Genomic DNA, 125523 nt, shown 5'->3' with positions numbered 1-125523 from the left:
TCTAGGCTAGACGCCAGCACCACATCCTGTGGCAAGGAGTTCCACAGACCAACCACACGCTGAGTAAAGAAATATTTTCTTTTGTCTGTCCTAACCTGCCCAACACTCAATTTTAGTGGATGTCCCCTGGTTCTGGTATTATGTGAGAGTGTAAAGAGCATCTCCCTATCCACTCTGTCCATCCCCTGCATAATTTTGTATGTCTCAATCATGTGCCCCCTCAGGCGTCTCTTTTCTAGGCTGAAGAGGCCCAAACGCCGTAGCCTTTCCTCATAAGGAAGGTGCCCCAGCCCCGTAATCTTAGTTTTTATGTTTTTATCATGCATGTTTTTATGTATGAAAAATCATGTATGTTTTTATGCAGAAAATTTATGTATGAAAAATCATGTATGTTTTTATGCAGAAAATATATGTACAGTACTTAGGATTGGCCCACAACATCCTGGCTTTTGAGGAAGTTTGCCAAATTTCTTCTTTCCTGATGATGTGTCAGCTTCTTCTCCTCTCTTTGAATTGGAAAAGGAAGAGGGGATGAAGGAGCAAAGAGTAAAGTAGAATGGTTTGTTTTTTTTAAATAATCAGACTTCACCTCCATGCTTTCTCTTCTGCTTCAGAAACACACACACACACACACACACACCCCCAAATCCAGGTAATGGGAGGAAGAAGGGAAGTGAAGATAAGGGAACAGACAAAGTTGGGCTCCTCTCATCAATCTGCTGCCTAAGGCGACCATCTCAGTTGGCCGCATACACAGGCCAACATACATTTCGCTTCCTTAAACTTTACACCAATTCCTGGGTATATTTGGGGTGCCAATTCCAGAAATGGCATCCGTTTTGCTGAATCACGTCTAGTTTTGGAGATATAGTATAGCCTCTTTAGTGAATGGTTCAAGCAGCTTCCTCATGAGGAAGCCTACACCATTCACTAATGAGGCTATAATATATCTCCAAAACTAGACGTGATAGGGCAAAATGGATGCCATTTTTGGAATCGGCACCCCAAATTCATATCAAACCACCATAAAGTTTGGGGGAAATGTTTCTGACCCTCAATTTTGTAGGCCTGTGATACTAGAGCCAGCCCGCCAGTCTTCACTAAGTATGACATGAGTTGAAAGCTTCTAATCTTGTCTGTTGCAGCAACCACAGTTGTTTTTTTTTTTTTTTTTGCAAAGCTTAATATAGCTTGCTACATGTCCTGAGTGCAGACTTCAGAGAGAGCCTTGCCTCATATTCAACCCAGTTCCAGCTGTTGAATGAAGGGTGAATATAAGGCAATTGGTTTTCTCTGAAGCCTCTTTTCTGAGGCTGCAGGGAAGCCAACTGCTTTACTGCACACAGCTGAGAGCTTTAACTGTGAGGCTCTTTATGTAAGCAAATTGAACCTTATGTGAGATTTTGTAGAAATTAAAACCAACTTTGAAGCTAAAAAGAGAACTAAAAAGGCCTGTCACTTTGTAAATCAACCACTGAAAAGTGCCATGGTGGGAATCAAAGTTCTAATGCGACTTTGGTAGTGAGGAAAAAGGGACTTTTGTAATGATTCCTTTTAACTTAGGAAGGAATGTGAGAAATCTTTGGTCCAAACCTGCAGCCAAAGTCACTGAAGGTGAAAGTCTATAGTTGATGTTTCTTAAAGTTAATATTTTCTTTTGTCTGTCCTAACTCTCCCAACACTCCATTTTAGTGGATTTCTGTCTGCTTATCGAAGCATCATCTGCTTTAACCTCTTTCCCATGTGTCTGATACGGAGCTGGGAAGTGCCAGGTTTCTCCTCTTCTTCTCTGCTGGCTTCTATTTAAAATGGACTGGAATAGCGCCTGGGACGCACGAGCTGCGTTTCAAACATGCGGCATAGACAAGTTGGTTTTCCCTAACAAATGCTGCTTTCTGGAGGTGTAAAGAGATCTACCAATCCTGTATGAGTGTCAGGGTTGGGAACTCGAGTCAGTGACTTGGACTCGAGTTCCAAAAAATGCATGATTTTGGGTGATTTGGCAACTTGTGAGTTGTGTGTGTGGAAGACTCAGAAAAAGACATTTCAGGGTCCCCGTGACTAGGCACTCATCCCCATGCATGCTGACTTGAGTCTGCCTGTGCCTAGGTGTGCTTACTTACTGTTTTTGTGGTGTGGAAAACCTTGTGGGCCATCATTCCAATGGGGCGAGCAGTAGGAAAGTTCCAGATGGGAAGCAGGAAAAGGTTAATGCTTCCTTTCTCAGCTGAGTGGGGGGGGGGGGAAAACATGAGTGGGCTTTTGGCTGTCTCTAATAGGAAGAAAGAAACTGATTATCATTGCAAAAAGGATGGGCGGTCTCATATTGCCTTTGGCTGAGGGAGGGCAGGAGGAGGAGCCAAGGGTGTTCTTGCCTTATGATTGGCTACAGAAACTCAGAGGAGGGGAAAGGTGGGGGGTTTGTAGCACAGCTTTCCACTGCATGGCTGGCTCCTGTAAACTGAGCTTTGTTATTATTTGGGAGGGGGAAGCCCCATTGAATGACCAGCTACAGGGGGACTAGGGGGGACTGAGTAGGGCTGCCAAGGATTGGTAAGCCTTACAGTTGCTGCAGATGAACCTTCTTCCCTCTTGCTGCTTCTGTGCCCACTCTCTCACTGTCCCTCCTGCCCTGGGCAGGGACACCGGGGAGTGTTTAAAGTGAACACACACACACACACACACACACCTGGCAGCAGTCCTGTTTTTTTCAGCGGAGCTGTGGTGGGCTTTTTAAAGGGGGGACTTGACTAGAATCTATTAGTCACTTAAGGGTGACTCGGTGGCTTGGAAAGTGCCCATTATGACTCATTTTCGAGTGGAGTTGTGGGGGGGGGTGACTCTGGGACTCAACTCCAGTCAAGTCATGCTGGGTTTTCCCATCCCTGATGAATGTATACAGTGAAATCTGACTGAGGCCTCACTTACTTGGGAGTAAGCCCCTTTGACTAGTATGGGGCTTAGTTCTGAGTCAACAGGCTTAGGATCGGACTCTCAGTTTCCAAAAGGGGAGCCAATCTGTTGCAGTAAAACAGAACCATCTCCCTGACAAACCGTAGTTTGCTTTCTCTACCGAGTTCAAAGCCATTTCTGCCCAACATTGCATATACGCAACAGGGATCAAATATGTACACCAGTGGGCTGGGCAGAAATGGGTTTGGATGCCATGGCCTTCTTCAAAGAGTTCTGGGAACTTAGCTGAGAATTCTTTTGTCAGAGGCCTGTTCTCTCCTCCTCCCACAGCACCCTGGAAAGTGACTGGGGCTGCAATTCTACACTGACTTTGAGAGTAGGGCCAATGAATGCAATGGGGCTTACTTCTGAGTAAACAACTCTAGGCTTGTGTAGTGGAAGGCTAGTATCTTAGCTTCGTTTGGGTGGTATTTGCATGCAGCTGCACTAGACCCCTCCTGCTTACGGCTGAAATCCTATACAGACTTTCCTGGGAGGAAGCCCCATTGAATACAATGGGATTTACTTCTGACATGCATAGGATCATGTTCTTTTATATACATTGTGAAGGGAGAGGCCTGAAGAGCTCTAGTAGTGCTTGCAGTGCCCACTAAGGCTGCAATCCTGTTGCACACTTTCCTGGGAGCAAGCCCCATTGAACGAAACGGGACTTACTCCTGAGTAGACATGCACAGGACTGTGCTGCACTGAACATTTTCAAAGCCACACACACGGCCCGAGCATCTCCCCTTCTCACTAGCAAAGGCAGGTATGAGGGGAGGGCGCAGAGCAAGCAGCATTTCAGCCAGCCACTCACCGCACAAGCAGCAGGGACTTGTGCTTTGGCTCTGCCGCAGAGCCGTCTGGGTAATGTAGTCCTCCCTTCCTCTGCTCCCATTGGACGTTGCTTAGACGCCAGTGTGAGGCAGTTTGTTCCGTGTCCCCGCTGCCGGTGACTGGTGCGCCGCCAGCCAATTGCTGCTGACGTGGGGCGGCCGGGCGTCGTTGATTGGCTTGCCCGTCCTCTCCTGCGGCGCAGGGTGTGGCGACGGCGGGGCGTGCAGGTGCGCGGCGGGGAGCGATGCGGCTGCGCTCGGGGGTCTTCGCCTTCTGCTGCCTGCTGGTGCAGGCGCTGGGCGTCGCGCTCTTCCTCAGGGGCTTCTTCCCCGCGCAGGTGAGGTCTCGGGCCGGGGCTCCCGCCGGGCCGCCTCCGGAGCCGCCTCCGCCGGGTGAGTGGCTACTGCGCTGCGCTTCCCGGGAGGCTCCTGCCCAGCCTGCTGCCTTGTGCCCCGCAGGCTCTGGAGGGACTTCCCTGCACTGCGTTAATCCCCCCAAACTACAGGATTCACTCTGGTTTCACTCCGCATGGGTTCACATGGGCTCACTCTGGATTAGCCCTCAGCCCTGGATTCAATCTGGTTTCACTGTGGATTAGTCCTGGATTCACTCCGGATTAGCCCTGGGTTCCGTTTGGATCCACTCTGGTTCAGCCCCGGGTCCAGTCTGGATTCACTCTGGATCAGGCCTGCAGTTTATCAGGCCTTCTATGCATGTGATAGTTGCACAGTAAAATAAATACAGTCATGTCCCATGTTAGTAATTTCTCCTAATTGATTTTTGATCAATACGTCTGCAATCTTATGCGTGCTTGCCTGGGAGTCCATCTTATTGAACTAAAGTGGGAACTTCTGAGTAGACATGTATGTGATTGTGCTGTAAGTCGGGCTCTCTCTCTGTTATTAACAGAGGCCCAATCCTATCCAACTTTCCAGTGCCCATGCAGTCCCGAGGAAAGTGAACAAACATTGCCCTGCTCCTCTACCACAGGATGTGGTGTATGCCTCAATGGCATGGCTGCACCAGCACTGGAAAGTTGGGTAGGATTGGGTCCTGAAAGACTATATGCTGCACCTCTTCACTTGGAAACCATCTCTGCTGAACTCAGTGAGCTTTACTTCCAAGTCAGTTTGCCAAAGATTTTAGGTACTAGGTATTATTTACCTCTTGCCTTAATTCATTCATTCATTTCAGAACTTCTTTATTGTACCTCTGAGGCTGTGCAGAATCTCATTATTTTGGGAAATAGAGTAAGTTTGGATGCACTTGGGAATAGGAGGCAAGGTCTGCGTCCCATAATTATTTTGCTATGATAGTACCTCCGTGCGATTGCCCCAAACATGCATGTGACTGTTTGAGCATGGAGCCCCCTATAAACTCTCCAGCAATTTCTGCTAATGCTGCTGGAATTCTGTTCCATGGTGTTTATGAAAATGGCAGCAGAGTAGATCTTTTTTCAGACTATGCATTTGCTGTGATTGAATATGCTGGCAGACTATTGGTCTCCTGCTGAATTTCCTCCACAAACCCAGTTTAGGCTTCAGGAGGCTGTAAGCCCTGATACATTTCCTTTAGTACACAGTTTTTCTAATGTTCTGCCTTCAGGGAAGTCTTTCCCAATTTAACCGTTGAAGCACCACAGCGTGTTGTGAAAGATTCTGGTGTGTACCCTTGGTTCACATACGGAGCCAGTGAACCACTGTGTCCTGAGAATGCAGCCTGCAACCTGTCGAGGATTCCTGCTGCATCTGCATTTTGGAGGGGAAGATCGATGTCAATGGGCTAATGGTCTGCCATTGCTGATTTTTTTTTCTCACTGCCTACAGTGTTCTGTGGAACAAAGGTGGAAAACTCCAGCGACAGCAAGTCAGTTTATAATTGGGGATCTTTGCTCCTTGCTTTGCCAGATTAAATATTTCCACCCCATTAAATACCAGATAAGTGAATTTCCTATAGGTTCCACTTAACTGATCTTCTCAGAGCATCGCTATTGAGCGGAACTTTAGGGCCAGTTCATATACTTGCCTCCTGGAAATCCTGCACAGTACTTACTGTGGAATGTGTGTCTCTACCATTTGTAATGTGGACTGTATGTGAGCCCGTGCTCAACTTCTGCAGTTTCCCATTCCCTTTTATGAGCAAGAAGTATCACTGGGATTAAGTGTAGATGTGTGGACACCCACACCCCATGTTGCATGATGTGTGACCCTGCTTACCCCACCACATATTGAAGGGTCTTCTGTTTGCCATCCTTTCCCATTTCTCCATATTTGTTAGACCAGTCACTTGTCTCTGATCAGGTAACATTAGTAAGCGTACATAAACATGAACTCATAGTTCTACACATTGCCATTGCACTTGGTAGCTCATCATTTCTAGTAGTTCCCTGGAATATGTTACAGGTGTCACTGACCTTATAAAAAGACCCTTTTGTTTTCTAACTGCAGCCTGTCCCCTTACCTTGTGTTGAATTAAGGATTTTCAAGGCGGATTGTACGGCTTCCAAACAGGCTGAAGCACCTGCATTTCTCCCTTTGCAAGTTAAACACCCACCCAGTTTCTTTGCCATTACACTTGTACAACTAGAAAACACGCCTGAAATAATCTTGTTGGGCAGGTTTGGCATCAGTGGTGTAGTTGCTCAATAGCGAGAAGTAGCAATAGCAAAATATAGCGGTTTTTCTTTACTGGAGTCTGCAGCCCAGTACTGATTATCAGAATAACGTTCTTTGCTGTGCTTGTGACTGCAGTGATGATATTTGTGGATCCTGATCTCCAAAGGGGTTTGGAAAAAGTTATAACTGAGAGGAGCATTTACGTTGCAAACAAACTGTTGGCTTGGTACAGTGCTTCATACAATGTGTTTGCTTTTTAGGATCCTCTTCCAACTGGAGCAAGGTGCCGAGTCCTCTCTTCAAGAAGGTGGTCATAGTGTTAATTGATGCCCTGAGAGATGACTTTGTGTTCGGCTCCAAAGGTAAACAGTTCATGCCCCATACCACACAGCTGATAGAAAGAGGAACATCACATAGTTTCAGGGCAGAAGCTAAACCACCAACTGTCACCATGCCTCGAATTAAGGTAAATTTTGAAATTTGGGAAATTTAATGTTCTGTAGCTGATTCTGGACTGCTTTCTTTCACCTCTCTTGTTTCTGAATGTAAGAGTTTGCCTTGTGTTTTTCCTGCAGCATTACGTTGTTTCTGGCTTAGAGGAACCGTTGTCTCCAAGCAGTAATAAAAACAGCCAACTAAAAATATTGGAAATTTTTGGGAATAATGTGCCTGGTTGATGTGGGTGTATTGCAGGAAAGATGAACTTTGTTTTGATCTGAACTGCATGTGAATAGAATAATAGCTCCTTGAGCTTCCTGTACCAATAGGTAAATGTTGCCTGTATTCAAAATATATCTCAAAATTAAATTTATTTCAAATCCATTTACTCTGCTTTTTTGACAAACGGTAAGGTAGCTGCAATTCTAAAATAATTTATGGAAGAATAAATGCCATTGAATTCAGAGGGCCTTCTGAGTGAACATGCTTAGAACAGTGCTGTGCATATTGAAACATTGGATCAAATGTTAAGGTTTTACTTGTTGAGGGTCATTAGGGACTGTTCAGTAGCCATCACTGAGCTGAAGAGGTCAAATCTGCAGTTCATTTATAGATAATCTGCGTGGGTAACTGCACTGTTCTGGCATTTGAGGGACGTGAAGGAGAAGCCATCCGTATGCCCTTAGTGAACATAAAGGAAGCCAGATCAATTTTATGGAGGAAAGCGTTGGCAGTAAACAGGGCCGTATCCGTATGGAGGTCAAGAGATAAGGCAGAAAAGACTGCATACCTGTTTTGTTGCAGACATTGGACAGCTTCAGCTTGATGGCATGATGAATTGCATGCTGAGAGAGTGTCTTGCTTGGAAAAGCTTATTTAAACCAAAAATCATTCCTGTAGTTGTGCTGTATTCCTGTATTCTTGTGCTATTTTGAAATGTGACTCTAATTCAGAGCTGCTTTTGTGGAAAAAAGGGCTTTCTGTGTTGGGATTAGGAAAGAAGGGTCCTTTTTAGTCTCTTCTCCCCCCCCCCCCAAATCTCGGAAATTAGCATTGTAAAATAGTGCACTGATTTAACATAACCTGTTCAGTGGTGTTGCAGCTAAACTGTGTGTGTGCCCCAGGATATTGGATATGGATATTTTCTCACATCCTTTTTTCTTACCTGTAGCCATTCATGGATGGTCAATGCGCTTATCAACTTTTATCTTATAATATCTTATCTTATGAAGTAACATAATATTCAGGTGGTTATATTGGAGTACGACACCTGTATGCAGTGAAAATGGTTGGGCCTTGAATTCTCACTGGGGTATCAGAATTGATCCTTCCAAATGAGACTTTGGCGCAAGCATAGTCCAAGGCACATTGACTGCTTAAAACTGAACACTTATTTTGACACTTCTGCCCAAAGCAGAATCACAAGATTGTACCTCAAAATGGTTATGACTCCCCATGCCCCCGCTAGAGAACTCAAAGTGGGCTTAGACAAAGACACCCTGATTACATGTAGAACCTGGAGTTGGGTCATCTGTACATTAAAATAGATGACCAAAAGTGTACGATGCTTCCAAACTACTTAGCAGAAATTGGGCAACTGTATTATGTTATGACTGCTGGGCATGTCAGAAAATGGGATATTTTATAGCTGAAACATGGACATGAAGCTTACTGTGCAGCATTGCAACACACACCAAGTCAAAACTGCAGTTAGGTTGAAAGGTTTAGGCACTGGAGCACGGCTACCTCTTCAGATTTGAATTTGAGGCAAAGGGCATTTCCAGAAATCTGTATTTTTATGTATTGTCTATATTTTGCCTTTTCAGCAAAAAAGAAAAGAAAAAAAAAGATGCCCAGGGCAGTCAATCATGTATAAAACAGTTCAGTGAATGCTGTTGCAATGTAACACTGCAGTGTCTATTTAAAAGTCTCATTCAGTCCAGTGGGACTTGGTCCCAGTTAAAAGTGTAGGATTGTAGCTGAAATAGCTTAGAACACCTTGCACAACACGTTCAACAAATGCTGTAAGAGTGACGGGGAGAAATGCAGCAAGAAATTTGCAAACCCAGCCTTATTTTAAGTGTTTCTAATCTCTAACTTTATTGTGTCGGCTTCATTTATCAGTCATTCAAAAAGTATTCACATAGATGAAAGCAATTACATGTTTTGGGTCTTATAAGATGGTTAAAGAATAATGCGGAGAATGTGTGCTTCATCTGCTAGAGTGCATACTGTTTGGTGTATTTTGTAGCCAATTTCGACTTCAGGGCTGGAGGTCAGAGGCTGGAATAGAACATGGAAGATCTTGTTCATCGGGCCTTTAATGCTGAATATTCATTCTTTAGTACCAGCATTCAGTGAGTTTCTAATTAAATCCTCCAGCAGCATCGAGAAGTGTCTTATTAGGACTTAATGAGCTGCTGCAATTAATTTTAGCTTTATGCTTGTAAAAAAAGTTACTGTGAAATCCCCAAAATAAAATGTTACCGTCTGCATCTCAAAATAGATGTTTGAAGGTGGATCTTGTTTCTGGAAAATGGGAATTTGTCCTAACTATTGATGTCATTTTTTTTAGCAAATGGATTTGGTAAACGTCAACAGCCACTATGTGAACAGTTAACTTGATTGTTGGGTGTGTGACTGTTGTGGTGTTGGAGTTTTGTTTTGAAATGGCTTTATGCTGATAATGTCTTTGCTTACATTGTTTCTGCTGTAGAACTGGAATCTTTTCAAGCTGTTGATCTGGTATCTAAAATACTTAATGCTGGTGCCTGGGAACTGTGTATATAAGTTTTGTTAAAAGTAGGCTTTTCTACTGCTGAGACTTCCTTAAAGTCCCCCTATTCTGAGGGGCAGAGAGGCCCACAGAGGGGGCCATGGCACCCTCACCCTCCACAGCACCCATTTTCAACCACTGTGCCGTGGCACACTGGTGTGCCGCGAGTAGTTCACAGGTGTGCCACAGGAATTTGGCGGAAGGTTATTTATTAATAGGGCCAATGGGAGATGTGAGCCCCCCACTGGCAGCATGGTGTGCCTTGTCAATTGTCAAAAACCTGATGGTGTGCCTTGACCATTTAAGTGCCTTGTCAGTGTGCTATAAAAAAAGGTTGAAAATCACTGCTCCAGAGGTCTGATGTGACCCCCAGGTATATGGAAAACCCCCTTTTTCTCAGCGGCGGCACAATCCTAGAAGTGCTGCCACCTCCACCCCCCCAACTCTTATGTAAAGTTTAGGAACTTCCAAGCTATGCCTCTGTTAGCCATGTGGCTTGATTGGAGAGAATAGGCAGAAGAAGACGGAAGGCTATTTTAGGACCAAGGTTGTCTGCTTCTTAATAAGGGGGTGTGGGCATGTGCGACAGATTATGGCAGGAGTGGGGCTCGAGCCACTCATTCCTCCCATGCTGTTGAATGGCACAGTGATGCTATTAAAAAGGTGGATGTCATTTACACAAAGATGTATTTAGGCTTTGTGGACAACATCACTATTTGACTGATCAAGTAATATTTAGTCAATTAACCAATCAAACATAGCCAAGGCTCCAATCTAAACTCTGTTCAGGCTCTAGTGTGGTCAGTGACCACTGCCTTTGTCAGTTGTGTAAATTTGTTCTCTTTAATCTACCAGTTCTTTTTTTTTTTTTTTTAATGGAAGTGCCATAGTATTGGTTGATTAAATGCCTGGACTTCACACTTGTCCAAAGGCAGGTTCTTCCCTGCACCAAACCCTCTCTAACATTTCCCCTGCCCTTCTTTTGGGGTGCCTGTTTGCAGGCCTTGACAACGGGCAGTATCCCAGGCTTCATTGATGTTGTCACGAACCTCAATTCTCCAGCCTTGTTGGAAGACAACGTGATCTGGCAGGCGAAAACAGCTGGAAAAAGGATCATCTTCTATGGGGACGACACCTGGGTTAGACTGTTTCCAAAGCATTTTGTGGAATATGATGGAACCACATCTTTTTTTGTGTCCGACTACACAGAGGTAAGAAGTAGCTGAGGAAAGCCTCATTGTTCAGTTTGCAAATAATTGCTGGCATGAAATTTTTTTTTTTTAATTTCTGTGCGCATCTGAAATGTGTATTGGCCATTAGTCGGAAGCTGCCATATTCTTAAACAACGTCTTAGTCACAGTGCGTTTCTCAAACCTGTAATTAGATTTTTCTTTTTTGTGTCTCAGCTGGGTGTTTTGCTGTTTCTGTGGCAATTGGAAGCAGTCAAATAACTGGCAGCCTCCATCTTCCCCCACCTTTCCCATGAGGCGCTAAATGTTCTGTATGTGGTCTTCCTTAAACGTTGCTTCTGTCTGGGCAAACTCCCTGAGGCTTTGGAATGAGCTTGTGGCTGCCACCGTTGGTCCATGTGCCCCTTCTGTCAGTGGTTCGCTAAAGCCTTAGGCAGAGGTCTTCCACGGCCTTCTCATTTGTTTAGCTATATTTTTGCATTCTGTCACTTTGGTCAAAGCACTCAAGGTGGCGTGTGTATTCTGATAATGGTACAAAAGAGAAGGGAGGTAAGGATAAAATAAGCGTATTCAGTTGTTCTAGCTGAGCACTGGAGGGGACATTGCTTTCTACCTCTCCCTTCTATGAAATGTGAAATGACTATCCAAGGTAGTTTTCCCTGTGGGTGCCAGGGATCAGATCTGGGACTGTCTGCAAGTACAGAATGTGCTCTACTATTTGGCTGTGGCCCCTTTGCATATCTGTGGACAATGATTCTTGGAAACGACTCTGTGTGGGTAATCTATCTCAGTCTCTCCAGAGCCATGACCCACCTCATCCTCTGTGGGTCATAACGTCGCTGGCCAGAATGACTTACTGGGAACCTCCGGAGGCTTCTTCTGGTTCACACTGGGTCAGCGACCCACTCTGTTGTCCTCAGGATGGCCCACAGAAGTGTCCAGAAGCTACTTCCGATCAAACTGGAAGTTAGCACCAAAAACCAGAAGTAGCTTCCAGATGCTTCTGAGGTCCACGAAGGCCAATAGAGTGGGTTACTGGTACAGCATGACCTGGAAGAGGCCTCCAGATGCTCCCAGCAAGTCATTCTGGCCAGCACTGTCACTTAGCTGGCACCCCCCCCCTTCTGGAATGGTTTTGATTTGGAGCCAACTGGTCCCGGGGGCGGGTGGGAAGACCCAGCTAATGACCCGCCACACATGGGCTCTCTGCTGGTGGGTTGCGGCCTCCACTTTGGGAAACCCTAGTCTATACTCATCTTGCTGACTTTTAAAGCTACCGTTACTGTCATATTAGTATGTGTGGGAATCAGTGTGGGGGGGGGGGTGAGTTCATTCACCCACAAAGCTTCATCTGAAGGCTTTAAAGTGCAGTTAGGTTCATAAGAATTGTCAAGTGATGAGAATTAAGTGGTCTGACGTACAGCTGGCTTCTACAGAATCATGGCAAAGCTCTCCTTGGCCTGTGTTTGAATGTGTTGTACTTACCAATTGTGGGTGATGGGCTCTGTGTTTGAATGCGCCCCAAAGGAAAGCAGTTTCTCATGTGTTGACAGTTAGCATGTTTGAGAGAAGGGATCAGCCTTTAACTGGAACATGTTTTTCCTTTTATTTTGTGGGGAGGAAGCATTCCAATGGGCATTCCTATCCCTGCCCCTGGAAAGGCAGTATGCTATAGGAAAAGCTCTACTTCTTGACTCTAGGGATTCTTTAAAGTGGCAGTCACTTTTCAGTAGTACTGTTCAGAGACCGCTGTCTTGTTCTCTCTACCTGGAAGTGTGAGTAATGTGAAGGGGTAGAGTGATGGAGCTTTTAACTTGTCTTTGCTTTCTTTCCCCTACTGTCAGGTTGATGATAATGTCACCAGGCATTTGGATAATGTGCTGAAAAGAGAAGACTGGGATTTGCTCATTCTTCACTACTTAGGCCTGGACCATATTGGACATCTGAGTGGACCAAACAGTCCCTTAGTCGGGCCCAAGCTCTCTGAAATGGATAAGATTATCCAGAAGATTCATACAGCTCTTCTTTCCAAGGTAAAATGCAAGTTGTGGATGGGGATTGAATTGTGGGAATAGGAATTGCATATAAAGCCTTATATAGGGTCAAAAGACATTTTCTCACATACAGTTTGATCTTATGTATGTTAGATGCAAAGCCCACTGTGTGCAACCTGTCTTACTTCCTGGTGAATGGGCATAGGATGACAGCTCTAGTGAAGTGCACTGATTCTACTTTTGAGTTGGAGACGTTTATTTAATTTTTTTGTTTTTCACATTTTTATACCGCCCTTCCTCCAAAGAGCTTGGGGTGGTTTACTCAGCTCTTCCCCTCCTTTTGTCCTCACAACAACCCTGTGAGGTAGGTGAGGCTGAGAGAAAGTGACTTGCACAAGGTCACCCAGGAAGCTTCATGACTGAGGAGGGATTTGAACCTGGATCTTCCAGGTCTAAGTACACCTCCTGAACCACTACACCACTCTGGCTCTCAGGGTGTGTCTCTGTTTCTCAGTATAAAATATGTAGAGACCAATGTACCTAAAACATTAGTAATTTGAGTTGTTCCTCATCTTAGGCACAGTTGACTTGTGCAAATTCTTGCTGTTGGCAAACCAAAAAACAAAACAGCAGTTTAAAAAGTACGGGCGGTTTTGCCTGCCATTCCACTTCCTGAATCCATATCTGAAAGCGAGCCTGAGATTGGAGAATGAAGCTGATGTTCTCTCCATTGGTTTCAGTTCCCACCTGCAATCATGATTTTTAAAGAGACAGTATGTATTTTCTAAATGCAAGGGATTTTCAAGGCAATGTTGGGTATATATGATTTTAGGTATATGCAATTTTTATGCGCTGATGTTCTCACCAAGTCAGGAGAGTCACTTCTCTGTCAGCTGTCTAAAAAGTTGTACTCCTGGCTTAATCTTTGGAAAAACAGATGCTGCTGCTCAGTTTGTCTGGAACACTCTGGATACCATTTTTTGTCTCCACTCCTCCCTCTGAAATATCCCTGGTATGTGGGGGCTCTTTTGTAGCAGATAACACAGGGTGAACCTTGGCACAAATTAAGACCTGGCCATGTCGTATGTTAAACAAGCTGGGGAGTGTTGTTCGACAGTGACATAAACATTCAAATGACAGCCACTTCTGAAAGTGGGCAATGGCCTGCCATGCTGTCTGGTCTTAAACTTGTGAGCCATTCAAGGAGATGAGTAAAACTGATTAGCTAAATTTATCAATGTAACCTGCTGAATCCCTGGAAATTCCCTTTCAAACAGCTAGAAGGAGATGCGACATTACCCCATTTACTGGTTATATGTGGAGATCATGGAATGTCTGACACAGGGAGTCACGGAGGTTCCTCAGAGGGCGAGGTGCACACCCCCCTGCTTTTCATCAGCTCAGCTTTTGACAGGAGAAGCGGTAAGGACTGACTTCTCTGGAAGTTCAACCCAGAGTTTGTCACTTTATTTTTCTAATTGCTTTTTAAAATGAAAAAACAATTGTACCCTCCTTTTCTCACCAAAAGCAACCCAAGTCACCTAATAGTCGAAAGAAAAAAAAATATTTAAAAAGTGGTTGCAACGTCATTAAAATATTGCTAGAATAAAAACATAGTTTCACATCTAGATCCCCGTTTGTATCCAGCCAAACAGTGCCTTCCTCCAAAAACAGAATGGGGATGATGACAACAGGTTTTCACATGGAACCTGAAGAGGATAAACTAGTAGCTGGTCAGGCCTCTGGGGAGGAAATTCCATAATCAGTGTTGCATCCGGAAGGATGCTTGCCATACCTCACAGGACATGGGCATCTCAAGCAAGGCCTCAGATTACCTATTTCAAATTGGCATGATAGAACAGGTGATGGTTTCTGAACTATTCTGCTTCACTCTGGAGGTATGTGCTTGCATGACTGAATGCTTTCCCAATACAAAAAAAATATTCCCTGCATTTAGAAATCTAGCATGTCAAGGAAAGGCCTAGGTTAGAACCCTTCTTCCTGATGTGTTAGCTGTCTGTGGAGGGAATTCTTTTAAACGGAAGAACAAGTCACGTAAGTGCCACTTACAGTCTGAAGTAGGTTTGTCTTGTCTAATAGGGATTAAGCCTTTGCCATTTTTTCTAAAGAAACCAACCCTGTTGCATCTTTTCACATAAGTTCCTGCTGCAATTTTTAAGGTGTCACTGGACTCCTTTGTTCGCATGCTGGGAAGAAAGTGCTGTCTCACGAATGAAGTAAAGGCATAGTTTATATTAAACTAAGTAGGTCTTGGCCTGTTTTAAGTCCTGGATTGGAAAATGTCCTTTGGGAAACTGGGGGTAAGTAGGGTAGAGATCTGGGATCCAAAGAACCACACAGCTAGGAGACTTTTGGCTTGTTACTCAAAGAGCTCTCCCTCCTGTTTGTGAAACTGAGGCAATTTTTGAAAGCAGAAACTATTCTTTTTTTTTTTTAATGTCATAGACCAAGTTCTTAGGCTTAAAATGTTGCTTTGAGCTTGGCTGTAACACATGAAGGTACAGTGGGCCCTCATCCATGGGTTTGGCACCCACAGATCTGAGTCGATGTGGTTGCTGATCCCACACCCCACAACACCTCCCAGACATTGCCGGAAGGCACTCCTGGTTGTATCTGGGAAGTCCTGTGAGGGCTGACTGCAGATTTGATTATCCATGGAAATCGGTATCCACTGGGGTGGTGGTGGTGGTAGTTGTGGTTCTGGAACGTATTCCCCGCTTATACCAAGAGACCACTGTACTATGCATGTAGTACCTTCCTACTTAACGAAGTAGAAATAGGAGTGGGTGGGGTAGAAACTTTAATGGTTCCCTTGAAATACAGTATCTTCAAAGGGACAAATTGAGCAACAAGCCTCTCTCTTTGGTAAGTCCTATTCTGAACAGAAAACAAAGTCTTGACCATCATTTTTCTTTCTCTTAGGTCCTCTAGAACCTCCAAAGCTTGTTCAGCAGACTGACTTAGCCGTGACATTGGCACTAGGTCTTGGCCTACCTATTTCCAGAAACAGCATTGGCAACCTTTTACTTCCTGTTGTACAGCAGAGGACCATGAGAGAACAGCTCCGATATTTACACTTGAATGGGTTTCAGCTCAGCCTGCTTCTCCAAGAGAACATGCCTACCTATGAAAAAGGCAAGTAAGTTGATTGCTGGTGGTTGGCAAATGTGCTTTACTCCTCGAAAATCCCCTTTGTCACTACCTGACGAAGTCAAAATTAATTTTCTGACAACTGGGGAATCAAAAAGCTGTGTCTACAGTGAGGGTACAGTAGAGGTAGACAGAGCCAGAAGTAAATATTGGCTTTATAATCTCTTGGATCTGATTCTCAAATCTGAGTGAAAGAAGCAAAATGTTGGGTCATTTTTGTAGCACACTGGACAGGAGAATACGCTCTAAAAGCAATGAAGGAGTCTCTGTTGACTTGAGATCCTCTTGGGCCAATTGAAATTTTGTAAATGTCAGGCTCTACTCTGGCACAGACAGTTGGCTCCCTGCGTATAACTTGCAAACATCCTTGAGGGTACACAGTTGTTTCTCCCATTTATCATCTCCCTTTCCTTGTCAGCATTAACCATGCTCTAGAGCTGACATATGCACAGACGTAAACTATGGTTTGAAGTGACTTGCCACCTATGCTGGAAGCTGGACTAGATGGGCCTATGGTCCAGATGGGAAGCTGGACTAGATACAGGAAGCTGGACTAGATGGGCCTATGGCCTGATCCAGTGGGGCTGTTCTTATGTTCTTATGCGTACAAGGGAACCGTTACGATGCTTCCATTAATACATGAAAGTAAGTAGAATTCTTTAGGTTAAGCCCTTGAATAACTTTCTGATTTGTGTTAATGTGTCTTTGTTACTAGATCCTGGATTTGAACAGTTTAAGATGGCAGAGAAGTCCCATGGAAGTTGGATCAAGCTTTATCTGGAGGGGAATACTTCAGAAGTTCTCATAAATCTTGGCAAAAAAGTTCTGAAGCAATATCTGCAGGCTCTCAAGATCCTGGGATCTTCCTTAAGTAACCAAGTGGCGCAGTACGACATGTATTCAATGATAGTGGGAACTGTGATTGTTCTGGAGGTATGAACTGGTATATTGGCATCGAAAGGCATCTTAGCTAAGTTAATAAGGCATTAGCTCTGAACATTGCCCAGTTAAAGAAAGTCTTAGTTGGTTGATCACATAAATGAAATTGTATGTGATCACCAACTAAGACTTTGAGATGGTGCTTATTGATGATGTAGCAGACGTCATCTTAGCATCCTCTCCCATCACACAGAGAAAAGCCTCCTTTAAAATGGTTCTTGCCCTCTGTAGTTTTCATCAATTGTGCCACCCAAACCCATAACACTTTGCTCTTAATACATTACCAGCACGCCCAATCTGTAATGCATGTATTCTGATCTGGGCCTCTATCTCCCTGCTATTCTTTCCTCTGACTCAGATTGTTTTCAAGAAGCACTCATGCTTCTGACTGCATGCACTAATGGGAGCCTTGCAACAAGCAGTTAGCAGCATCAGAGCTCTGTGAAATCTGCTCCATCAAGTAACTTGCCTGCACGAAGGACCTCCTGTTTGTGTTTGAGGGATTTCGATCACTTGAGGTTTCTCATAACTTGGCTAGCACCGCTGGCAGTCATGAGTGTGTGTCTGACATGCCCTCATATCTGTGTTTCCAGATGACTTCTGCACTGCTGACTGTCCTCCACTGGGCCTAATGATAACTGTAGGGAGCTGTCCAGGGTGCTGTTTCCTGGCAGCCACATTGTCATCTCTTTTTTTGTTTTTAAGCGTTTTGTAGGTTTTGATTTTCTAAGCTCTCTGTAACGTGGTTGGGTTGGTGGTTTTTAATAGTCACTGCGTTTCTCAAAACCCGTGAGAGATACTGAGTTTTAATCTTGCAGGGTGAACCTGCAGTTATGTTCATTATTGAGTTGTTGATAGCATCTCACATTCTACTTGCATGATCTGTACTGCGGGTTGGTGGTGCTTGGTGGCCAAAGCGTAAATGTCTGTTTTGGCCCAGACCCAGTGAGCTACTATAGGAGAACCAGAGGGCTGGATTGCGCCCAGCAGTGTCTTTGCGATATTTCAGTCATGGTTTGCTGTTCAAAGAAAAACATCGAACTTTTCCCATGGTGTTTTTAGGCAGTTAATCATGTGCCATGGAGATGGGGTGGTTGTTCTGGAGAAATGAGCTCCAAGCTCCCATGGCCAGGTGGGATTAGTCGTGCTTTTCTTTTGGATCCTGGCCTTTCTTTAGAGTCTGTTGCTGCAAAGTCTGCAACCACAGTCAAGGTGACGGCTAACCTTTGCCCCAACACAAGTTACAGTAGGAACAGTATGCAGGAGGAAGGAAGAGGATGGCCATTGGGCACTGACGGTTTTGCCCAGCATGCAGATTAGCTACAAAACTGAAAGGGCTGGACTGTATCTGGTGTGAAATACTGCAGAATCGTAACTCCCTCCTCCTTCTACCAGTTTGAGTCATGGGCTGTTGTTTACTGTGCTCTCTCTTTTTCCCTCTCCCCATCCCATAGGTGGTGCTGCTGCTTCTCCTGAGCATTCCAAAAGCCCTGAGCAGGAGGGCAGAATTTGAAGTGCCTCTCTCTCCGTTGAGCTCCCTGCTGTTCTACTTGATGTGCCTGACGCTCTGTGCTATTCACGTAGTTGTGTGCACGTCGGCCGAAAGCCTGTGCTATTTTTGCAACATCTCGTGGCTAACGGCAGTTGGCGTGATCATGCTGATTTCAGGGCTTCTGTGTCTCATTTTGTCTGCCCTAGAAAAGATGTTTGTGAATTCAAAGCAACCAACAAAGGTAAGCTTTAGGGAGGTGACTTAATCTGCCCTTGAATGTTGTACTATAGTTCTTTAAGAGCAAGGCTACATATTACACATGGTTCTCCCATTTTTTGGGGGTAGGGATGGGATATCTTACAACCCAATCCTAGGCTACCCTGCCTTCGGCACTGCAGCACTGGCCGTGGGTGTTGCAAATGTGCCGTAAGGCACATTTGTGTCACTCTGGGAGGAAGCAGCACTGTTACCAAAAGGGCTGTTTAGTTTAGGGAAATTATTATACTGCCCTTATTGGAACCTTAGGATCGCAGGCTGGATAACAAGACGGCGTAATGCAGAGAAATTCCCTTTAGCTTAAAGAGGAGACTGAGAGAAAGATAACTTTTAATAAAAGATTATTGTTTTATTACAAAAGCACAAAGGTAAACATAATGCACATGAAGAAATGATAAGTGTATGTTTCTTGGTTGTAGTACTTGAATCTAGTGTACTTATCTTTCATGGTGGTTGCATGTAAAGAGTATTTGGTGCATCCAAGGAAATTAGAAAAGGGAAAGGTTGTAGGGAAGGATTTTAGGGGTCCCTGATCTGCCAAACTCAGTTGCTAACTAAAGATGGGGAGAGAAGGGGAGAAAAAGGGGGGGGGGGAAGAAGGAAAGAGTTTCAGGCGCAAAAGAGTTACCTGTCCTGCAGAGCAGTTGGATTGGGGGGGGAAGAGTCCTGTGAAGAGGACCCTCTGACACTACACAGATGTGTTGGTCCTTGGAGGGAGAGCAAGAGTGTGTGGGAGGAAGCCCTCTCTTAAAAAGGGGTTTGCTGACTGTCTGAGCTGGATTGTAGCTTGCTAACTACCACACAGCAGGGTACTTGGGAGTAAGTAAAACATTGAAAGGATCAAGATGTCAGTTATCAGCAAAATCAATGGGGTCTATGGCTGGCTTCCTAGAAACAATACAATGAATCAGCAACACAAGAAGGCAGTTCAAGTTTGCATAAACAGTGATTGGGTTAAAACAGTACAATGAATACAGTAATGTAGGAGACACTTAAGCAAGGATTTAAGATGCCAGACTTCCTCCCATAATGTGTGACCATGGGGAAGTGGTTGTTGTGTAACCATGAGCTTGTGACTTGACCAGAGTTTTGGAAAAGTGTGCTGGGAGAAGTTTAGCCTACATGATGTTTTAGTAACATAACCAGATATAGAGAGAAAATTACAACTAAAAGGAAAAAAGGGGATTTTCACGTAACAGCACCGGCGGGGAGGCCTGCGCTGCCCTGTCGACACGGCAGAACAACCCCCGACTGTGACTGGTGAGCAGGTAAGCACCAAGCAGTGTGGGGTGTCGGAGGGTGGTAGGAGGCCGGGGGGGAGCATTTCTTGGTGGGGAAAGGGCAGAAAGGGGGGAGGAACTGGTCTGGGAGGGGGTGGGACCGTCTGAGGCCTCCTCCACTAAATCCTATCTCCTGTGTTGGGCTTGAAAGCCTGACTTGAGGGTTCTTGAGTCTGCACTAGTGATTTAGTTGATACAGATTTGAGGGCTGTTATTGAGCAGGTTTGGGCTTTAATTGGAGTAATGCAGTGGTTCTCAGACTCTCTGCGAGAGTTTGAGAGCCAGTAAGTCTTTGCAGGGGCAGGGGAGGAGGCGGGGGGAAGGGGGTGCACTTACCCAAGCCTCCTGCAGCCTCCCTGGGGTGCAGGGAGCCCAGCGTGACTTCTGGAAGGGCTCCCCGCAGCAGGGAAATTGGAGGCGGAGCGACCGCGCTCCCTGCTGCAGGGAGCCCTGCCAGAAGTCGCGCCAGGCTCCCTGCACCCCAGGGAGGCTGCAGGAGGCTTGGGTAAGTGCACACAAGCCCCTGCAGCCCCCTGAGCGGTGCAATCCTGGGGATCACACTGCTGCCTTCTTCTCATCTCTAGGCTGCTCCCGCCCCTTAAGGGGGCAGAGACCAGGGCCCTTAGGCTGGGGCGTCGCGATGCCCCAGTTTGAATAGCACTGGAGTAAGGGATTGAATGGCCCCTTTCCCTGTGGAGACCTCCAGCCTGCTTGAATCCAGCACAGGATCTGACAGTGGCCATTCAGCTCCGCCACTCCTGTGTTGGGTAGTGATGATCTTAAAAGGAAAAAGTGCTTTTGTTTATTTCTCCCCCCCCCCCCATCCTTCCACTTAGACCAGGGGTGCTCAATAGGTGGATCTACCGGTAGATTGTGAGGCAAAATGAGTAGATCACGGAGTACCGACCCTCCCCCTTCAGGTGCCTCTGGGAGGAAACGCTGGGAGTAAGGCCCATTGTACTCAGTGGGGCTTACTCCCAGGTAAGTGTGGCTAGGATTGCAGCCTCACAGCCTAATCCTAGGCATGTCTACTCAGGAGTAAGTCCTGTTATACTCAGTGGGGCTCAAGGTACACCAACATACATTGTACACATAAATGTTATATGTTATGATGGCGCGAACATTGTAAAAAAAACTCTGGTAGATCTCCGGGCATTGCTGGGTTTCAAAGTAGCTCTCGAGCCAATAAAGTGTGAGCACCCCTGACTTAGACGATATTCCACTTCTACCTATCTTCCTCAGCAGAAGCATTGTGTTGGGGGCACAGAAGAATCCAAAAAAAGATTACAGAACACTATATAAACAGAGCAACAGTGAACACATTAGCTTTGGCAAATCTGTTGTGCATCTTGTACACAGTGCACATCAATCTTATAGTCTACCTTTCCTTCCAGGAAGAACTTAGTATGTCGAACATGGTGGAAGGGAGTGATCCTAGGTTATTGTTGCAGTAACCGTGTGAGGTTGCTTAGACTGAGATGGCCCAAGAAACTTTAGAGAGAGGATTTGAACCTCCCTGGCTCAAGCCCTAATACTTGATCCACTACATCACAATATCATTTGAAACTTGGTGTTTCCAGGTTTATTTTTTCAAATTTCAAAGTCTTCAGGTTTGCCTGATTTTCATTTAAAATTACTTGAGTTGGATAGCTAACTAGGTTTTTTTTTAGTTTTTTTCCCTTCTGTTTTGGCTGTATACCAGACCTTTTATAGAGCCATTCTTTCCAGTCAAGGGTAGAATCCTATTTTAATTTGCCCTGACTGTTTTAGCTGCCATGAATACCTTCATGCTAGAACAGCCAGTGTTTTGCTTTGGAACTCCCATTTCATCCCTCCCAAGTCTTGAACCTTTTGGTGCGTTAACAGCATTTACAGTTTTTCCCAAGGCCTCTTGATAGGTGGGCTTAGCTCCTGAGTGTTCAAAATATTTGTTTAGAGTCAGGGTCACCAACTGACAATTCCAGCAGTCATACACTTGAAAGAGATTTTTATTTTCACTCATACATGCCATTGTCAGGTACTTGGGTTGAAAAAGCTTGTCGGCTCTATGCAGAGAGTGTTAATAGTAGAGCTTTAACTATTCTGTGAATGGGGAAACAGATTTGTTGAGCTGCCTTGTGCCTGTGGCTGGAAGGACTGATGTGTACCTAGCAATAAGAGAGAATTCTTTTCTGTAAATGAGATAAGCCATAGTTGCTCAGGAAGTCAGCTGTATTATTATTATTATTATTATTATTATTATTATTATTATTTCGATGTTGAGGTCAAACTCCCCTTTTTGGCTCGTCCTCACTTTTTCTCCTTTTGAATGGAGTGGTGAAGTGGATTTAATGTTGTCGCATACTAGTACCTCTGAGCACCCAATGAGAGTGGCAGAAAAATTACTGGAGGCTGGAAATACTTGTTGGGAAGAGAAATGAAGATGTACTGTAAATACTGATTATATGCTTGAACGCAATCAATATTATGATCGTAAGAATCTCTGCTGGATCAAGCAAAGGCCCATCTAGTTCAGCATCCTGTTTCCCACCCTTGCTTACCAGCTGCCACTGGGAAACCCACAAGGCAGGAGGTGAAGGCCTGCCTTTGCTACCCTTGCAAGCCCCTATCACGGTGTTCATCAGTGTCTGCCATACCATTTCACATGGTCCACCTATTCGAAGTAGCACTGGAAGTAACTGGTGATGACATCATTACCAATTACTTCTGGGTTGGGAGACCAGACGCAACATGACGAGCACCAGTAAGAGGCGCAGGGTGAACAGGAGGGCTTTTCCAAGCACAGGGAAGCATGCTTTGGAGCTCTGCCCTCTGAGCTGAGCCTCCTACCACTGTTTGTTGTTTTGTGTTTTTGGTTTCACTGCCGGTTGACGGGCCCTGCAGGTACCACCGGACACCACCTCAAGTACCACTGGTGGTACCTGTACCACTGGTTAAGAAACACTGCCCTATCAGTTCTGCTTCCATTCCCTATAGTACAATAGTCCCAAACCTTTAGACCAACCTTTAGAAACCCGTGGGCCACTGAGGCAAAAATTGGAATTGTTATGGACCACATGCAACCTCCTCACCCCCTGCACACAAAAAATACAATTAAATGTGTAATAATTAGAAAATATTTGTTAGAGATTAGATTTATTATTTATCAAGAAGATTTGTGGGTTGCTGCTTTTGTTGCCCGGCTGCAGCTGCGGGCAATCCATTCTCTGCCTTGTGTGGTGAACTGTGGGAGAGCGCAGAGGAATCTATGATGTGTTGCAGTGACATGTGCTTTGTTAAACAGTGCTCTGTTTTCTGGCGGCATTACTGTGACGCTGACACATCTAGTTCTGGTAGAGTTTGGAGGCTTTGTCCCCTGCAGTTCATAGTGTAGCGCATGGGCTGACTGTAGGGAAGAAGCCAGCATGAACCTGTAAATGAAGTTGCGGTTCACCTGGTGGTCTTGCTGCAAGCTGGATTTTGACATCAAAGAATTCCTACTTTGTGGGAAAAGGCATTGCCTATCTAAATTTAAGTAAGCTTCTTAGGTTAGCAGGGTCTTGCAGTCGAATGCTAAATTATCTTAGTGTGGCAAATTGTGAACATTGATTTGTTGCGGTGAGGATACCTTCTGCCTAACGGTAAAAGGTGCTCTGTTATAATGACTAAATTATTGGATCCCGAAAGTGTAGATTTGGGAGCTTAGTGGCAGGGAGCTGCGGGCTAGACCAGAGGTGTCAAACTTGTTTCATACCAGCATTCATGATGCCTGCTAAGGGCTGGAAGTGATGTCATTAGGCAGAAAGTGATGTCATTATTCAAGATATGGGAGAGCCAATTTTCATGTGGGCTGCCCTTACAGCATTAACATCTCAGCCCTGCTCAGCCGCTGAGAGCCTGAAGGCCAGATAAAAAGCTTCTTCAGGCTGCATCCAGTCCCCGAGTCTTATGTTTAACACCCCGTCCTACTCTTTTCTTTGTATTCTGAAACAGAGTTGTTTCCCTACTACTCGTCCATCCCCAAAAAAGAAAACTGCCCCGCACTGCTGGAGTTTTCAATTCATCCATGACTTGCTAATTGCTCCAGTTTGTGGCAAAGTAGGCAATTGGAACCGTTTACTAGTCAGTAGCATTGCTGATGCATGCTTTGGGGACATATTTCTCATGGAGAAATGGATTCAACAAAGAACCAGATTCATGCTCAGGATCCATCCCAGACCCCTCAGAGACCCAACAGGTGCATCAGGACCCACCTGAAATGCTCATTTCTGGTGAGTCCTGACCCACCTGGTGAGTCTTGGTTGGATTTTGGTGGGTCCCAAACACTTCTGGTAAGTCCTGACCCCACCTGGTGGGTCTCAGGAGGGTCCTGAGCATTTCTGGAGGCTGCAGATGGGTCCTGAACATTTCTGGTGGGTCTTGGGCAGGCCCTGAGCTTTTCTGGTGGGTCCCAACGTGCCTGGTGAGTCACAGGCGGGCCCTCAGTATTTTTGGCAGGTTCCAACCAGCCTGTTGAGCATGGGCAGGGCCTCAGTATTTCTGGCGGGTCCCTACCTGCCTGGTGGGTTACGGGCGGACCCTGACCATTTCAGGCGGGCCCTGATTATTTCCGGTGGGTCCCAACCCACCTGGTGGGTCTTGGTCGGGCTCTGAGCATTTCTGGTGGGCCCTGGCTTTACCGGTGGGTCTTGGGCGGGCTCTGAGTGTTTCTGGCATGTCCCGAATGGCCTGGTGGTTCATGGGCAGGCTCAGAGCATTTCGAGCAGGTCCCCAACCACTTGGTGGGTCACGGGTGAGCCCTGAGTTCTTTGGGCGGGTCCTGGCTTAACTGATGGGTGGCAGGAGGGCTCTGAGCATTTTTCGTGGGTCACAACCCACCTGGTGCATCTTGCGCAGGGCCTGATGGTTACTGGCGGGTACCAATATGCCTGGTGGATATTGGGTGGGCCCTGATTATTTCTGGCAGGTCCCGAGCCAGCAATGAGCAGTTCCGGTGGGTCCTGACCCACCTGGTGGGTCACGGGCAGGTGCTGAGCGTTTCAGGCGGGTTTCAGCTTAACAGATAGGTCTCAAGGAGGCCCTGAGCATTTCTGGTGGGTCCCAACCTGCCTGGTTGGTCTCGGGTGGGCACTGAGAAATACTGGCAGTCTCCACCTGCCTGGCGGGTTCAGGCGGACCCTGAGTGTTTCTGGTGGGTCCTGACCTGCCTAGTGGATTTTGGGTGGGTCGTTATTTTTTCTGGTGGGTTTTGACCCACCTGGAGGGCCTCGTTCTGGCACTTAGCGTTTCTGGCAGGTCCCGGTTTAACTGGTGGGTCTCAGGGGGGCCCTGAGCATTTCAGGCAGGTCCCGACCCACCTGGAGGGTCTCGGTTGACCCAGAGTGTTTCTGGCAGATCCTTGCTTAGCTGGTGGGTCTTGGGTGGGCCCTGAGCGTTTCTCACAGGTCCCAACCTGCCTGGTGAGTCTTGGGCGGGCCCTGAGCATTTCTGGCAGGTCCTGAGCCCCCTGGTGAGTCTTGGGCAGGCCCTGAGCATTTCTGGCGGGTCCTGACCTGCTTGGACCAGAAGTGATGTTGTTAGGTAGAAAATGATATCATTATTCAAGATATGGGAGAGCCAATTGTCATGTGGTCTGCCTTCCAGCAGTGACATCCCAGCACAGCTTAGCTACTGAGAGCCTGAGGGCCAGACAAAAAGCTTCCTCAGGCTGCATCCGGCCTCCGGGCCTTATGTTTGACACCCGGATTAGACAATTCTGTGGAGCTTGTTGAGCATTGCAGCCTTGGAAAGCTGTCACATGAAACCTGCTTCTTTGATAATTTGCAATACTGAATTTCATTTGAAGCAATAATTTTCAGCATCTATCTTTTGAATGGCCGTTTAAGGATTCAGTTTAATCAGATGAAAAGTGCTGCTTTAACATGCGGTTTATTGAAAATGACTTTGAGCAATAGTACAATAAATGGGGTATAACATTTTATTTAAAATAGATTGGAAATTATGTTATTGGCTTCAAGTTACACCTGGTTTTAACCAGCAGTCTCCCCAATTTTATCTCTGTGGGCAGAAATATGAAAACTAGAAGGGCAACTGCTAGACCAGTGAGTCTCAACTGTTGGGCCGTGGCACATGAGTTTGCTTCAAATGGGCCACAGGAGTTTGGGGGAGGGTAATTTCTTAATCTGACCAATTGGGGGTGTGTGAGTCCCCCCACCAGCAGCATAGTATGCCTTGTCAATTGTAAAAAAACTGATGGTGTGCTGACAATTTTCGCTTCTTGTCTGAGAAAGGTTGAATATTGCTGTGCTGAACTGTTAACAAACCCTTTCTCTGATTAATCAGTGGGGCTGTGATAAGGGCAAACTTTTGAAAGGCAGTGAAAGAAAAATATCAAAGATGGAGAACCATCAAAGATAATGCGTGAGAAAGATAATAGTTCTAAACAGTTGTTGGATTCAATAGATTTAGGCCTCAAATAATTGCAGTGTATTTTCCTCAGGCCACTGCTGTAGTAGTTTCTACAAAGTTGCTGAGCTGAAGTATAAGAGGAAATCACTTCTGCTTTGGGATTCAAAGAGGGAGAAGCGTTGCTGTGCCAAGGTTTGGGAATTACTGGCTCATGGCGGTGGTCCCCAAACTTACCAAGGTCATGTCACCATGGAGTCATGCTGTGTTGCCATTGCCCTGCTCTCTTGAATTGCACAATTCAAGGTGGTGGCGCCTGGGAGAGCAGGTCAGAAGAGGGATATCCCGAGGTGCCCCTTGAAGTTGGCCGAGGTGCCCTTGGATGCCGCAGCACACAATTTCGAAACCATTTGCTCATGGGCCCTTGGTTGCCATTGGCAATTTGGCAACCAGTTCCCCCATTTCTCCTGGGCTTTTTGCTCAGGGAGAAAGAAGGACTGGGCTGTGTCAAAGAATGGTTTCCTTTCCTCTAGTTTTGGGAAAGAGCAGAGACTTGCAAGAGACATCTTTGTGCTCAGCTTGGATAAGCAAAGGGACGTTTGCGTGGCTGGAGGGGCTTCTGTTTTCTTGGCATGTATGCGATTGATTTCTTCTGTTGCTGGCAGCCTTCTCTGTACACGAAAAACTTGGTTTTGCACTTTGAAGGGAAATCTTCACTATAAAGCAGGGGTACCCAAACCCCGGCCCTGGGGCCACCTGCGGCCCTTGAGGCCTCTCAATGCGGCCCTCAGGGAGCCCCCAGTCTCCAATGAGCCTCTGGCCCTCCAGAGATTTGTTGGAACCCTTACTGGCTGGGCACAACTGCTCTCAGCGTGAGGCTGACTGTTTGACGTCTCACGTGAGCTGTGGGATGAGGGCTACCTCCACTGCTTGCTGTTTCATGTCTGTGATGCAGTAGCGGCAGCAAAGGAAAGGCCAGCCTTGCTTTGTGCAAGGCCTTTTATAGGCCTTGAGCTATTGCAAGACCTTCATTCATTCATATAAGTTCGTGTTTAATATATTTGTTTATGTAAACTTATGTAAATTTATTCAAATTTTAAATGTGAATTAATTCTTTTTTCCCCCGGCCCCCCAACACAATGTCAGAGAGCTAATGTGGCCCTCCTGCCAAAAACTTTGGACACCCCTGCTATAAAGGGTTGGGGTAGGGCCTGGCACCCTTTATGGAGACTTGCCAGGTAGATTTAACCTAATTGCTAGGCTCAGTCACTTGCGAGGAAGCAGTGCCCTGGAAATGGAGGCAAGAAATGAGAGGTGTCATTGTAGTGCTGCTTGCGTGAAAGGTAGAGGACCTGGCTGCAGTGATGAGAGAGAGAACTGCATCTCTTCCAGTTTTGATACACCAGCTATTGTAAGCTTTAAACCAGTGTTTTGCAAATGCTGAGTTGAAGCCAACCAGGATGATGGCAAAGTCTTGTGTGTCTGCTCAGAAGTATGTTCCACTACGTTCAATGCCGCTTACAGCCAGGTAATCATGTATAGGATTGTATCTTGAGGCTGCAATGCTGTATGTACTTAAATGGGATAAAATCCCGTTGAATGGAATAAATTACAACATCGAAAACAATTTTTGGACGTTATGATTTGTGCTTCTGAGTTCTCTGTATTTCCTCTCTTGTTCAAGTGTGGCTGTGTATGGGGTCTCTGTTCTGTGGGTTTTATTGAGTAGTGCTTAGGTTTTTATGAATGTTGTTGCCCATCTTTGAAATTCATTCAGTTAAGAAAAAGAGGGATAAAAATTCATTCAGTGAGTAAGTCCAACCTCTGCCTATAACCAAAACGTTACAATATGCCAATGGTTGAAAGTGATTTTTCTGCCATCTACAGTAGTGTAAGTGATCTGCTAAAGATTGAATGCTTCTAGCACTTCGGAAAGGTCTTGACAAGACAGCACAGCAACCCAATAGAAGTGCACTTCTGTTTTCTGTCCAGGTGTGTGCCACTTAATGACAGGGATATGTTCTCCAATCCCTATTGTTATGCGGTTAGGTTGTTAAGTGAACACTCAGTCCACTCTAGTGCTTTTGTTGTGTAAACAGACGTTCCCCATCAGTCACTTACTGGCTCTGTAGGCTACTGGAGACTGATTGCCTCTTCTTTGCATTAAGAACCTCTTTGTTGTGTTAGTGGACACTGCTGCAGGCTATGGGAGACCTGATTTCCTCATTAAGAGCCTCTTCGTTGTGCTTTGACCTCTGTTGTATATGCGGTCTGTCATTAAGTGAAAGGTTGTTAAGTGGTCCATGCATGTATATCAATCAGAATCCTTCTAAGCGCTGTTTTGTCTTATTTCTCTGTGTTCACGAAATGGGCTTGCTGGCCCTACTCTGGTTGTGCTCTGGCTGTTCATAGCGGCTGAGTCTGCTCTTTGTGGCTCTTGCATTGTTGGTTTTTTCCATCATGTGTGTGTGTTATTGTGCAGATGTTTTCCATGATGTCTCTTTTGATTGTGTGTGTGTGTGTTTCTGAGAAACATTGCTTTTTGTTCAACTAAGTGTACTTCTCTTTACTAAAAATGGCGCACCAAGGGCAAGGTTGCCTTAAGCCACAGCTCTTTCAAAAGAGTTTAAAATAGTTTTTTTTCTCTCTTTAATTTGGCCACTGTAGCACTACCCAAATAGAAAATGATCAAATCTGGGAGAGCCTTATGTGACCCTTTATGGAACAAATGGGTTTCTTTCAGTCTGTTCATGGATAATAACCGACAAATCAATATTCTGCTCACTGCATTTCTTAAACTACATGAGTGTAGATTCCCCCCCCCCTTTTCTTGCAACATGCGGCAGTGATGAGAAAACAGCTCCCTACTTACCTCCTTTTGAATTTCCTGATTGCTAAGAGAGATCTATTTTTAGCTACCCACGAGCTGCTTCAAGCTCCGCCGCGAGACTGGAGACAATGTGAACTTTAAACATTGCGCCGCTTATTCAGAAAGAAGCTGCGTGCAGCCCTTGAAGGAGGCTGCGCAGTCGTTTCAATGGCACAATTAACGGAGTGTTGACAGTAACTCTGAATTATGCTGAAATTAACCTTGTTTCAGGCAAGGAGTTAGGAGAGAATTGCATGAAATATAACAAAAATACAGTTGTCATTGAAGAAGCAACTGTAAGCAATTTTGCGTGCCGGCTGTTCTAATGATATGTTGGATTCTTCCAAATTATCTTGCCACCACATTTTTCTCTCGGCAGAATCCAGCTGCCTCTGATTCCAGCTGGTCCGAATTGGATGTGCTCATCCTGGCAGGAACCATCGGCCACGTGTCGAGTCTGAGCGCCAGCAGCTTTATAGAAGAAGAGCACCAGACGTGGTACTTCCTCATCAACACCCTTTGCCTTGCCCTCTGCCAGGAGGTCTGCAGGCACTATTTCTTGGCAAGGGATGGCGATCTTCAGCTTCCCTTCTCAGTCAAGCCAAGCCCTGAAGAAGTCAAAGGAACTTCTCACAACAAGTGCAACGCTGAATTATTGCCAGACGATTCAAAAACAGGCAAGGTCACCACCCCTGAAACCGCGAGAGGTGGCTCTGAGATGTGGATGGCCTTAGCGACTCCCTGGGTCATTCTTATTTGCTGCCGGTTACTTCGTTCCTTGAATCAGACTGGAGTGCAGTGGGCTCATAGGCCTGATCTTGGACATTGGCTGACGAGGTGCGTATTCTGAAATTGTTTGGCAGTGGTAGTAGCAATGACCCTAAGTGGATAGCATGCTGAACAGCTGTGGATAGCTGTGAATAGCTGTGCTGAAGGAGGAGTATTCACTACTGCCCTGTATGCCTCCCCAAGCCTGGCAGACCAATGGGGTGATGGTGGGTGGCAGGGGATGATCATCTTTCAGTGTGTGGTTGCCGCCCCCCCCCAACATGCGGGATAGGGGTATGGAAAATTTAAAAAGGCACTGCTGCTTTTTCTGCTGGAAGCTTAATGGATTCTCAGTGGGTTATGATCTCAGTGGGTGGATTCCCAGTGGGAAGATCAGAAGTAGCAGACAAGCCTCCTTGAAATGACAGCTTGCCCACCACTACAGACCTTCCCTTGCAATGTTGAGCTCTGTATATGTGTGGAAAGGTGTCGGGATGTGTTCTTCTTAGGGGCACCGTCAATTCACATTAAGTGGTGGTGAGGCCCAATAGACCTGACTGTTCCTTTGTGTGACTTTATTGTGCATCCAAGAATATTCCCCAAGGTCTTGCACAAAGTGAAGCTCCTCTGTGATGCATATTTCAGCCCCCCCCCCCCCCCGGTACATGAAGCTGTGCAGAAAGTGCTTACTCAAGAAAGAGAGCTTGGAAAACAATAACTTTAATCCATTCTGTGAGACTTGAGGAGACCATGAAGAAAGTGCTCTCTGGAGCACTTTTGCTCTCTGGAGCAAATAAAGTAATACTTAGAAGTATCGCTTGCAAGGGATACACTTGTACCATTCAAACAGATTTTTCTCTGTTTGAAAAAGGGCAGGAGGTCTGGTCTAGAGGGTAGAGCCTCCATTTGCCTGAAGATTAACATCCACAAGGTCGCCAGTTCGAGGCCACCGGCACTGTGCGACCTTGAAGCAGCTGGCAAGCTGCAGCTGAGTTGTTCCATCTGCTTGGAGCGTGGGAGGATGGAGGCCAGAATGTTAAACCAGATCGGAGTGTAACACCTTGAATGTAGTGGTTCTTGAAAGAAAGAACCTTCTTTCAATTTGTAAAAATCCCTGCATGGATTTAATCAGCCTGCCTATGTAAACCGCCTTGAATAAAGTCTTGAATAAAGACCAAGAAAGGCGGTATATAAATACTGTATATTATTATTATTATTATTATTCTCTCTTTAACGTACAGATTTTGAAGTGGTAGCGTAGACCAGGGGTGTCCAAACATTTTGGCAGAAGGGCCACATCATCTCTCTGATACGGTGTTGGGGGCTGGGGAAAAAATGAATTAATGTACATTTCAAATTTGAATAAATTTACATAAATGAATTTAATAGCAATGGAACTTATATGAATGAATGAAGGTCTTGCAGTAGCTCAAAGCCTATAAAAGGCCTTGCACAAAGCAAGGCTAACCTTTCCTTTTCTGCCACTGCTGCATCACAGATGTGAAATAGCAAGTAGTGGAGGGAACCCTCGTCCCACAGCTCAGGTGAGAGGTTGAACGGTCACTCTCATGCTGAGAGCAGTTGTATTGGGCCAGCATGGGCTCCAGCAAGTCTCCGGAGGGCCAGAGGCTCATTGGAGACTGGGGGTTCCCTGAGGGCCGCATTGGAAGCCCCGAGGGCCGTAAGTGGCCCCCGGGCCGGGGTTTGGGCACCCCTGGCGTAGACAATTATGTTTGTGATGCCTTCCTGTGTATGTCGTCTACACATCAGATACAGCGCAACAATGCACTTCATATTAATTTTACAAAAGGAAAACAAATTGAACAGTTGCTAATATATATAATGGGATAAGTGGGTTTTGTTTTTCCAACTTGTGACTGGATTGAAACTCAATAACTAATCTGTCTCCCACCCACAAATAAACCCTGGTTAGAGGTTTTTACCTCTAATTGCAAAAATAAATGAGAACTTCTTGTAGTTGAATCTTGTAAAATGAATGTAACTGAACCGTTTTTGTTTTTGTTTTTTTGTACAGTTCTGAACATAAAGCTGAACTTTCTCTTCTGGCGTTGGTATGTTTAGTTATGATCTTTATTCTTGTTCAGCGGAGATGTTCTCTAGTTTCGAAAATAGCAATGGCACTTGGACTCTTGGGAGTGTACAGTTACCGGGCAGCCGTTGGTAATGTGATATTTCCATGGCAACAGGACAGCAAAGATATTTCAAAGTAAGTTAATTAGCAAATATGTAACGTATTCCTAGAACGCTTCTTAATACCGTGAAGTCCACGGGAAATGCTCTGGTCAAATGGTTTGTGATTTAATTGTGGGCTTTAAAATTTGCTGCATGTTTTTGAGAGTGGCTCAGTGGAACAGCAGTGGCAGTGATTCTAAAACCTTTTCACACTGGGATCCATTTTTTTAAAATGAGCCAAGGCATATTCACCTACTTATGAGTAAATGCACACACATTAGTTTGCATAGGGCACATTATATTTTCCTTGTCAACTTGGGGGGAGTATCTTTGTTCTCGAGTGGTTTTTTTGGGGGGTGGGCCTGTGTGCATTGAATCAGAACCATTCTGGTGGTGTCGAGTTCCTCTCAGCCTGCTCTTTGAAATGGACTGAAGCTCAGTCACCTACTCATGACTAAACATGCATGTGTGGCTCAATTTTACTTTCCTTAGGGCTTAATACATTTCATTGTCAGCTTGTTGGCTTCACGACCCACCAATGATCAGGTCGTGACCCACTCGTGGGTCCTGACCCTCAGTTTGGGAAACAGTGGACTAGAGGCTTCTTGCCACGTGGAGGCTGCTTCTTGGGTAGTTTAGCGAATTACCCCACGCTATTACGATGATCCTTGCTCTGTTCACGTGGTTTAATGTCAATGACATGTGCTCATTTTGCTCATTTGTCCTGATTTACTATAGAGTTTGCTCAGTTTTTTTCTGTTGGATACTTCTTAGGGTAAATAATTTTTCTTCCAAATGGAGGAGAACATTAACTGCCTGCATTTAAGTGACAGTGAAATAAAAAAGCAGTTATAGGGATAAATGATGTTCTCTTTAAATGCATTCTGAGTACACGAAGTTGCCGCCAACGCTTCAAATATGATCAAATATTAATTCCAATTAGTATAGTCTATAATGCAAGGTCTTAAATAACATCTCTCTTTTTTGAATGTAGTGATTTGCTTAAATTGCTCATCTTTTGATTGTGCACTGGTTTTCAAGGCCTCTTTTCAATGGGCAGGATAATGTTTTGCCAGCAACAGGAATTGACAGAACATTATAGTTTAACATTTAAAAAAAAACAACATGGCAAGGTCTGGACGGTCTAATACATCCTGGCAGATGAGAGCCCTGGAAGTGTATCATTGCTTTGAAGCTTCCATGAGTCATCCTTCCAGTGCATCTCAGGTTTCTCCTTGCCCCACTTGGAGCTTCTAGATAACTAGAAACAGCCCCAGTGGGGAGGGTGTCCTAGCTCAGTTGAGCATAGGTTTTGCATAGGCAAAGTCCTAGTTCCAGTCCCAAGCATTTACAGTTCTCAGGTGTCGGGGCTTTGCTGGAAACCCTGGAGAACCTCTGCACAGTGCTGAACTAGATGGTGTTCAGTGGCCTGATTTATTTGTGTGCTTGATACTTGGCAATTACTTGGCATTTATTTTTGGCAGGGATGTGGACTTACACCCCATGCAGGATCATTTCGATCTTTTAGCCTACCACACATATGTACGGATATAACCAGAAACATACAGTGTGGACTGTGCCAGTAATTGTTTTTAAGCAGTGTTCGGTGTGTGCTGGATGTATTACTTGGGTTGCTGAAGAATCCTGGCACTTTTCCATGGTGCAGATTAGCATAAACTCAGGACTGTGGATCAGGAAAAGAGATCTCCTTCCTAACTTTAAAAAAAGTAGACTTGCTATCCAGCGCTTCAGTTAAGGAGATAAAAATGGACTATGTGTTGCATTTCTTGAGTTGTCTCTGTAGAGTCCAGTATTGGTTGTACATCAGGTGGAGCAAATAAGCCTTCTTGAGCAATGAATGCCAAGACAGAGGAGGGAGGGAGAACCTCAGGCCCTGTGCAGTTTCCAGAAGAGCAAGATTGTTCTTTGGGAGTGGCCTTGGGTAAGAGTGTGAACCAAAATGAAGGCTTGCAGTGAAGGAATGGACTTTTTCTTGAGTTCTTCTAGAATAGGTAGAGAGGGTTAGTGTGCTCCAATGGGAGGGGATAGCCCTGCAGGACACATTTCACCAAGTGAGAGATGGTGGCTATAATTCTGATTGACTGACCTCGGTGAATGAACCCTTCTGATGCTGCCCTTTTTAGTAGGGGAGATCTTGCTGTACTCTGCCCTGAGAGCTTATGCTGAAGTGTGGATTTTATATGTTTTCTAAATAAAGGAAAGGTGAAGTGAGCCATTGCAGACTACATTTTCACATTAATTGGTTATATAATCTGGCATCTGTTCACACTCAAGTGAGTAGCTTCAAGTCCTTCAGACACTTTGGTGATTATGGAATTGGGTTGCACGTGTAGTGGTGGGGCCTCCAACCCTGGCTGTCTGAGCTGCTGAACAGAAGCACTCCAATTGTCTAGACAAACGGTTGGGATGTTTGTAATCCAGCTTCCCTGAGCAAAAGAAAGTTGCTGCTCTGATTGAGAATAAGGGGAGATGCAGTCCCCAGGGACAGAAGTCAGTGGCATCAATATGGGGGTGCAGGTTGCATTGGCTGACACCCTCGGGGGGATGATGCAACTCATGGTCAAAAATTGTGAAAATCTTGGTGTTTTCAGATAATGCCATCACACTATATATTATTGCAGAATGCAATGAAACCGACTGCATTGACATAGCTGCATTGATATGTCTATCATCTTTTCTTGCTCAACTTCTCCTGGACTGTCAGTGCAATTCATCAGGTAATAATGGGTTACCTGAACAATTGGTCTTCAGTGCATCCTTGTTGTGTACAGAGTTCAGTTCCTGCTGGTGCTCAAAAAGGGCTATGAATAGCAGAAATCAGGCTCATCAACATAGTCCCCTTATTTTCAGTGCCACCGTTTGCTCTTAAGGTATTGGAAGGAGTTTAGCAGGGGGCTGATTGCCTCTCAAACTCCCACCCTAGAAAGCAAGTTTCAAAAGGGAGCGTAAATGTGACTAAACTCCTAGTTTCATTTCATGGGTAGGAAGAGCTAAACTAAGGAGAGGCATAAGTGCAAACATGCTCCGCCAGTGTGCAAATGGCGTACTGCTTCCTCCTGATTTTCTCTATAGAAGAATTGAGATAGGCTTGTGGTACAATGAATCATGATTCTTTGCATGGCCTACAATGTCTAATCAGTGGTGTAGCTAACGGGGGCTGGGGGGATCCATTGCCCCAGGTACCACACCTTGAGGGGATGTCAAGAGGGTGCATTTTGGAGGCCTGGGGAGGCTGCATGCAAGGGGTGTATGGGTGGTATGGGGGTGTTAAAAATTTATGGGCTCCAAGTACCAGATGCCCTAGCTACGCTTCTGTGTCTAATTAAAATTCTGAAAACAGCAGCTTTCATTTTTTTCTTTTTGTCAATGAGGAAAAACTAAGTTTCTAGTTCAGTGATTTTCAACCTTTCTCATCTCATGGCACACTGGCTGGCACTAAAATTGTCAAGGCACACCATCAGTCTTTTGACGAGGCACACTGTGTTGGCAATGGGGGCTCACATCCCCAATAGTCCTTTTAATAAATGACCCTCTCCCAAATTCCCACAACACACCTGAGGACCATTCATGGCATACCAATGTGCCATGGCACAGTGGTTGAAAATGGCTGTTCTAGTCCTTATGAATATAGATGTGGTGGCAGGCTTCATAAAATCAAACAAGATTAAACAAGCACTGGTACATTCAAAGTCTTAACCCAACAACGTGTTCACTCAAAATCCAGTGGGGGCAGTTTGCCCAATGGCCCTAACTACTATTACTAAATAATTGTAATGAATGAAAGCTGGTGTGGGATATTTGCAAAAAGTCTGAACTAGTGTGTGTAAATCTCACTTCAGCGATCCTCCCAACCTGTGATAAAATAATAAACCTCTCTGTTTGGATTGTGAGTCTTAATTTGGCCTATCTTCTATTCATGCTGGGGCCTAGAGAATGTCCTGGAGGCACATGAGGGTATCAACACATTTGTTTATTTGGTTGGTCTCTGGGAGCCCCATGAAAATCTCTCTGAGGTTCTCAATGGAAAAATGGGAAGTGTAACCAATGACAGTTTAATAAAATCTGTTTCTCTAAATTTTAAAATTTCATCCTTACTCCAGAGTTGGCCTAAGACATTTTGGTGCCAGAGGTGACCCAATAATGTAACACTGGAAGGGGGAGTCCACTGTTTCTGCACATGCTCACTGAAATGAACCAGAGCTGTACATGAGCATGGGTGCCTGTGTCTCAAAGGTCAGCTCTGCTGTCGGTAATGTTATCCCAAGCCAACTGCCTTGTCTTCTTTAATGATACATGGCTGCTATGTACTCAACCCAGCTCTTCAACGATGCATGCTCTGGTTATTAACCAAAGTGGGCCTATTGCCCATTGAACTCATGGCATCCTTTTCTCTTTCCAGGGGCATAATAGAAGCACGTTTTGTTTATGTCTTCGTTCTTGGCATCGTCTTCTCGGGCACCAAAGACTTGCTCAAATCTCAGGTTCTCTCAACAGACTCCAAGATCAAGTTTGCAGGTCTATGGGAAATATACAGTGGGCTGGTTCTACTGGCCGCACTCCTCTTCAGGCCTCATAACTTGCCAGTTTTGGTCTTCTGCCTGCTCATCCAAGCTATGATGACAAAATATGTCTGGAGGCCACTGGAGTTTGATGCTGCTCAAGTCACCATCATGCATTATTGGTTTGGTCAAGCCTTCTTCTTTTTTCAGGTAAGCAAAGGCTCTCATGCTTTTAGAATGTGCAGTTAGTTATTTGTTGTCTTGGCTGAGTTGCCAGTTTTTTATGGTCTCAGTGGAAAGTGCTGATGCTTACGTTCTGGGCCCCAAAGCTCCTGGTCAGCAGCAAGTGTTGTCAGAAGACCACTTTGAGAAAGTGGTAGGGATTTGGGGAGGCCGATCCCATTGTTGCAACAGCCAGTTCCTATGCACTCCTTTTTTGCTTTGATGTTGGAAGCGGCAGGCATTGTATCTTTAAGAGGCTAGATTTAACCCATGGGTCTCCAGCCGGTGATCAGTATCCTAAGTGATGTCGCACCAGGATAGGTGCCAACTCCCATCTGGGGGACTCTTATAACCTTGGTACCTCTGAAGTTGGGTGGTGGAGATCTGCTTCTTGTGGCTCTCTAGCAAAACTCTTTATTGTGGTGTCCTCTCTTTGGAACTCAGTGTCGACACCAGCTTGGTGGGGATCTTTGGGTACAAGCCCTGCTAGGGGCTTATAAAGAAACCCCCTTTCCTTGCCCCAAAGCTGGAAGAATGTTCTCATTTGTGCCGCAGCAATGCAGTGATGGCTTCATCTGCTGCTCTCCCCCCCCCCCCCAACATTAACTGTCTTGTGGTTTACCTGGGTAAGGGAGGAGGTGTATAGCTGCCACAGTGGTCACCTTTTGCCCCAGCCCTGACCACCTAAAAATTCCCAGGTGCTGAAGCTTTCAATGCTACATTGGGAGAAGGGAATCTGGAAATATTAAAATGACTGCCACCGGGAAGGAGGACAGGCCGCTGTGGCCGCTGCTCCCCTCTCCATCGAACTATGGGGGCACTTACCAGGTGAAGGAAGGGAGTAGCTGCTGCAAAGAACAAGTGGAGCATGACCAGGCCTGACATGTTCCACTAGCTCTGTTGGAACTCTGTCCCAAAAGATACCTGTATAGTGAGTTCTTTTCATGCAATTAAGGCTTTCTTCTCTGCAAAGGCATTTGACTTATTCAGGTGGGGGATGTGTGTATGCGTGCTCTCCCCCATGCCTCTTGTTTTGAAAGAATTGCTTATTATTCTGCTCCTGGATTCTTCTGTATTTATATTTTGTCTAATGACTCTAGTCTGAATTTAAGTTGGAGTTTTGTGAGTTGCCTTTTTTGGGGGGGGGGGCAAAATGGATTCTGCCATCCATCTAGGGAAAGTGATTGGATGGCCAGTGCCCCATTGTGGGAGTCTGGTTTTTAGGCAACTTCTGTTTTTAATTAAAGCGTTGGAGGGGAATGAACCCCATATCTATCCAAATTATCTTAAACCACTTAATAGGATCAGCAGGAGCTATGGTAGGAATGGCCAAATCTTATCAACTTAATTTGATTTCTAAATCAGCTTGAGTCCTTTTCACAGGTTAATTGTAGCGCTGCTAAACTACATCCCTTGTCTGTGAGGGAAAGAAGTACACAAGGAACTGTAATGGCGGGTGATTTTGTCTTGTATTATATAAATATGTGCATGTGGAGATTGGTAATCCTTTCTTTTGAGCAAGCGAAAATCCGAAAATACAGAAAATCCCTTTTTGGAGTGCAGAACATACAATTCCTGTAGCGTATACGATGGAGAGAAACTCTCTAGTGAATTTACTTGCATATAATTTTACTGCTTAAGTCTTTTTTTTATTTTTTTGCTGCCTTTAAAAAATTTATAGCTTACCTGTTGAGGCCTTCAGAACAGCTTTCAGTATAATAAATGTTCATGCCAATTTGGAGTACTTACTGCAGGATTAGCAATTCTGGCAAAGGAAGAGAGTCTGAAGGTTTTTAATGACTGTTGCTTAGACATTAAAACCAGTCCTGGTTCCCATGAGCACACTGGGAGACAAAGCTCTGTATTTTGGTTTTGCTCTGTGGTTAATAGGTATGCATACCCCACTCCCAGAGAAATAACTGAACTGGTGTTTCTCAAACTGTGGGTTTGAGATTTTAAAATCTTGAGATTTAAAAAATAATAATTTTTAATGAGACTTCTGCTTTATGTCACAGAGATAGAACAAAACTGGCAGAAAGCAGAGCCCCTTACATTGAGTAGTAACGATATTCAATGTGTCTATATAGACACAGTGTTTCTCAAACGGTGGGTTGGGACCCACTAGGTGGGCTGCGAGCCAATTTCAGGTGGGTCGCCATTCATTTCAGTATTTTGAGTCTATTAGACTGGATGTTCCCTTGGTATGTGACTGCATTTGGGGAAATGTTACACATTTGTACTTTTAACAGGTTACTATATATATGCTTTTAAAAATGATAGTCAATTGGACTTACCCCTGTGTAAGTATGAGTAGGATTGGAGCCTAGGATTGTGAAAAATTTTCCTGCTTGATGAGGCCACTTCCTGCCATAACGTGGGTCCTGACAGATTCTCGTTCTAGAAAGTGGGTCTTGGTGCTAAGAGTTTGATAACCACTGAACTAAACTATCGTGTTTGCATTAAAAGAAGCCGGAGGGGGGTAGGTAGGCATAGCAGGCAGTCTTTCTCAGGAGGTGCATGTGGTCAACATTGTAAAAGCCTTTGGAAGTTTTAATAGGATGCTATATTTGGAGTTCTGTGAAATTAAACCTCCTGTTTAATTTATTCTTGTATAGAAACTGTTAGGAATTGAACAATGCTGAAAAAAAAAATGTGTGCACCGTGTGTGTTTTTTCTTCCGTTTTAGCATTTTGCAAGTTTGGTTTCATACTTTGAGTTTAAATGAATCATTGATTATTTGTATTAGGAAGAGTTCCTCTTCTCTCCCCCCCCCCCCCAAATCCTCCGAGCCCAGCTAGCTTGTGAGCCTGAGATTTTTGTCTGGAAAGTAATGATAACTTAAAGTAACGATAACTTTAAAGGGAATTAAAAACTGTGTCTAGGGTGGCTGAAGATGCAAGGAAGGGAAAGGGGGGGGGAGAGACAACTTGCCTCTGCTGCTTCTCCCTTCACCTGCAGTTGAGAAGTTTGCACTGGGCTTGGCTCCCTGCCCTCCCCTCTCCCTCCAGCCACTGGCTGGCTGGCTGGCAGGCAGGTGAGTGCATACTGTTGGGTGCGCAAAACTTGCTTCTCTTTTTGGGGGAGGGAAACAGTGGTGGAAGGTTTATGCCAGGCTTGGCTTCCTCCCTGCTCCTTCCAGGTGGGTGCTTACTAACATGCATGCCAGTTTTAAACAAAAAAATCTCGTGGGTGGCAGCAGTGGGGTCCATGTGCAGTTTGTGCTTGGGGTGGCATTATGTGTGACTGGCTCAAGCAGCATTAGAGTTCTGACCAGGCCTGAAGTAAGCTGTAACTGCAAGGTTTGACCGCCACCCCCAACTGGCTGTGTATAGACTGTGTGTGTGTTGTGGGCATACAGGGATAGCTGTGAACTGGCTTTCAAAGTAACCTTATAGAGCAGTGGTTCTCAAACATTTAACAACGGGACCCACTTTTTAGAATGAGAATCTGTCAGGATCCACTGGAAGTGACATCATCAAGCAGGAAAATTTTTAACAGTTCTAGGCTGCCTACGCTTACCCAGGAGTAAGTCCCATTTACTACCATTGTTAAAGAATATAGTAGCTTGTTAAAAGTACAGGTCTGTAGTGTTTGCTCAGATGCAGCCACATACCATGGTAGCATCAAGTCTAATATATTAAAAATAAAACATTGAAATGAATGGGGACCCACCTGAAATTGGTTCGCGACCCACCAAGTGGGTCCCAACCCACCGTTTGAGAAACAGTGTGTCTATATAGACACATTGAGTATCGTTACTACTCAATGTAAGGGGCTCTGCTTTCTGCCAGTTTTGTTCTATCTCTGTGATATAAAGCAGAAGCCTCATTAAAAATGATTGCTCTGTTCATTTTGTTTCTAATGTGTGTTCAAAAATTTATAATGAATAACTGGGAGCATTTTCCTCCCAGTTAGACTTGCTGCTATTGCAGAGATAGATAGCATCTTCGCACTGCTTGCCTTTTCATGGTCTGGCTTCTCTGAGGGCAAGATTTGTATACTCAAAGTTTATAGGATGATGGCGTTGTGTAGCTGACATCCTCCTGGAAATGAAATGGCTATGGCACAGCTTAAATATTTAAAATGTAATATCTGCACAGTATATCTTTTCTCAGAGTATTCCACGTTCTCAGTGTGCAGAAATCAGATGAAGAGCAAAAGGCAGGTTTACTTCATGTTGGGGAGCGTTTGAAAAGAAAAAGAAGTCTTTTATATGAGAAACATTTGTATTTGTGTTTGTATTTGTTGGTGCAAAATATATGCAAAAATATGCAAAATTTTGCAGAAATATGCAAAATAACTTATTTTGCATACTTTTATAAAAACTAAAGATGGCTAATACAGTCAGTTCTCTTGATCCACAAATTCACTTACCTGTGGGGGCAGATTTGCCACCTAATAATAATAATAATAATACAGGTATTTATATACCGCCTTTCTTGGTTGTCAGATTTCTCCTCAGACTTTAATCCAAGGCGGTTTACATAGGCAGGGATTTTTACAATTAAAGAAAGGTTCTGTCTTTCAAGAACCACACAACATTTCAGATGGAACTTTTGTGGTCTGTTATCACTTTCTGGCCTCCTCCCACACAGGCTGACAAGCAGCTCCTTCCAAAGAGCAGGTGGAATAACTCGGCTCAGCTTGTCAGCTGCTTCAAGGTCTTGCCATTCATGGTGCTGGTGGCCTTGAGCTGGCGACTTTCGGATGTTCAGGCAAATGGAGGCTCAACCCTCTAGACCAGACCTCCTGCCCAAGACCTACCTCTTGTTACCTGTGACTGTTTTTGTTTATTTATTTATTTTAGAGCTTTATATCCCGCCTTTCTATCCAGTGAGGACACTCAAGGCAGCTCACAATTAAAAACATATTAAAAACATAAAATATACATATATAAAGACATTAAAAACAATAAAACACAATAAAAACCTGGAACCCAAGTTAAAATCCATTCAAAAAGTGCCATGCCCCCTAGTGTCAGCATAAAAGGCCTCCCTAAATAAAAAGGTCCTAAGCCCCTGCCGAAAGGACTCTAAAGAGGGAGCTGTTCTCAATTCCAGGGGGAGGGAGTTCCACAAATGGGGAGCCACCACCAAGAAGGCCCTCTTTCTTGCCACCATCCCCCTCACCTCCGCTAGTGAGAAAGGCCCCCTCTGATGACCTGAGAGGACTGGTTGGATTGTATGGAAGGAGGCGATCCCTCAAATACCCTGGACCCAAGCCGTATAGGGCTTTTAAAGTCAAAACTAGCACTTTGAATTCAGCACGGAAACGAACTGGCAGCCAGTGTAGCCACTGAAGCAGTGGCCCGACTGAGTTGAACCGACGAGCCCCAGCAACCACACAGGCCGGCGCGTTCTGCACTAGTTGCAGTTTCCGGACCGTCTTCAGCGGCAGCCCCACATAGAGTGCGTTGCAGTAATCTAATCTGGGTGTCACTAGGGCGTGGGTCTCTGTGGCCAGGTCTGAGCAACCCATGTATGGTCACAGCTGGCGAATCAGCCGAAGCTGAGCAAAGGCTTCCCTGGCCACTGCTGCTACCTGGGAGTCCAGGAGCAGCTGCGGATCTAGGATCACCCCAAGCTACGGATCTGCTCCTTCAGAGGGAGTGCAACCCCATTCAGAGCAGGACGATAGTCCAATATCCGAGTCTTAGACTTCTGAACTAGGAGAACCTCTGTCTTATCAGGATATAATTTTAGCTTGTTCGCCCATATCCAGTTCCCAACAGCCTCCAGAAAGTGGTCCAGAACGTTGACTGCCTCCTTGGAATCAGGTAGAAAGGAGAGAAAGAGCTGGGTGTCATCAGCATATTGATGGCACCCTACCCCGAACCTCTGGATTATCTGCAAATACTGTGGCTTGGACAAGTCCAGGGAAGGAGCCAAGAGACAGGTGGAGGAGGAGGAAGGGGATGAAGGGTGAAGCAACCCCCTGTCTGCTGCTGAATTCTGAGGCCTCATTGTTGGGCCAGCAACCTTTAACAAGCTGAGAGTTAGCCAGGACATCTGATGTTGGAGATGTTGATGAGCCCTCACTATCTCTCAGCCCATAGACTTCAAAGTAAGATTCAGGTTCATAATGTTTGTAGAGTGTGTGGTGAAGAAGGTCCCCCGGAATCTAACCCCATTTCCCCCATAGGCTCAATGATTCAGTATCTGCTAGTTCAGTATTCACTAGGTCTTCCAGGAACCTTCCAGGAACCAGCAGATAACAAGAACTGACTCTATTGTCCTCGTCATCCCTGTGTTGGCAACTACTTTTCCAGAGGGAATATATTAATGTGGGATTAACGTGAGCAAGGATTGAAGCGTCAGAGCAGCCATTTTCAACCACTGTGCCGTGGCGCACTGGGGTGCTGCGGATGGTCTGCAGGTGTGCCATGGGGAGGATCATTTTGTTCGTAGGGCCACTGGAGGATGTGAGCCCCTGCTGTCAGAGTAGTGTGCCTTGTCAGTTGTCAAAAAACTGATGATGTGCCTTGATTATTTTAGTGCTTTGTCCGTTTGCCATGAGATAAAAAAGGTTGAAGACTCCTTGGTCAGAGACATGGGCTCCTCTTAATGACTGCCATGTGAAGCAAGATCATATAACGCCAGTGTGAACTGTAATGGAAACGCTGGCAGAACGTTCCTCTTTTTGCCTCTGCTGCTTGCTTCCTCATGTGACCCTGGGCAAGGGCATATGGGATTGAGCGACTAAAGAGCAAAAGGGGGAATGTATTGAGGACTAAATTAGATGCAGAGTGGGAAGACCTGTGATCAGATCCAAATGGTTTTCTTTCCTGCCTCTCCCCCCCCCAACCAAAAGAGCTACTCTTTCCCATGTAATTCTGCAATTAGTGTGGCATGTGGCTACCCAGATGGTTACTGGAGCTAGGTGGTTTGTGCCTTTTGAACCATTGCTTCAGCGACTGCACTGGTTGTCCATTCATTTCTGCACCTAATTCAAGGTGCTGGTATTGACCTTTAAAATTTTCACAGTTTGGGCCCAGCTTATCTGAGGAACTGCCTTCACCTATGCATTCTGGCCTGATCTCTTAGATCAGGGGTCTCTAAACATTTTTGGCCAAAGAGCCCCATCAAATATCTGGCACAGTGTTGAGGGCCAGGAAAAAAAAATTAAATGTAAAATTTAAATAAATACTTTAGAAATGGAACTTGAATGAATGAATGGGCTGAAATGTCTAGGATTTCTCCAAGCACCAACGTAGCCCAAGAAATAAAGCACACACTTAAATGGACCCCCATTCCCCCACCCCGCAAGCACAACTCTGGTTGTGTTTGGTCAACTGGGCCAGAGGCTCTCAGGGGATCAGAGGCTGGCTGCGGGCTGAATAGAGGCTCTGTGTGGGCCGCATCTGGCCCCCGGGCCGGGGTTTGGAGACCCCTGTCTTAGATCATCTGAGGGGCCTTTCCTTCAAGTGCGACCTTTATCCCAAGTTTGAGGGATAGTGGCACGGGGGCGAGCCTTCTCTGTAGTGGTGCCACAACTATGGAATTCCCTACCGGGGGAACTAAGAACTACCCCCTCCCTCATGGCTTTTTGGCAAGGGCTCAAAACTCTGTTTAGTCTTGTATGTGATGTGTCATCTCTCTGTGCCCTATACCTCTTTATGCCCTCATTTTGTTTTTATTTATTGTTTTATTGTACGTATGGTGGTGTTTTTGTTTGTTTTTTGTTTAAAGTCTGAAATCCTAAGCCACCTTGGGCATCTGGTCCGACAGAGGAAAGGCGGGGTATAAATCCTTAAAAAAAATAATAAAAAATGTAGGGTAAAATACAGAAGTACAGTATTTGTCTCTTCACTTGCACGTGAGGTGAATTGTATCTTGGGAGGGTGAGGGAAGGAATTGAGATTAGTAAAATGGTTCACAGTGGTTCCCAAGTGTCCCTGGAGCATGATGCTCTTCCTCCTGCTGGTGCTAGTCCAAAACCAGGAAGTAAGTGTCGATGACGCACAACTTCTGGGTTCCACAACCAGGAAGCGGCCCTAAAATGAAAGATAAGTATACAGTGGGCAGAAGGGCCCAAAAAGCCCCCCCCCCAAATGCAGCACACAATGTGCAGCAGAGCCTCTGCTCTGCAGCCTGTTGTCAGTCTCACTTCCGACTGGCTTGGCAGGCACATGTCCTGCAACATCCCTGGCAGTTTGTCACAGGTCCCCTGAATGCCCCAATGCACAGTTTGGAAACCATTGGTTCAGGGGAAAGGGCTGAATCTCCCTTCCCTTCAGCACTGTGAATTGGAATTCACACCCCCCCCCCCCCAGTTTAAAAAAAAAACTTGCAGGAGATCCAGTAATTGATTTCTCAATTACTTTGATGGCTCGGGGCCTCTGTTAGTGCTCACACTGGGGACCAAAGAGCCTTTTGCTTGTGTCTCAGCTTAATAAACTGTTGGAGTCATGTAATTAGAGAGGGGTTCTTGGTAGTGCAGATGAATGAAATCTGCATAGCATCCGTTGCCACTCTTAGTCCCAGATTATCTTAAGTTCTTGACCTTGTGGGGTAGTTGTCGTTCTTTGCTGAATTGTTCCCTTTTCTTCTAGGGCAACTCAAACGGCATTGCCTCTGTGGATGTTTCAGCAGGTTTTGTGGGGCTGGACAACTATGTCGAAATCCCAGCTGTCTTCCTAACTGGATTTGCAACATACGCTGGACCTTTGTTGTGGGCCATTCATTTGCTGTGCTATTTGAGCTCTGAAGTTAACAGGTAACCATACTTGTTCCGGTTGGGAGTAGAAGGGGGCTGAGCTGACATGAAGTGGCAAGGATATTTATAATTGGCAAACCCTAAAGTCTGCTGAGGCCTCTCAGGCCTTGTTTGACAAACCTGATCCAGTATTTAATCAAGACATTCATCTTCCCTCTCAGGGAGCACTGCCTAGCAGTTAGTGATGACCCCTTTCTCTCTGCTCTTGTTTCACTCTCCTTACTGAGATTTGGGGGTGGGGAGTGCCATTGCTGCCATCTCCCAAAGCTAGGGGCCCAGACAAGAAGAGGGTACCTTGGGAAAACCTCTCTCCCAGATTAAGGAGGAGTCCTTAAATCTGAGGCATCTTGGTGAATGCTAAACAGTAGCCAAACTTGAGATATATAGATGTAATATATAAAAGCTGGCAAATCAAAACAAGGTGGGGAGGAAAAAGGCAAAGGATAAATCAGACACTGATTGATAAACCAAAGGGGTGAATAGGTGGCGAAGGTTGGCTTGGAAGTTGAAAGATCTCCTTGGGGCAGGAGGTCTGGTCTAGAGCAGGGGTGTCCAAAGTTTTTGGCAGGAGGGCCACATCATCTCTCTGACACTGTGTCGGGGGCCGGGAAAAAAATAATTAATTTACATTTAAAATTTGAATAAATTTACATATGTTTACATAAATTAATATATTAAAGATGAACTTATATGAATTAATGAAGGTCTTGCAATAGCTCAAGGCCTATAAAAGGCCTTGCACAAAGCAAGGTTGGCCTTTCCTTTGCTGCTACTGCATCACAGACATGAAACCATAAGCAGTGGAGGGAGCCCTCATCCCACAGCTCACGTGAGTGGTCAAACAGTCGCCCTCATGCTGAGAGCAGTTGCGTCGGGCCAGTGTGGGCTCCAACAAATCTCTGGAGGGCCAGAGACTCATTGGAGACTAAGGGCTCCCTGAGGGCCACATTGAGAGGCCTCAAGGGCCGCAAGTGGCCCCAGGGCCGGGGTTTGGGCACCCCTGGTCTAGAGGGTAGAGCCTCCGTCTGCCTGAAGATAACATCCACAAGGTCGCCAGTTCGAGGCCACCAGCACCGTGTGACCTTGAAGCAGCTGACAAGCTGAAGCCGAGCTATTCCATCTGCTCTGGGCATGGGAGGATGGAGGCCAGAATGTGAAGCCAGATCGGAATGAAACACCTGAATGTAGTGGTTCTTGAAAGAAAGAACCTTCTTTCAAATTGTAAAAATCCCTATTTAATAAGGGATTTAAATAAAAGCCTGCCTATGTAAACCGCCTTGAATAAAGTCTTGAATAAAGACCAAGAAAGGCGGTATATAAATACCTATTATTATTATTATTATTATTAAGATGAACTGAAAGCACACACAAACTCCAACATAGCTAATTGGGCATGAGCCATACCCTAATTAATCATTCTCTACCATACCCTAATTACCATACCCTAATTGTTCCGGGGTTCTGGTTCCTACACGTGCAGCATGGTGAGTGGGTGAATCTTTTGTACAGCAACAACGGCTTCAAATGATGGACTTGGGCAAAACGTGGATGTGCCTCCATTTTGGGTTGCTTGTGGGCGTTTATCCTGCTGTAGCTGGGGGACTAGTCATTTGGTTTTTTAAATTTCCTGCTCTTGGACATCGGGTGGGCTTCGTGCTCCAGTGAGTTTGCTCAAAGTCAGGCTGGTTTACTGGTCAAAGCGAAGATGAATATGTTCAAGCAGAAGGCAGCATCTTGGGATAATAGCTACTGTATTGGGGTGTCTTAGCAGCCTTTTTTTGAATACTGAAGCATCTCATAAGCCTCTACAGGGTTGGGGTAGGAAGGGTCTAAAATACTGAAAAATCAGGGATTTTCACTACACCTTCCAGACATGATTCTTGATTAAGAAATTCTAGTTTCAGAACTGAGGGCACACAGTGTTTTTACCATACATTTGTGGGTTTAATAGTCTAAAATCTAGTCCTACTAATTAGTACTACTAATACTAGAGATAAGCCTGTCACTGAGGTGGTAGACCTGTCTGGGCTGTATATTTTATTTAAAACATGTATCCCCCACCTTTCTTGCCTTTAGGCATCTCTAGGTGACTTGCAATCAATAAAAATGTCAGAGAAATGACCCAGTGGAGGAGCATTCAGTGATACAGTGATGTGATACAGCCCAGACACCACCTCGATGAGAATTAGGCCTTAGTCAGGGTGCAAAGCACTTAATGGGTGGTCTTGTTTGCCTGACAAAGGTTGTTTTTAGAGATCACATCTTCTTCCTATTGAGTGAGTTACAGCTTAGAAAGAAACAATTTCTGAAGTATGAAAAAGCCTGCAATGTTTTCCGTAGCAGATTGGGTTGACCTCAGAAATAAGTGGGGTTATTTATAATTGAAAGCAGTTGCTTTTGCACTTAAGGTAATATAGAAAGTGCCACATGAGAACAGTTTGCTGTGGACTCTTAGTTTCTAAGCTGAATACAGTTGATGCACACAATGGTGAAGTCCTGGCTCACATTTCCTACAATGTACTCCCACCGTTTTATTCAAGGAGTTCAGTGTGCTTTTGCGAGGCTTATTGATATTGATTGCATGTTCTCATTGTTGGGTCTTTCCTGGTAGTTGCTAGAATTTCTGAGAAGTACTCAAAACAAAAATAAATCTGAAATGTCTCTCTAGTCCAAATCCTAGCTCCAGTTTTCATGAGTGTTGATATCTGAACTTTTATAAATGAAGCATATGCTCTGTGGTCCTATGTGGCAGCCTGACACAATTGAATATGACACCCCTTCATTTAGTGTCTTTTTGAATGCTAAAAGTCTTTTTGTTCATCATTTTTAGCTTGTGATATTTTGTGCTGGAGGAATTAACTTTGGGTTTACAACATGAAAAGGGCAACTTCCTCTACTCTAGGACATAGTAAGTCCTATGCACTTATTTGTAGGGTTCATGAAAGCATATTGAATTTTGAAAAGAGACATGCATTCTTAGGATCTCCTGACAGTTTAAGACTGTGCTTTCCAAACTGTGAGCCACGGCTCCCTGGGGAGCCACGGGAACCAGCCAGGGGAGCAGCAGATTCCTTCAAAATAGCCCACCACTCTATACAATGTATAGCCCTAATGGGAAGCCTCAGCCAGTGGTCCAGTAGGTCAAAGGGAGTCACCAGTCAAAAATGTTCAGGAACCATTGGTTTAAGGCAGGGGTGTCAAACATAAGACCCGGGGGCCAGATGTGGCCCGTGGAAGCTTTTTATCTGGCCCTCAGGCTCTCGGCTGCTAAACAATGCTGAGGAGTTACTGCTGAAAGGGTAGCCCACTTGAAAATTGGGCTCTCCAATATCTTGAAATATGATCGAGATTTGTGTTTTCTCTCTTCTGTCATTTGCAGCTAATGAGTTCCTAAGAGAGAAAAAGTGCTTATTTTTGGTTTTGACCTGTTTAATGACATCACTTTCTGTCTAATGACTTCACTTCCGGCTCTCAGCAGGCATCATGAATGCTATTCAGCCCTCGATATGAAACGAGTTTGACACCCCTGGTTTAAGGAATAGCTGATCTGCATTAAGTGGTCCTATGTATACACTGTTTCAGAACATGTGGCTTTTGCTGGAGCAAACCAAAATCTAATGTTAGTTTAGCATTGCTTGCAAGAATGGCATCATTCACAAGGTGGTCTTCTAGTGGATTGCAGTTGACCTTTTAAAAAACTGTGGTGGTGGGTTTTGCTGCTTGCAACTTGTCTGGTGCAATAGGGCTTAGGCTGCTATACTGAAATATCAGAATCCTGCCTGTCGTATCCTTGTCACTGATGGACATTTTTAATCTCTCATATAAGAAGAACCCTTCCCCCAAAAGATATGTGGATAAGCAAGTCTCCTGTCTTGTTTTATGCAATCTTCTCTAATAAATCATTCTTTCTGTTACTATGGTGCCAGCATATCATGCTGCTTCTTCCCAGTAAGAACCTTCCTAGTGTTTGAGGTCTCTGCTGGGGGCTCTCATGATCCCCTCATTGTGAAGCTGACAGGAACCTGGTAAAGGGCTTTTTCAGGTGTTGTCCTGCTGCCCTGGAATTCCTTACAAAGTCCATCCTAGCCTCCCTCTGCACATTTTTAGCAAGGTACAGAAAATCTTTTTTTACAAAGGCATTTAAAACCATACTTTAAAGACCACTTTTAAAGCCTTCGGCGTATATTGCTGTCTTGTACAATTTAGTTTGCGGTTTGGCATTTGTGTTGCTTAGACTTGTTAGAAAAATGATGCAGTTTTTGTGTGCACCGTCTGTAGTGCTTTAGCAAGAGAGTGGTGCATAAATCACGGTAATGGACTTTCAGATTGTGTTCTGGACTGTTCTGGGGTCCTCTGCCTACCAGCATTTCTCCTTGAGAAGATCAGTCATAGCATCTTCTCTGAAAGATAGTCTGCCCACTATCCTTGAACTTTCTTTGTGCTGCTGCTGCAGGCGAGTGTTGGGTGAACCCTGGGGAGATAAAACAGGGGAGGTAAAACCTTGAAACAAAAGATGTTTATGGACTGTTGCGCACATATATCTGATACTTTTTGGCTTCTGTCTTCCTTAAAAATGCAAAAAGAAGCTTCTTAATGCTTAGGAAAGTCTCAGCTGAAGTGGAACCCTAAAAGGACATGCACTTGTTTGAGGTTTTGCCTTCCCACTCCTTTATTTCTTTACTTGCTTTGTTGTTGTCTACCTCCCCCCTCCGTGTTCCATGTCTATATTCTGGGACACGGACATTCAATTCACACACCGAGCGAGGTGCCTTCAGGGCTTGGTGATCACTGTATGCTTTTAGAACACTCCTTGGTACGTGCTGCAGTTTTCAGCGCTTCACCATTGAAGAAGAGGGTTGTCTTGAAGGTAGAAGTTTTTGAAAACCACTGAATTACTTTTTAAACACTTCTATTCTGTCTTTGTCATAAAAAGTTTGGGGCTGCTTATAGTTTAAAAACACCCAATACAATTAGCCCTCCAAAATAACAAAATACAGCAGTACAAGTTATGAAGATTTTTTGATGCTAGGACTATGTACATTTTTTTTAACGTATTCAGTTTTGGGGGAGGGTAGCTTTCCATGGGAATAGGATATCAAAGCTTATATATTGCAACTGTGCTAAAAAAAAAAAAGACTTGATCTGAATGGTGCAGTAATACAGAATTATGGATATCCATTCATTATGGAATTATGGATATCCCTATAAATATGTACAATGTGGAATTATCGTATACATTCAGAATATAAAAGGCTTGCTGCTAAACACGTCATTGTTCATATTGATCCATGACTGAAAATTTTTCATGGGGATCTTTGCCTTAAGTCAGTGGTTCTCAAACTTTTTAGACTGGGACCCATATTTTTAGAATGACAATCAGAACCCACCGGCAGTGATGTCATTAACATTAAGTGGTGCCGTGGCTGGAAGTGACATCATCAAACAGTAAAATTTTAACACCCTCCATACAACAAAATAAAATCAATTAAGGGCATAATCCTAACCTTGTGTTAGGCTATCCCTTGTGCTGTAAAACATGTTTGCACCTTCTTAGGAGCAAGCCACGCCAGCGCATGGAGGTGCGCTGGAGCACAGAGGCTGCATCCAGCCTCCGTGGCAGTTTGCACCAGGAAGGTTGCGTCAGCCAGCGCAGGAGTCTGGTGAGGAGGCAGGGAGGAGGTGGGAGGAAGGCTTCCTGGGGTGGGTGGAGAGCATTCCAGGGGATGGGTGGGAGGCGGGGCTGGGACTCTGTAGTTATGCTGGATCTCAACCCTGGTCCCCGAGCAGCATGAGCTCTAAGCTGCTCTGTTCTCCTCGGACTTGTGGCACCTCAGGAGTCCGAGGAGACACATTGGGGCTGTGGTGGCTTACCCGGGGGTAAGGGGAAAAGTTTCCCCTTGCCTCCAGCTGAGCTAATTCTGGCCCCAGTCTTGCACTGAATACAGCATAGCCTCCTGTTCCAGCGCAAGGTAGGATTGCGCTGCACGTAAATTAAAAGTTTACAATAAGTTAAAAAATTTATTTACCATGAAGAACCCTCCTAACCCTCCCAAACAGTTGTTGATCTATTTTGAAAACATTCCCCAAGCTGCAATCCTGTCCACACTTACCCAGGAGTAAGCCTCATTATCATTAACAACAGTATTTATATAGCGCTTTCCAATGGAAAGTTCACAAAGTGGTTTACAGAGAAAAAGCCCCACTGACTATCAATGTTAAAAGCTTATTCATAGTAGCCTGTTAAAAGTAAAGATCTGTCACATTTCCCCTGCTAACTGGGTAAGAGGCACTTTTTCAAGTGGGTGCTCCTCTTTTTAGCAGGGGGAGAGTAACTGGCCCACCTCACCCCAGCAGTGTTTTTTCTAGTGGCTGTCTGCTAGTGTTGCATCTTTTTAGATTGTGAACCCTTTTGGGACAGGGAGCCATTAGTTATTTGATTTTTCTCTGTAAACCGCTTTGTGAACTTTTAGCTGAAAAGTGGTATATAAATACTGTTAATAATAATAATAATAATAATAATTTCCCCAGGTTCTGTCACATACCATGGTAGCATAAAGTCTAATGTATTAAAAATAAAATACACATTAAATGAATGGGGACCCACCTGAAATTGGCTCACAACCCACCTAGTGGGTACCAACCCATAGTTTGAGAAACAGTGTCTTAAGCTTTTTTCCCCCTTGAAACATGAATTTGGCACAGACCAATATAAAGAATTCCACACTGATAAGAAAAACTGATTGTGTAAATATAAAATGAGGGGAAATTGACTCAGCTCCAACTGCAGAAAGAAGGAATCAAAGAGTGATACTACATTGGTCTTAATGAGTTGGCAGTGCACTACATTGGCAAAAAAAAAGGCAAGTACAACCCTGAGCAGTATACCAAAATCATGCGCGAAAGACTACACAGCCAGGTTCTATCATATCTCTCCAAAGGCACACAATACTACATGCAAGTAAATTTGTTCTTTCATTACGTTCTTCAAGTCCCAGAGTGTTTGAGATAAAAAGGAGGGGGAGAGGTCCTCACAATTTTGTGGTTTAAAAAAATGCAGCTACTTGGATAGCTGCTATTTAGTAATACAAGTTGATATTAATAAAGCAGTTGGAAACTGTAGTCCTTTATGGAATCTTAATTTGAATTATTAAGTTGTCCAGTGTCAACTCCTTATTAAGCAGTGTTTGTATATATCTTGAATTGGACTACTTTTGAATTTAATTTTAAATTTGTGTGTTTTTTCTTAACTCCTTAAATATATTTTAAATATATATATGGTTCATATTACAAACGTTTTCCACAGAGAGGAACACCATCACAAAAATACAGCCCCCCCCAAAAGAAAAAGATTTAATTACACCATATCAAAATGCCAAATGCCTACCTGGACTCCTGTTCACTCATCTTGCAAATATTGATTATGTTCTCAACATAGTTCAATTTAATATTGTAGATGTTTTCCCCATTTTCCCAAAAAGCTCCCCAAAAGGTTCCAACTTATGTAAAGTAGTCCAGCTTCCTTTATTCATTTATTCTTAATCCATTGTCTAGTCAGTGCCCCTCTATAGATTTCTGCCGTCGAAGGATTCCAGTTCTTACAGGGAGAGGCACATAAATAACCATTTCTTATTGTTTTTCATACCAAATCCAGTTTAAATAGCCACTAGGAAGATGCCTGGGGGCAGGGTAACAAATCTGGAGAGTTATCCAGCAGCTTTGGTCTAATTATCTAACTTTGGCTATTAGCTTTGGTATAATTATCTAACTAATTATCTAATTAACTTTGGTCTGAGTTATCCTCTACTTTGGTCTAATGATCCCATATTCGTACACCAGCATGTGTCCAAGTATAGGTAATTTACATTACACATCTCCAACATATATTTAGAATAGCTTTGTTCATCTTTTTCAGTTTGATTGTTGTTTAAATATCAGATAGCTTAACCGGTGGTGTTCTCTTTTAAGCTCATACCGATGATATAACTACTTCTTGCATAAGGTTGGCTTGCCATCTCTGTTCTAATTCCAAAGTTGTTTCCCTCTTATCCTTCCTAGTCACTAGTGTTTGTTTATATCTTCCATAGAGATATAAAGTCTATAATTTTTATTTATAACCCTAAGATTCTATACACCTTGACTGTGAACCTGGGACACTGCAAAAATGGTTTCCAGTTTGATCCTGCAGCTCCTAAGGCTGGCCATGTGATTGTTTTTTGGGGTGGGAGCTCCTTAAACTATAAAGGGCAGATTCTATCTGTCTTGCATTTTGGACTGAGTAACAAGTAACATATATGTGGTACTTTCAGGTGGGCAGAGCGCTTCCCGTTGAACATTCCCCTTAGTGTGAGGGTCTTTTTAACACAGGTATATCTCTTGCTGTGAGGCAATAGGCTTGTACTTAGGAGGGGTGAAATGCCTTCCTGTGCTAGGTAAACCATAGCTTGTTCCAATTTGTTTTCAAGCTAGTGCAACATCCTAAATGTATCTGCTGCTTTAAGAATGTAAATCTGCTGTGTTGCTCTGGGTTTTTTTCCCCTCTTGATCTCAGTCTTGGATGGAGCCTGTGAGCTTCAAGTAGCACTGTGGACTGGACTGAGTTAACTTGCAGACCTCATATTTCCAGAAATGGCAGGGGACGGTTTCACGTCTTGCTTTCTTTGTCTAAGGCAGGGGTGCTCAATAGGTGGATCGCGATCTAGCGGTAGATCGCGAAGCAAAATGAGTAGATCGCGGAGTGCCGACCCCCCCCTTTCAGGTGCCTCTGGGAGGAAACGCCGGGAGTAAGGCCCATTGTACTCAATGGGGCTTACTCTCAGGTAAGTGTGGCTAGGATTGCAGCCTCACAGCCTAATCCTAGGCATGTCTACTCAGGAGTAAGTCCTGTTATACTCAGTGGGGCTCAAGGTACACCAACATACATTGTACACATAAATGTTATATGTTATGATGGCGCGAACATTGTAAAAAAAACCCTGGTAGATCTCCGGGCCTTGCTGGGTTTCGGAGTAGCTCTCGAGCCAAAAAAGTGTGCGCACCCCTGGTCTAAGACTAAGCAGCCCTGTGTGTGCTGAAACTATCTTGACCTTTCAGAAACTGATTCAAATTTGTAAAGAATCTGTTGGGGCAGCTACAACATGCTTTCTTCTCCCCTTGCTGTTTTGCCTTCCATCTGTCTGGTGAAGAGCTATGTATGACTCCAAAGCCAACTGTTTGCTACTTTTGGGTTTGTTCTTAAAGGCTTAAAATCACTTTGATTTTTCTATACGTTAGGGGTCATTGTTACTTCTATGTTGTGGTAAAATGGGACTGAGGCTGAATGAGTTTGAGGTGGAGGTGAGAATTGAACAGAGAACGTCCTAAGTTCCAGTTAAGTGGCATATCTGCTATACTGTACTGTCTCATACGTTGGAAAGAACCAAATTGAACCACTTAACCAACCTGCTTCTGTGAGGAAGGGAATAGAATCTGGCCTTGAGCTATACTGCAGGTTACAAAGGCTCTTTTTCACTTTAGGTCAACTCAAAGTCTTTACTGCACTGTATAAAAAAATCTATTTTTAGGCTTGGAACAATCTTTCCACAGCTGACATTCTTCCCATTAAATCCAATGGCTGGCATGTTCAGTAGTGCATCATTTGGGGGACCCAGTGCTCTGGCATTTCATCTCGACAGCACCTACTGTGCATCTGAGAGATTGCCTCTGTGTATGTGTAAGTGCTGTTTTGCATTACAAAACCTGCCGCGCATTCCCCCCCCCCGTTTCCCACTCCTTTATTAAACTTAATAAGCTGGTTTTTATGCAGTGCGCAATTCTGGCTCCGACAGCAAAGCCTGCATAAATATATGCTCCCAGGATGCAGCGGCTGTGTTGTTGGAGCCCCACAGCAGCAGCTCTAGAATCGCAAGATCTTTTTCCATCATTATGCGAATGCTGCTCACAGGGACTCTAGAGTTTTGGCTGAGTTTAGTTCGTCACTGTACGGAGCACAATATCCAAGAGGTCTCCTTTCAGTTATCACATCAAATATCACCACCTCTTCTGCATCTGTCCTTCGTCCCCCGCCCCAGCTGTAAGGGCCAAGCCAACAGTTGTGATGTTTGCCTATTAATTGGGAGATGATCAAGGGGGAAAATACATTAACAGTGAAGTGTCACTCCAGTTTTTAATTCAGGAATAATTGTCCCAAGTAGCAAAAATATTTTGGTTAGTTTAAGCTGCACAAAGCAACTTGGTGAATCAATGTAAAGGTCAAGGTTTCCACTGCACAGTTGTGCCCGACTCTAGGGGGCAGCGCTCATCTCCGTCTCCAAGCTGAGGGAGCCAGCATTGTCTAAGACAGGGGTGCTCATTATGTCGATCGCGAGCTACCAGTTGATCTCCAGGCAAAATGAGTCGATCGCAGGCTTCTCTCCCGTCCACGCATCCCTAGGAGTGAGCCCCTTGGCAGGCTTGTGAGCCCAGGGAGCGAGCCTAGGGAGTGAGTCCAGGGAGCCTAGGGAGTGAGTCCAGGGAGCCTAGGGAGGGAGCCCAGGGAGTGAGCACCTGGCAGGCTCCTCCCTGGGAGAGGAGCCGCTGGCAGGCTTTTCTCCCATCCACGCATCCCTGGGAGTGAGCCCCATTGACTCTACTGGGGCTGACTTACCTTTCCCCTGTTTTTGCACTGGTATGTATGGAGATCTGCCCCCCCCCCAACTTCCATCTGTTGGTTCTGTGTGCAAGGGGTTTTGCACTGGTCTTGCTGTGATGTCTATGTAGAGATCTTCTCTCCCCCACACCTTTCCCCTGTTTTTGCACTGGTCTGTATAGAAATCTGCTCCCCGCCCCCAACTTGTATTGGAATCAAGGAAGATCTGGTGAGGAGGTAGATGTGGTGTCAGCAGTGGCCCCTTTAAGGGTAAGGCCTGGGCATCCAGCAGAGTGTGCTGCACAGCTGCAGCCACTTGAAGGCAATAGGGCCCTCAGGGATATAAGAGCACCTGAGGCAGGAAGGGCTCCACTTATTTATGTGAGTCAGCCTTTTCCTACATGAAGATCATTAAGTTCCACCATGACTGATGAACATTTGGAAATGTGCTTGAGGCTGGCTGTCAGCAGCTACTGTCCGGACTATGCGTCCTTGGCTGATTCACTTCAGTGCAAGTCATCAAAGTAAACTCAAGTAATTACAAAAAATGTTTATAGTTAATTATGTTGTGTTGTGCAATATTGGCTCATGCGGTTATGCAAGGTACACCAACATACATTGTACACATAAATGTTATATGTTATGATGGCGCGAACATTGTAAAAAAACTCTGGTGGATCTCTGGGCCTTGCTGGGTTTCAAAGTAGCTCTCCAGCCAAAAAAGTGTGAGCACCCCTGGTCTAAGACATCTTCCGTGGCCGGCATGACTAAATGCTGAAGCACACCGAACACAGTTACCTTCCTACCAAAGTGGTACCTATTCATCTACTTTAATTTACATGCTTTCAAACTGCTAGGCTGGCAGGAGCTGAAGCAAGTGACAGGAGCTCACCCTGTTCCACAGCACTGGGTTTTCAAACTCCTGGGCTGCCAACCTTTTAGCTGACAGTCTCTAACCACTCAGCCACCGTGCCTCCATTGATGTTGTCTCCCCTTATTCATAAGCTCATTTTGTAAATCTTGTTTTTCTTGAGTGATTTCTCATGCCCACCTACGTTCTGATGCGTCCATGCTTGTTGGCAGATGTCTTAAGTATAACACATTCTACTCTGCCCCTCCCATGTGGCTGCAGGCAAGTGACGAAACATAGTTTTGTGTAGTTTTGTGTGTGTTTTCAAGGATATGAAGTCAGTTATTCCTTTTAAAACTATAATCTTGAGCCCATTTGATAACCAGGATTATTGTTGAACAAATGGAAAAATGGCCTATATTATCTCAACCCTTGCATCGCATGTTGGCAAAGGATCAATGGCTAACAGAGCCAACTGGCTCATGCTAAATAGAAAAGGATTTCTGCCAAATCTAGGTCACTATGATCTTGACCATTCAGTCTTTATTAATGATGTAGGATTGGTCATCACCCTTGGCAGTTAAACTCTGGATTTTTATGTCTACAAAATTTAAAGGGCTGTTTGTGAAGAGGGATGACAGTGTACAAAATAGTACAATCTCTTTTTGACATTGAGTATCCTGCTGAACACCTCATCCAATTAATGTTGTATGAAGTTTCCCTGACAATTCTCATGGAATGAAACTTTATTATCTTTCCATTTCAAAGCTTGAGCAAGAGAAGCCTGCTGGTCCTCTGGCTCATTCTCTTGGAGAGTAAATGGCTTTTGCAGTACCAGTTATGATAACTCTTGGCTTTTAAAGAGTTCAGTAGCCCACTGAATGTGTAGTGCTGCATGGCTAGTCCTCAATGCAAATTAGGAACTATTGTGCTGAGCCTAGGACATTAAATTATAGTTTTTGTATGTTGAGTGGCAAATTGAATGTATGTTGAATGGCAAATTGGTTGCTTTTTCTGAAGTCCAGGTGAGAATTCTGTTGTATTTAGTACACTCGGTTCCATTGAAGTCCTCCAAGCCAGTGATGGCCAACTTCCTAAGCCAGGGGAAAGGGTCCTCAGTCAGTCTTTCTGCCATGATATGATGGCTTCTCCACCAACTTGATCAGGAAAAGTATCTTCGCCCTGACCCCAGCAACCGAAGAACATGGCAGGTAGCTTCTACCTAATGACAATCTTTGAGAAGTTGGAGGCAGTCCCAGAGGCAGCTTCTGCATCATTGCCGCCTTCGGACTGGCCATTGCCACTTCCCAAGTATACATGCTTGGAGAGTGGTCCAGGCATATGAAAAGCACCAGATGAGACACATGGAAAGCACCATATGAGGCACTGCTTCTCATCCTACTGGCAGATGGAAGAGTTCTAGTTCACTCGGTGGTACTGTTTTTAAGTTATAATTTGGGATTACTGTTTATGCCTGCAGCTGAGAGACATGTTAACTGTATCTCTACTACTAGGGCCTTTAAGTCTGGCCTTGCCTTGATCGAACAGAAGCTGGAGGGTACCATAGTTATAGCCCAATCCTAAACGTGTCTACTCACAAGTAAGTCCCATTGAGTTCAGTGGGGCTGACTCCCAGGAAAGCATGCATAGGATTGCAGCCTTAGTTGTGTATGGGCTGAAAGATCATATCTGAGACTGTCATGCTGTTCTGTGGAAACATGTCATGTTGTTCTGTGTGTTTTGGCATGCCTGGAGCACCTGTGCGTTACATGAATCACAGAAGAGTAGTGTATCTATATGTGGATGTGCACATGTGCATGGTCTCTCTCTCTCTCTCCGTTGTGATAAACATTGTCTAAGTTACCCCTGCACACTGGATTCTGGGATGCCTCACTCAGAGCATTAGACAGGGCAGCTTGGACTTACTATTGACCCATGACAAATATTTAAAATGTAAGAAACTGTCATGACTCTCTGTCCGCATGCTATAGACACAACACCTACAAGTATCACTGTTACATATTTTTAAAATTGCAGTGTTTTCCTTCTTCTGCCATTTTTTCTACTTTGAAATACCTTATACTCAGTTTAAAGATCTAACTGGTTCAAGTTGCAAGAATTGGTTGTTAAAAGGACTGCCGTGCCAGAAGAAGGTCTTTGGCAGATCACACGAAAGGCCTACTGTTGTGCTATCCAGAAGCCATGGCCAATAAAAATAAAGTTGTGGGCCTGTGCCAGCTGTGGTGCCGCAAAGTATCCTGGGACACTACCCAGAAACCGTGAGGCATTCTGGGTTGCTACCTGGAGCCTGCAAGGCATTCTGGGGCACTACCTGGCCGCTACAATCCACTTTGTGGGTCACAGCACTCAAAAGATGGGAATCACTGATGTAGCTCATTTGATGCTGGTCTCTTGAGTAGGTTGCAATAGTTTTAAAACAAAGGCATAGAAATTGAAAAATGGAATTTAAAAATATCCCAGTTAATATAAGAGATGCATGGGCTAGCTCTCTATGTTTACACCAACAAAAGTGTGTTGAGCAGATTTGCATAGGATCATAACCTTAATATAAATAACCTACATACTGTCTCTTGGGTAGCACTTACCAGGCCAGACATTCTTGGTCATGCAAGAGGATGATGATGGAACACTGGAAATGGCTTTTGTGTTTCTTGTCTTGCGTTTTTCTTAGGCTTTTAAATACTGAAACGAGCACTTTTAAACAGATGTGAAAAATATTATAGAACAGGGCATTAAAGCACATGTTCAATTGTACCTTTTTTCCCCCCCATTAACAGGAATCCTGCGGCAATGGGCCATGGCTGTTTCTGTTACGTGCTGCTACGTTCTATTCCAGTTGCTGTGTACATCGTCTTGGTCACTGGTCTGCGGTACCACCTATTTATCTGGAGTGTCTTTTCACCAAAACTTCTCTACGAGGGTGTGCACGTCTTCATCACGGCTGCTGTATGCATGTTCTTCACAGCCATGGATCAGAACCACTCAAGCAGAGTCTGAGGCTGAAAGAGACTGTTGGGAGAACATGTGCATAATTTCCAGCAATTGACTGGATTTCTACTGGAATAGGGATACTTTGCCTTTAGGCTACATAGTAAACTTTAAAGATCAGTCTATTTTTTAGCAAACCTGTTTTGTATATCAAATAGTTGCAGGGAGTCCACCCTGAAGGGCTGGTATGCAATAATACTGAGAATGATTGCAAACTGCAATTAAAAAACAAAGAATAGATTGCAAGATCATACACTCATTCTTCCAGGGCCAAGTTTCATGGCCCGCCTTAACCACAGTTAAGGTGCTGAACTGTAATGAAGGCTAATCAGGTTCTCTGTTCAATCAAAATTCTTAATCAGAATTGACCAAAATTCTACCAGTTGGGATGTGAAGCTGGTTAGCAAACTCTGGTTAATTTGGGACCTGGCTTGTCTTGTGCTTAACATCTATGCTGCTGACCCCTTAACGGTAGTTAAAGTAAGCTAGAAATTGGCACTGGGAGGAGGAGATATTGCAGCTGACTTCGTTCTTAAGTGCAGCCGAGCACACTTCATATTGAAGCGATTGCTCTGCGTCAGGTAAAAACATACCAAGCTTTAATAGATATTAGGAGGGTGGGGTTTGTCTCCTCTGCCAGCAGGCTTGTATGTTGACATTTTATTTTGATGTTCCTTCTCATCCTTTCTTAAATGTTAATAGTCTCCCTTATGTTCTGCAGAAAGTTGGTGGATGATTCTTGTGTATTAGGCAAAAAACAATGAAGTTGGATATGGACTACTTTGGTTGTTCCCTGCGTTTAGGACTATTATGCTGATTTGATTTACACCCCCCCCCCCCACATAACAAAGCAATTTGCCAGTTCAGCAGATAGCATCTAATATAAAACCTCAGAGACAGAGAGAGAGAGAGAGGTAGATCTTATAATGTGTTTGATTAATATTAATACATGGGTGTGCCAATATCATGGGTGGTTATCTTGCCCTAGTCAGCATCTGTTTCCCAGAATGTCCACCTGAAAGCAACATCGTGCAACATTGTGTTTCCATAAACCAGGATCTGGATTCAAGAAGGAAGGAGGCATTGCATCGCAAATCTAGAGTGGACATCAGGGAGAACGAGCTCTCACTTTCCAGTGGCAGGATTGAAGGAGGCACTGGATGAAATGGAAACCGTCCTGAAACCAATTGCCTGCCTTCTGTTTCCTTGACGTATTCTGAACCTTGATGGCTCACAGTGTAACAGGATGTGAATTGAATGTATATATAAAATGTAGTATATGCAGAATAGGTTGTCTGAATGTAGCTTAAGCAGTTCTTTGTAATTCGACTATTTGCAATGGAGAAAAAAATCAAAGCCAAGAATATACTTTTTAAATATTCTGCAAGAGCTCTGACAAGCTTAAGCTCCTGGCACATCTGTAAATGTGTATGAAATTCCTTACGAACATTTATGAAACCTTTTTGTAGGTAGCTGCGTTATTTTTGATAGCTGAAGCTTAGCAGGGATGGGAACAGTACACATTACTTATGTAATGATATAAATTAGCTATTTATCAAAGAATGTCAGTACTCTTGCATCTGATGATAAGCTTTGTATAAAAATAAGAAATACAAAGTCTATTTTTTAAAAGGGAATTTTATTTATGGTGTTTATGGAACCTTCCAGAATGAGATCTCTTCTGTGGTAGTGGTCTTATATGGGTCTGTTGAGATGCTGCTTGCTAAGAGTGTAGACATCGTGAAATCATTGGAAACATCAATCAGACATCAGTCAGTTTTGCTCACCCTCCCAATCCTGTCTACTGCATATAAAACATAATTTTCAAACAGAGCTATACTACATTTTCTGTACTAATCTTGCCATAAATCCTCAGAATGGGATGTAGGGGGGAAACAGGTAGGCAGGTAACACCCATCTTCCCCTAAATGTGGCACAAATTTGGTGTAGATCAATGTTCTTCAACCTGTGAATTGGAACCCCAGTGGGTCTAAAGGCCTCATTTGGGGGGCTGAGGCAACCTTTCAAAACCTGTGCATGAGAGGGCTTGAATCTAATCCAATAATGGTACTGCCTTATCAAAACTGAGTTCTAGATATAATCCAGCACAATCTCTTCTTGCTGTCTTGTCCTGCAGCTCCTAAGGCCAGCCCTGCTCAAGCTGCTACCTTGTTGTGAAGATACTAGTGGTAGGGGGAAGTGGGGTGATTGAGGGTGGTGGATCGGATCCTGGAAGGGGGGTGAGTCCCTAGTCTCATACTTTATTTGTTTTTGTGGGGGGTCATGGGACAATGGTGAAGACCACTGATGTAGATGGTTCACACTCTATATTCCATGTTGTGTTTGGTTGGTCAGTCAGGCTAGTTAGCACACTTGAGTGCACTCAATTCTGTCCAAGCAAACCCTGTATAATTTGAGATTATAATCTTATCAGCAGAATTGCGTCAGATCAAAATGCCTCTTCAGAACATCTTTTGCTTTCCTTGTGCTGTGGAAGGTGAAGGCTGTGAGCAGTTGTGATTTCCAGGGCCTTTGTATCTCCGTGGAAAGGAATTTTAAAGACAAGGCATAAAAAGAGAAAGGGGGCTAACGATGGATTTTCTGTAACATCTCTGCACTTGCAGCTGGAGATCTGATTGTTCTAAACGACACAATTCTGAAAGCATTTGATCATTTACATATTATTGAAAGCTGCTGGAACAGTAAATAGCAGCAAAGCAAATAACACTGTTCTGGCAAACCACAGTCATGTTAATGTGGTTTTTTAAAAACTTTTAAAACTCTCATATTTCTAGGACAGTGTTTCCTAAATGCAACTGCCTGCCAGCCGAAAAGCCCACCCACCTCAGTGTGATTTGCTGATCTGGGTGTCTCCTTTAATTGGAAGGAGGCAAGACCATAGCAATGACTTGTGCAGAGATGCAATGACCAGTTGTCTCTTAGGGAAGGTAATTTTGTTGCATGTTTGCATTGGAAATGATTTGACTACAGCAGATTACTGGCTTTTGGTAGAGAAAGGCCGGGACAATGAGTCGTGGAGAGTCATGGCAGGTAAAGACTTACAGGGATCTCCTGTCTGTTGTAGCACATTAAAGTGCCCTTCCTTGGGGTTTCTCCTCTAGAGTAAATGATCACTTGATATGTTCTTCTTAATGGAGGAACACTAACCATGCTTACATGGAAAACAGTGTAGCAGTTCAGATTTCATAGAGAAACTACAAAAACGTTAAAAAAATATTAAAAATATTTCTGGACCAAACATGTGAGAGATCAGCTCTCCAAACATTTTCACTCCTTCCAAGCAGCAAGAGGGTCCTGTGAATTAGGATGGTCTTGCTGGAGTGGTGGGGCAGATGTAAGCCTTTCTTTCTGAACTATTTTACTGCTCTACATAGTGGACTCCTGAGGACAGTGCCTAGATTACCCACTCCCGCCTCCAGATCTGCAGTCCGCATCTAAGTATTGGGCCGTGAGCTTGGATCTCCTTTGTCTTCACTAACTTAGCCTTTGTCCTGGTAGAAAAATTAAATCTTACATACTGCAACTGTTAGACTCTCTGATAATCTCTCTGAAACTGAATATTGAACAGTTTTAAGAAAGGTTTCAGACTTTTTGAGGTCAAGCATTACAGATATGACAGCTAGGTCATGTACTGTATGATTGTGCAAATTAGGAATATTTAAATACTGCCAACTGAACAGCACAAGCATTTATTTATTTTTTTTCATTTTCAGGGAGAGACACTTCTACCCAGCAACCTCCAGACCTTGCTCAGAACTTTCAGAAGCACTTAGGGCCCAATCCTATCCAACTTTCCAGCACTGTTGCAGCAGCAATGCAGCCCCGAGGTAAGGGAACAAATGTTCCCATACCTTGAGGAGGCCTCCAAGACTGCCTTCCGAACACAGGAAGCAGTGCATACCCCATTGGCACAGCAGGACCGGCACTGGAAAATTGGATAGGATTGGGCCCTTAGTCATCAGGAAAGTGATCTAAAATAGGGTCCACAGAGAAAGAGTGAGTTACCCAGTGCCTAGACATAGCCAAATAGGCATTTTTAATTTCACTTCATTTGGCAAGCAGAGAGGTTAGCGGGCCAGGGAAATTGCCTCCGTCATAGTTTATTGGGTACAAATGCAAACCTTGCTTCGCAAAACAATTTCAGACATTGGTTTCATGTTCTGGTTTATGGCCAATTCTTAGCCATGGTTTAGGCATTCAGACATAACCTTGACCATCATTAAGGAGCACAAGCCACAGTTAGATCTACCTTTTCCTTTTGCTTTCCTCGTTAGTCCAGAGTAAAAAGCAATTCACTGTACAGCTCTGCTGTTTTGGTATCTTGTTTTGGGAAGAATGTAAGAAAAGCAACTCTTTCAGTGATTGAAGTGTTTAACTAGCTGTGTGCTCATGAGCTATGCTGCTGTTCAAAGACAGCCTGCTACCCAGGAGGTTTGTAATGCAACTGTCAGGCTTTTCGTCTAACAAGGAACTTTCTCTGGGGAGCAGGAAACAACAAAGTTACCCCTTTGAATTTGCCGAGAAAAGCAGATAGGCATGATTATCATTCGCAGCTGTATTTGTAATGCAGGCTCTAGGTGTTTTGAAGAAAAGATGTCTCCCTATCTTTCTCCCACCCTGTGCTTTTGTCATTCAGGCAAGTAGCTATGCCATGAATATGATCAGGGCATAGTACAGCACTATGTACAGTACAATAGGTAGTGTTTGAATCCCAAGGCCATTATAGGGATTGACTTTTCTGTTGCATCCATTTTGACCCTTTGCCTAAAAGTGTTGGTGCAATGTGGTTGGGATTGGTTGTTTTTCTCCTTCACTAATTAGATGTTGCGTTTTCAGCAGATACAACGATCAATTGACACAACCCCATATTGTGTCTCTCTCACCACAACCGACCCTTCCAGTACCCTATGAATCAAATGATCGGTTTGCACACACGCATATGCCCCCATCAGAATTATATGAGAGGAAGGGGAATGGCTGCTTTTGAATCTGTTAATTTCAATAGGAAGATCTACTTACCCAAGGTCTGTTGATTTAGGGCCAGTTTACACAATCATCAGAATCATCTGTTTAAAGGTTTTCCTGGACTGCTCGACTTCAGGATTGTGATGAATGCCCTATTTCACCCTGCTCTGCCTAGTTTTCTTCATTTTTGGACAAAACTTCTGGGTAACTCCCCAGAAGCTCCTCTGTGAATTTAGCAGCTAGCAATGACTGCAACATCCTCCTATAGTAGCTTTTGCCCTTTGAAATGCTGTTGGCCACCAGCCACATGTATATGTAGTTTGGAAAAATTCTTACCTGTGGAGAGTAGCTAGTCTGCCCAGAGATGGGATGGGCCTGTCCTGCCAATTGGGCAGCAAATGTGATAGGTAAAAGGGGAGGGTTGGAGAAGCCAGGTGGGTTCAATTTCTCCAGTCAGGTAACCTGATGACATAATCAAACCAAGCTACTCTAAGCTCAAGCACAGAGAAATTCTAGTATGTTTTTCTGCTGTGAAAACTTCCATGCTGGGGCACAAATGACACCCACTTACTCTCCAGTAAGGGCAGAGACTGAGGATTTCTGAGACACAAAGTAAGCTGGTAGCCATAGAGATGATAGCCAGATGCCTTAAGGAACTCATTTTGCTTTTTTTGCTCTTTTCCTCCAAGCCAAGCTGCCAACTCATTGGGTTAACAATGCAAAGTTGGAGGGGTGGTGGTCCTATGGGCTTTGTTTTTGAGAAGCATTCTAGCTCCATCTGCTAGGCAGTACTGATTACTGTATCCATTTGATCACATTTGTGTTTTCCAGCTTAGGTATTTTCCATCAGCCTGCTTGTATTTTTTCTACTCAGCCCCCTGTTTTGTTTAATTTCTTTTGGACTTTTAATGAACTAATTTTGACTTTTTGCCTGCCTGTTCCATATTTCTAGGCAATTCAGTGAGTTGTCATGTCTGATCTCTTGCAGATGCTACTGTGGTTTTGATTTGGAATAAGAACCCTTGGAGTTCAATACTCTCCTTGGAGGTCCCTCTATGCCTTGTTTTTGTAGCCTGGGATGATGGCAAAGAATAAAAACTACAATCCCCTTCAGCTGCTGGTCCCATAAAAAGGAAAAGAAAGGAGTTTTGATGGGCTTTGCACAACTTGAGGCCTGGGTTACTTTTGGTGTTGAGGGGGGGGGGGCAGCCTTCCCAAAGAACCTAGAGTATCAACAGGGCTTAAAGGAATCTGTCAGGACTGTACTTGGCAATGACAATTCTGTAGGGCTCAGAACTTGAGTATTGGAAATGCAAGTAGGAGGAGTCAGAATGATGAGCATTTTTGTATGGGCAGCTTAAATCCATGTTCCTGAACTTCTGTCCCTATTCAGATAGATTTAATTTGCCTTTTCAAATTCAGTGGTCAAGGAAGTCTTGGTTGGGGAAACTTTTCTTGCCTGACATGCTTCTTGTTAACGCAATAGACACAACCGATGAAAGAATGTAAAATAGCTTTAACACAGTGCCTGCTATGGCTGGGTCTGACATTCCACAACCGCTGATCCTGCTTGCTGCTGTTTGATCTGGAAGGAGACTTGCACTGCAATCCTATGCACAGTGACCTGGGTGTAAAACCCATTGACTATAATGGGACTTACTTCTGAGTAGATAGGTAAAGGACAATTACACTGCAGCTTGAGAACGCATATTCCTCTAGGTCAGTCACCCCCTTCCCCCTCTTGTTTGAATTCAACCACTCTAAGAGAAACATTACATTTGTAAATGCATAGCATGCTGGCTGGGCCCTGTGTGTCCATGGCACTTGACAAAGCATGAGAAGATAAAGCTCTGATTCTTTACCACCTGGTGACTTGTATGAACTGAGTGATGATTACTACTCGGCAGCCCAGAGGCTCCCACAATGGGTGACAACAGTTTAGCACAATGAAGCAAAACAAAGATCACCTGATTACTGAAAAGAAATCCCAAGGAGAGAGACCAGCCAACAAGACCAGCATAAGACAAAGCTGCAGTCTAAAATATAGAAAAGGCAGGTGAGCCTCACTGAAGGAGGACATTCCAACACATTCTAGGGTGCCACCCCTAAGAAGGCCATCTCCCCATCCTTACCCACTTCCAAAGGAAGGGGGAGACAGAGTAGGAGTTCAGTATGTTGAAAGATGTATTTGAGTTGGTATCGGGTAATAGGAAAGTTCTACCTGTGATGACAGAACAATAAGATACTGTTTACACAAGCAAATCACTGCCTGGTGATGTTGCAGGTGCTAAGTAATGAGTGTGAGCAAGTGGTAAATGACGACGTGTGCTTCACCTTTGCTTGCTAGCAGCAGATGTGTGTACCCAAGCGGGCCAAGAAAGCAAAGAGGCAGATTGATCCTCGCAGTTGTTAGGATGAGAAATTTGCTTCAACACACGCACGAAAGAGGGAAGGCAGGACTTTCAGCCAGGTTAATTTATTTAATATATTCCTACCCCGCCTTTCCCCCACATCAGTGGGTGTCCAAGGCGGCTTACAAAGTACCAAAAATAAAAGCAAGTGTAAAACATCATTAAAATGACAAATATACCACTCAGAAAGTTTACATTGAAACACAAATTCAGAAGTCCACAGCATAAATCATTCCTCATCTCAAGATCATATGGTGTTTTTGCACCTGCACTGAATGGCATCTGTTGCGCTTGTATTTCTGTGCCCCTGCTGTTAGGCAAAGGAAATCTAACCCAGACTGCCTGATGCCCCTTCCTCCTTAGGACTTCTTCCCTGGCTTTCTAATGTCAAGATGGACCCCAGGAGCCCACCCCCCTCCATGTTAATTTTAGTCTGCTAATAACAGCTCAGTAGCACCTTACTGATGGTGATTGTTAGATTGAGACTGAATCATTAGGGTCTCTTGAGCTTTTCTGAAAAGGCATGTTTTACAGACTTAATGAATGCCATGAACTCAAATGGAAATTGCCAAATTGCTCTTAATGAAACCTCCTCTAACTTCACACTGTAATGTAATTGCTTTTAATTGCTAATTTTCTTCTGTGCCTGGCGCAATCAGGGAGCCTTTGTGTGTGTGTGTGTGTGTGTGTGTGTGTGTGTGTGTGTGTTTTCCTGGCCTTCCTTGCTTGCTGTAAAAGGAGGGAAAAAAATTAGGGTCCAATCCTATCCAGCTTTCCAGCACCAATGCAGCCTCAAGGTAAGGGAACAAACATTGCCTTATCTTGAGGTGGTCTCCATAACTGCCCTCCCACCACAGCACACCCCATTGGCAATGGCTCATCAGTAATGGAAAGTTGAATAGGATTGATCCTTTAGACACATTTGTTTGGAGTGCAAAGACCTGGGTTTTAACCCACATTTTATTTCCTTTGCCATGTTTAATTTTCTTTGCTCTTAAAAAAAAAAATTATTTAAAAATTATTTATGAAATATAAAAGAAATCAACAGTAGAAAAAGGAAGAGATCAAAGCAACTGAACCAAAATGTCACCCCAAAAGTCCTCAAGGTCAGGAACTAATAATTGATACCAATTTTGTTTCAAACTGAATATTAAACCATTTACAATTGACAAGTAATGATAAATTGCGATGCTTAAGAAAATTAAACCGCTTCTAACACCCTCTACGGACATTATCATGAGGGTTACAGTGATTCTAATGAATCAGGAGGGGATTCCACTGTTATAATACTAACTCTTTACACCATGTCCTTCCCAAAACTGTCTGTAGCAGGTAATCTTTTACATAATCACTCTATGCTACCCTCTCGTGTTCAAGAACCGGATTAGATTGCTGTTTCCAGCTTTGAGCAATTCTCAGTGTAGCAACAATTAGCATGTTGCTGATCACATTACAGTAGAATTTTTCCTCATTACATATGGAAAACTTTGTACTTGTGTCAACAGCAAGGTGATTGGATCTAAGGGTAAGTACACACTTGTTATCTCTTTTATACAGACACTAACATGCTTCCAGTATTGGAATTTTACTGGACATGACCACCATATATACTTGAGTCTGTTCTAAACCTCGTACAACATCAACAAGCTGCATTTCTTTCACCACAGATCTTGTTCAAATCAAACAGGTGGTGTCAAGTACCAATGGTATATAAGCTTACAGATATAGGTATAGATATATAAAGAAATTATATACCAATATTGATCAAAAATAGATCTCTCAAACATTATTTAAAGATTTTTCTTCAACTCTTTCATACGAATGTTGTGGGCCTTGTTCCTATTATCCAAATCCTCTATATTATCATACAGACTGAAACGTTAACTAACCAAATCCTTTCCCAAGACATTAAAAGCTTCAATTATCTTTTTCTCCCATTTCTCTTTGCTTTTTCTTTGCTACATTCACCCCATCTTTTTTTTTTTTTTGATTGCCCTCCACAGTTTGGATGCTAATACTTTTTCTCCTACTTTTGTTCTTTTTTTTCCCAATTGTTGTCAGCCTCTCCTCTTTCTGATCCTGTAGTATAAGTTCAATTCTTTAAAAATTCCTTAATCAAGAATAGCTATATATCATCAAGATTCACTTCACTGAATTCTTGAGTCCCCTGAGCTCCTGCCATCAGCTTTCTTGTCTGTCTGGTTATAATGCAAAACGTGCAACTAAAAATGTGCAGAATGTCTGTCGGCTTGGTCTCTTCTTCCTTTATCCTTCCCTTTATTTGTGTTGGGTCCACCAGAGTCCTTGCATAGTCAGTTAATTCATTTGAGTCAAATATACAATTGGGTAGTCTATCAGTTAGCCAGATAATTCATTTCATAGTTAACTATGAATCAGTTCAGTTTAGATCATACTGCACCCGGATTCTTGCAATAAAGTTTAAAACATTGTAATTATCACAGTATACTCAGTGAGTCATTATTTGATTTGCATTCTTTAGTAGGAACATCTAATCAAACTCATTCTTAAAGAATCACAAAGTATGGTAAAGAAAGTCAAATATAAACTTCAGCTTCAAAAAGAATCTTGGCCTCTCTTTGAGACACACATAAAGGAAAATCAGTAGGCACTGGGATATACTGTCCATACCATAGCAAGAGGGGTTAGAAGTCAAATCCTTTGCAGAGCTGTTAAGAGCAGAGGAACTAGGCCTCGCTGAACAGCCTTATTAGGCCTGTGCTCTTAGTGTGATCCACAACCTGCTTGCTGACTGCACAGCTCCTGCCACAGGAAAGTGAGGTTTTATGGGCCACACTTAGAAGGTTTTATGGGTCACCCATAGGTTCCACGGTCCATGACATTTGACTATATTCTTACCCTTCACTCCCCTCCTCCAGGCAGGGCTGTTCAGAGCTGGCACTGGACATGGGGCAAGATGCCAAATTGCCCTTCCTATAGTATTCTGGACAGGGTTCTAAATAAACTGGGGTAATAGCAATGCATTGAAAATGGATTAAAGTTATAGTGGAAGTGCAACCAGTTGTAGACTGAAATTGAGGTACCCAAATTTATTTTGTAATTTGTTTTGAGTGGTTTAATTTGTTTTGTCATGGGCCCTTTGGAAGTCTGGGTCACAGGGTTCCCCCCACCGGCTGGCCTCCAGGAGAGAATGAATGGGATCCCACCACAATCTGGTCTGGTGGTGGTGCTGGAAATCCCTGCTACTGTCTCAAGGAGCTAGGTGGAAACCACTCCATGCCATTTATATCCCATGCAGCACCCATTTCTTCTGCCTCTGACAGTGAGATGGGTGTGAAAACATTGTTTCATTGTTTCATTGTTGTGTGTGCTCAAATACTGTATCTCTTTTTTTGTATGTCTCAGGGGATGGAGGAATGTTCCATCTTCTCTGTATAATATTCAAGCCAGAGAATCTAAAGAGAATCTAATCTCTTCAGATACCCGCCTGGCAGATCAGCCTCTATCTTCAGTCAGGAAGGTATCTCCTCTTTTTCCTGCTGGTGCCCCCTACTGGTAAGCAGAAGATTGCAGAGGGGGGAAAGGCAGTATAGAACTGTTTTCCAAGGGCCAACAGTTCCATTCCACAGCTCCCCAGCAATTCTTCATGACTTGGCTATAAATGCTGCCTGGTCAGGATTTGCCTGAATGGCAGCCTGATACTGGCCTTGCTTGAATGGTTCTCAAGCCTAGCTCCCGGTTTGTCTGTAGGTCTTCCAATATCTCCCCTTCCACTTGGCCGGTTTTCTTATTTACTTGCCTGCCCTTTTGCTTGTGTCCCCATCTTTGGAAAGACTTCTTGGTTAGACCCTGGCTTGAAATTGACATGTCCTCCTGTGCCAGGACTCCATCCAGCTCTGCACTCCTGTGGTGGTTTGCCCTTTGGCGCCTTGCATGTTTGGCTGCCATACAACCCAGTGACACTCCTTCCTCTTTTCACAGGGTGAATGTAACAAATGCACCAGGAGACAGAGTCCCTGTTTATAGGAAGACATAATCTCCCAGACACTGGAACGCAGCCTGTTTTTCTTGTGTCAAAAACAATGTGTTAGAAGCTTGGCTTTTTTTGGAATGAATGTTACTTTACTAATATCTCTCTGGGTTGCCTTAAAACAGAAATGAGTGGCAAATTTCAGTCGTCAGCCATATAGTCAAGGAACTGTGATTGCTGCCAATTGCTGAAAATCTGTATACAATCTAGTCCCTAGATTCTGTCCTGCCACAGCGTAACTGTGGAAGGGAACCTTATATATGTGTGTGTGGACACGATGCAAGCAGCTAACTTTATTTATGTAAGCTGCCTTGAGCCTCCTGTGAGGATAGGAAGGCGGGATATAATTTCCCCCCAAATAAATAAAAAATAAACAATTCTACAGCTGAAAATGAGACTAAACATTCCCTTTCCCTAAACTGGGTTCACCAAGAATAGGATGCAGGCATAGCTGCCCCCCCCCCAGTAAATTCCTTCTTTCTTCTACATGGCAGCCATTCCTTAGGGACAACCTGGAGCACAACTGAGCAGAACATTGTAATGAGGGCCAAACCTGCCTGTCACCTCTGATGTGGACTAGGAGGGGGGTCACTGTCAGTGGAGTTCAGGCTAATTAGCAGTGTTGAACCTTCCTCCGAGGGCTCTCCACGCACGTCCCAGCTGCCATAACTAGCATGCGCCATGCTCATCATAGGAAATAAAAGGCAGTTACTGTGAGAGGCTGCAACCACAGCTGCTAATATTCTTTCAGCTACAGGCGTTTCTATAATGTATGAAACCATCATGGACTGCTGAAAACGGAGTTTGGATAGTTGGCCAATAACGAGGAGGTTTGGCGTGCAGTGAATTGATGCGTTGCTGTGAATACGATGAAAGAAGGTATAAAATAGAGGTGCCGGGATAAGAATAAAGAGGGGTTATGAATGGGGAGTTGAGCGAAGCAGGCAGGGAATGAGATCCATGTGAGAGGTACTGATTGAAAGGGAGCTCCAACACCACTGCCGATTTCTTGTGATGCTGTCCAAGCTGCCAATTGCTTCCTCTGAGTCAGCGCTTAGTCACTCCTCGTTAGGGAGCCCTTGCTGGGATTTCAGCTTTTTTTTTTTTTTTTTTTTTTTTTTTTTGCTGTTTTCCCATCAGTAACTGCCCTGTGGCCCAGATTTTTTGATTAATGGTGTGAGAACTGGGGGAAAAAAATGTTAATTCTCCTCTTCTGTTTCATACAACCTGGATAGGTTAGTTTGCTTGAAAACAGACTGGATGCAATGCTTGAATGTCCTTTGTGCAAAATGTTGCCTTTTAAAGGGTTCAGCCAGTAACAGAAGCTGGTGAGAGCCGAACAGCACGGCTGCAATATGAGATGGATTCGCATGAACATACAGTGGAATAGCAGGTGATTCCCTGTTGCAAAGGGAGGACTTTGGTGGGACCAATGATGTGGCTTCTTCCCCCGTGAACATGCATCTGACGTATGCTCCTGGAATGATGTGGGGTTGCACCATAGCTGTGGGTACCCCCAAAGTGTGCATGCCAAGGGACAGAGCAGTTGAGAACTGGCAGGCCTTTATGTAAGATTGCTTGTAAGGATATGGAGTGGCCTTGCAGAAAGATGAACCATTGGTCCATCTTGCCCCGTTCTGGCCATAGCGCAGTGTACAAAGGAGGCGGGAATGAACAGCTATGGCAGTGGTTCCCAAACCGTGAGCTGTGGCTCCCTGGGGAGTCGCAGAACCCAGCCAAGGGAGCTGTGGAATCCTTGAGAAAAACCTTCCACCCTATGCAATGGATAGGATTTGAAACTCTAATGGGGAGCCACAACCAAAGACCCAATAGGTCAAGAGAGCCACCAATCAAAACAGTTTGGGAACCTCTGAGCTATGGAGTACTAAAACGTAGGATGCTGAGATAAAACCTAACGGGTGTTCTTGTACAGCCTATGTCCACTTACTGCTGTAGGGGTCAGGCAGAGTCTTTCCCCAGTGACTGTTTCTTATGAAGGCACCAGGGCCTGCACCTTGGCTCTTGCCAATCTGATTTGTTGTGCACCTGTGGCTCAGTTCTCCCCTCTTCTTGTGTAGTGACTTGTACACCTCACCTGTTTAGATAAGAAGGCAGACAAAAATCCAGCCAAATATAGCTGGCAAATCAGAAGCAAGTCTGGGTTTTGCAAGTGGCCTAAGATCAAGCAGCCTTGGGCGGCTTAAGAGCTGCATGTAGTTTTTCTTTGGGGGATGGGGAATTTGTGCTGCTTTAAGGAGTAGCACTGCTTGCTCCCTCCTGCTCAACTGGTGTAAGAAGACATTGCAAGAACACCATAGCTCTGTGCAGGTACTGTGGACACTGGTGGTGGTGATGGGCAGCTTCCAGGGCTAGAACTTTGGTGGGTTGCACTGGCAAGTGCCCCCACACCCATTTTCTTTGTAACCTTTCCTCCTCGTTGGTCTTCTCAGGGTCAGGAGAATGCCTGCCTCTTCTGACAAAGGTCAACCCCATGGGAATGGGAGGGGCAGAGCTATGGAGCACATTGGTGGTGGGAGAGGGGGTGGATGTTGCATTCATGAAGGCCCTGTGACTGTGGAGAACTTGCAAGGTCACTGAACATCCAAAAAAGGCCCAGAAGTTGTCAGTAATCTGTCGTGTGAAGGAAACGGATTCCTTATATCAGAAATCTTGATACTGATTACCAGAGCTTCTGAGAGGGGCCCGGGGTCAAAAAAGGGGTCCCAGAAGCCAAATTCACATTTGAAAAGAAAAGAGAAGGAGCCCAGAAGAAATTTTGTACTCCCTGATATAATTCCTCTCATTGGCTCTACCAATTACTGATCCCGTGAAATGTTCTAAAAGTTTGTATTAAAACATTATAAATCCTGGCTTCCTTGCTGAAACAGCCAAAGGCTGTTGAAACAACATGAGCTGGCAAAAATAAATCACAGCAACATGCCTGACCAAAAAGTTTCTACCTGTTCAGTGAAAGGGGAAGTGGGGTATAATACTAAACAAGAGGGCTGCTTCCCTGCAAAAGAAATCTTAATTGATGTAATCACATGAGTAAAAACTGGTTAATAGATTAACAGTGCAATCCTCTGCAAGTGTACGCCGAAGGAAGTCCTACTGTATTCAGTGGGGCTTACTTCCATGAAAGTGTGTATAGCAGTGGTTCTCACACATTTAGGACCTGGACCCACTTTGTAGAATAAGAGTCTGTCAGGACCCACTGGAAGTGATGTCAGGACAGGAAGTGATATCATCAAGCAGAATATTTTTAACAATCCTAGACTGCAATCCTACCCACACTGACCCAGGGGTAAGTCCCATTGACTATCATTGTTAAAAGAATATACATAGTGACTTGTTAAAAGTACAGATCTGTAACATTTCCCCAAATGTAGCATCAAGTCTGATCTATTAAAAATAAAATATTGAAAGAATGGGGACCCACCTGAAATTGGCTCTCAACCCACCTTGTGGGTCCTGACCCACAGTTTGAGAAACACTGGTGTAAAGGCTTGAAACAATTTCTGAAGGGAAAAATAACACTGCTTTTGGATGCTGTCTGTACATGTTGCAGCAGGGTTGGAAGAGCAGACCTAATATGGCATCTGCCACCCATACGTTTGGTAGCTGAAAGCAATTCAACAATTCGATTAAAAAAAAATTAACTGCTGGCTGATTAATTAGGGACATTAAGAACATAAGAACAGCCCCACTGGATCAGGCCATAGGCCCATCTAGTCCAGCTTCCTGTATCTCACAGCGGCCCACCAAATGCCCCAGGGAGCACACCAGATAACAAGAGACCTCATCCTGGTGCCCTCCCTTGCATCTGGCATTCTGACATAGCCCATTTCTAAAATCAGGAGGTTGCGCATACACATCATGGCTTGTACCCCATAATGGATTTTTCCTCCAGAAACTTGTCCAATCCCCTTTTAAAGGCGTTCAGGCTAGACGCCATCACCACATCCTGTGGCAAGGAGTTCCACAGATCAACCACACGCTGAGTAAATAAATATTTTCTTTTGTCTGTCCTAACTCTCCCAACACTCAATTTTAGTGGATATCCCCTGGTTCTGGTATTATGTGAGAGTGTAAAGAGCATCTCCCTATCCACTCTGTCCATCCCCTGCATAATTTTGTATGTCTCAATCATGTCCCCCCTCAGGTGTCTCTTTTCTAGGCTGAAGAGGCCCAAACGCCGTAGCCTTTCCTCATAAGCAAGGTGCCCCAGCCCCGTAATCATCTTAGTCACTCTCTTTTGCACCTTTTCCATTTCCACTATGTCTTTTTTGAGATGCAGTGACCAGAACTGGACACAATACTCCAGGTGTGGCCTTACCATAGATTTGTACAACGGCATTATAATATTAGCCGTTTTGTTCTCAATACCCTTCCTAATGATCCCAAGCATAGAATTGGCCTTCTTCACTGCCGCCGCACATTGGGTCGACGCTTTCATTGACCTGTCCACCCCCCCCCAAATCTCTCTCCCGATCTGTCACAGATCGCGACATTGTTTTAATTATAAGGAACTGATTCATAAACTAAATGTTGTAGCTCTCCTAAAAATACAATAAGAACATAAGAACAGCCCCACTGGATCAGGCCATAGGCCCATCTAGTCCAGCTTCCTGTATCTCACAGCGGCCCACCAAATGCCCCGGGTTGCACACCAGACAACAAGAGACCTCATCCTGGTGCCCTCCCTTGCATCTGGCATTCTGACATAGCCCATTTCAAAAATCAGGAGGTTGCGCATACACATCATGGCTTGTACCCCATAATGGATTTTTCTTCCAGAAACTTGTCCAAACCCCTTTTAAAGGCGTCTAGGCTAGACGCCAGCACCACATCCTGTGGCAAGGAGTTCCACAGACCGACCACACGCTGAGTAAAGAAATATTTTCTTTTGTCTGTCCTAACCCGCCCAACACTCAATTTTAGTGGATGTCCCCTGGTTCTGGTATTATGTGAGAGTGTAAAGAGCATCTCCTTATCCACTCTGTCCATCCCCTGCATAATTTTGTATGTCTCAATCATGTCCCCCCTCAGGCGTCTCTTTTCTAGGCTGAAGAGGCCCAAACGCCGTAGCCTTTCCTCATAAGGAAGGTGCCCCAGCCCCGTAATCATCTTAGTCGCTCTCTTTTGCACCTTTTCCATTTCCACTATGTCTTTTTTGAGATGCGGCGACCAGAACTGGACACAATACTCCAGGTGTGGCCTTACCATAGATTTGTACAACAGTATTATGATATTAGCTGTTTTGTTCTCAATACCTTTTCTAATGATCCCAAGCATAGAATTGGCCTTCTTCACTGCCGCCGCACATTGGGTCGACACTTTCATCGACCTGTCCACCACCACCCCAAGATCTCTCTCCTGATCTGTCACAGACAGCTCAGAACCCATCAGCCTATATCTAAAGTTTTGATTTTTTGCCCCAATGTGCATGACTTTACACTTACTGACATTGAAGCGCATCTGCCATTTTGCTGCCCATTCTGCCAGTCTGGAGAGATCCTTCTGGAGCTCCTCACAATCACTTCTGGTCTTTACCACTCGGAAAAGTTTGGTGTCGTCTGCAAACTTAGCCACTTCACTGCTCAACCCTGTCTCCAGGTCATTTATGAAGAGGTTGAAAAGCACACCGCTTTTCACCTCTCTCCATTGTGAAAATTGCCCATTGACACCCACTCTCTGCTTCCTGGCCTCCAACCAGTTCTCAATCCACGAGAGGACCTGTCCTCTAATTCCCTGACTGTGGAGTTTTTTCAGTAGCCTTTGGTGAGGGACCGTGTCAAACGCCTTCTGAAAGTCCAGATATATAATGTCCACGGGTTCTCCCGCATCCACATGCCTGTTGACCTTTTCAAAGAATTCTATAAGGTTTGTGAGGCAAGACTTACCCTTACAGAAGCCATGCTGACTCTCCCTCAGCAAGGCCTGTTCGTCTATGTGTTTTGAGATCCTATCTTTGATGAGGCATTCCACCATCTTACCTAGTATGGATGTTAGGCTGACCGGCCTATAGTTTCCCGTTTCCCCCCTCTTTCCCTTTTTAAAAATAGGGAAACAATTGTACAATTAACAATTGTCACATAAAGGCCAGTGACATTTGTCTAAAGAAAAAAAAAATGTGATGGAGAAGAGCCTGTGTTCGTTGGGTGTAGTGGAAGATGGTGTTTGAATTATGGGGTGGTGGAGGGATTGCTGCTTCTCATTTCATGATAGTTCCTTGGCTACTATATTTAGAAGGCAACGGAGGGGGCCATGATTTTGCTAAAATGGAGGGGAATCAGGGTGGGGCTGGTGGATCTTGTAGGAAAATGCATAGAATATTAGGCTTTTAGAGACATGGCAACAAGTGCAGGCACACCTATGTTGGCATCTGGACACATCTAGAAGCCTCTGCCTTGTTCTCGTTAAGTAGAAGCCGCAGACTTCTGACTCATTGTTTAGTATTGTAAACAAGATAAGAGAATGGAAAACCCCAGCCTGATGTGTATTGTTTGAGAGGGAATAAAAGCCAGAGAAGACTGAATCCCAGCGGCCTTCCTTCTGCATCTCGCTTCTATACATGTCTGTCGTTTTATTCATTGCTCTAACGCCTTGCTGCTCGAGTTCTAACTTTCAAACCCTCAGAGTGCTTCTGCTTTTAGCACTCTCCCATCAGGCACCAAGGTTCTAAGCCCTGGGTGCTTCCCAAGTAGCATTGCACTGCTACAGATCTCATGAAGATTCCCATACTTCCCCCCCACACACACAATTTTGAGTGCTGCTGGTGGTGGCAAAAGTGGAGGAGCCTCTAGAATAGCTGTGAAGTTTCAACCCAAAGGAAGGAGCTGAAGCAAAGTAGGAGTGCTGGAGATAGAGTACAGGTTCAAAGAGATAATGCTGGGAGTTCTTTCATTCAAGCAAGGACAAAGGTGAAAAGGCAGAGAGGCGTAACATTAAAGTAATGCTAAAGAGACAGGTCAAGACTGTCTCTTTGGCTTCTGCTAGTGTAAAAGCTCAGGAGGGAACTGCCGTGGATGGTTTTCAAGCTGTGAAAGTAGAAAATGGTTTCAGAAGGCACAGCCTTTGATTGTCAGCCTGCTGAGCACAAGCGGTCCCTGAGGAACTTGGGCATGTGCAAAGCAGTTGATGGTCATCCCCCTCGCACCCCCCCATCAAAGCTGGCTTGTCTGCTCAAGCAACCCAAGTGGTTGCCTAGGGAAGCATTATTATTTTTAGGGTTGCAAATCAAGCAGCATGCAGTCCCAGGCACATTGTCTAGGATCCCTTGTAATATTACAAAGGATCCTGGGTAGCTGTTGTAGGCTTGTATGTACTGTAGCTACATACAGACCAAGGGTTGGGTCTCAGCATTCCCTGAGATACTGCCAAGGTTGAGTTTGAGGTTTGAGGTTGAGCCTCTTGAAAGATAGTTTGGGAAGGCAAAACTTTCCCCGCCCTCAACACCTCGCCTGAGTGTCCTTGACATCTCATTCCAAAATAGCAGTGTTTGTGGTGCATGCAACAACCAAGATGAGTTCTTCATTTATCAGATCTTCCTGACTTTCTTTTGGTAACATAACCTACATTTATTTCTTTCGCAATGGAAACCACTCTGTGAGCTAGTCTTTGTTGAAAAGTGGTATATAAATGGTCTTAATAATGTTAGTGCATTATATAATGCATGAATTTTCTGTAAGGAAAAGAGAATCCTGTCCAAATTGAGAAATTAAATTAAGGGTTGTGGCTGGCTAATAAGAACAGCCCACTTGGGTTGTGAACCACGACTTACAATGTACAGTAATGTTTTCCAAAGTTTGTCCTCCACTGTACCACTTTGCATGATCCACCTTTTTTAAGTACTAACAGAGGTAACAGGTCATCACCAGCTGCTTCTGGATTGGGAGGCCAGATGCAATAAACATACACCAGCTCAGGGTGGATGGGAGGGCTTTTTCGAGCATGGAAAAGCATGCTTTGGAGTTCTGCCCACAGTGGCTTGTGACAAACAGCCTCCTACCGCTGTCTGTCATGTTGCATTCAGTGGTGGGCTTCCCATTCATTTGATGGAGTAAATGCCCCAGGTGCAGAGCCTTGCCCAGCTTTAGGACCCCACGGAAGCCTTTTGAGGCTCCCGACAGGGTCGGAAACTGCTTCCGGTTTTCCAGAAGCACAGTTTAAAGCATTGGGGAACTTTCAGAAGGCTTCCCTGATGTGTCTTGGAGTTGTGCGAGTCACCATGTGCTCCAGGTAAGTGGGGGGGGGGTGGATTTGCGTGCTGGGAGTGGCAGCATCCTGTGGGGGGCGCCATTGCAGATATTTGCCCCGGTGTGCGGGGCTGGGGAGGTCTGACACTGGTTGCATTGTTGGTCTTGCTGCCAGGCAGCAGGTGTCCAGGGATCCCATGCATACCACCAGACATGATCTCAAGAACCATTGGAGGTGTCTATACCACCGTTTGAGAAAGACGGAGGTAGAGGATCTACTCAAAATGGCTGGAAGCAATCACTGAACCATACCATGCATCTGCTCACAGACTTATTTCTACACATGGACCGTGCACTGATTCAGGGCAATTGGTTCTGCATGGGTCTGAGGCCCATGCAAAGCATAACTTCTGCACCACAGTGACAATTAAGGCTGGGTGTATGTGACTTCAAATAGCAAAAAGTGCACATCACACCAGTGACCAGGAGTCTCTAAAAATAATCATTCGGGGGGTGAGGGTGAAGCAAACATTTAATTTTTACAGTAGTGTGTGTGTGTGTGTGCGCACGCACTGTCCACTCTGTTCAGTGTTAATTGTCATGAGAACACTGCCACGCTCTCCCTATGCCAGAGATTAAAAATGAAACAGGATTGAATACCCCAAATCTAATTCTGAGGATCACTGTCTGAGCCTCGTACTCCAATATACACATAGCAAAAGTCTATACTTCTCCTTCTCTCTGCTCCATCAATTTGCTCTGCAATAGCCTTCCCCCCACTGATACAAAAGCCAGGATGGTGTTTTATTTTTTTAAGGTTATGCTTGAAAAATGAAACAGGAAACTGTCTCTGCAAGTTGTCATCGATGGTTCAAAGCACACCGAACCCTCAGCAGCTGCAATATGTGAAATGTTGAGCCGTGCACTGCCTGCCATCTTAAAAGTTCACATGTATGCATTCACCTACATATAAGCATTAGCAAAGAGATGCACCCACTCCCCACTTGAAGATTTAGCTATGAGATGATGCTGAATCTTATAGGATGACAACTTTGCACAAGCACAGCTTGGGACAAGGCACCTGCAAAGGCAAGTGGAGGGCGAGTGATTGACCAGGAACCACGTTCCAGAAAACAGGGACTGCCCTTGCTAAGCAGGGACAGCTGGAGTAAATTTTATTTTAAATTTCTTTTGAGAGATTGGATTTCCACCTTTTTCCTGAATGATCCAGGACCTGCAATTCTGCCTTCGAGCTCCCCTGCTCCTTCCAGTTGACTAGGTTGTACACAGGGTGGCTTATGGTAATAGACCATGTCAAGTGCTTTCCCCCGATGTTGCTCGCTGCACAGAACACTCATCAAGCAGAAAGGTCCCCATTAAATGGCACTTAATGTATCTCAAGAGCTTTGCCTCATTACCTACTTTAGGCAATGATACTAACAGTCTTAATGTTGTACCTCTCCCAGTCAAGATGCTGAACATTCGTTCTTGACAATTAAACCTCTTTCTATTTTAGAACCTGGCTCAGTAATCAGGCTATGGTTTTTAAGAATTAAAAATAAAATGAGGTCTTGGGACTGGTGTACAAGCTTTGGAATTACAAAACACTCTTGATCTAACAGGAAGGTGTTGCATGTTTGCAATTGATCAGAATTCCACTTGGCAGGATGACAAAGACAACCAGGCTCTACAACCAGCCACAACCAAAGGCGATCAGCTTCTACATATGCTATCATAAGTTACCACTTGATACACGGCTGTTGCATGCACAGGTATTATTTAGTATTGCTAGTTTGTTTCCCCTTTCTGCCTGAAGTAAAACAAAACTGGTGAACCTCTCAATAAATGTCAAATTATTTCGGTGTTTTAGGTCCGCTGCTGCTCATTGTGTGAACCAGTTCTAAGTTATTACACGAAAAGAGAAATTGACACAAATGTATCATAAGTTTCTAGCTCTTATCGTTTCACGGCTTAAAGAAATAGATGTCAGGATGTGCTGAAGTTTCAGAGGTGAGAGAGAAAACAGTCATTTTTAGATAGTAAGAGCCCAATCCTATGCATATCTTCTCAGAAGTCCCATTGTCATCAGTGAGGTTTGTTCCCAGGTAAGTGTGGATAGGATTGCAGCCTTAGTGTGCTTAATGGTTATGAAACTCCAGGATGATTTTTCCCATTATGAAATCAAAAGACCAAGACTCATACATGCCTGCCAGAATGAAGACTTGTGTCAACCCTGATCCTGCAAGTGATGTACAAATGTTGGTAAGGTAAAGCAGCCAAGGTCATTTGTGACCTTCTTTTGATGCATTCAGCAAGGTGTGGTGCTAAAATAGCATGGTGGAGAACTGGTGCAAGTTCCTTCCCCTCACCAAACAGCCTCCTTCATGAACAGAACCTGCTATGTGAACAGCTGATTACATGAATAATGTGATTATTCCATCTCAAAAAAGTGGACAAAGGTGATGTAACCCTAGTCTCTAACTTTGATAATTTTGGCAGTGACTTGGTCTACTCTGGGCGCCTTTCCATTCAATGACCTTATAGCATTCACCATCAATTGTTGGCTCACCAATGAGGAATGGATTCTCAGGCGTTTTGTTGGGTGGTGGCTCTGGTGATGTTCCCTGGGGTGAGGTGTGCTTATATAGTTGTTGGAAAATTCTTTCCTTCACTGCAGGCGTTCACCGGGGGAGCTCAGGAAGGTATAATCTTCTTTCTTGATATTGTCATTGGTCGACTTAGTTTTACTATTCAGTCTCCTGATACAGAATCCGGTATTCATGCCTGGATGCTGCCTTTTCTAGGTTGGCTGCAACACTATTCCAATAGGCTTCCCATTCCACCTTCAACTTCTGTCTGACCTCTTTATTCAGTTTCCGGTATTGTCTGAAGTTGACATGTTTGGCTTGTTTCAGTTTGTCCAACCAATCCAGGCACTAGCCCTAAATCCACGGCTGTGTCTGACAGCAGACAGTTGAGCACAGAGGGGTAGCCCATTCTAGAATAGACTCTGATATCTGCTTTTCTTCTGCATCAACATCATCCAATTGTTCAAGTGTTGCAAATTGGTTGGATAGGGTGATCTGGAATTCTTGTCTGAGTTCTGGATTCCTCAGACATGCCCAGTTCAGTTTGACTGGTTGAGGGTGCCTTGCATTTTGCCAGTTGTGGTCACAGCTGGACCTTAGCACAAACAAGGTAGTGATCAGATCCACAGTTGAGGGAGACATTCTGCTGCAGTGGCTCCATGTCCTCCTGATGTGCATCTGGTGCTTGGAAGGCATCCCACTAGCATGGGAACAAGCCATCGTTGCACCAATCCTGAAGAAAGGTGATAGAGGGGAATGCAAGAACTACTGCGACATCAGACTCCCTTCAATCATTGGCAAGGTATTTATGAAGATAATACAATCCAGTCTGCAGAAACATCATGAACAGGCCAACTGAGAAAAGCAAGCAGGATTCAGGCCTCATCAGGACTGCATTGATCAAATATCCACCGTGTGTCAATTGATGGAGGAAAGATTCAGGTGTAGGAAGCTAACCGTCATCGTCTTCATCGACTTCAAATCAGAATTTGAGTGTGCTCACTGGCCTGCCCTGTGGAGGGCATTGGAGAATGTGCACGTTCAACTGAAGATCATCCAGCTTCTTCAAGTATCATACAGTGTCACAATGAGCAGTGTGCAGATTCAAAATAAACTATCCAAACAATTTTCCACCCAAACTGGAGTTTGCCTTTCCCCCTGCTTTTCAATATCGTGATTGATGCCATTATAGGGAAAACATCTGAGGACAAGTGTGGCATTCAGTACAACATAAACAACTTCCTGATTGACTTGATGTTTGCAGACACCTTATGTGGATAACACCACAGTTATGACCATAGATGGATCACAGACCAACGTTCACCTTGATGGAGACCAAACTGAGCAGCTTCAAGAATTCAAATACCTGGGATCACTAGTACAGGAGAAAAAGTGGCATTCATCACCATAGTCCATAGCAGGATTGACCAAGCAACGTTTGCATTGCTCAAGCGGTGCCTCTGGAAGAAGGCCAATATCTCCATCAAGTCCAAAATTTGCCTCTCCCAAATGCTGATCCTGCCAATTCTCCTGTGTGGATCAGAAACATGGACCTAGTTAAAATCAGACAAGCTCGAGGTCTTCCAACTGCAGTGCCTGAGACAGATCTTGGGTGTCTGTCTTTGTGATCACCATAGTTAATGAGACAATCTGGATATGGTGTCATTAGCCATCAGTTGAAGAACAAATCCAAATATGCAGACTACAATGGTTTGGCCATGTTTGTAGAACGAACACCATTTAGCTGCCACACAAGTTCCTCTGGCATGAGCATCCTCCCTACTGGATAACTCAACAGGCAGCACCGAAGAAAATGTGGATCAAACACATTGAGGAAGACCTAAGGAACCAGTGATTGGCCATTGACAAAACCAGAAACACTGCCAGCAATCACAATGAGTGGGAGTTTGTTACGAATAACACATGGATCCCAGTGGCACCTATAGCAGCTTATTGGTTGAGAGAACAACCTACTTCCCAAGTGCCAGCTAAGGAATAATGAACTTTCTTGTGATTGGCTGTTTGCATGGATATCTCGGTTCATACCAGAGGTTACCAGATGGTACAAAAAGATGGGAGGGGTGTCCACCAAGCTATTTCAGCATCAATCCTAAGAGAATCAGTGAAATGAACTTCAGATTGACAATAGTATATATTCAAAAGTTCCTTTTCAGAACTTTCCCAGAACCTCCCAAGTCATGGGAAGGCAAATTTTAGCAATGTTTAAAAGCCTGATCTTGGATATTATTAAAAATATTTATATACCACTTTTCAACAATGATAACAACAACAAAAAAGATCACAAAGCAATTTACAGAGCATAAATAAGTGGTCCCCTGTTCTGAAAGGACTCCCAATATAAAAAGAAGCAGAAGAAACCCCAGCGAATAGCCACTAGAAGAGACACTGTATTGGGGTGAATAGGGACAGTTGGTCTCCCGCTGTGAAATATGAGAGATCCACCATTTTAAAAGGTGCATCTTTGTTCAGTTCTCGGGGCTTAAAAACTAAATGGTGCAATCCAAAGTGTGCCCTAGGCTGGCACAAGTCCCTTGTGCCAGCCTCCTGGTGTTGCAAAAGTGCCGTAAGGCACTTCTGCGCCACCACAGGAGAAGGTAGGCCGGTGTGCAGATGTGTGCCGGCCTCCAGAGGCCAAATCTGGCTCCGCAGCACCGGTGGACAGGTAGGTGCACCAGCTTGCATCAACCAGTGTGCGGTCCTGGGGAGGTTGGTGGGAGGGCAGAATGGAGGCATTCCGGGGCAGGCTCATGGGTGGACAATGAGGGGTGGAGCTAGAATCTGGCACTTCGGCCAGATCCTAACTCCTCTCCAGGGCAGGGCTGTTTGGATCTGTAGCTCCATTTGGGCTGCTGCCATGTAACACATCATAAAGGGAATCCCCATATACTAATTTCATCGCTTCTATCAAAGTCAGAGTGTGAAATCAGTCTGTTGCCCAGTTCGTCTTGAGAGAGAATCACGTGTCTGAATAACAAAGGTAAGACCCCTCTGCCTTTGCTAAATGGCACTTAGCAATAATTGTTTTCCCCGTTAAACTATGTCAGCAACTGTTACCCTGCACATGCCTGATCTTGTCTGATCTTGGAAGCTAAGCAGGGTCAGGCCCTGTTAGTACTTGGATGGGAGACCGCCTGGGAATACCGGGTGCTGTGGGCTTATACCATAGTCTTTCGAGACTGAAGGTTGCCAACCATTATGTGCAGCTGCTCTTTCAGAACTGACTCTGCTTCACAGTAAGTATTACCCAATATTACCCATTACAACATTCACTATTCTTTTTGCATCTGTTTAAAACACGCCATCGTGTGTGTGGGAGATGAACTCGGGTCTACCCAACTTATTAATAGCAAGCACGTATCAAACATTCATGGGTATTTCATGCTTCATTTCCAGAAGGAATTTTAGAAAGGTTGCCTATTTCACCGTGCTTACGACCCGTGCAACTGCTGGTGTGGGAGCCACTGGGGTGTGGCTGCTTCTTCCCCTGCCCCACGGTCAAAGCCTGCGATTATCCTGTGGGCTCCTCCAACGTTTCCTTCCGGTGTTACCTTTAATAGTACTGGAACAGTGCTGGTGCACCGGCTTCAAATATTCACAAACGATAGCTTTATCTTGTACCCTTGAGAGTTAATTAGTTGTCAGACATTTGCTGCAAAGTCTTGCTTTTAGCGCTAATGCTCCAGTACTGATCCTGAAAAGAACCGGGTGAATTTGCTGTACCTTGAAAACAAAACGTTTAATCTTTCCGTTTCGTATCCCAGTATCAAAGCTTTCTCTAGATTCCTACACACAATCTTCCCCCTCACTGCAAAGTGGAACTCTCTCCCTTCTCATTTTCAAAAACCGTCTTTTCCTTACAAAGCCTGGTACCTTGTTCTCCGTCGATCACTTTAAGGGCCTGCACCAAAAAGGACCTTCTGCACATTTATAAGAATCTAAGCAAATGAAGATTGCATTTACTTCCTGTTGCTTTTGTGTGTGTGTGGGGGGGGGGGGGAATACCCAGAATACAGCAGAATCTTATCGTCTGTTCTGCAGTTAGCAAACCATACGTTAGTTCCAGCTAGAGAGTTTTTGATATTTGTTGAGAAATATCAACTAGGAAATGGGGCACATCAAATTACATGCATTGCCTAGTTGCGAACATTCTCTTTTGATGGGCAGAACTGGCTTTTGAATAGAGATGCTTGCCGAATGGCCTGGATGGCTGGTGGCTATCATCTACTCACTGCACGTTATTGGTGTTAGCAAGGCCAGCCCAAGACCTGACGGTGCCTAAGGTGGCATGTCAAATGTGCCGTCCTTACCTAATAAAGTGTCAGCCTCTGTTCCTACCGTGCTCCAGTCTTCTAGGTCAGCACTCCCCTCTCCTCCACATTTTCTTTCACTGTCTGTTTCCTAATCCAGGGAACTGAAGCAGAAGGAGCAGTGGGACCAAGTAGGCGAGGAGCACCCCTCCCCCCCACCAGTCTGCTGCCTGAGAAGACAGCTTCAGTTGGCCTCATGGATGGACCAACCCTGTATGTTGAAGCCAATTGAAACAGTATGGCACCTGTTGGAGCCAGCAAAAAAGACAAAAATCTGACATTTTGCAGCTGGTTGGCAAGGAGAATTCTTGAGGTGAGGACAGAAGGGATCCAAGAGTATGCTGTTTGCTTCTGGGGGAACTGACACTCTGTTAAAGGCTTACTTTATGGATTCTCTCTCTCTCTCTCTCTCTCTCTCTCTCTCTCTCTCTTCTCCCCCCCTGCTAAATTTGTAGCTTTGTGAAAAAAATTAAATAAAGCAGATGTCACAAAAACTCCATAAACCTCCAATAGTCTCTTACAAGAAAATCGACCCTGGAACTCGATTTGACTCTAAATGATTGATGCTGCTGTGAAGATTCTGTAATACCAAAGCCAGGCTGCAGAGTCTAGAAATTTCAGGGGGGGAAAAGAATAGGTTCTAAAAACGGTTTGTGAATATAGTACAGCAGTCCTGGAGCGATTAATGCTACATTCTACAATTCCTGTGTAATGCTTCTGTGCTCCCATAGACCTAACGTACAATAAAAACAATCTGTTTCAATAGGTTCCCCTATTTTTTCCCCCCAGTCCTTGTGGGGGTTTGAAGCGTTTAATGTCATCTTGGTTTCTGTTTCTGTGCTTTTGCTGTTGGCCCTTGTATTCATGGGGACTCCTGTTGCTTTTCCTGATGGCTCAGCTTGTGCGCACACCCTGCAAGCATGTAATGAGCAGCCAGCTAGGGGCTAGAACAAGTGACTCCGCAGAGGCAACCTCTGATTAGTTCCACAGGAACCATGCCCAAAAAATAGCTTGCTCTCTCCCCTGCCTCTGCAGCAAGTTCTCAGCTCTGGGGGAGAGAGTGTGCGAATGTTGCCAGAGCAGAATGGGAGGTAGTCTGTGCCTTTGGAGACGATGCGGCGATGGTCTTAAATCAATGCATTTGCAGTTCTTCTTCCTTTGGAGGTTTTGTGCCTTCGGAACATGCTTTCACACATCATCTCCTCTTTTTCTTTTCCAGTTCTATTTTAGGATGAGATGCTTTATACTATGGATTACAATACCACACCTTTCCTGACAGCTGAATTGTGTGTATGTAAACCAGACTTTAAGGGCGAGTGATCTTAGGTTTCAGGACTAAACATGAACATTCTGAAGTCATTATTTTAGCCATTTCTGCCCAACGTTGCATATACGCAACAAGGATAAAATGTGTACACCTGTGGGGCAGAAACGGGCTAAACGCCATGGCTTTCAAGCTGTGTGCTGGGTTCCTCAGGAACTTACCAAGGGTACAAATTGAATGGGCACAAACTGCGAGAGAGGGTATTCTGGTTGGAAATCGGGAAGAAATTTCTGACGGTAAAGGCGGTTTGCCAGTGGAAAGATTTACCGAGGGAGGTGGTAGATTCTACCTCACTGGACATCTTCAAGCAGAGGCTCAACTGGCACCCGCTGGAGATGCTCTAGGAGGATTTCCTACTACAGGCCAGGGGTTGGACTAGATGAACTTGTGGGTCCCTTCCAACTGTACGATTCTGTGTTCATGGCACATGGTTTCCCTACAACATAGCTTGCCCACTGCCACCAACCCCTCTCTACAATCAGCTGTTGAAAAGTAGGGTTTGGCCTGGTCTCGACATGCAGTAGTAGAAAGCCAAAGAGCTATGACGGACTGTATCACTTCAGACTGCAGGTGGGTGGTCACATTCTCTAACACTACCCTGCAATAAAAGCTCCCTACAAACAGAAACTGTGCAGGTGTGGCAAAGGACTAGGGCAAGATCTTTCTTCCTGCTTGGGATGGTGGTATTTGATTTGTGGGCAGCTCTTTAAGCCTAAAAAGTCTGAGAAGGTTAAGTCTGCTCTAAGGTTTAAAAAAACAACCCACCTTCAAACAATAATGGCATTACTTAGCAAAGCAAGTATTATCCCCAAATAGTATTCCTTAGTGCAAGTGTATACAAATTGTGATGTAGTGTGCCATGTGCAAGAGGCTTGCTAAGGCTACACACTTTCCTGGGAGTAAGCCCGATTAAATACAGTGAGATTTATGTGTGAGTCGACATGCATAGGATTGTGCTGTAAGACTCCTATTTCTTTTTTGCAAGCAGAAGAACCCTGGGAAGCTGATGCCAATCAACATGGACTATACCACACTAGATAGACTGATGGTCTGACTCAATGGCTGGCATGATCTTGCATGCATCCCTTTGGCTCTTGCAGTGTGCACAGTCGAGTCAGCGTCCTTAGAGGTGCAGCTAAACATGCAATATATTAAGTAGCTCTAAATTTTCTATTTACAGTAGGGGCAGCCAACCTTTCAACTTCAGGGCTCCTGGACCTTTAACAATTGTGTGGAGGAGGGGATTTCAGCAGGTGCATTTGGTCATCTCACAGATGACAAACTGTACCTGCTGAAATTCCCTCCTCCACACAATTGTTAAAGATCCAGGAGCCCTGAAGTTGAAAGGTTGGCTGCCCCAGTTTTACAATATTATGGACAGAGCTCTCGAAGTTATGAATGGGTGACAATCCTACCTGGAAGCACCCTCCTTTGTGATGGCAAAGGAAACTGGGGTGTAGTTGGGGGGGGCGCTGTGGGGAGCAGAGCACCAGGAGCCTCCTCCTACAGCGGGAGCAGTTATGTCATCTGTAAGAGCACTCAGGTGATGCCTTTGACATTTTTTTTTAAAAGGACCTGAGCCGAGGCTCAACTCAAAGCAAACTGAAACTTGTCTAGAGGCATAAGAGCCCTAGGCTGCTCTGTTCCCAACTGCAGATGGATGATAGAAAGGCAGGCAGGTGTTAGATGGAAAAAGAGAAGGTAACACTGGATCATGTCTTCCAGGGACAGGGGGCTTGTTTACTTCATTTTGTTGGAGGCCTCAAGAGACACAGCCTGATCCTCCCCTATTCTTTACTTGTTCCGAGAGTAGGATGTGATGCGTCTAGCAGGAGTGAATTGCTCAGTGTTCAACAGGACTTGCCCCAGGAAAATTATTTATTTATTTATTTATTTATTTATTTATTTATTTATTTATTTATACCCTGCCTTTCTCCATGTTCCAGGTAGTTTACAAGATAAAACACCAGTGCAGATTATAAATTTAAAATATTAAAACGTTAAAAACATGAAAATGATTAGAACAATAAAACAGAACTGGATCCTACTGGATCTGTGCATTAAAAGTGCAAGCCCTAGATGTCGGCAATCAAACGCCTTCCTAAATTAAAAAAAAAAAGTCTCAAGCTCCCAACCAAAGATCTCCGAAGAGACAGCCATTCTTAATTCCAGGGGGAGGGAATTCTATAATCAAGATGCCACCACCAAGAAGGTCCTATTTCTGTCCATCATCCCCCTCCACCACTGTCAATTGAGGCACAGTAGGACACCCTCTGATGGCCTGAGAGGATGAGTAGAATTGTATGGAAGGAGGAGGTCCCTCAAATATCCTGGTCCCGAGCCACGAAGGGCTTTAAAAGTCAAAACTAGCACTTTGAATTGTGCCCGGAAATGAACCGGCAGCCAGTATAGCTGCTGAAGCAGCAGCCCAACTGAGTTAAACTGACAAACCCCAGCAACCACACAGTGGCCGCATTAAGCACAAACTACAGTTTTCAGACTGTCTTCAAAGGCAGCCTTGCAACCAGCATGCTGTTACCCATAAATTACAGGATAATAGCTTTAGAAAATAAAACACTAAGTAAGAAACTTAAAGGTTTTTGCTGCTGTTGTTGCACAGTTTTAGTGGGATGTGGTTGTGGGGAACGGCACGACAAAATTCACCGCAATGCCACTTAAAGGGAGTAGCGGAAGGAGATGAGCAAATGCAGAACATAAAAACTACACCATATTCCTGGTGCTGATCTCTTACTTTCCAGTAACTCATTTCTTATAGTATATCCATTAAAGGAGGCTTGAGACAAGGATGTTTCTAATGAAAAATAAATGAAAGAGATAATGGCGAACATTATCCAGGCTATGCTGTTATAGTGCCTGGCCTAAGAGGTATAATATTCACTTCCAAGGAGGGTTTAAACAGCTTGAACATTAAAGGCTGCTCTATATGCTCGCATAGGAGAAATGGAGTGTGTGGTGCAAGGAGGAAAAAAAGAATGAAAGAAAAGGTAACACACACACACACACACACACACACACACATGGTGATTCCTCATCAAGAAACCTTGGGATAAGAGGTTTTTCTCGCCCCTCCCCCGGTGCCAGTAAATTAGTGTATTTAAATGTTTATGAGGCTTAATTGCACGTATTGATTTAGTGAGGGAGGAAATCAAGGCACAATTATAAAGGGAGCTTAGAGGAGAATATTTATCTTCAAACCACTGTCGAGAAACAAGTTGGTTTCAGAAATCCCTGCTCAATTCTAGACAGTGTGATGGGCAGCCCAATCCTGAGCTGCCCGGTGCCCACAGGAGCAGCGGCATCAAAATGACTGCCGTTGCATCCAGTGCTCACCGGGCAGCCGCTGGTGGCTCCTCAGGGTAAGGGGACATTTGTCCCCTTCCCCTAGGTAAGGAAGCAGGCCCCGCAATGGGGCTACTCAAGTCTGCACCAGCTATTTAGCCGGTGCAGAGTTGAGAGGCCACATGTTGGGCCAGGAGGCCCAATCTGGATACGGTGGAGAAGAGCTCCTCTAGTCCCGCTCACTACCACGCTGCTCCTGCTCTCCTCCCACCACAGAACGCCCCCCCCCAGTCACCTCTCTGCCACCCGGAGCAAGGGACAAGCTCTGAGTGGCGTGACAGGCCTCTGGCTGATGCTGACTGAATGCAAACTGGTGCTGAGCTAACGCTGACCCAGCACTGAGCATCGCAGACATCCCTAATGACATGTTTGCAACACTCAGTGCCCACAGAGGGCCAGCACTGGCTGTTCTGGCTCAGGCTGTCAGTCTGGCAATTGCCAGAACCCCAAGACTCTGGCTCTTTTTGTTTCATCATTGGGCACTCTGGGAATCTGTAGCAGTATGAGACTGGTAGCAATTTGTAACAATTTCTATACTCCCCATCCCATCTTTAAGGTGCATAAATTAGATCGGGTGAAATGAAGGTGTTTTCTCCAATGGCTCCTATATTCTGCAGCCAGCACAGCAGTGATTGACAAAAGTGCTATGGGTCAGCAGTGAACCTAGCACTTGGTGAATGGGGTGAATGGTCCAGGTGCTAGGTCCATGCAGCTCTAGGACCATGCAGGAAGCCTCTCTGAGGCTCCCGATGAGGTCAGAAATGGCACTTCTGGTTTTCCGGGAGTGCGGTTTAAGACCCTGAGGAAGCCTCAGAATGCTTCCCAGTTGGTCCTGGAGTTGTGCAAGGCTCCATATCACTGTGGTGAGTGGGGGGGGGGGGCTGCTTTGCATGCGGGGGAAGCAGCATCATGGACCTTTCCCCTAGGTGCAGAACTGGGGAAGTTGGCCGCCACTGTGGGTGCAAAGACAGGGAAGAGGTGAGTGCGTAATGCTGGGCTAAGATCTAGGTCTCACTGAGGTAGCAAGTCTGTGCTTTAGCTGTACCATTTCAGCCTGTAGGCTCTTACATGACTGAATATTCTTCCATGCAAAAACATTCCCTCCACATAGAAAATGAGATGCTGGGGGCGGGCGGGGGGAGGATTCCAACTTAGCTTCCTTCTTGTTTTCATCCAAGGGATAGCGTTTGTGTGTGAGAGTGAAGGAGCATCCAACCATGTGAGCTGCCATCTCCCCTCTGAAGTGATGCAGTCCCATATATATATGTTTTTTCACCTCTGTGACAAACAGACCTTACAAGAAAGCAAAGGTGCCTTTTGGCCTTTTAGAAGCTCTTCGTGGTATCCAATCAAAATAATGGCCTTTGCCACATGAGCCCCACACCAAATGACATTATCTGGTAAGATCTGGCTTTGTGTTCCCTCAGGACAGGAAGTTGAGAAAGCCACAGCCTGCAGATTATGGAATGGAGTCCCTGAGGGAGTTTAACCATTGGCATCTTTCCAGGTCCATTGGTAACATTTTTTAGCACCAGAGTTATGTTATTTCTTTCCAAACAGAACAAAATAGATTATTAGATTTCCCCCCCCCCCTTTGCTCTGTCTTATATTACGTTGGATTATTAAACAAATGTTTGTTTTTTGTAAACTGCCAGTTTAGAAGGGAGGTAAAATGTTTTAATAAAAATGACAAGAGGAACTTTGCTTTGGGGCTGGTGAGAAGAACTGGCATGAAAGACGACTATTTGGGAATTATGCGGCATTCATGAATACCAAAGTATTAGAAATCTCCAGGGGATTATGGGATATGGCTGGACAGACCAGCCAGATATATGTTTGAATATTCTTCTGGGCACCTTCCCCTTTGTGTGCTGTTTGTGACGAAAGAAGAAATAGCAGCAATTATCAGTTCATGAACAGCGTCTGGCTTGCAGTGTCATTGCATCTGGGCTCCAGGACCCTACCCTGAGCAGTAAAGTTGCAAATTCTCCAGGGGTCTCTTGCAGTCAGCAATACTACTCTCCCAGGGATGGAGGGGAGCAATTCAGAAGATATTCAAGTGCTCTCCAGCTCCCGACTCTCACTACTGAGACTCAGTCCTGAGTCTGCCGTCTGTCTCTGCTGTGGCCAGGTCTGGAGGTACAGGAAGTTCTGATGCCACCACCACCTGCATGCTGGCACCCCTTCCCCAGCATCCGGGACACTGAGCAGGCAGGCAGCGTGAGGCAAGGGAGGAGATAAGATGAAGGAGAGAGGGTAAGGGAGCTCACAGGTACAGACAAAGATAATAATGAGGATTTCAATTCTGGGTTGAAAACCCACTGCAAAATGCATGAGCTGCTGTTGCTGCTGCCCTGTCCAGCCTTGAATGAACTCAAGACATCACTGAAGCTGTACCCCTTCAAGACTGGCACTCCTGGGGCTCATTATGACCCTAAATCTTTCCTGCCTTCCTCTTTTGCTGCTGTTAAGGCACATTAAAAAAAATATGGAGTCACTTCTCCATAAACTAAAAAATGCATGAAGCAGCACCAGCACAAGCTTTGGTCTTTAAAAAATGGAGCTGTGTAAGTAATAAATTTTACTGCGTAGAGAGGTTTAGCAGATCTCTTCCTATTTTAAAAAGAGTGGTTTCCATTCTCAAGTGGAAGCCGGATGGCTTTAAGGTGAAACTAGACCATGGACGGTGTAAGCCTGTGTGTACCTACTCAGAAACATTTCATGATGTTCAGTGGAGCTTAGTACCTCGTAACTGTGGTAGGGATTGTGGCCTTAATTGATGTTGGGAAAGGAGGAGACCTGGAGCCCAAATTGCTACAAAACAATCTGTTTACTGAGGAAGGGGTAATGACACCCATGAGCATTGCTCGTCACTCTGAATGTCTCTTTTAGAGGACAGATGGGACATAAATATGATAAATATTAATAAATTAGCAAGAAGACATTGAGGGAAGATGCAGAATGTATGCAAGGTTCTGAATTTTCCAGGAGCACCCAGGGTTACTCAAAGAGGCAAGGCTCAAGAGAGAGCGGGAGGGACAGAGGAAAAGTCCTATGGGGAGAAACAGGAAGGGTGGTAGTATTAGCTATGATAGAGAAGGAAGTGATGAGGAGGGTCTTTGGGTAAGTTGGTTAGCTCGGCCTGGAATTCCAGCTGGGGACTTGATTCTTGACTGTTCAGTCTTCTTGACTAAGACTTCAATATCCTGGAAGTGGGCAGAAGTGAGAACAGCTGGAGTTTGGTGCGCCAGTCAATAAAATTGAACTTAGGGGAAGGGGAAAAATCCAGTGAAGAAGGGATCCTTTGCAAGGTCCTGACTACAGTTAGTACAGTTCAGACCAAGAAACAGGGAAGACAGATAGGAAAAGAGACAACGAGGCCAACTGGCACATGCAAAAAACTGATGATGAGTTTGGGGGAGGGAGAGACAAATGTATACCAGTTCAGATCTGCTGAGTAGACTTCTAGGGACCAGACTGAAGCTTCAGATGAATGGGGCTGGCAAATTCAAGGCACCAAGGCTGAATATCTTGGAAGGAAGCACCAGCATGTTGCGAGTGAATCTAAAGGAGAGCCTGGATTCCAATCTAAACAGGTATTCAGGGAAGGAGATGGGATGGGAGTTAGGGCACACTTGGTACCGTTAAGCATGTGCTTAACTCTCTGCTGGAAATAAAAAAGACTTAAAAGTGCTTGGCTTAAGACTAAGAGAATTAGGGCGCAATCCTCACCAGGTCTGCTCAGAAGTTCTATTTTGTTCAGTGGGGCTTACTCTCAGGAAAGTGTGCTTAGGACTGCAGCCTTAACCATTTTAGGTTAAGGGCAGGAGGTCTGGTCTAGAGGGTAGAGCCTCCATTTGCCTGAAGATTAACATCCACAAGGTCGCCAGTTCGAGGCCACCGGCACCGTGCGACCTTGAAGCAGCTGGCAAGCTGCAGCTGAGCTGTTCCATCTGCTCGGAGCGTGGGAGGATGGAGGCCAGAATGTTAAACCAGATCGGAGTGTAACAGCTTGAATGTGGTGGTTCTTGAAAGAGAGAACCTTCTTTCAATTTGTAAAAATCCCTGCGTGGATTTAATAAGCCTGCCTGTGTAAACCGCCTTGAATAAAGTCTTGAATAAAGACCAAGAAAGGCGGTATATAAATACTGTATATATATTTCTGCCCAGCCCAAAGGTGTACACATTTGATACCTGTTGCTTTTATGCAATGTTGGGCAGAAATGGCTTAAAAGGTCTATGCTGGATAGACCGTGTCCATCTCATAAAGACTTCTAAAATCATGAGCCAACTGGCAACCCCACAAAAATAGACAATAAAAAGTCCCTTGTCACATAACTATGTCACTTAACTTGACGCTATGCAGGAAGTGTGTGTGTTTGCGCCTGCCTGTGTGCCCATGGGACAGACACACAATCTGTTTTAGAAACAGTGTTTGTAGTTTTAAAAAAGAATCTGCTTTGCATATTATTGGGAACAAGTATTGAAGAATAGATTGTGATAGTTAATTGACTGGAATTATCTCAATCTGACATTTTCAGACTCATTTAAATGTCCTGGTATCTCATTGTAGAAGACGTTTTTGGTAGTCTGTTCTATTGTCAAACAATATAGCATCTGCATTGCAAATGAATAACCAGAAGAGGAAATAACAAAGCAGTCTCCTGAGTGAAATAGGCAAATACGCGCAGCAGTGTTTAAAAATTCAGCCTTGTCCCTAAATGTACGAGATCAGCTTAACAGGTAGATTAAGTATACAAATTGCCTCCTTATTTTTCATCTGGCATTTGAGCCTATAGAGTTTGATTTGGTTGGAAAAATACTGTCCCCAAGGTTTTGTGGACAGAAAAGGAAAATTTGTACCAAATATGGGCAGAGAAATGAAAGTATGTATTGCATTATTTGATAGCAACTGTTACCCTGCACATGCCCAATCTCATCTGATCTTGGAAGCTAAGCAGCGTCAGGCCTTGTTAGTACTTGGATGGGAGACCACCTGGGAATACTGGGTGTTGTAGGCTTATACCATAGTTTTTCGAGACTGAAGGTTGCCAACCAACCATCTTATTGCATTATTTATTTTTGCTTTATGTCATCTCTCTATAATTCCATCGCGCCCCCCCCCCCCAGAAACCATATTGGAAAATACAAAGGGCAGGCCCAAGACAATGTGTTTCCTGGAAACAGTGGTGTACCAAGGAGGGCTGGGGTTTGCCCTGGGTTTCAGCAATAAGAAGATGCTAATGCAGCATGCCTGTTGCTTTGAATATCGGGTTGACCTGTCCCCATCAGGGGTGTCTTGAGATGGAGGTCAGGCCTACCCTTCACTTAGGATGTCCAATAGTCCTGGAGTCCTGGAGGGGAGGGGGGGATCTTAATGGGGAGGGCAGGTCTAACTGTGGTGTTGAGTAGCCAAGGGAGGGGTGGTGGCAGTGGTCTGTCCCAGGTGTCAAATATGCTAAAAATACACCATTGCCTTGGCACCAAGGATGATATTGCGTTATCCTCCCCACCCTCATTGTACGGTTTAAAAACACATTCTAGAACACTGTTTCTCAATCAGTGGTATTGTGGTGGTATCTGAGATGATGTCTGGTGGTACTGGTGGGACCCATCTGTCTCCTGGCAGCGAGACTAGGAATGTGACACAACAAACAGTAGGAGATAGGAGTGATAGGAGACCCAGTTTGGTGGGCAGAGCTCCAAAGCATGCTTTTCTGCATTTGAAAAAGTCCTCCTGTCCACCCTGAGCTTCTTACTGGTGTTTGTTGTATTGCATCTGGCATCCCAACCCAGCAGTAACTGGCAATGATGTCATCACCAGTTACTTCCGGTGGTATTTCAAATAAGTGGATCATTTGAAGAGGCATGGAGGGGGACAAATGTTGAGAAACACTGCTCTAGAACTCCTCTAGAAAGGGTGCTAAATTCCTGAAAACTGACATCAAATGTAGCAACTCAACAAAATATTAGCGAGACACACCCCCATCCCAAACAGACTCAGTTGGAACATATGGTAAATAAGCAGCGCTCTTCAAATTTGATGCAGGAAAAGCATTTTTCTTACTTTTGTCTTCGTACTTGCCTCAGACTCATCCATGATCAGTATCAATCAACTGAAGAGAGTTTGCAAATCCACGTTCGCACAACCAGGATAAATCCTAATGTGTGGAAAACGTGAGAAGCAAAAGTCTGGAAAAACTTCTACTTTCTGAAGCATATGAGGCACAAAAGTGAAAATTCAGAATTAAAAAGGTATGGATCTTGCAGGCACTGGTTCTAATTACAGAAGACAGCTAGAGTGGTGTTTCCCAAACTGTGGGTCAGGACCCGCCAGTGGCTCATGGTCCCATTTTTGGTGGGTCATGCAAAAGGTTTTGGGAGGTTTAAAAGTGAAGTGTGTCTTTAACTCAGAACAAAAAGAGCGAGATTAGTCTCAGGTGTCTAACATTTGAGACAGGGCCCTTTTTATCTGGGAGGTAAAGGAAGAGGCACTTCACACCTTACCTTTTCGGTGGGTGAATGCTTCCCAGTCTCAGGAGCCTTTAATTGATTTGTTTCTCACAGATTATTGCTGTAGATAAAGAAAACCCATGTCCTATGGACTTAACACCAGGAGTTATCTGTGGCAACAGATATCCCATGGAGAAATTGATTGGCTGATCTGCAAGGAATCATCATCATCAACCTTAAAGAGGGATAGTCAGTGGAGTCCAGGGGGAAAAGGCTACAGGCATTGAATGCTCATTTTTGCCTCTTTGTGATTGGGGTTGGGCAAAGTGATGACAACTACAGATGTAGGGTAAATGAATCAAACCCTACAGGGCTGGTTCTCCCTCCTAGCTGTGCAACTATCAGCTGAATTCTCCACTCTCCGTCAAGGGGAGATTGCTGGCTTCATCTCATTCCATTTGCTTCTAAATTGATCTTGCTTGCTCTGTGGTAAGAGGGTCACCCTGAGAAAATGGAAAAAGGCTGACCTGCTTGCCTCCTGGGGGCTAACTTTCTAAAATACCCGATGCTTTTTCTTGATGGAAAAGTTCTGGCTTGCAGGAAAAAGAACAGTGAAACAATGCAGCCGCTCGATGACGGGCTAATTGCAGGCATCATATGGCCTTGTCTCTTGTACTGAAGGTCTCTTGCAAATGACAGACCAAGCCCTGGCCTCTGAGAAAGCTGACTAGTTCTGTGGCAAGCCGCTACCTTGCAATCTCAGTGCCAGAACTCATCTGTATCTCCTTATTTAAATGATTGATATCATTCCCTCCCCTCCCGCTCAAGACGATGAACAGCAAAGAGAAAAAACAGTAAAATGCAAAATAGGAATGAAATACAAAGTTCAATAATCATATAAAATAATAAAGAATAGTGCAATAAAAAAAACATTAAAGCCAAGTATGGAACACAACCCCCAAGCTAAAAAGGGAAGGCCAGGTGGAAAAGGAAATTCTTCTGCTCTTGCCAGAAAGCTTAACAGGGAGGAAGCATTCTTAATCCCACTGGGAAGGAGTGCCATAATAAAGGTGCTGCCACAGAGAAGGCCCTGCTCCTTATTACCATCAATTTGGGCCTCTGCCAGAGGCAGGATGTACAGCAGGCCCCCCTCTGCTGATCTTAGCAGATGGACAGTTCCTATGGGAGAAGGTGGTTCCTCATATCCTGTTCCTGAGCATTACAGGGTTTTAAAGGTCAAAGCTAGCACTTGGAATTAGGCCTAGAAACACATCAGCATCCAGTATTGCTGCAGAAGCAATGGGTAGGCTGAGTCAAATTGTCTAGCCCCCAAGACTACATGGACTGCTGGATTTTGCGCTAACTGTAACTTCCAGGCGGTTGTCAAGAACAGCCCCACGTAGAGTGTTTTGCAGTACAACTGACTGGATATACCACAGTGGTATTTGTTGGCTGTTATTGAGTTAGAAGTTACTTATCAGGTGCTGGGATGTCTCATTAGAAGGTCCTGGATGCTCAGGGCCACTGTGGCCCTCAGAATAACCCGAAGAAGCCTCCAGAAGCCACTTTTGCTTTGCTTCCCAAAACAACCTGAATTGGGGTTGCCTCAAGGGCGGTTAACCCTTTCCCATGGTCTTCCGTCATGAAAATTCATCCCATGAAGCTGCCATTTGCCCTAAAGGGAAGCTGCTGCCACTGGCATTGTAGTTTATTTCTATAGTTTATATAAAAGAAGTAGGACCAAGAATTGAGGCCTGGTGCCCTTGGCAGTTCCACAGTCAGCCCTTGTCACAGCACAGGTATTTAAGATCTGTAAGAGTGAATAAAATGTGATTACAGAATTGCTGTTTATCCTTTTCAACCAGCAAGACAGTAGAGGATGCCTAATGAAATTCAGGGACAGCTATTTTAAAACAAATGGCACTCAAGTGCACTGCTAACTGTGGAAGCCTTTGTCCTGGGATGTCAAGGTAAATATTAAAAGGTAAGTTCAAGAGAAGATTAGCTAGACTGATAGAGGGAAAATTAGGTTTTCTTTGGCTGTTAGCTAGGATGGCCAAGAAACAGAATTCTATGACTATGGCATACTGAAACCTCTAATTTCTGCAAACTGAGATTGAGTGAGAGGAGTTGAGTCACTCTAATTGCCCAGTGCACTTGTGCAGAGATGGCTTAGAGCCCAATCCTATGCGTGTCTACTCAGAAGTTCCATTATAGTCTATAGGGCTTACTCCCAGGAAACTGTGGATAGGATTGCAACCTTACACAGTTAAGGTTTCAAAGAACATTCGAGAGAGAGAGAGAGTGTACCAGCTTGGAAAGTTAGCTTTCGAATGCACTCAGATTCAAAACTATCATTTTTCAGCATTAACGTCATTGCTCATCTTCTTGTTGCAGCATAAATCCTGTTCCTGCTCACGTGCAGGCTTTGTAGAAATTCGGAAGGATGCAGTGTACAGGATGCACTGGTTCCCTGTTGGCCAGGAGCTCAGCTTTCAGATTTTTGCTCTGAATATTATGCTGCTGCTGAAGGCTAAGGTATGTTTTGAACTGGAATTGAGAGGATGAAGGTTTGTTTCAGAGATAGTCTGTGATGGCTTTTTCCACAGGGCAGTAAAACTGCTAAGATGTGTGAATAAATTCATGTTTAGCAGTTGCTCCGGGAAGCTGTGATCCTTTATTCCGTTGTGTGGTTGTTGCTCTTTGAATAAATAACAGCTGCTAATTTTTGTGCTGTGCTCCACCAAGCTAGCATTTTGTACACTCCTACCAGGTACCAAAAAAAGTGATGACTTATATAACTTTCCATTTTGAGATCAACCCAGGGCTGGAAGCCTTATGTTTGCTTCCTAGGATGTGGCCTCATGAACAGAAGAGGGACACACCCCCCCCCCAGTCAGAATGAAACATGTTAGGGGCAGGGTTTGAAAACGCTTGCTGTTGTTGTCTTCCCATGTTATTCATTTTCACATGTATTTCTTTCAAAGTGTTTTTTAAAAGGTTTTGCAAGGGGGCGACTAATGGAAGGGAGCTGGTTCATAAAAAGGGGGAAAAACACAAAACTATAGTCTCCCTCAAGGAGCAGGCCAAAGTGGTCCACTACATTTCATCAAAACAAAAGCACAATGTTGAGAGAGAGAGAGAGAGAGAGAGAGAGAGAGACTACTACAGCAACCTGAAAACAAAGCTGATTGCATTCCCCTCCTGTGCTCTTGTGATTCAATTTTAGAACATGGGAGAAATGCATCTTTGCTGAGCTAAATTGTAGCCTAACTCAGGGTCTATTTACCTCTTCAATTGTATGCCTTTTTTTTTTTTAATGTTAAACACTTGTTGCCAAATTGTTAGGGGCATTTGTGCTGTTGTAGTCCTTTCATATCCATCCAGAGGCAACCTGATTCGCTACAGAAATTGTCTCTGCAATAATACAGAAATTCTCTGTAACACAGATGGGGATTTGGCTGTGGGATTGATACGTATTCATCTTCCTGCTCCCCTTGGGCTAGGTAGCGCCTTTGTCATGGCGCTTTTGTCACATTTGAGAATCTCCTCCTCCTGTGCAAAATTTCCTTGGATTAGTGCAATTATGTCTGAAAGACCATGTTCGGCACCTTTATGCGACATTAAGGCTTCTTCTTCCTCATTACCAATTAAAGGTGCAGGCATTGCAACTTGGAAATGCAAACCAAAATGCTTCTGAATATTCTTTGTAACATGCCAGTCCTGGGACCCTAGCCTGCTCTCCTGGAGTACAGGTTGTCCCTTGTTATCTCCTGGGGCTCTGATCCAGAACCCTTAGTGGATAAAAAAAAATCACTGGTTAAAAACCCATGGAAAAATAGATTTAAAGACCCACTTCCAGGTTTCTTGCCCCTACATTGCTCCTAATGGAATAAGGTCGTGCCTCGACATCTGCAGGGGTTTGATTCTGGGACTCCCTGCTGATACCATAAAATGTGTTAAATAAAAGCAGTTTAAAAAAATTAAAAAGTGTGTCCCTTTACAATTGTGGTTTAAAAACTGCTTTTCTTACTGATGCAGAGACAGTCAGCAATCAGAAATGCAAAGGACCCCCTGCTTTTGCCTGGCTCAGCTGAAGATTGGAATGATTGCTTGAATGACTGTCTCTATACAACAGTAAGAAAAGCCGTTTTTTTAAACTGTGATTTTAAAGAGCTGCATTTTCCCCCTTCTCCAGGGATCAGCATATTCATTCTCATTTGCAGTGGCCATTTGTGTTGAGTCTAATTTGTGTAGAAAATATTCAGTGTATAACAAGGTTGGGCCTGTACTCTCATTTTTCCTATAAACATGCATAACAAATTTGAGGCTCAAGTTTTCTTGGTTTTGTGCTAACTGGTGTTCATCTTCATGTAGTTATACGTTTTAAAAAGGAACAGCTAATGATAGAAAACATCTCAAGCTTGGCACACGGAGCAGACTCTCTCTCTGCCACCCTTCAGCTCAGCTGCCTGAAAAGACTTTTTACCACCAAGCTCCCTCCCAAGTGGTTTGCTGCAGATGTGACTCAGAACCACATGCAACGCGATGCTCTTTCAATATGTGTTTGACATGCTGCTTCTTTAGGGTGCATGCAAGAGTTGTCCTATGGTTACAGGACAAACGGAGAACTTCACGCAGGATTGAGTCAAAAATTCCAGTTGAACAGCTCTGACTATTTTACTGGTCGCAAATTAAACGCCATCCTTGATATGTGCTAGACTAGTGTTTCTCAAACTGTGGATCGGGATCTACAAGGGGGGTCGTGAGCCTATTTCAGGTGGGTGCCCATTCATTTCAATATTTTATTTTTAGTATATCAGACTTGATGCTGCTGTGGTGTGTGACTACATTTGGGGAAATATTACAGCTCTGTACTTTTAACAAGCTACTGTGGTCTATTCTTTTAACAATGATAGTCAATTTGGGACTTACTCCTAGGTAAGCGCAGGTAGGATTGCAGCCTAGGATTGTTAAAAATTTTCCTGTTTGATGATGTCATTTCCGGTCATGACATCACTTCTGGTGGGTCCTGATGGATTCTCATTCTAAAAAGTGGGTCCTGGTGCTAAATGTGTGAGAAGCACTGTGCTAGACAGCTGCTAAGAACATTATTACTGAAATTCTGTGGATTGTCGGTTGGAAATGGTGCTTTCAGATGTCCTGGATTTAAAAAGAAATTATGTAGATATTTGGTTAAACATAATTAAATGCTTGTGTGGGTGTCCAATCCTGTCCAATTTTCAGTGCCAATGCAGCCCTGAGATAAAGGAACAAATATTCCTTTACCTTGAGGAGGCCACCATGGTTGCCACCACCACTACAGGATGCAGTGCATACCCTGTTGGCGTGGCTGCATCAGCAATGGAAAGTTGGATAGAACTGCACCCCGAGTAGGTTAAATTAAAAGAATGTGGCTTCATAAACCACACTGACCATGATGCAGTTCCAGCCTGCAATTTGTACTGATTTTGGACACAGAACTCCACTATCTTATGCACGTTGAAGAGGGAGGTTAATTTGTGGTGAGCAGAGGTCATAACAATTGAGCTTAAATGTCACGTTTTGCCTGCTGATAACACATTGGCATCAGATCAGTTTTGATTTTGAATAACTTTGGTAATAACGTTTATTGCATGCTAACTTTTTATTGCTAAACAGTATTCCTACTGAAGTGCTTGGTTGGCAAGCATTTGTTATTAATTCTGTTTTTTTTTATTTCTCCCAGCTTAAGGTTTGCAATTAAGTGAGTGGGTTTCATGAGTAGGTAATGTTATCCTCAAATCAACGTGGTGTTGGCAGGAAAGAAAACCAAGCTCACTGATTGCATAACAGATCCACCACACAGTGATGATAAAATTCCAATTGTACAGACAGAGTGTGTGATGATGTGCCAGTGCAGAAGGAACACAAAGCTTCAAAGCCTAGCAAGATCAAAATGATGTGATATGAGTGAGGGTGCCAGTAAAGCATATGTTGCTCGACACGTTGAAGTTCCACCAACTTGGTGTTTTGCCATTGGAAATAAGCTTCAGTGAACTTAATTTTGGTCCTGGCAACTCTAGCATAACATTCCGCCTCTGCATAAATGGTGCAGAGAGCTCATTAACATTATGCAGTCTCACTTTGCACAACAAAAGATCACGGAACAGTTAAGTCTGAAAAAATGTTCAGGAGTGAGCCCAAACCTGACTACTTTCTGCTGGGGACTGGGCCTGCTCTGGAAATAGACAATCAAAGAGGAAGTAGTTTTGCCTCCCCTTCCTTGTCTTGGAGACTTTAGATGGGGGTGGCCAACTCTTCAACTTCAGGGCTCCTGGACTTTTAACAATTGTGTGGAGCAGGGGTCTCCAAACTTTTTGGCCAGAGGGCCGCATCAAATATCTGGCACGGTGTTGAGGGCCGGAAAATAAAATTTAAATATAAAATTTATTTAAATAAATTAGAGATGGAACTTAGATGAGTGAATAAATGAATGAATGAGCTCATTCATTCAACCTCTCTGGCCCTTGAACACCCTCCAGACGCAACCAGAGCACGGTTCCTGTCATGTGCGGTCAAGTGGGCCAGAGGCTTTCAGGCGACAAGAGGCCAGCCACGGGCCTGATAGAGCCTTGCTGCAGGCTGCATCTGGCCCCTGGGCCGGGGTTTGGAGACCCCTGGTGTAGAGGGGGTAATTTCAGCAGGTGCAGCGTGTCATTTCCTCCCTCTACACAATTCCCTCCTCCACACTATTGTTGAAAGGTCCAGGAGCTCTAATGTTGAAAGGTTGTCCACCCCTGCTTTAAAGTGTACAAGCCAGATATTTACCACTCTTGGAAAACTCTTGGGTCAGCACCTTGAGGAAAGAAGCAGTAAAAATGCCATTCGCTTTAACATGAGGCCACATGTCATTTTGAGATGCACTGGGACTCCACAACCCATGAGTGATCATCTCCCAGCTAGAAAAGAATCAGTAAAAACACTGCTCTCTTGCTGCATTCGAGATCTTCAGGATGCAAGGCAAGGACTTGGGGAATCCTTGGCTTATGATAGACTTCTGACACACACCAAACAACATGTTGATAGTATTTTTACTCACCTAGCATTGCATCGTTGCAACCTGGTATACACAGAGGATGGCCCACCATGCTAGGACTCCTAGCGCGTGCCTAGAATGAATTTTAGGATGAATCTAATCTGGAATTTTGTGAGACACCACGCATTGTAAAGGTAAGCATCTTGTGACCAACATGTCATTAGTATGGTCTCAAGGATGGGATGAGTTGGTGTTGAAAATGACACTGGGGAAACAGTCGGGGGCACACGTGTGCAGGACTTTTGATACTGACATGCCTCACCCAGCAGAGGCTGATATAACAGTGAGACACAAAATGTTGGTTGAGAATTCTTTTGGTTTTCATGTCTACTAAACACCAAATTAGGTTCTGCGCAGCTTTCTCTTGCAATACATTTGTACCAAGTATGAGTGGCACCGAACAAGATACTACTTGCCAGTCAGCACGCAGCTTTTTGCAACTTTTAGCATTCAACCGTGTAAAAAAGAGAAAGCAGTGTTGCCATGTCTGGAGTTCTTCCCCACAGTAGCAGTTGGAGGTTGCAGGTGGCAATGTATTGCCATGAAAACTCCACGCCAAAGCTAGAAATCATGGGCTGATTGACACAACGTGTCATCTCGGTCGGTGTCACTTCATATGGCAACGTGCCAGCAGCACCAGCAGATCAGGCAAATGCCATTTGCGAGCAACAAACAACCATGCAATTTGTCCTCTGCACTTTCAGGCAGGAAATTTCACAAGTGCTGCTGTGGACAACACTGACCACAACAGCTGTAGGAAAACTCATTTCATGGAATGGGCATCTCCCTTCTGCAGCTTTATGGCTTAGATTGTTAACTCTCAAAATAAATCAGTCACCACCAAGTTTCAGGCAAATGATGTGATTACCAGTGCACAAGACCAACTGCAGAAACTTTGTATAGTCGGTATAGCTTTTATGTCCTCCTGAAAGTAGCTGTTTGTTAGCACAGTTCCCATTGCAGAAAATTCACTGTTGCAGAAAGGTATGTTTGAGGAAAGACTAATTCCTGTGTCTGCTTGTGAGCTTCCTGGGCTGGCTGCAAGAGACAGAATACAGCAAGTTCTCACTTAAAGTTGTCAATAGGTTCTTGGAAATTGCAACTTTAAGAGAAATGGCTTATAACAAAACCAATTTTACGTAGGTGGGTTCAATAACACTCATTCAAACGGTGCGCTCACTAAATGCTTTCCTACTGTCCCACAAAGCATAGTTGTGTCCCAGAAAGATATTCTGGACATGACAAGGAGAAGCATAAGAACATAAGAAGAGCCCCACTGGATCAGGCCATAGGCCCATCTAGTCCAGCTTCCTGGATCTCACAGCGGCCCTCCAAATGCCCCAGGGAGCACACCTGAGAACAAGAGACCTGCATCCTGGTGCCCTTCCTCGCATCTGACATAGCCCATTTCTAAAATCAGGAGGTTGCACATACGCATCATGGCTTGTAACCCGTAATGGATTTTTTCTCCAGAAACTTGTCCAATCCCCTTTTAAAGGCATCTAGGCCAGATGCCGCCACCACATGTGATTCATGTGGGTTGCGGGCCCAGCGCATCCCAGAAGTGGCTTCTGATAGCCTTGCAATATGCAGGACACAGAAGATGCAGAAGTCAGATGAAGAACTGCTGACCAACTGTAAAACAATGTTAAATGAAACAACTTTAAGGGAGGACTTTGCTGTACTGGTCTCAACTAGCTTGCTCTGTTCCAGCAAAGGAATGTTCATGTTCCTAAAATGAATGCGTAAATATGCCTTAGCTACTCTATTGCAAATTGCTCAGTTTATTTAAGTTTTTTTTTTTTTTAATTCACAGCAGGGCTTTACATGTCTAATAGGAACTTATACTTGAAGCAAATGATGAAATAAACTCTAGATAACACATATGGTAATGAAGAAGACAAAGCAATGTGATACTGTATTCCCTGCAATAACACAACTAGCTAAGGTTTCTGAAATGAGGAGTAAAGCTATAATGAGGAGCACTGAGTTGGTTTTGTGGAATGATGCTATGCTGTATGAATGTGGAATGATGCTGTGCTATAAAATGTTGCATTAATACTAAAAATGCAGTATTAATGAATTGCATTTTTGGGGAACAGGCTACCAATTAAATGGCAAAAATAAGAAAAGGTTCTCTCTCTCTCTCTCTCTCTCTCTCTCTCTCTCTCTCTCTCTGTGTGTGTGTGTGTGTGTGTGTGTGTGTGTGTGTGCACCCCTTATCCAGAATTCTGAAATACAGAACTTTTTTGAGTACCAACATGACTTTGTTTTTGTTTTTTACTTTATTGACTAATTTTTGCCTGGTGATTAACCATCACTGCTGGGATCCAAAGAGCCTTGTGTGTCTATTCAAATGTCTCCACATTGGCCTCCTGATTTCCAGTTTTGGGTGTGTATTTTTTTTTAAAACCACATCAGAGGTTGCTTCTGATGTTTGGGAACAGCTGGTAGTTGGCCTGTCATTGGATGGGAGGGAGGGTTTCCAAAGCTCCATTATATGTAACAAAACCCCTCAGATGGTTCTTTGGATCCCTTTGCTGGAAGTCGATGCAGCCCTAAAGTGTCTTTTAGAGCAGGGTTCTCCAGATGAGAGCCCAGAGGTCAGATGTGGCCCCCTGCAAGCCTCTGGCCCACTCAGCTGAGCATAACCAGAGCTATGCTCTAGCCACATCTGGAGGGTGTTCTGAGGGCCTAAAAACATCACTTTCTGGTTTTAATGAACAACCAGAAGTAATGTTTTGTGCCCTCTGAAGGTCTTAGAAGGCTTTCTGAGGGTCAGAAAGGCCTCCCCAGCTCTCAGAACATGCTTCTGGTGTTTGCTGTGCTGTGCTGGTTCTGAGGTACTTACTCCTGCATATTTAAGTAAGCTGTTTGGGAGGTGGGGAAATGGGGGGGGGGGTCCATTTGAGCATGTGCTTTATTTTGTGGTGTGTGTTGGTGCTTGGAGAAATCCTGGAAACTGTCCTGTGATGTGTTGGTTCTGAGATATTTACTCCTGTACTTTTAAGGCAGCTATTTGTGGGGTGGGGGAATGGGAGTCCATTTAAGTGTGTGCTTTAATTCTGTGGTGTGTGTTGGTGCTTGGAGAAATCCTGGACATTTGAGCCCATTCAGAGCCCAATCCTGGCACGCTGGCTCACTGTTGCAAACATGCCATGAGGCACGTTTGTGGGCCCTAAGGCTAGGCGGTCGCCCAACCTCCGCTGCTCGGTGGTTGCGTGGACCGCCAAGCAGTGGAGAGGTAAGCGGGGACGTGGGGGGAGATGAGAAGGCGGGCAGAGGGCAGGGAGGAGGCATTCTGGGGAGGCGGGGAAAGGGCAGGGGGACGTGTTCCGGGAGATCCAAAGCCTCCGTGTTGAGCTCACACCGCCCGACATGAAGGCACTTGATTCACTGCTGACCTTTTTGTTGGCGGTGAATCGAATAGCCCCATTGATTCACTGTGTTTACTTGGGGGAAGGGGATAAAAGTCCCCTTCTCCTGAGGTGCCGACAGCAGCTGCTCAAAGCACGCAGGATGTGGCGGCAGCCATATTTGGCACCGCCACAGCCCCACGCCCCAGGCAGCTCAGGATTGGGTTGTCATTCGTTTATTCCTTCATCTAAGTTCATCTCTAATGTATTTATTTAAATTTAATATTAAAGTATTTTCCCCCCAACTCTTGACACCGTGCCAGGTATTTGATGCAGCCCTCTGCCTGAAAAGTTTGGAGACCCTTGTTTTAGAATCTCAGAAAAGCCATACTATGTAATAAAATGTACAGAGTAATAATTGTACTAATTCAATAGAACAGTGTTTCTCAAACTGTGGTTTGGGACCCACTAGGTGGGTCATGAGCCAATTTCAGGTGGGTTCCCATTCATTTCAATATTTTATTTTTAATATACTAAACTATGCTGCCATGGTATGCATTTGGGGAAATGTTACAGATCTGTACATTGAACAGGCTATTATATATATGCTTTTAACAATGATAGTAAATGGGACTTACTCCTAGGTAAACGTGTGTCGGATTACAGCCTAGGATTGTTAAAAATTTCCCTGCCTGATGATGTCACTTCCAGTCATGTCATTACTTCTGGTGGGTCCTGACAGCTTCTCATTTTAAAAAGTGGGTCCCCGTACTAAATGTGTGTGTAAATCCACTGCTCCAATGTACTGGAGGCCCAAATCCACCAGTCAGCAGAAGCCCAGAGGCCATCTGAACAACTTTCTACTAAAAGGTCAATTCCAGCATAAACCCATTAATAATTTTGAGTGGCAGACAAGGCCTCACTGAAAGCCCTTAAGGGCCTGATAATGCTCTCCAGGACTTATGCTTATAACACTTGCTTCAAAGTCTAATGGTTGGCAACCTTCAGTCTCGAAAGACTATGGTATAAGCCTACAGCACCCGGTATTCCCAGGCGGTCTCCCATCCAAGTACTAACCAGGCCTGACCCTACTTAGCTTCCAAGTCTAATGTAGCAGCATTAAGGGATAGAAACTTGTTTTTTGTAATTTTTTTTAAAAGGTAAGATTCTCAGAATGTTGGATCCTGCACTCAAAGCTAAATTCTGTGGCTGTTCTAAACTTGAGCGCAATCACAGAATGCACACAGCCCTGAATGTAAAATAGATCTGCATGCCTAACATGTGCTTTAATGCAGATCGTTGCAAAATGAAAAATAAAATTATCAGGGCTGCAATGCTTAGTCATTTACAGTATAATCTTATGCATGTCTACTCAGGTTAAACCCTCCTGAGTTCAACGGGACTTCTTCCCAGTGAGAATGTACAGCAGTGGTTTCCAAACTGTGAGCTGTGGCTCCCTGGGGAGCTGTGGAAACTAGCCAGGGGAGGCAGCAGTAAAATCCTTGTGAAAAACCCACCACCTTATACAATTCATGGCCCAGTAGGTCAAGAGAACCACCACTCAAAAAAGTTTGGGAACTACTGGTGTACAGGCTTGCAGCCTAAATCCATCAGATTAATTTAAAAGGTGTTCTCAATTGTGGAGATTCAAAAAAGTGTGTGTGTGTGTGTGTGTGTGTGTGTGTGTGTGTGTGTGTGAGAGAGAGAGAGAGAGAGAGAGAGAGAGAGAGAGAGAATAATGATAATGTGGGTCGCTGAAACCTTTTTAGAAAAGATATTTCCCCTCCCAACTCTTATAGAAAGGAATACCTCTTTTAAGATATTGCTCTCCCGCACCATGCATTCACTGAATGTATGAGAGGGGGAGAAGAACTGTGATTGCTGACCCTGCCCCAAACATCAGCACTGCCATTGGTCTCAGCCCATGTGTTTGACCAAAGGTCTGAAAGGGGCTTCTACATACATAGATGCTTCTTCTATACCTTCTGCCAAAAGCATGGTTTTGGGAGTGGGGCCAGCAGTATGCTGATGTTGGCAATGAAGCCAGTGTGCACTATCCTATTTTCCCTTCCACACATTCAGTGCACATGTGGGGGCAACATCCGATGAGGCTCCTAACCACTAAACACTTTCTAAAAACAAAAGTATTATTTCTCCTTCAAAATTATTGTTTTTATAGATATACATACTTAAGCCGATGCAATTGATTAAAACTCATACAATGAACCAGTTTAGATGTCTTTAATCATATGACAGTTCTCATAATTATAGTTAGAAGATCTGTCTAGCGAAGACTTTAATATAGTGAACTTAAAAATCGCACCGGACTAGCTTGAGACCTGCATGGGTTTAGTGACCTCATAAGATCTAAAGTTTTCACCAAATTGAGAAAATTCCAAGTGACTCACACATATCATTGGATGAGCTCACTATACAACCAATCGCAACAGCTGCAGTTCCAACCACTCGAGTCACAATTGCATGACCAAACCCTGAAAAGTACTTTTGGGCTGCAATGTTGAGTATATTTATTTGGAAACAGGTTTCAATGATAATCAGTAGAAGTTACTGCCAAATTAGCATAGTTAGGCTTGAGATGCCTGATTTACATAGTGCTCATCACATCATAATAACATTTTATTCTTTTTCTACCTCACTTCCTCCAGTAGCGTCCACTATCAGCCTATTTTCTATCTAGTCACAGTAAAGTTTTCACATATGCTCTAGCATTATTACTGAATGAACAGTGGTGGTTTTCAAAAGCCACTAAAACAGTTTAGTGATTATTTAAGTGGAAATGTTCTTTCTATCTACTTATAGATTTCTGAGAAATTATTTAATATACTTATGTATCTCCATGATCGTCAATTACCTGAAACATTTGTGTTCCTTTAATTTCTTTTAAAAACCATAGCTTGTTCTACTAATTTCATTGCCTAATTTCTTGTTTCTAAAATTACACCAGCACTTGGCTATTTGTTTTTTGTTTTTTTTTACATCTGTCCAAAGGAAGAACACATTTCTGAGCATTAAAACACTACTGCATGAAGTCTAGAAAAGCAGCTGTGGGGCAGCCCAATCCTAAATGCGGCACTGCCGCTGGGTGCAGTGGCGCCAAAGCAGCTACTGCGGCATCCTGTGGCCCCACAGCAGCCACCAGAGATCTCCTCGGGGGAAGCCCCAAGCCTTGCAATGAGACTTCTCAAGTCTGCACTGGCTATTTTGCTAGTGCAGACTCGAGCAATTCCATGTCAGGACTACTGGCCAAACACAAAGTTCAGGATCTGGCAGAGCATTGCTCTGCCAGTCCCACCCCCTTCACACCCTGGTTCTTCCCCCCGCCCTGCCCTCCTCTCACTACAGAATGCCTCCCCTTTGCCTCTGAGGCCCTCACTGTCATCCAGAGCTCTTACCTAGCTCTGGGCTGTGTCTGGCTGGTGCTGGGTGTCATGGGTGAGCCTTACGGCACGTTTGCAACACTAGTGGTATGCTCATACCCTAAGCACTGAATAGCTCAGGAATGGGCTCTTAGTGCGTTACAGCAAAAATAATGAAGGGTTATGTGGTATCTTGAAGACAAACATTTATTTTGGCATGAACTTTCATTGGCAAGAGCCTACTTCATCTGAAACAAAAAGCTGAGATGGTGATGAATGCAAATTTAGCCCTAGCTGTCAATGTTGGGATATGCCTGGACCCATCCATGTCAGTCCCATGTGACTGGAGTCTGGTCCACTTCATTTGAGTGACTCAGCAAATGTATCTGTTTGCAGTATGCAACCTCACCTTGCATAATAGGCCCAGTGCAGAGGGAGGAGACTATGGGTGCAATCCTGACCCGGGATTGGACTTGCGCCGGCCCAGGAGGGTTGCAAATGTGCCATAAGGCACGTTTGCGCCTCCTCGTGAGAAAGCTGGGCCGGTGCTCCGAGAAGCGCTGGCCTGCGGAGGTTGACATAAGCCCCGACGCTGGCATAGGCCCAGCTGGGCCAACGCAAGCAGAAAAGGTAGGCTGGGGGGAGGTGGGAGGAGGCGGGAAGGAGGGTGGGCAGTGGGCGGCCCTGGGGGGTGGGCAGGTGGGGAGTGGATCCCAACCCCCGTTCCTGGGGAGAACGGAGTAGCTTCAAGTTGCTCTGCACTCCTCGGACTCGTGCCACCTCAAGAGGTGGCGCAAGTCCAAGGAGACTCATAGGGGCCAGCAGCCCTTACCCAGTGGTAAGGGGAAATGTTTCCCCTTACCTCTGGCTGAGCTGCCTATGGCCACTATCCTGCGCTGGATACAGTGCAAGCCTCCTGGCTTGCCTGTTACAGTGCAGGATAGGATTGTGCCCCTAGTGTATAACATGTTATGAATATCCAAAATTTGCTATATATTGACATTCACATGTGAATGTGAACAATCCCTGTATGAACATGAAGGATGTCTGAAAAGAGATGTGTATTTCTTCACTACTACACCAGTGAACGCTGCCAGTTACTGTCAACAGTGACTTGGTGGCTTGCCAAGTTTTCACAACATTTGCCAGTGATTATCAGCAGTACTCACATGTGAATGTTGTGATTCACAAAATATTGGACATTCACCGTAACATCATCGCCACGTATCAGAAGCAGGCCCTTGCCTATGAAAACTCCTCCTGCAATAAGCTTTACATACACCCTAAGGGCCATATCCTACCAACTTTCCAGCACTGGTGCAGCCATGCCAGTGGGGTATATGCTGCATCAGGCAGTAGGAGAGCATTCACAGAGGCTTCCTCCAGGTAGGGGAACATTTGTTCCCTTTCTTTAGGGTTGCATTGCAGCTGCATCGGCCCTGGAAAGTTAGATAGGATTGGGCCCTGAGGTGCCACAAACCTGTTGTTTTTTGGAACCAGAAAATCAATCACACAAGAAAATCAGTGGCCCTTTTACTGATGTGCAAAACAAATGGGTTCAGATGGGCAACATGTAATCTCATGCACCTCAACAGATATATTGAATGGCACCCAGATATGTATCAACAATACCTGTAAGCATATACCTTCCTGGCTGAATCAAGAAATTTTTACCATTCATAGCTTTTTCCAACTAATTTGTTTGCCTAACTTCTATACAGAACTGCTATCCCCTCATTTTGAGAAAGAACTAAGTAACACAGTCCCAAAGACTCTGGTGGGATCAGGAATGGAGTATTTTCTGTCCTTTTAGCTATTTGCTAAAATAAAATCTTTCAGTATGTTAAATACCCCAAACAAAGAAAAACGATTATGCTGGATTTAACAAGGAACCCTAAGAAGTTTTACCACCAATACTAACAGGATATTAATTCCAGTGTCAAAATTAACTTTAATTAATGCTTGAGTGTAATAGGTAGCTCTTTAGACTTCCCATTTTTCCCTGAGCACTGATCTTTGGAATAATTGGAATTTTAAAATAATCTAATAATCCCTAAAAGAGGCGTGAAGTAATACTAACGTGAAGTATTTGTGTAAATTACAGTTTAAAAAAATTGAGGCAAAACTCCATTTTGATTATATATGGCCATATTTTATTGCTGCCCATGCCTGAAGTTTTTCACACTACAGCCAAGTTGGAAAAATCTGCTTCATCTCCGTATTTAAATCAGCAAAAGACAGAGCCAAAAATTAAGGACTTGTAAGCCCTTTCGATACCAACGTGAAAGACGTAAGTAGGTGCTTAACCTTCACATTAAGCTCAATTGGATTTAAAATTGCTTAACTTTGGCTGGATTGTGACCACGAATGCCTAGTTCGGTTACTTCACATGCAAAACTTCTTAATGGACAGGATGTGTAGAAGTGTTCATATCTGCTGCATCATTTATAGTACTTAATGCAGTACAAGCTTAAAATAGCATCGCCTCCACTTTGTGCTGTTTTAGGGTGCTGGACTAGATGGACCCTTGGTCTAACCCACCATAACCAGTTCTTAGGTTATTACAATAATAGGCTATGAACAGACATGAAGGGCTAACTTAATCTAAAATGTAAAATTCAGTGGAAGAGTTAACCATCGGTTTACTCTCTATCTCTCACTTAAAAATGCTTAACTTTGAATGGGAAAAAAATAGTGTACAGAACATAGGTCAATTACAGCAAAATACTTATTTTAAATAAAAATGGAATAACTTGTTGTTTGGTTTTTTGAAAAGTTTAATTCCAAAATTCTGGCATAGTTAGATATGCCATTTTGTCTTCTTTTATAGGTAATGACCACAAGCCAGCCTCAGTGAGCCAGGAGTCAGTCCCATTCAAAACAACACTCAGATCAGTCATGACAAAAACCCCATTCCATTGCATTCAATCTGTCTTAGTTGTGATTGATTGTTGAATTGTGCCTAATGTGTTTCTAGTAACTATGACTGTAAAGAACCTGCTGAGACTTCCTAGCTCTCTTCTATGAATGGGACAGTGCTCTGGGCCCAACATGACAAATGTCCACATGCATGGAGGACAGAATGGGAAATCTCCATGCCTGTGAGGCTTCTGATTATGTCCCTTTTTTTTCTGCCTTCAGACATAAATTAATTAGGACTGAGTTTCCCGAAACAAAAATAGCATGCACTGCATGTTCACCCAAGAGGTAGCTTTCTTTGCTGCTGTTAAATATTCAAAAGTTTATAATCCAGTGGTTCCCAAACTTTTTCAACTGGTGGCTCCCTTGACCTACTGGGCCATTGGCTTGGCTCCCCATTAGTGCTACAATCCTATACATTGTATAGAGCATTGGGTTTTTCACAAAGATTCCATGGCTCACTGGCTGGTTTCTGTAGCTCCCTGGGGAGCCATAGCTCACAGTTTGGAAACCACTGGAATAATCCCACACAAGCCCCACTGAAACAAATGAAAGCTGCATATGAGCAAAGAAGTTTGGGGTAGTGTCCACTAGAAACTCAGGGCCCAATCCAATCCAATTTTCCAGTGCTGGTGCAGCTGTTCCTATGGGGCATGCACTTCATCTTGTGGTGGGGCAGTCGTCACAGAGGTCCCCTTAAGGTATGTGAACATTTGTTCTCTTACCTTGGGGCTGCATTGCTGCTGCACCAGTGCTGGAAAATTGGATAGGATTGGGCCCTCACTCTCAGTTCTATTGGGCTTGCCCAAGAGTACATCCTGGTGGATTATATTCTTCCTTTGTTACCTGGGTTTAAGGTAAAAATGGGTTAAAACAAGAACTCTTGATGGAATCATGAGTAAGACCCAGTTAATAAAAGTTAAGACAGACCTTCTAGAACAGTTTTCAAACTTAGTTATAATGAGTCCAGAAACATACTACAGGTTGAATATTCCTTATCTGGACAGCTCAGGACGGGAAGGTGTCTGAATTTTGGATCTGTCTGGTTTTCTGAACAACTGCATAAAAATAATGAGAAATGCTTTCTCTTTCTCTTTTCACTGTGACCCATATGAGTGTCTACTGGCCTGTCTGACATTTTTCAATTACGTCTGTACAGGTACACACCACAGAGTAGAAAACAGAACTTACAGCCTGCACCTGCACTGTACATGGGGAATAAGCACAAGACCTTCTAGTGTTTACAGTACAGAAAGTTTTTTTTAAAGAAGTCTTGGATAAAAATGTCCGGATTTCGGATGTCAGGATAAGGGGTAATCTACTTGTATTTCAGTTTTTTTTCTAAGGAAACATTGCATTGAAACAAACTGATCCTACTCATGACCCTTCAAATTAAACAAAGCCCATCAGTCACACGTAGCAGCCCATATATTTTGACTATCTGCTTGAGACTCCCAATCAGACCATAGATCCATCTGACTGGTAACAGTTTTCCAGCTAAAAGTCCTTTCATTCCTTCTTCCTTGCATTATTTTAACTGGAGATTCTAGAGGTTGAAATTGGGACCTTCAGTATACAAAGCATGTATTCTGTGACTGAGTTACCATATGATCCCTAAATTGAGCTAGTTCAACTGTTGAAACTATGACTCTCCTTAAATGGGTAAGAGAAATCCCAGGGAAGAAAGACTAAAAAACAAAACTGTTTTCAAATGGCACAGAATGAAACCCCCCCCCCCCCCAAATACTGCAAATTAGTACACTCATTGAGAGGGAGCACATCTCCTGTCTGGATTATTAGGGGAAACAAGTCTGTAAGATTCCTGGCCTAATCAAGATTCAAACAAAAACTGGGGTTGTAAGATTAACGGCACAATCCTGAGCAGCTTGCATACTGTCACAATGTATGTTGCACCGGTTTTTGCCATTGCTGTAAAGCACTTTGCAATGGCATAGCCGTTGCCAGAGCTGACATAAAGGCCTTTCTTGGCATGAAGGACGACATGCACCACCACAAAGAGAAGCACATGCCATGGGTGGAAAGGTCCATGATGATTACTGTGGAGATAGGAGGAGGGTAGAGGGATGCTAATAGGGCAGGTGGAGGGTGACGATGGGGCGGGGGGAGAGTTTGAGCCCAAAAAGGGCAGGATTGGTAGCAGTGGTGCACACCATATCCTATCACCCTTCCTGGGCCTAATCTGCCAACATGGAGCAATGCAAACTTGCATCAGCTATGTAGCTTGCACAACTCTGAGTTGCCCTATTGTGACTACTGGGGCTTACCCTGGGGTAAGGGGACCTCTACCATGCAAAATTCCTGCACAGATGCAAAGTAGCCTGCACCGGTACTGCTGCACTGGGATTTGTGCTGGATTGGGCAGCCTGGATGAATTTGTTATTTCTTTAGCTGCTGGTTACCCTTAACATTTTGAGATCCACAGCTTAGCACCCAATAAATGCTCTGGATAAGTTACTATTGCAGAGCAGAAAACTGTATGTAAACAAATCTACCCCTTTCTCTACAGGAAGGCCCCATCATTTATGAAACCTCTTCCTTTACTTCTCTCCCTTCTGGTTATCCCTCAATCCTGCAACACACAAAACCTTATAACTTCAACAACCAACTAACTAAAACCCCATCAAGCCTGCGGCTATATCTGGTAGCATGGTTTATATTCTCTCTCTCTCTCTCTCTCTCTCTCTCTCTCTCTCTCTCTCTCTCTCTCTCTCTCTCACACACACACACACACACACACACACACACACATTGTCCTCTATTCTTTCTGTGGCTATGGGGAAATCATGCTGCTGCAGTTGGATCAAGGCTAGTACACAAAACAAGCTAAGAGTATAGACAGACAATTGCTTTTTTCAGAACTGGTGGTGTATACACTCATTCCACTGTCATTCACAGACTTTAAAGCTTTGTATAGTGCTTCAAAACCCTGCAAATTCTACTTGAGCAGAGCAGAGCTGAACAGAGTGGAATGCAGGAAATGGGCACCCATGCCTCTATCATACCAGTTTCAACTCTTGAAAATTATTCTGTTTCTAGCCTAAAACATTTGAGTGGATTCTGCACAGACTCTTGAGGGCACAGGAGAACAGCTTCAGTTACTAAAATATGAACCATAATTTAGTCTAAGGCAGTGGTTCTCAAAGCTTTTACCACTGCAACACACTTGGTTGACTGTGGCGGTCGTCGCATCATGCCCCAGAATGCATGGTTACAAGACATTCTGAGGCACCATGTGGCCAATGAAGTGGGTCATGTGCCAGTGCTATACCATGACTGGGCATGACATGGCCCAGAATGCCTTGTGGTGTCTGTGTCACATCGACCTGGCAACGCACCCAAAATCAGGTTGTGACTCACAGTTTGAGAAACACTGGTCCAAGGCATTCCTTTTGAAACCCTACTGATACAGAATAGGTTGCCCTTAAGTACATCCACACATTCCTTAGTAGTGTGGGGCACAGTTCTCAGAAATGGGCTGACAGGCTGTCCCTCGACTGTAAGACCTCAGTTTCCATGTGCGAGCTCATACTGGCTGAGTATTCCTTCACACAAAAGTATTCCTTGCATGTGAAAAAACAAACAAAAACAGGTTATAGGAAGAAGGGGCATAGCCAGACTAAGGTTTTGCAATGATAGTTCCCCTATGTGAGGAGATATTTTTGTATAACACAGCATTCACTCAGGTAAGCCCCTACTTGAGTCTTGACATGGTACAGTTCAAAAGTTTACCTCCTTGTGGTGTTGATGAGATGTAGGCCTCTTTTTGTGAGCAGGGTTGGTGTCAGTGAAATGACGTGAGGGCACTTGTTTAATGTAAACTGGGAGCTCCTATACCTACATTTGAGGTTGCTGAATCCAAGCTACTCAACTAGATGAGATTAAGAGTCAGTTTAAACATGACCGGTTTTCTACATTTACAGGACTTCCTTTAAGGAAGGAGTTCAAAACCACAAATAGATGGTCACACTCAGCTTGAATTGTGTTTCCTCTACATTCCAGGGCTATCCTTGCAAAGCCAGGTGGATCCTGACAGTGATCTGGTTTAAACAGAAGTTCTTAAATTGGACTGGGCACTGGGCAGGGCTGAAAACCTTACTGATTTTGGAGGGAGGGTGTTATTGCAGGCTGGCTACAGAGGAAATTCACTTGGTAGAACAGGGCTGGCTTCTGCTTATTTAATTATTTGTTTTACTTTAATTATTTATAATTTATTTTAATTTGCCTGATGATGTCACTTCCACCATGACATCACTTCTGGTGGGTCTTGAACAGACTGTCATTCTAAAAAGTGGGTCCCAGTGCTAAAAGTTTGAGAACTACTGCAATAAGGTGTTAGTAAATTGACACCCTGGGGGTATGTGTGACACCACTAGTGACCAAAATCACTAAAATCACAGTTTGGAGGAATAATACCAGCATATCAATCAATGCGTAATTTCATGTAGAATGTGTTCTATCTTTGTTCTATCAAAAGGTACAGCGGAATGGGGTTTCTATCAGCAGAGTTTTTCTATCAAAAAACCAGTGGGGGCGGAGTGATGGTACATCACCATGCCCACCACCTGGGGTGTTGCCCCCCCCACTGCATGGGGGGGTGACGCACTGGCATCCTGCACCGGGTGATGCGAACCCTAGTGATGCCACTGGTTGGGCCAGCATGGGCTCCAGCAAGTCTCCGGAGGGCCAGAGGCTCATTGGAGACTGGGGGCCAGAATGGGTGTCCCCATGGGCCACAAGTGGCCCCCAGGCCGGGGTTTGGGCACCCCTGGACTAGACAAACAAACAAGTCTCATTCTACTAAAATATGCCTATAGGAACAACTAACTGTATGGTGTGCATTTAAAAAGAAAAAAGAAAAAAAACAAAACTCAGGTTGCTTTATTTGGATACTTAAATACGGTTTTGAAACCTTTAGGCAGCAGTTTATTGTACAAAAATCATGGCCATAGATACATCTGAAGTACTGCCTGAATAAGTACTGTAGGTAAGGGAACTTTTCTGAAAAGCCCCAGTGAAATGGATGGAAGATGTGTAAAAGGTACAGCCATCCTGTTGTGCAACTCCTGTTCATTTCAAGGAGGCCTTTTACTGGAGATGTTCTTGTAGGCTGGGCCCAAGGACTCCTGGCAGATTCTCAGAGATGGAATCCATACCAATATAGAGAGCCAGAAAAAAGGAGCACCACTTTAAACTAGGTCTTCTGTATTAGGTAAGCATTGTGCTTGCTCTCTGCAGGGAGAGAATTTTACCCTATTTATGAAGAATAATAACTGTAGCTCTAGCCTTCTAAGATTTGAAGCTACTTAGCAAACTGGATTAGGTGCTTGTTGATCCAGTCATCTAGGTTAAAGATTTGATGCTGAGTTCTTAAAGATATACGTAGTTTTAAATCTGTTTTTAAATGTTCTAAGGCATTTTGCATTTTAGGTTTATACAAAGTGTGCAAGTCAAAACAACTTCAGATAACAAAATAGTGCAGAGAGGCTTTCACCACTGTTGGGTTGAGTTTTTTTTTTCTTTTTACTCTAAGGCTGAAAATTTACTTTGTTCAGCTCCTTAATTAAAAAATAATTTTCTGTACATCGCAAAAATAGGACAAAACTGTTTTCCTTTAACACTGTCTCTATTGTCAACACTTGCATTCCACAGCAGGCTCCAACATAAAATATTTGTAGTAGTAGTTATAATTTTATATAGCGCCATCAAGATACATAGCGCTTTAGAACGCAACATAAGCAAAAGGCAAATCCCTGCTCAAGATGCTTAACAAAGGGGTTGCCTTTTTACGGAAGTTCTGTACTTACTTCATATTAGAATAATAGGGGAATATTGTGAGCAGAAATGTGGCTCTTTCATCTTTTTATACGTCTGAATTAAAACTGTGGTTTTTTTACCAGTATTCCAAAGTGATCCCTCTAATTACTGTCCCTGGGCAATTCATTGATATTTTTTAGCAGATTTAGTGCTAAATCACATGTGATGAAGGAGCTAAACCACATGAAGGAGATTTAGGTTGCACTGTTTAAAACAAAAACCTTAGAACAGGTGCAGGAGGCCCCAAGTTTCATTAAAGTAATAGTGTTGGGAGGAGGGAAGGTTAAACATTACCTTCCCCCGCTCTAGTAAAATTTGGAGCACCAAGTGCATGTTTTAAAATAAAAAAAAGACAGTGAGATCCAATCACAGATCCACTACATTGCATTTGGTTAGGCCGTTATTAGGGCATTTTTGGTGAAACTTCTAAAATATACAGCTGTAGAGTTTAGACACTACACTCGGAGTAATTTTGTTCATTATTATTACTTTCAACCTTCACCTATTGAATTTTCTAGTTCAAATGGATACTGAATATGGTTTTAGAAACATACTTTGAAGGAGTTTTGGCAACTCCACTGAAAATTGTAACCATTAGTTAAGGCTGCTTAAAGCATATATCTATATCTATATATTTAAATAAAAAGTTAATATTCAAGCTTTTCAGATTGATTAATTGGTAACACTAAAATGAAAGTACTTACAAGAGTAACTGGCTGTACTTCTATAAAATAGAATTAAATTGTTTTAAAACAAAATAAAAATAAATATAAGCCCTGCTTTGCATTAAAAACACAGAACCTGTTTACAAAAAGGAATGTATGAGACATTTGGACTTTCCTTCTATTCCATATAGCAATTCTATTTTAGTAAAGGAACTGATTTTTAAGTTGCAATGACTTTACCAAACATTTTCACTATAGACTTCTTGAAAGCTTTTACAGTAAGAAATTATCAACAAAAAGCAGGCACATCCGTGTACAAAAATGTTGCTGTTTGATTTTTTTTTCTCCCTTTGAAAGTGCAGGTTTATCATGTGCATTTTACAAGACCAACAATGGTTTTAACTCTCACTAAATTTTAAACTTAACATAAAATCTTCCAGGAAAACTGTAAACATAAGAGGCTTTGTTGAAAACTGCTCTCAATCTCTCTTCATGGTTAGAAATATATCTGCTCGATAAAGATGCTTTCTTACATCTTTCTGTTGTTCTAGCTGGTTCTCTCAACAACACAATTTTGCACTCTTAAAGCTGAGGATATCATGAAGATTCCTTTGATGGGGAAAAAACAGGCTGATTCATTAAAACAAACAAAAAAACCCCAAGTCAAATACTGTATGACTGTGGGAACCAACCCTGAAATGTTCACCATTCAACCACAACTGAAGAAGAGACAGATGGAAGATTCCACCAGACCATAATGATAAAATTAAAAGCATCATCCCTTGGTAGCTCCAGCCATCTTTAAGGAACACCAGAGGAAATGCACTTTGCTTAAACCTCTAGGAGATAGCTATAGGTTTTAGTGATAGAACCAACCGGAGCCAGGGAAAGAGAAATCTTGATAAGATCATATTGAAGTAGCTAGCCCCCAACAGGTGGCAAATACTGGCAACTTTCTAGAACTATGTTCAAGACTTCTCCATCAAAGAAGTGATGAAGGGAAAGTGTGCCTGATCCTCAGAAAAACGAAGCCAAAGCAGTTTTGACCAATGTTTCAATTTGCCACCTGATCCACAAGAAGGGCATATACCAGCTTGGTATGTCACTAGCATCTGCCTCTTTTGATGGGTTCCTGGAGGAGTCTGTGCTGCTGTCCATGGTTCTGGCCTCACCTTGTGCTACTGGTCCTGCCCATGAAGTGTGAGTATCTTGCCCCCTTTGGCCAAGTACACCTTCTGCCCCCTTCAGTCCAGCTGGCTGATTGTCAGTGGGAATTTCCAAGGGGCACCGGTCTGGCCCTAGACGCGGTTGGAACAGAGCTCCCTGGGGTAGATCTCCTCGTAGGCAGGAGGCTGCTCGTGGGGCAGCGGGTAGCAATAGGGATAGGATGCGTTGAGATCGGGATCCATGGGCGAGTAGCCGGGCAATTCGATGGAAGGGTGCCCTCCACAGTGCACCTCCACCCCGGCCTCGTCGAACACGTGGAAGACGCCGACGTTGATGTAGGAGACGGCCTGGAAGGGGCAGTCTCCCCCGGGGGACAAGTCGGGGTCCTCGCTGGAGAAGATGGAGCCTTGGCTCTGGCGCTGAGGCCGTCGCCCTCCGCCGGAGACGCCACCGCCACCGCGTCCCCTGCGCCTTCTCCGACGGCCGCCCCCGAGGTGGCGGTCGTGCCTCCGCCGGCGCTGCTGCTGGCGCAGCCCTCGCTGCTGGGCAGCCTTGTAGTTCTTGACCAGCAGCAGGTTGAGGAGCCCCAGCAGGCACTCCAGGGCGTTGAAGATGGTGGAGATGACCAAGCCGCGCTGGTAGTCGCGCAGCTTTTGGCAGCGCAGCGCCGTCGAGCCCTCCGCAGACCTCCCCCGGGGGGCAGCCGCGCCTCCTCCGGCCCCCTGCAGCAGGCAGTAGTGGGAGTACTTCTTCTCCACCAGGGACACCGTGTCGCCGTCGATGACGGCCCCGGCGAAGGCGCTCAGCACCCCCAGCATGAACACCAGCACCCCCAGCAGCAGGAAGTTCTGCCGCCCGCCGGGGGGCGCCTTGGGCGAGGGCTGGGGCGGCTGCTGCGAGTCCCCGCCGACGACAGGCACGGCCGCCACCTCGGTGCCCCCCGCGCGGCCCGGCTGGGGCGCCCCGCCGGCTGCGCCCTCGCCGTGCGCGCCGACGAGCTGGTCGGGCTGGCGGCAGCAGAAGAGCGCCGAGCCCAGCAGCGAGAGGCCGGCGGCCAGCAGCAGCCCCGAGTAGAAGGCGCCGGCGGCGGTGCCGAGGCGGAAGGGCTCCCCCTTGAGTTCGGAGCCCAGCGAGAAGCACTTGAGGCCCACGGCGGCGGCGCTCAGCGCGCAGGCGAGCAGGAGGCAGCTGGAGAGCGCGGCGCAGGCTCCCCGGACACTCCACTTCATCCTCCGCGTCTCCTCCGCCGCCCGCGCCGCCCCCTCCTCCCCGCCTGCGCCTCCTCCTCCTTCCGCGCCCCCCTCCTGTCCTCATCCTCCCGTGTCCTCCTCGGCGCCGGCGGCCCTTGCCGGGGAGGAGGCCGCCGCGCGCAGCGGGGACATCGTGCTGGTGGCGCTGGCGAGAGCGGAGTGCTCCGAGGGCGCCGCCGCCGCCGCCTCCTCCTCTCTGCGGGCAGGCAGCAAGCACGGCTGGCGCGCGCGCACGCCCTGCTGCCGCCGCCGCCGCCGCCGCCGCTCTCTCCGCTCGCCGCCGCTGGGAGCCGATGAATTATTGATGGCAGCAGCAAGTTCAGGCTCGAGCAGGGGCAAAAGCGAGCCTGACGCGCGCGGGGAGGGGCCCCGGCTGGCCCGTGGGCAGAGCAGAGCAGGCGGCGCAGCGGCTCCCTTGGCGCTCTCCTGCTAAGACCGCCTTCCTCCTCCACGCCCGCCCGGTGGCTCCTCAGCCCGCGCCGTCCAGCCCCGGCCACGCGCGCACGCAGGCTGCGGTCCTGGGCACGCTCTCCCCAGAGGAAGCTCCGCTGAAGAGCAGGGGGCTTGCTGCTGGGTAGGCAAGCAGAGGTTTGGACTACCTGGGAGTAAGCCCCATTGACTCTAGTGGGGCTTACTTCTGAGTAGGCATGCTTATGCTTGGGGCTGCCTGGCTGCAATCCTAGCCACAATTTCCTGGGAGTCAGCCCCATTGACTATAGTGGAACTTGCTTCTAAGTAGACATGTGTAGGATTGCGCTCTGAGGCTGATCTACTGGCATTTGCTTCTGAGCAGACACGCTCTGAGGCTGCGATCCCATCCACACTTTCCTGGGAGTAAGCCCCATTGACTCTAATGGGACTTCCTTCTGAGTAGAAAGGCCTGGGATCGGGCTCTGAGGCTGCGATCCCATCCACACTTTCCTGGGAGTAAGCCCCATTGACTCTAATGGGACTTCCTTCTGAGTAGAAAGGCATGGGATCGGGCTCTGAGGCTGCGATCCCATCCACACTTTCCTGGGAGTAAGCCCCATTGACTACTGAGATTTGCTTCTGAGTAGACATGCATAGGAGTGTGCTCTGAGTGAGCGAACCCACCCAAATACAACTGCAGGAAGGGGGAGATCGCAAGAACAGCAGCATGTTTGCCTCGAGGGCGAAGAAGACGCTGGTCCTCCTCTTGCCTCCCCACACTTCTGGCAGCAGGTCCTCCCCCCGCGCCACTGCAAAGTGTGAATGTGCAAATCTCACCCTGTCAAAGTCTTTGGCGCCCAAGAGGAGGCGCCAAAGCGCGGTGTCTCCTCGAATCGGTCCGAAGTGCAGCCCCAGGACGAGGAGCGCAAGGCGGGAGGGCGCAGCGCGGGCGCGCGCCTTCCCGCGAAGGTCTGAATCATCGCTTTCCCCCGCCGCGCCGCGCGTCTCCCCTTCTTCCCATCGCGGCCAGGCGGAGTGCCCAAGGAGTGCATCCTGCGCCCTCCCGCCTTGTACCGCCCTGCCAAGATTCCCACCACTCTCCCCCCTCCGCGCGCACGCTGCGCTTCTGCTGCTCCCTCCGCCCCCTTGGAACCAGAGCTTCTTGGTGACACCAGTTATTTTGATCCACGCAGCTGTCATGTGCAGCACCGACTCGCCAACAGGCTGGGGAAGCAGGCTTTCTTCTCCATTACAAGTGGCAGCGCTGAGGCTGCAGTCCTCGCCACACTTTCCTGGGAGTAAGCCCCCTTGACTCTAATGGGACTTCCTTCTGAGTAGAAAGGCATGGGATTGGGCTCTGAGGCTGCAATCCCATCCACACTTTCCTGGGAGGAAGCCCCATTGACTCTAATGGGACTTCCTTCTGAGTTGACAGGCATAGGATTGGGCTGTGAGGCTGCAACCCTATCCACACTTTCCTGGGAGTAAGCCCCATTGACTCTAATGGGACTTCCTTCTGAGTTGACAGGCATAGGATTGTGCTCTAAGGCTATAGTCCTATCCACATGTCCCTGGGAGTAAGCCCCATTGACTCTGTTGGGACTTCCTTCTGAGTTGACAGGCATAGGATTGGACTCTGAAGCAGCAGAAGAGGAAGCTACTGGCCTTGGGGGAACCAGCTCCGTGAAGGAAAG

At 44.8% G+C, this 125523-nt stretch overlaps 2 protein-coding genes and 1 pseudogene across 3 annotated transcripts; 2 read left to right on the top strand and 1 right to left on the bottom strand.

Moving 5' to 3' along the window:
* Positions 1–4021: 4021 nt before the first annotated feature.
* PIGG (phosphatidylinositol glycan anchor biosynthesis class G (EMM blood group)) lies at positions 4022–61842 on the top strand. Of its 2 annotated transcripts, XM_066614535.1 has the most exons (13): positions 4022–4181; positions 6665–6870; positions 10620–10829; positions 12653–12841; positions 14080–14224; positions 15746–15958; positions 16689–16906; positions 18367–18645; positions 29593–30050; positions 32017–32208; positions 36595–36904; positions 45468–45631; positions 59904–61842. In XM_066614535.1, the coding sequence occupies exons 1-13, from the start codon at positions 4034–4036 to the stop codon at positions 60121–60123; spliced, it is 2952 nt and encodes a 983-aa protein (XP_066470632.1). In that variant the 5' UTR covers positions 4022–4033; the 3' UTR covers positions 60124–61842. The 2 variants fall into 2 exon arrangements, with proteins under 2 accessions (XP_066470632.1, XP_066470631.1); XM_066614534.1 differs by lacking the exons at positions 18367–18645; positions 29593–30050; positions 32017–32208; ... (1 more) ...; positions 45468–45631; positions 59904–61842 and having other exon boundaries at positions 15746–15962; positions 16689–16757.
* Positions 61843–96222: 34380 nt separating this feature from the next.
* On the top strand, positions 96223–96339 carry LOC136642682 (5S ribosomal RNA; annotated as a pseudogene).
* Positions 96340–122299: 25960 nt separating this feature from the next.
* Positions 122300–123397, bottom strand: TMEM271 (transmembrane protein 271). The gene has a single exon (XM_066613786.1). It carries the CDS (start codon positions 123395–123397, stop codon positions 122300–122302), a length of 1098 nt encoding a protein of 365 aa, XP_066469883.1.
* Positions 123398–125523: the final 2126 nt, after the last annotated feature.

The sequence above is a fragment of the Tiliqua scincoides genome, chromosome 2, assembly GCF_035046505.1.
Source record: "Tiliqua scincoides isolate rTilSci1 chromosome 2, rTilSci1.hap2, whole genome shotgun sequence".
Taxonomy (NCBI): Eukaryota; Metazoa; Chordata; class Lepidosauria; order Squamata; family Scincidae; genus Tiliqua; species Tiliqua scincoides.
Note: the sequence above shows the minus strand (reverse complement) of the source record. Positions and strands in the feature narration are given on the sequence as shown.

Bases quoted from the DNA above. Each gene is read 5' to 3' on its own strand.
- PIGG (XM_066614535.1), top strand. From the start codon at position 4,034: ATGCGGCTGCGCTCGGGGGTCTTCGCCTTCTGCTGCCTGCTGGTGCAG. The intron at 4,182-6,664 runs GTGAGTGGCTAC...TTTGCTTTTTAG, and splicing joins TCCGGAGCCGCCTCCGCCGG to GATCCTCTTCCAACTGGAGC. The intron at 6,871-10,619 runs GTAAATTTTGAA...GCCTGTTTGCAG, and splicing joins TCACCATGCCTCGAATTAAG to GCCTTGACAACGGGCAGTAT.
- TMEM271 (XM_066613786.1), bottom strand. From the start codon at position 123,397: ATGAAGTGGAGTGTCCGGGGAGCCTGCGCCGCGCTCTCCAGCTGCCTC.